Source organism: Medicago sativa, chromosome 5 (genome assembly GCF_051527215.1).
Source record: "Medicago sativa cultivar Bolivia chromosome 5, Bolivia_mono, whole genome shotgun sequence".
Lineage (NCBI taxonomy): Eukaryota > Viridiplantae > Streptophyta > Magnoliopsida > Fabales > Fabaceae > Medicago > Medicago sativa.
Window position 1 is genome coordinate 58,506,188 of NC_140753.1, and position 144,179 is coordinate 58,650,366.

Below are 144,179 nucleotides of genomic sequence, written 5' to 3' on the forward strand. Positions count from 1 at the left end.
ACTCTACACCAGAAAAGAAGTGATTAAACACCATGAGCCTTAACAACAATTTAACAGGAAAAGGCTAAAGCAACAAACAGAAATCAAAGTGAACACTGAAATATAAGCATCATCAGCAAACTTGGAAGTTATAAATAAATAATCCAGAAGAATAAAGCCTCCGTAGATTACAGTGGCGTCTCACAAAGCCCACCACATTACAAAACATCAAAGACGCCTGTTAAAAATAAAACAAACATTTTTTTTATAGAAGAAACGCCCACAGGGCCAAAAATAAGAAACACCACAGGCGCCATTCGCCAAAGATCAAGCTGCCTAGAACCACTAAAACGCCTAAATTTCAAACTGAAGAACAAAAATCAAACTCGCCAGGATTCGAACACGTCACTACCAGCGAAAGGTCGTGAAATCTAAGCCATCCAATCATATCCAGACCGAACAACTCGCCCTAGCAATCTTCAAAATAACCAAGCTTGTTCAAATGCTCTCGAGACGCCATCACCACTTCGCCTTGTCCCAAGACTCGTGCTTGGGGGTTGTGGACCATAAACATTTCTAAAGCCAGAGGTGCCTCCCTGAAGCTCGGGTGTGTCCCTCCAAGAGACACCGCCCCTTAGCAAGCATTTGAAAACACAATAAACTTATATGAGTAATCAACCTCATAGATTCATCATTTCGCCTTGTCCCAAGACTCGTGCTTGGGGGGATGTGGACAAAGGGCCTGAAAGCCCTCTAGAAAGGCTTATGCACCCTTCAGAAGGGCTCCTAAGGCTTAGGCGCGCCCTTCCAGAGGCGCTGCATTAACGAGCTTCTAGAACCATCTAGAGCTTGGTAAAATAATTTAAGGCCCAACTTGCTTGGGGCTTAAGTCACGCAAAAACAAGCCCACAAAGGACTATAAATACCCCTCTTGAGATCACTCTCAAGGGATGAAAAAACAGTCTAAACCCTAGATTCTATTATTATACTCATTGCAAGTACTATATATATAGGGGAATAATGAGAATGAATCTCAACCGTCTCATATAAGATAGGCATTCTCATGTGATATGCCTATTTTACCATATCACATGAGAATGCCTATCTTATATGAGAATAATGAGAATGAATCTCAACCGTTTGATTAAAATAAATGGTCTAGATTGAAAACTTTATTTTAAATGACATATGTGCCTCTCCACATCCAAACTATTCACGTTCTTCCCTTCTCCAATCTATTTGCTTCCCCTTCTGGAATCCATCTTCCTCCATTCTCCAATCCATCTTCTCTTCCTTCTGAAATCAACATCTCATCCAAACTGTTCACCTTCCTTCCTAATTATTTTTTTTAGATCTCAATTTAATGTGATCTTTACCATTTGTGTCCTCTCCATCGTCCCTAATTATTTTGTCGTCCAATCCACCTTTGCCTCCGACCGCCGTCGCCATTGAATCCGCCTTTGCCTCCGGCTGCCGCGACCGCGTACGCTGTCGAATTCACCTCTTCCTCCGACCGCCGTCGCCGTCGAATTCACCTCTACTCCGGCAGCCGCCGACCACCGAGTATCCCAGCTCTCTTTCCCTTTCACCAGAGATTTTTGTTTTCTTCTACAACATTCTTTTGTGGCTATTGTCAGTTTTTGTTGTTCTGCGTAAAAGAATTGAAATTGTAATTTTTTTTCAAATTTATTGTTCAACATTTTTTTAACGTTTTCAAATAAATTCATAGATAAATTGGCATGGCTCTTCATGGTAACATATGATTCTTCTAATGGACAAAAAATTGAACATAAAACACAAGAAAAACACAAGCTTGAATAAGGTGAAGACTGGAAAGAACAGGGAGATGGAACAGTATCGGTTTGAGGGGAACAGTCAGGAGATAAAAAAAATAGAAAAAAAAAAAGAGAGAATCAGGCACGCGAGACACCATATTAAATATTTTAATCCAAGCCATGTATTTTAATCAAACGGTTGAGATTCATTCTCATTATTCTCATATAAGATAGGTATTCTCATGTGATATGCCCCCATATATATATGTATATATATATATATATATATATATATATATATATATATATATATATATATATATATATATTAATGAATGAGGCAAAGTTGTGGGATCAAAAATGAGTATTTTAGAGTTGCACTATTGAAGCAAAATATAAATGAGTTGCTTCAAGATGATGTGACTCTAATGAGACCCATAAAATATTTGTAGTGGAGTTCAACTCTAACTAACACTTCAAAACTCTTCAAATGAAGAGAGAAAATTGAGAGGATCCTATCTCAAGGTAAAGGGCTATTACATCTGGAAAATTATGATTCGTCCACTGTATGCTATTTATAGTATAAAGTGATGTCAGATAGCTGTTACTGTAGTGTAGCACTATTAACATTACACTTTGCAGCATATCAAAATTTAAACAAATTGTTATTTATTGTGGTCTTCGATCAACAAGATTGTTCTCTTGTTTTGGTCGTACATTGAGTGGGGAGCAGCAAAACTATCACAACGAATGAATGGTCTAAAATTAATCTTATAAGTGAATTATAGAACACCATGAAATGCATGGTGCAGTGATCACTATACAAAAATTCATTTTCATACAAGGGTTTTATCTAAGTTGGGGAGGGAAAATGTGAAAAAGAAAGAAAAAGAACCAAGTGGAAAGATAGTGTGATTGAGTTGAAAAGAAGAAGAAAAATGAAAAAGTTTTCTCTTAATAGTCAAAGTGAAGAAGAAGAAAAGAGTGTCTATTAATGTCTCTTTGTGAATGTGTTAAAGCTTATGTTAGTTCATATGCTTGCTTTTCTCCTATTGTATTGTGCTGATAGAGAAGGAAATGTAATTGTGAACTGTCCAGCCAACTCATAAGTGAACTACTTTTGATAACTTTTTCAACCATTATATAAAGAATCAATGTTTCAATAATAAGAAGAGATTGAAAGAAAGAACAATGACAGGCATTTTTCGATTTTTTTTTTTTTTAATATTAGCCCTCCCGTTCTTAGGATATGGCGCCCTCGGTAATTCAGAGTTTGGTCAAGAGGTAAGATAGTTTGGTCAAGAATTATTCGACCCTAGCCCCTTTTCCGTAAGAAATATGTGGAATGAAATAATTTCACTTAATGTGTGTACCATGTACATAATCTTAATTCGAAAATTTTCACTGACCCTCGAGGACATGAGAGATCTAGTAGTAGTTACAATTTTGAGACAATTCCAAAGACTAGCATGATCATAACAATCACAGAATTGACATGATGCAAATGATACATACTTTGAGTAATATGGTGCCCTACAGAGATACACAGCAATGAAAAATGCCAAAGCCACTGCCCAATCAATACTTTTGGTTGCCAAATAACCATCATTGTTGTCAAAATCATGAATCGTAACAAGTTTATGTTTCAAGGAAGGAAAATCAAATTGAATCTCATAAAACTCTTTTCTAAACAAAGTCGGCGGAAATCATCTGGCCTTGTGCAAACTTGCTCAAATCGTGAGGTAAGGTCGATTCAGCGAAACACAACAGTGTTGTTTCATCAAAGAGCTTCTGCATTTTTGTTCACTAATGAGTTAAAATTTCCCTGCAAAACAAAGCTGTAACCTCTCCATTTTCCACACCATTATTCATGAATCTTGATACATGGTTGTTTCTTCTTTAAGGTACATATTTTAGTTGAGAAACAAACCCTTGTCTAATAAAACATTACATGATATCAGGAATTGTGCCTAGAATTGAAAAATGAATGGAATGTGATTAGAATTACACCATGACTTGTATGAAAACATGCTGCAACCTGCAAGATCAGTCTTACTGAATATATTGTATAGCTGCAGTGATAATTTTGAAATCCTATTCCATGATCTTCATCCAATTCTCAAAGGCTTCAATTTCCTATGAGTTCAAACTAAAGTTTACGCAAAGTTAAGTAAAGAGGCAATGTTATTTGAACAATTTTTTTTTTTGAGCAACTTATAGGACAACCAAAGATATACAAGGTGATTGCAAAACATTGGAAGAAGTTTATGTAGTGTTAGTATTTCATGCCAATTGGAAGATCAAAAGCATAACATAACATTGAAATGTGATATGATAAGGACTGCCTCAGTTGTTTTCATAGTGAGGGTATGGTTAGCTCAGTGTTCTCAATTAGCAGCTATAGCAGCACTAGAACGCTCTAGCATAGCGGATTTTGAAAAAATTGCTATTGTTTTGCGATTCACTATTTAGTACAAACTTTTGTCAAATAACGGTTATAGTGGCACTATAGCAATGTAGCATATCAGAATTCTAAACAATCTGTTAATTATGTGATGCATGATTGATAATGCTGGGTTACCTATCGAATATGAATCAGTATTATTAACTGTTCACTTTCCTCATCAAATTATTTCTTCTCTCTTGAAATTGGAGCACAGTGAAGAAAGAATGACAAAAGAAATCCCATGCAGAGAATTTAGTTTTGGCAAGGTTTTTGTGAGATCACGCAATGGGTGGGGAGCAGTAAAATTACACAACATATATAGAATTTGAGTTGTTAGACTCTTTCTATATACTATTTCAACATGACCAACCATATCAGCAACTCCATGAGGTTAATAACTGTCATTAATCCACATAAAAAAATAAGTAAGTAGGACAAAAAACATCAAAGGACTCTGCATAGATAGAACATCAAAGAACGTTCTATCTTTGAAGAGGAACTAAACAAAAATGATGAAACTGGCACACAAGGATATTATGTAAAGTAGACTGTAAAAAATAAAAAGATGAGAACATCCATGCAAAGAGAAAAAAGTTCCTAAATAAATACCCTCCCAGATTTTAATTTGAGAACTATCACTCACACTGAAGGTCAGACGAGGTCTAAAAGTGGTTGAAACTTGAAAGACAAACTTCGAAGGACTAGCATTGGTCAGGACAATCATATAATTGGCATGATGCAAACCATATGCTTTGAGTAACTTGATGCAATACAGAGTAACGTGTTTGTGTTGTGCCCGTGTTGATACTTCGTAGATGTCAGATGACCAAATACCATTGCTGTCAAACTCGCAAATGGCAAGTTAACAGGTTGATGTTTCTATAGAAAAAAATCAAGTTGATTGTACGAACACATTTCTAAGCAAAGTCGGATGGACTCGTGTGGATTAATGCCAACTTGCTCGAGTCATGAGATAAAGGCAACTCAGCAACACACAACGATGACATTTCACCAAAGGGCTTCTGAATTGTGTTCACTAACCAGCCATGTAGCTTCCCTGCCAAACAAAGTTGTAAGTCAGTTTGGCCTAGGGAACTTCTCTAAGTTTGAGAGCTCGTATCATATCATGTCACTTCAACACCTAGAGGCTGAAATTCATTCGGCTTCATTATTTCCGCATCAGAGAATATACAGAACATTGCCATTGAAATGGTGCCAAAACTAATCACTAATAAATATTTACTTTATCACAATCACAGATTAGATATGAACCATGATTTGTCAAATATACTTAAACCAAATCAACAACCAGTGCTACATTATCAGATGCCAATCATATTCATCATTTACAAAATATAATTTACATTCAGAATAAAGATACAAGGCTACTTCATTTCTAACCCACTTATTTTGTTGAGAAACAAGCCTTTATCTAATAAAATTTTACATGATGTTGGGAATTATGCCTAGAATAGAAAAATGAATGGAAAGGGATTAGAATAACATGATGAATTGCATGAAAACATGTTGCAACCTGCAAGATCACTCTTGGTGAATATTGTGTATAGCTGCATTGATACTTTTAAAATCGTATTCCATGATCTTCATCCAATTCTCAAAGTCTCCAATTTCCTGTGAGTTCAAACAAAATTTTACACAAAGTTAAGCACATTTTGTAATATAAATGATTAAATAATAAGTTAAGAAAGTCTGCACATTCCTAACTTGACTAATACAGATTATAATAGTATATACAAAATTCAATAAAAGACACTAGAAATTAATATTCTCCTATCTCCGTCTTTATTATTGCTCATATGATTGTGCACAAGCAATCTCTAAAATAAAGAATTCTTGATAATAAACCATTTATCAGTGTAAGTGTGCCACAAGATTGATGCCTATTTCAACAACCAAACTCCTGCATCATCCTTGAATCTTTAACGACCTTAAGCACATTAACATGAACATGTACAAGGAATAGAACTAAAACAAATTTAGTTTTGCTTATGTCAGAGAAGAGACGAACAAAATTGTGAATATCAATATAAAGCACAATGAATATTTGAAGAGAAGAAACGTCTTATTTATCGACTCAATCAACTCAAGAAAGCAGGCATATAAGTCAATGCTTTATTGTGCACCATAATTTGGAACAAACCACAAGAATAAACATTTACAAATCAAATTCACCAATAACCCAAAAATGGCATGACAACCATCACAACCAATTTTTTTTGGAGAAGGAATCTAACAATGGATATCTTACTAAAGAATATCTCTCTACACATTCTCTCGGACATAACATACTTCCATTCGGGGCTTTAGAAAAAGGTTTGTGATCGTGATCGTGATCTTGGCTGCAACATCATGGTTTTTTTGTGACTGCGCCAATGATTCCACAATATAAAGGATTGTGACCGCGATAGTAGCAACACGGTCTCTCGAGCCCATAGATTCCAAAAGGATGGAGAGTCATGTGGATCCCCCACATAAGAAGAAGCCGCTTATGTCAGATCAACATCAGTATAGTGTTCCAATTGGTAGTGGATTATTAAATTGGGCTATACATTTTAGAAGACCAACGTTCTGAGCATTCTGAAAATCATAACCAAAATTGTTTTTGTGACATTTTCTTTTGATCCACGCAACCATCTTTCTAGATGAAATTCACATTTATACTGCTAACAAAAGCAATCATATTTGAGGCCAACAAAGCAACGGCAGTAGAAAACCTCCTCGGGGAATTTATTTTTGGAATAAACCATCAATTTAGTCCATAAACTATTACTTTCTCTTCAAGTCAGTTCCTAAAGTATATGAATTCCGTCAATTTATTATCTGACTTCTTAATAGCATGGACTAAATTGAGGAATATATGCTTTAGGAACTACTAGTGACTAAATTGAAGAGAGAGTGATAATTTAGAGGCAAAGTTGATGGTTTAATCTTATTTTGGAGAGAGAGAATTTAGCTAGGGATTTCTCATTGAAGAATATCTCTTTACACATTCTCGGACCTAACACACTTACATTCAGGGTTTTAAAAAAAGGTTTGCAATCCTAATCTCGGCTACGACGTCATGGTTTTTGATGTCGCCATAATCGTGATCGAGCCTACGTCAAGTGCATTTAATCTTGATCTTCTGCAATATCAAGGATTGAACTATGATCGTTATCGGAACCTCTAAAAAAAAACCTTGCTTAGACTAGACCAATACATTAGATCCACACAACTACTATTTTAGAACATTATTGAAATCTGTTGAGAATTTTACATTGAATGAGATATGATATGACCTGAAAATATGTTTATAAAAGAGATATGTCCCTCACTTTACATGTCAGTTATGTAGAGTTGAGTTACACCCAACCAAAATATAACATCCTGATATAAATTTCTAGAATCGCAAAATTGTACCTTGCAATTTTGTTGAAGCAAGTAAATAATTTCCCCTTTTATTCAACTCGGTTATTTTATGAAATTTATGTATCAAATTGAAATATTGTGTATAATATTCTAAAAATTTATATTCGGATGCTATACAAAATTTTAAGATAGTACGACGCCTATTGAACTACTCGGTTCACGCTCCCAAACATCCAGTTGTAGACGTGAAGGGCTATGTAAGTTGAAACTTGAAAGTCATATGTTACTTAACAAGTCGGTTTTGGAGTCTGTTTGGTAAGACATGTTTTTGAGTTTATAGCTTATGTCCTGTAAGCAGATTCGACTAAAACAGACCCGTTTTGTAATCGTTTATCAGCAGCTTATAGCGGTTTTTGATAAGCTAATTCAAGTAGCGCATAGCTTATCATTAACTAAAAAAATGAATCTTTAGAAAATTGAACTGTTAATTTTACCAAACACTACAAATTCAATCAGCTAGCTTATTCGCTAATAAACTCTCCTCTATAAGCTCATCCGCTATAAACTAACTTATCAGTTATTCGCTATTTTTCACAAAGCAGAGCTTTGAACACAATAATGAATGCAATTAAGAAAACAACGAAAAAATCACAAAATACACAAAAATGAAAGCAATTTGTTACCTTGAGAGCAGTGTTAAGAGAATGAGTAGCATTAAGCCACTGATCCGTTTGTTTCACAAATCTCGAAATAGTAACAGCAAGAGCACGAATTTCAAGCTCAATTCTCTTCTGATAAATAAACGAATCTTGAACACCACCATTCACTGCTTCCACTAACAGATCCGAAACGCGTTCTGCTTTTCTTATTGCATCTTTCTTCGCTTTTTCGGTTTGATTGGTAAGAATGAGAGATTTGTGATGATGAATGTGAATTAGGTTTTGTAATGAATCTTCCAATCCCTTTGATTCTGCGCGTGTGTTAACATCGCGTTCTTCCATTCACTTGTTTTTGTTTTTGTGTATTCTCCAAACAGAGTATCTAAGTTCAAGTACAACATTTATTACTACTGTCAATTTGTCTTAAATTATAAAAAATTAACATTAAATATATTTATACATAAATGATATTTTTTTTTTTCTGTGATGGTCGGGATTTGGACCTAAATCATGTCAACTGAATTAAGCTCACGAGGACAGATAAATGGTAATTTAGTCATAGTATACTATTTGAGAAAAATTTATTATTTCAACGATTTTTCTTAATAATTTCTTTTTATAGAAAATCTTATAAAAATAACGGGAAGGAGAATTTCAATTTTTTTTTAGAAAATTAAAAATCCTAACCAAACACCATTATTTCTTGTAAGAATAATGACATTAATATGAGTACAAGTGGAGTGGTACTCAATCCAAGTACAAAATGGTAAAGATGCGGTAGTTAGCCAAGACTCGACACAAGTTTAAAAGAGTCAAAATCCTCTCCATTATTTTATTAAAGTTTTGTAAATACAAATACAATAATGTGACATTTTACGAGACCAATTATTTAAAACTTTAAGGTGCGGCCAATGATCTAAGAGCACCTCCAACATACAACAATTGACCGCCAACGGGAGTATCAACGATTGGGGTAATTTACAAAATAAAATAAAAAATTGTTGGAGTGTGCCAGCGTGCAACAATCGTCCCGTTTTGGAGTAATTTTGGGGGCACACTATTTGTTGAAACTATTAATTTAAAAAAGTTCTATAAATATTTTCTAAAAAATAGTTCTATAAATATACTATACTTGAATTCATGATTTCTTAATGTTGAATGTAAACTTACCCTCCAGTAGTTGTTTGGTTGATCCTCTCGCCATTGTAAAATGGTGTAGACATGCATGTTGAGGACGCTTGAGACGGCGTGAGTACCGAGGACTAGCTTGAGGTTTCCTCATTTTCTTTGCGTTTGGAGTCTAGCTAGGCTCTAATTAGGATCTTTTGGAAGTTGTTTGTTTAATTTGCTATGTTGGATTTATATGGAGAACCTTGTTGTTCTATTTGATGTATGAAAATTGCTTTTCTGACATAGAATACTTCCAATTGACACATGGAAATGACCATTTTACCCCCAGCGGCAGTTAACAGCCGCTGGTTAATGCGCCGGCAGTTAACAACCGCTGGAGTCTTCCAGCGGCAATTAACAGCCGCTACGTGCGTTCTAGGATGCACCGACCTTTTCACCTTTCAACCTCTTTTTCTTCATTCATTCAACACATATTTTCCACATTTTTTCCACATTCAACCTATTTTTTCTACATTCAACCTCTTTTTCCATCTTTCATTCAACCTATTTTTTCTACATTTTTCCCCTATAAAAACCCTCACATTCTCACATTTCCTCACATTCTCTCCTCCTTACTCTCATTTCCTCTTTACTTCTTTACTCTTTCTTCTAAAAAATGTTTGTTTGTCATAGTCCAGTACTCAAAGAAACTCAACCAGAACTTGTTCATTGGTTATATATTCAAGTGAGGAACAACACGAATTGCAGCATGAACCTTCTTGTAAAGCTCCTCAAGGCCATCTGCCTCGATTCCTTTCTTAATGTACTCACTAAAGTGAGTCTGGTATTTCTCAGGCTCATCCTCAGTCAATACTAAAGTGAGTCTGTTATTTCTCAGGCTCATCCTCACTCAATAAATGTACGACGAAGATGACTCCACCTATTAAGGAATAAATGTACGACGAAGATGTTATTTTTAATGTTATTGGTACGACGAAGCAGATTTAGTTTTACCCCATTGTAAATGTATTATTATATTAATAATATGTGATTTTATATATATTACTTGTGTTCCTTTATTTTAGTTTTTACTTTCATTTATTTATATAAAATCCGAATAAAATTCGAATAAAATCTAACGTGAATTCAAATAATTAAAATTCGAATAAAATCTAACGTGAATTCGAATAAATATCGCGTATCGAATAAGTAAATTATAATAAGTACACAACATTAATTCAAATAAAAATGGCGTATTGAATAAATAATTTCGATAAGTACACAACATTAATTCTTAGACAATTTTATTTACATATAATTACATTACGTAAAAGACATGTACGTCAACTATCATTATATTACATTCGGAAATGTACCTTCCAACTACAACAATTATCTTACCTTTGAATGGGGTCAATTCAAACTAGCTAAACAGCAGGACTCCAGCATTCGACCAGAAGTCCTTTTGTTCCATTCCAAATGTTAAATTCTAGTTGGTCTTGGTTTTAAATGATAGTATCTAAGAGGCAACGGAATGAGGTCCAGGCCTTGACACTTCGATACCATCATTTAAACGAAGCCAACCAGAAATTAACATTTATAATGGAACAAAAACACTCCCGGACGAATGCCGGTGTCCTGCCATTTAACTAGTTTGAATAACCCCATCCAAAGGAAGACAGTTGTTGTAGTTGGAATGTGCATTCCAACTACAACAATTGTCTTACCTCTGAAATGGGGTAAATTCAAACTTGCCAAACGGCGAGGACTCAAGCATTTCGCTCGGCATTCATGCTTTCCTTTGAAAAGAATAAATTTTTGTCAGGCTTGATTTAGATGAAGGTATTCAAGTGCCACCGAATGAGGTCCATTCCTTGACACTTAATACCTTCATCTAAACTAGCCTAACAAGAATTTAATCTTTTCAAAGGAAAACATGAACACCGAGCGAAATGCTTGAGTCCTCGCCGTTTGGCAAGTTTGAATTACCCCATTTCAGAGGTGAGACAAAAGGTTGTAGTTTGAATGCACCTTACCCTAACTAATGACAATCTTCTGGCGGAATCAAGCTGTTGATGATATCTTCAGTTGATCTCAGCAACGTCACCCGCATATCGATCCACTGGAACTTGGTGTGCTCCCAAAACATACTCGTCACGTTTTCGTCGTTCTATAACTCCACCCAAGTGAATGATACGCTCCCCTCGTCGAGCTTTGGACGTTTATACCGAACATTTTACACCTTTCTTGTGTCTCTTGGGTTGACTCCTTGGTTGAATTCATTCAGTTGATCGTTGAGATCTCTTAACGTTACATCAAGGCACCGAACCTTCAACCTCTGAGGTTCTCCGCCGTTGAATGTTGCATGAACTTCGATCCACCCGGCCATTGCTTCAAATCTACACACATAGAAATTAAAAATAATCAATGAAAAACTCATTCAAACACTTGTAGTGAAAATTTGACATAAACCCTAAAAATCCTAAACAAACCCTAAACAATTTATAAAATTCGAAAATAAATTATAAATTCAATAAATTTAACTTCATTATAACAGATATTCATAATATATGTCAATAGCATTTCAGATCTACAACATAACTATATTAACAACAAATATTCAAACTCTAAAAAATTTATAAAATTCGAAAAAAAATTAAAATTCGAAAAAAATATACATTTAAGCAATATAAGTTCATTATAACAGATATTCATAATATATGTTAATAGCATTTCAGATCTACAACCATAACTATATTAAAAACAAATATTCAAAATTTAATAATTAAACAACAACTAAAATTATAAACATATAAACACATATACTAACTAAAATGTATGACAATAGCATAAGTGATAACTTACTTGTGATTTAGTGGAAGAAATTTTGGATGATTTGGTAGAGTTTTTTCAGAGAGAGAGTGAAATTTTGAGAGAAAAAAATGGTGATAGTGATGATGGATGGACTGTCTGGAATATGGCTACTGGCGTGAATATATCACAAACACAGCGGTAGTTAACAACCGTTGGCACTCAGCGGTAGTTAACGACCGGTGTGTTTCCCAGCGGTTGTTAACTACCGCAGGGGTATTAAAGTCATTTCCATGTGTCAATTGAAAGTATTTTTTGTCAAAAAAGCAATTTTCTTGATGTATTCGGAAGTTGGATTATGATGTTGAGACTCTGAGATGATTTTTGGAAATGTTTATTCTGTTGCAAAACTTTGATAAAAATTAAACATTTGCATGTTTTGAGTTTTAATAACGTGGCACCTTGATAATAATAAGAATTAATTGATAAATTATATTAAATATTAATTGTGGGATTTCAAGGGTGTTACAACTATACTCCAAGAAATCATCTTGATAGTGTTGTAAAAAGTATAATATGACCACAAAATTATCTGATTTGGTTGAATTGACATGTACCAAGGCCTGTGTTCTTCAATTTGCTCTCAGATGTGTATCCGTTGGTTTAATTACAAAAATTCAACTAAAACAATTGATACCATGCTTAAAAGACTCTAAAATATCTCTTGATGCTAACACTTCTATATGACTATCTAACATCAAACGACCTTCCTTTTCTCTCAAAAAAAAAAAAAAATCAAACGACCTTCCTTTTCTTCTAGTTTGTACCACTCTTACATTTCATTAAACGACATTCCTTTTCTTCTAGTTTGTACTACTATTACATTAATACAATTGAATCACATGTGATTATAGACCAAAAGTTTACAAATCATGATAAATTTGTGGTTTAACATGACGATATAGTTGGTTGAAGATCGGTACAATGTAGACAAAAATCATTCAAAAATTGAATTTATTATATAACAAACTAATATAAAAATATAACATGATATTAATTGAATGATTGAATGATGGATACATGCCCAACGAGTCTGGGTATGCTCCATTTACCCTTAGCTCCATTTACCCCATTTAGGGACTTGGATGATTGACATGTGGAAAAAAAGGTTTCAATGGTTCAGATTAAAAATAACCAAAACATTATTATTTTTAATTAAAAATAAAAATAGAGGAGAAACACGCGCTTGTCTTCTCTTCTTGTAGTACGTGAACGTTACACTCTCTTTTGAGCTTCACTCAGAATCTCTTCGTCTCCACTTTCTATTATAGATGCAGTAATATTGCTATTTCTGCACTTTTGCATCACTGCTATTCTGCACTTTTGCTTCTGCACTATTGCTATTTTTGCTATTCCTATTATTTTTATTGCTCATCACAATCACTATTTTTATTGCTTATGTGAACATTCTCCAACCAATCACTAAATTGACTCAAACTCAATTTTTGCGTTTTGAATCCTATTCACAAAGTCAGGATGCAAATTGTTGAATCTCCATCTGATGGTCGGTGAAGAGGTGAGAGGGAGTGGTGAGAGGGAGCGAAGCTGTGTTTGATCGACGGCATCGCCGGGAGGCATGGCGGCGGTGACAGTGGAAGGCATGGCGGTGAGCGATTGAGGAAGACTTGTTTACGGCGGCGACAGCGGAAGGCATGGCGGTGAACGATTGAGGAAGACTGGTTTACGATTGAGGAAGAGAAGAAGAGAGAGAAACATGTGTTACATCTTTCTTTTGTTTTTTAATTAAAAATAATAATGTTTTGGTTATTTTTAATCTGAACCATTGAAACCTTTTTTTTCCACATGTCACTCATCCAAATCCCTAAATGGGGTAAATGGAGCTAAGGGTAAATGGAGCATACCGGACTCATGCCGAACCAAAACTCCAAGGTGTCAGTTCACTATAATTTATAGATAGAGAAAAATTTAGTAATAGTCAAACATAAAAAATAAATACCAAATTTTCTTACTATGTATGAAAAACACGTGAGGTGCTTATAAATTAGAAAAAAAATTGGTATTACATCAAATGTATTACTATTTTTGTTTTTTTTTTTATCAAAAAAAAATCATCTTTGAAGGTAATCTTATTCGAGATGTGTAATTTTATCCCAAGTTTATAATTTAAGATATAATTAATTTTATCCCAGATAGTTAATAAACATAAATATGGATATTTCTCATAGTCATTTGTAATATTTTATCACAAGATTTTAATTCAAAAGATAATTAATTTATCATTTCTAATCACATATAAAGATGTACAATAATTATTAAGATTTTGATAAAAAAAACTAATAATTAATAAAATTTGAAATTTGATGATATTAGGAAAGCGACAAAGAAACTTTTAGGGTTAATTATGTTTCTAGTCCCTATAAAATAGGGACCTCTTAAGTTTAGTCCTTACTTAATTTTAATAGCTCTTTTAGTACCTAATTTTGTTTTTCTGCAGTGAGTATTAGTCCCTACTCAATTCAAATTTGTTTAATTTATGCTTAAACTCTCAAGTTTTTGAACAATTTTTTGCAGACATGTTTAGAACATTACTAAAAGTTCCTCCGCAAAAAATTATCGCAAAATTTGATTTCTACATCCAGATTTTATTACTTTTTATCTTTAACTTTTGTCGTTTTAAAAAATTCATATTTAATTCATTTCATGTCAGAAAATTCTAAATTTTAGTAAACGAACCTTTCATAGTGTTCTAATCTTGTCTCAAAAAAATCGTTCAAAAATTTAAGAGTTTAAGGATAATTAATCAAACTTTGTTTTAGGAGGGACTAAAATTATAAGTAAATTTTTTTTTTATAGGGACTAAAAATGCTATTAAAATTAAGTAAGGACTAAACTTACAAGGTCGCAATTTTGTAGGGACCAAAAACATAATTAACCCAAACTTTTAAAGTTAAAGTCTTATATTAAGTACTCCCTCCGTCCCGGAATAACTGACCCATTTTCTAAAAAAAAGTGTCCCAAAATAACTGACTCATTTCAATTTTCAATACAACTTTCATCATTCCCAATACAATATAACACTAAATAATACTACTTTTATCATTCCCAATACAATATATTCCACTTTCCCCTTTATTTATACATTTTTCTTAATCTGTGTGAAATGAGCCAAGAGGTCAAATAAATTGGGACGGAGGGAGTATCTACTTGGTTCAACGAATGACAAGGGAGAAAAGGGGAAAGAAATTATTTTAAAATATTGTGTCTGCTTCGATAAGAGGAGAATATATATTTAGGTTAATTAAATAAATAGTCTTTATAAATATTCATAATTTTGTTTTTAATCCCTACAAAATCAAATCGCAGTTTTTCGTCCTCGTGATATTTTTATTTAGCATTTTAGGGACCAAAAGTGTTGACGAATTTTTTTATAAAGACTAAAAATGTTGATGAAAATTTTTCAAAAGACTAAAAATGGTAACAAAAATTTTTACAAGGATTATATAAGGTGCGATTTTATTTTGTAGGGACTAAAAACAAAATTTTATATATTTATAGGAATAATTTACTTAATTAACCCTATATATTTTAATTGATGGAAATGTAAAATTATATTTATTTTTTTCAAATTTATAATATTTGAAATAAAATTAAAATAGAGATGCACAAATGGGTTGATGACCGTAGAAAAGTTAAAGAATGAAATGATAAGAAGTTTGAGGTTGGATTGCTACCCAACAAAAAACTAACAATACTAACGTTTGTTGTTAAAAAATCATATTAAATAAAATAAAATAATCATATCTATCTATCTATATGTCCAAATTTTAACTAAATATTACATCTCCTCCAAATCCATCCATCCATTTTTTCCCTTCTTCACAACTTAAAATTGACTCATGAAGCATTTGTTACCCTTCCTTCAACTTCAATAATTTAAATAATTAAAATTTAAAACAATTTTCTTCCTTCAAAAAAAAAAATCAAAAAATCTCCTCCTTCCTCTCTTCTCCCTTGCATTCTCCTCCTACCAAACAAACTCCTATTCAAAAGATATTGTAAACGTCTAACTAATTTTTATATGACCTTTCTAAAATATCTATTATATTAATTATTTTTCACCAAAATATTCTTAACTTTTTTAAAGTATCTTTTACTCATATAATGATATAAGAAAAGGTAGAGTGTGATGAATCTCAACTTGCAGATGAATTCAACCTTGTGTTTCAGCCGTCATATTCAATCATTTGGCAAACTGGAGTATTCAATCAAGTTGTATTCATCTAATACTATACATGTACGTTTTGGTCACTTGGTTTGTTAATTGTGTTGCTGTAATTGATAACGAAAAATGAGTATCTTTGTTGACTATTAGTGATTTTTGTTTTATACCAAAAATAAATTAAGATTGAGTTTTCAAGGTGAGCAAAATTCAGCCAGACTGGGTAGCCACTTGAGTTATGGATAGACTATTCTCAAAAACGTGCCTCTTTTCCACTCTCTATGTTTAGAGTTCTAAACTCACTACTTTGCACTAGTGATTGGGTCTCTAATTTTGCAACACGAAATAGGAAAAATAAGACAATATAAATATATTTGAACCGACTCGGTTCGGTTCTAGATAGAAGAATTTGATGAATTCATCTATTATGAATTTCTCAAAAATGGTTTAATCACAATTTTTTTACCATTTCTAGTAATTACATTGATTTGTTATTTAAACTATTAGAATAAGAACAAGAATAAAGAGAAGCAGAGAATGAAAGAGAAAAGGAGAGAAGAAAGATGATTATATTATTCTCTTGTAATATACAATATGTTACATGTGATCTCTATTTATAAAGAAGTATAATGATATTATTTAAGAGTTAAGTACTTAAGGGATATGTACACATATGTGTGACTTAGAAGATAAGTAATATGGTGTCACTTAAGAGATAAGTACAAGGGTATGTGGACATCCACTTATGATATTCATAACACTCCCTCTTGGATGTCCATCAAGGATATGCATAATTAAAACCTTACTAGAGAAAAACCCGATGAGAAAAATTCTAGTGAAGGAAAAAGAGTACAACATCTTTTTGTGTTATAATCTGCCTCGTTAAAAACCTTAGCAGGAAAACTCAATGGGATAAAACCATGGTTAAAGGAATAAGAATACATAACACATTTGTGTCTCCCCCTTATAAAGACAATTATATATGAGACGAAGAAGGTCAAATAATCTTTTACGCTAGTTACCCAAAATCTTTACTTGACGGTGACTATGTGGAAAGATATGTTATATCTCCATGCTCTTATCCAAATTTGCAGTTCTTGAGATATTGTCTTCATATTGATTTGTAGAAAGAGTCTCCTTATAAAATTAAAAAACCACAAAGTTTCTTGTATGTGTGAAATCATAATCCTTAATAAAAAGCATTCTACACTTCCTTGATGTAGTGCTAACATTTTCAAATTATCGGATGATATTGTCGTTTCTCTAAGATACAAATTGTATGCTTGACTTTGCTGCAATATATGTATTTATTAATATTGACAAAAATAAAATACCACAATATATATAATAAGCAAAATACATTAGTGTCTTCATCTGACCAATTCAAATTGTTCATAATTTTCTTGAGGACATGACATTTACTCACATCAAGTGACATCACAATCATTCTATTACATATTCAACTAAATTTGTCCATATCGACCTTTATATAACAAATTTTAGAATCTCTTCAAGAGTTCTAATACTATTTATACGATTATAATAAAATAGATTATAAAAAATTCATTTCAATATCCTTTGGACAAATGATGTCATCTCTTCAATAGTTTTGATTATATGTTTTACACAAATGAAACCCTTCAGTAAGTTTCATATAACCATCTCTATCAAGTGAGTCATACAAATAAATAAATTATAACACATCTTTAATATAATTTTAACCTTTCATGTATTACTGAACTTAATCAAGAATGAAAAAGTTCTTAAATTCACGTCATCCTAAAAAGACATGCACTAAGGCCTTGTTCTTCAATTTGCTCTCCCATGTGTATCCGTCAGTTTAATTATAAAAACTCAGCTAAAACAATAGATACTATCCTAAAATGACTCTAAAAATAGCTCCCACATGATGCTAACACTTCTATATAACTATCTGTCATCAATCTACCTTCATTTTCTTCTAAAAATAGCTCCCACATGATGCTAACACTTCTAGTTTAGTACAATTAAAACACACGTAATTATAGACCAAAAATTTATAAATCATGATAAATTTGTGATTTGGCATGGTAATATGCTTGGTTGGAGATCGGTACAATGTAGGCAAAATTCATTCAAAAATTGAATTTATTTTATAAAAACTAATATAAAAATACGACATGATATTGAATGACTAAATGATGGATATATATCCAACCCAAACTCTAAGGTACATGAGTGTTCACCTTAATTTATACAAAGGAAAATTTAAGAATAGTCATGCATAAAAAATAAATACCAATTTTTCTTAATATATATGAAAAACACGTGAGATGCTTATAAAAGAGAAAAAAGTTCTTGGCCAAAAACAAAAAAAGAAAAAACAGTGTAAAAAGGTGCATCAAATGTATTAATCACTTGTATTATTATTTTTGTTGTTTTTCCAAAGGTTTTCATCATTGATGGTATTATTTTATCCCTCCCCCCTTCCTCCGAACTAACTAATTTTTATATGACCTTTCTAAACTATTTATTATATTAATTATTTTTTACCAAAATATTCTTAACTTTTTTAAAGTCTCTTTTACTCATATAAATAATATAAGAAGAAGGTAGAGTGTGATATGAATCTGAACTGGCAGTTGAATTCAACCTTGTGTTTCAGCCGTCATATTCAATCATTTGGCATGTGTTCATCATATACTATACATGTATGTTTTGGTCACTTGGGTTGTTAACCAAAAATGAGTATCTTTGAGGATGATTGAACTTTCTTGACTATTAGTGATTTTTGTTTTATACGGTAAATAAGTTAAGATTAAATTTTCATGGTTGGTGTGGTAACGAAATGGTGAGCAAAATTCAACCGTATTTAATTTAGTGAGCTGGATAAACGAATATTCTTAAAAACGTCTCAAACTTGAATTTCCACCCTCTATATTTAGAGTGCTAAACTCTTTACTTTGTACTAGTGATTGGGCCTATCATTGCAACACGAAATAAGAAAAATAAGACAATATAAATAGATTTAAACTGACTCCCTAAAAAAAATATAAAGTTGTGTTAATTGAACATCCATTTATGTAACAACTTTTGAGACAACTAAATTTAAAAAAAAAAAAATAAGGCACTGACACAAAAAAGAGAAAGTAAAAACATATTGTGAGAATGAGAAAGAAATCTATCACAAAAGTTGTAAAAGAAGGTTGTTCAAATATCATTTCTAAAAAAATAGATTTAAACTCACTCAGTTTTAGATAGAAGAATTTGATCGGTACATCTAATATGATTTTTTTAAAAATTGAGACAGCGATGAGTTTTTACCATTTTTTTGACACAAAGTTTTTACCATTTTTATTAAATACGTTAATTTTTCATTAATAAAAAATGAGACCCTTTTTTTTCAAATAACCCTAAAAAAAATGAATCCCTTTAAAAAAAGAGAGTACAAATATAACATTTTATTAAGGCTTAATAGCACTTTTGGCCCCCTATGTTTGCAAAAGTTGTGATTTTGGCCTCCTATGTTTAAAAACTACAAAACCGCCCCTTATGTTTTGGTTTCTTTGCACTTTTGACCCCATGGTCAAATCTGACCTGGTCCACGCTGACATGGCACCCACATCACTTATGTGAGGGGCCAAAATCGCAACTTTTGCAAACATAGGGGGCCAAAAGTGCTATTAAGAGTATTTTTTTATTTTTTTAATTCATTTTCTTTTTTTTGTTTTGAAAAAATTTTAAAAAAAAGAGGGAAATTAATAAAAATTGAAAATAATGAAAAAAATACTGAAAAATTTAAAAAAATTGGAAAAATTAATAAAAATGAAAACAAAAATCTGCAAAAAAAAAAAATTCGCATGACATGTGTGTATATACATACCACATCATTAAATCATTTTAATAATAAAAAAACATTAAAAACTGAAAATCTTTTAAAAATAACAAAAAATAAGATTATTTTTTTTAAAAAATAAAAGATTGATTTTTTTAAAATTTTAAAAATAACAAAAAATCAGATTATTTTTTTCAAAAAATAAAAGAAAAAAGCAGAAAAGACATTTAGATTTTTTTTTTCGAAATTTAAAAAATTAGAAAAAGTTCGGATTTTTTTTCGAAATTTAGAAGATATTTAAAAATACTGGAATTTAATTTTCAAAATAAAAAAAGTTTAGATTTTTTTGCGAAACAAAAAAACTGGAAAATATTTAAAATTTCAAAAATCTGGATATATATTTTTTAAAATCCAATTACAATATGAAACCTAATTTTAAAAATCATATAATCTGAAGAAACAAAAATCAATTTTAGTTCAAAAGAGATTGGGAGAGTAACTTGAGGTACTCACTTTTTAAATTTTAATGTATCTTAAATAAGACACTTTTTAAAATTTTACACGCATTAATAATTCTTTTTACAAAAATATTCCTATGTAATTCAAGCTTCTCAGATTTTTTTCCTAAATTTTTAATTAAACTAAAATCAATTTTTTTTCTTCAGATTATATGATTTTTAAAATTTAATTTTTCTATTATAATTGGATTTTAAAAAAATATATATCCAGATTTTTAAAATTTTAAATATTTTCCAGTTTTTTTGTTTCGCAAAAAAATCTAAACTTTTTTTATTTTGAAAATTAAATTCCAGTATTTTTAAATATCTTCTAAATTTCGAAAAAAAATACGAACTTTTTTCTAATTTTTTAAATTTCAAAAAAAAATCTAAATGTCTTTTCTGCTTTTTTCTTTTTTTATTCGAAAAAGTAATCTGATTTTTTGTTATTTTTAAAATTTAAAAAAATCTATCTTTTATTTATTTTTAAAAATAATCTGATTTTTTGTTATTTTTAAAAGATTTTCAGTTTTTAATGTTTTTCCATTACTAAAATGATTTAATGATGTGGTATGTATATACACACATGTCATGCAAAATTTTTTTTTGCAGATTTTTGTTTTCATTCATATTAATTTTTCCAATTTTTTCAGTATTTTTTTATTATTTTCAATTTTTATTAATTTTCCCTCTTTTTTTAAAATTTTTTCAAAACAAAAAAAAAGAAAATGAATTATAAAAAATAAGAAATACTCTTAATAGCACTTTTGGCCCCCTATGTTTGCAAAAGTTGCGATTTTGGCCCCTCACATAAGTGATGTGGGTGTCATGTCAGCGAGGACCAGGTCAAAATTGATCATGGGGCCAAAAGTTCAAAGAAACCAAAATATAAGGGGCGGTTTTGTAGTTTTTAAACATAGGGGGCCAAAATCGCAATTTTTGCAAACATAGGGGGCCAAAAGTGCTATTAAACCTTTTATTAAAGATGACAAAAAAGTAACAATGTTCACTATTGGACCAGGCGACAAGTATATATTAAACGTCTCAAATTTGATAGCTACTTGTCCTACAAGTTTTTTTATTCTTTTTGTGTGAAAACCTTATTGTTTTACTGGTAAAAATAAATCCTTATTTGTACCAAAAAAAAAAACCTTATTATTTAAAAGACACATTAATCAGTCCCAGTCGCTCAATAGCACGACAATAAGTTCGTACACTTTTGCATTTCTCTTATTTCAAATCTTATAGTTAAGAGCATTGCTAAGTACACCGAAGGAAATTATAACGAAAGCATCGCGATCTAGAAACTAATCAATTAAAAAGGGCATATGGACGTAATTCACGGAAAGTCTTAATAATAGGTGACAGTCAACAAAAAATGGATAAGTGGAATAAAGGTCACGATGCAGTCGTGAAGTTGGGATTCGCTTTATATAGCATTTTCCCTATTGTTAATATCAAAACAATTACTACTTGAGCAAGGGATCAAATATTAAAACAAAATCTAAAGACAAAATGTAATAATCAAAGAAAGAAAATGTTGCACCGTTTAAAACACATTTAATTTTGTGCGCGTTAATCCTCTCATTTTCAAGAAAAGGTATGATAATAGAGAGTTCGATTGTATGGTCAAGAATTGTTCACCTAAAAATCAAATTCAGTTTCTCCTAAACACATCCGAAAGACATACTTAGCTCGACGACTTCTACTTTTATATTATTAGTGAAATATTGTGTTTTGAATGATCTATGGGCTGCTCTATTGTCCATCTCATATGTGCATATGGTATAATCTTCTTATAATCATTGCCTATACGTGGGGTATAATAGATCATAGCTGTTTTAGCTTTGATTCTATGCGCAATACAAATAGTATTTCTCTTTGTACCAATTTAATTTAATTTAATAATAAACATACACCATGGATTGATGTTGGTGTATTCTTGCTACTTTTGAAAAGTCAATATCGGCATATATTCTTTTAATCACAACAGCCAAACAAATGTAATGATTATGGACAAATTACAAACAGTAAAAAAAAGTTGTTAACTTTTATCCTTATCAAGTAGTCAATTTAATACAAATTTTTCAAAACTTCATTTGAACAGTGAGAAAATCTTGTGTGGTTCTGGTCCACACAAGTGGTCTTTGGTCACACAAAGAGAAAAAAGAGAAGAGAGAGAAGAGAGAAGAAAGAGAAAATGGAGAAGAGAGAAGAGAAGAGAGAGAAGGAAAAAACTTGTGTGTGTGACCAAACCAAAATTCTTGGTCCTGGTCCACACAAGTGTTTCTCTTGAATAGTTATATGCCATGCATGCCCTGATTATTTGTCTAAGTCTTTAGGGTTAGGTGAGGGTAAGAGTTGCCATCATATATCTCTATATATAATGTAACAAACTTCTTAGACTACATCCATCCACCTTCTAAAGCCTTATCCTACTACTTAGCAAAATGGCACTTTCTTCTTCTAAAGTTTCACTAAACTTTTTTTGCTTTGTTTTGTTCATGTTTTTTCTTATAGGGAGTTCTTTTTCTCAACTATCTGAAAATTTCTATGCTAAGAAGTGTCCCAATGTTTTTAAGGCGGTAAACTCCGTTGTTCACTCTGCTGTCGCTAGAGAACCTCGCATGGGAGGATCTCTCCTTCGTCTTCATTTTCATGACTGCTTTGTCAATGTAAATTAATCTTCAAACTAAGTTCTTATATATATATATATATATATATATATATATATATATATATATATATATATATATATGTATATGTATATGTGTGTGTGTGGGTGTGTGTGTTTTTTTCTTTAGTTATATATTGTTATATACCATTACTATGATCAACTACTAAGAAAACTTGCTAGAGAAATTGAGAGAGAAAACATGAATATTTTCTCTAAATCCGTCACGAATTTAATGATGATGAAATTAGAGAAATATTTCATTTTTTTTTTGTCACTAATTTTTTTCTCTATTATTATTATATATCATTGCTATATTATCTACTACTAATAAAACTAACGAGAAAAATTTAGATTAGGTAAATTTTGTGATGATAGTATTAGAAAGTGATTTCATTTCTTCCTCGATAAATTTTGGCGTAATTTATTTTTTCTAATAGTGATATATAATCAATGTTATTATTTTTTTGACAAATAATCCATATTATTATTTAGTAACCAATTGTTCATATGAGGATTTCAAATGTGAAAATAAAAATATTAATATAGATAATAGATTGAATATATTATTTTTTGGTAGTTTGATAATGAGTTGAATATGATCAGTGAGTAATATTGAGTGAATTGAATAGGGTCATAGACACTTTTCATGTCGTTACGCTACTGGACTATTTATACTTTATTTTTATACTTTTCCTATCTCTTTCAAGGAGTCTTATTGAGTGACGTAACTATTGCAATAATGGAACATTTCATGCATAATTGAAAAAGAAGTAAAATGAACTGTCTATTGTTTGCATGAAATATTATGCACCACTCATCTTTGAGAGCGATTTACCATGTCCCCAACATAGGTTGGTGAGAATATATTTAAAAAAAATTAGCCAAAAAATTACTAAATTTGTGTCGGTTGAATGTGAATTTTTAAACAATTTCCTATTTGAATATGTACTAAATTATGCATGGATATGTACTTTTAAATTCTTGAGATAGGGTGTTTTTTTGGCAAGTACCCCTGTAATTTTTTGATGTCGTGAGCTAAATACTCTTTGTACTTATCCCCTTAATCTTTATCTAATAAATTTGGCTGTTCAACAAAAATTTCTTTTAGAAACATGGAAGTTTTTTAATAGTAATGAAAACAACAGTACTTTTTTTAGAGGGGAAAACAACAGTACAAATTAGTCTTTTATTTCTTGTTAAAAAGACTAACTGTTTATTTGCATTGCGAATAAGAATATTCTGAACAAAAAAGTAAAAGATAAATCCTTTTTGAAGCTTGATGTACGTGTGCTAACAAATAGTTTATATTCAAGTCCGACGTTCTTTACTTTAAACATACACCTCATATTATTTAGACATGCGTTACAAACTATTTTACAAATTTAGACCGTGTGCATGTGGCTTTACAAATTCAACCATATTTAGCATATCAGATAATTTAAATGTGATTGACTACGCGCAATCGAATAATTTTAAATTGTAAACAACTCAAATCCTTATTTACCTATCATTGCCCTAAAACTTCATAAACATAGGATTTTGGTGAACTTACTTATCATAAATCACTTTTTTCTAAACAGGGTTGTGATGGATCAGTGCTACTTGATGACACACCCTCTAATAAAGGAGAGAAGACTGCACTTCCCAACAAAGATTCTTTGAGAGGTTTTGAAGTTATTGATGCCATAAAGTCTAAGGTGGAGTCAGTATGCCCCGGCGTGGTCTCATGTGCTGATATCTTAGCCATTGCTGCTCGTGATTCTGTTGTAAATGTGAGTACAAAATCAATATTCTAAACATTGAATTTTTAGTAATTTTTCAAATGTAAATTAACTACCAGAAAAAGTTTAATAATGAACGAAAATAGATACGTAAAACATAGAATTGACATCTAATTATTTTGGTGTTTGTAAAATGGGCGTAGTGATTTGTTTTTTTTTATTTTTAGAAATTATATATTTGCTTCATTAAATTAGTTGCTTAAATATAATGTTTACAAGTCTTGGTACCAATATGTTTTAAAGACACCAGAAAATTATCAGCAAAAACTATAAAATATTGAAATTCAGAGCAGCCTTGATGTAGAGAGACTGTAGACTTGGATGAAGTGGAATTTGATAGTTGCATAAATTATATTATCCAACAAGTTATATGCACATATTAGTTTATTTTTATTGAAGAGATTTTTAATGGAATAGTCATAGAAACAAAGTTATATCATATATTTACAATAATAAAATATAGATCAAGTGTGACGTTTAAACAACCACGTACATTGCATGTCATGCCAATTTTCGTTTTGTTCTAGTAAGTGACTTTAAATATAAAAGACACACACATATTTATGAATTAATTATTGCTTAACAATAATTTATTGTTGACATGGTTTTCTGCCTTGATTTTGCTAAACATAACTTCTTACATAAAATATACAAGCTAAATAATGATACATATAGATGCTTAATTAATCTAACACTCATTTTTTTTTTGTTGTCAAACTAAAAAAATGGTATAATATATAATTTATAAAAATTTTAAAATCCTCATTTCTTTTCTTCTAATAAATGCTTATATTTTCATTCTATCATATTAGTTTTTAAATTTATTTTTATTCTATTATATTTTGCAGCTTGGAGGGCCATTTTGGAAGGTTAAACTTGGAAGAAGGGATTCAAAAACAGCCAGCCTCAATGATGCAAACAGTGGTGTAATTCCATCTCCCTTTTCTACCCTTAGCAACCTTATCAATAGGTTTAAAGCTCAAGGACTCTCTACTAAGGACATGGTGGCCTTATCTGGTACATGTCTTTTTCCTATTGTATCTAATTTAAACATTTTTTCTTCTAACTTCCATTATTATGATACAATTATTAGTTTTTATTTTGCTTGATATATCACACATTTGGTTGACTAGGATGTGATGTTTAAACAACCACGTAAACTTCATGTCATGCTTAATTTTCGTTTTGTTCTAAGTGACTTCTAATAAAAAAAAGAACAATGACACAAAAAACATGTTTATCCAACCAAGAAAATACATTTAATTATTGGTTATGTTTGAATAATGTTTCCAAAGTTAAAATGAATAGTAACACCGTTTAAATTTCATTTTCAACACTTAGTACTCTGACTCTAGAGTCTTGGAATATACAAATTCAACTTACATAGCACTATTGATTAATAAATCTAAATATTATTTGAACATTAAGAAATTATTCAAGTGCCAAATTCAACTTACATAACACTATTTATTTTTTTAGTTTCAACCCTTCGATATTAAGCGAAAATGGACCTTGATGGTCTGATAATCTAAAGTTCGATCTGAATATAAGTAAAATTTTATTAAAGATTGTCTCAAACATAATTCAAATTCGAATTCTCTTGAACGATTCGTTACGAACCAAAACTCATTAATCACTTGCGTCTAACTATTTGTTTTCTTTGTGCTTCTTAGGAGCTCACACAATTGGAAAAGCAAGGTGTACCGTTTATAGAGGTCGTATTTACAATCATACAAATATTGATAGTTTATTTGCCAAGTCAAGGCAGAGGAATTGTCCAAGGAAAAGTGGTACAATAAAAGACAACAATGTAGCTGTCCTAGACTTCAAAACACCAAACCATTTTGATAACTTATACTACAAGAATCTCATTAACAAAAAGGGACTCCTTCATTCTGATCAAGAGCTTTTCAATGGAGGATCTACTGATTCATTGGTTAAATCTTATAGTAATAATCAAAATGCATTTGAATCAGATTTTGCTACTGCAATGATTAAGATGGGAAATAACAATCCTCTTACCGGATCCAAAGGTGAGATTAGGAAGCAATGCAGGAGAGCCAATTAAAGGAAACCTGGGTAGGATCGTACTTCAGATTGAAGACGTGTTTGATCTTTGGTGTTCGATGTCTATGTGTTAGTATTAGTGTTTCATAAAAGGAAACTATTAAATCAAATCAAGTGTGTGTTTGTTTTCTTCTTCAAGTACATATACCCCAAAAGTGGTGGTATTCTTTAGTTAATTTATATGTTCTATTGATTTCTCTTGCCTTGAAAAAATATATTGATTCTTAGATCATTCTTTGCAAATTTCATGAATATCCAGCATATCCACCATGAATGTAGTTAAACTTCAAGGGTACTATTCTGTTTGGAACAACATTAAAAGGTAGATTACAAAACACACTGGAAGAATCATGTAGTGTTATTGATTTCAAGCCAATTGGAAGATGAAAAGCGTAACATAAATAACATTGAAACGTGATCTGATAAGAACTGCATCAATTGTTTCCAAAGTGAGTGTATAGTTAGTTCAGTGTTCTCAATTAGCAGCCATAGCGGCACTAGATTTTGAAAACATCGCTATTATTCTGCGATACACTATTTAGTACAAAGTTTTGTCAGATAACGGTTGAAGTGGCGCTATAGCCTATAGCAATGTAGCATATCGGAATTCTAACAATCTGTTGATTTCTGTGATACATGATTAACGACACTGGGCTACTTATAAATCCTTACACCAAAATTGAAACAAAACCAAGCAACATGAATTGGTTAAAAATCTAGATCAATGAAAGGCTCTCACACCAAAATCATAACAGGTATATAATCTACAAAGTTTGAACTATGGTGAAAACTGAAAAGGACGTTTCATGTGCCTTATCTTTAACACCAAATACACACACAAAAACATGCAACTTTAGCTTCGCTTTCGGTTATCCGTTGATCCATTGCCTCTCTGACACAAATCGTTGAGCCTTGCTTCAATATCCTCCGTTCCATACTCAATATAATTTTTTAGAATGCTTTTCAAGTTTCTTAACACTCAATGGAAGTATTTAATATTTATACACTGGCAACAAGTTTCTCTCAAGGGAAGTTCTTATGCCTTCCCTAAGCTGTTCATCCAAGACAAACCACAAAGACTGAACCCGGCATATTTCCTCAAAAAATATGTTGAATGATTTGAGCTTCTCCTTCATTGACTTATCTACCAGCTTATAGTTGTACTGAACTTTTGCTTGGTGTTTTCTGATCACATCATCCGTTATTAGTTTCTCTAACTCCTTTTTATATGACCTTTCTAAAATATCTATTATATTAGGGTTAATAGTATTTTACCCCCTGTAATATAGGTCATTTCTGGTTTTACCTCCTGTAAAATATTTTTTTTGGATTTCGTCCTTATAATTTGAAGATTTTTGATTTTGGACCTTTATGAATTTTGACTGTACAAAATTGAAGATATGGCAGGGGGTAAACCAAAATTTGCTCAAATTAACATGGGGTAAACCGAAATTTGCTCAAATTACAAGGGGGTAAACCTAAATTTGCTCAAATTACAGGGGGTGAAATTTTTTGTGAAGGTTCAAAACCAAAAAATCTTCAAATTACAAGGATGAAATTCAAAAAAAAAAAAATTACAGGGGGCAAAACCGAAAATGACCTATATTACAGGGGTAAAACACTATTAACCCATTATATTGGGGGTGAAATTTTTTGTGAAGGTTCAAAACCAAAAAATCTTCAAATTACAAGGATGAAATTCAAAAAAAAAAAATTACAGGGGGCAAAACCGAAAATGACCTATATTACAGGGGTAAAACACTATTAACCCATTATATTAATTAATTTTTGGGTTAATAGGCTTTTACCCCCTGCCATTTGGGGGACTTTTGGTATACCCCCCTGCCAAAAAAAAACTTGGAGATTCCCCCCTGTAAAATGAAGATTCTTTGGTTTACCCCCCACAGCCAACAGTCAGCATCTGACTGGACAAATTTGATGATTTGACATGCTGACTGTGTAACGATGGGTGACATGGCATTGACACGTCATTTTTTTAATTTTTAATTTTTTTAAAAATGTTTAAAAAAGTAAAATACCTAAAATACCCTTAATGATATTTAATTTTTTTAATTTACAATTAAAAAAAACTTCAAAAAAAAACCATTCTTCTTCTCTCTTCTTTCCACCGTATCCTTTTTCTTCTTCTTCTTCAACAACTTCCCTTCACCTTCATCTTCTCATCAATTTCCATCATCTCTCATCATCAACACAACACAGCAGCAGCAACAACAACAACAACCCACAACAATAACAACAAGAACACAACAACACAGCTAGGCACAGATCCAGTGAAGATTTCAAACTCAAAAAACTCAGTATTTCTCTTCCCTTTCATCACCAAGTTAGATTTTGAGAAATTTGAGAAAGGGAAAATTCGATTTCTCTCCCTCAGATTCGATTTCTTGTTTCTAAATTTCTAAATCCAGCAGCAATCCAACAACAATTACAAAACCAAGAAACATAGCAACCTTTGTCATTGATTTTCTTGTTTCTAAATCCAGCAACAAACCCAAACGCGATAGAGAGGAAAGGAGCTTTCTGCTGTTGTTGTGTTGTTGCTGTGGGTAGTTGTTGTTGCTTTGATTTGAGAGGAAAGGAGCTTTTTGGGTTTGTGTTTATTGTTGTTGTGGTTTGTTGTGGGTTGTTGTTGTTTTGTTGTGTGGTATTGTGTTCTTGAAAGAGAAGATGAGATAGAGAGAAGAAGATTATGAGGGAAAAGAATTGGGGATTGAGTTTGATAAAAAGATGAAGAATGTTGGTGGGAAGAAGAAGAGAGTCGCTGGAGAAGAAGAGAAGAGAGAAGAAATTGAATTTTTTTAATGGGTTAAATGACTTTTAATCATCAAAATAAAAAGATAAAAAATTAGAAAAAAAAATTCGTATATTTTTATAAAAAAAAAATTCTGGAACTTAATTTTCAAAACAAAAATGTTAGATAATATTAATTCTTTTATAATTTCCAAAAAAAATCCAGAATTTTTTATTTTATAATTTCCAAAAAAAATCCAGAATTTGTCAAAATCTTAATTTCATTTTTTTTCAGCGAAATTAAATATAGAAAAAATTCGACAATTTTATTCCATAATTTTTATAAGAATTTGTTTTTTTAATTTCATTTTATTTTAATTTTTTAATTCCACAATTTTATTTTAATTCCATAATTTTTTTAATTTTTTTCTTTTTTTTATTTTTTTTAATTTTGCCACGTGGAAATTAAAAAAAAAATAAAAAAGTAAATAAAATACCATGTCAGCACGCCACGTCATCAAATTTGTCCAGTCAGCAGCTGACTGTTGGCTTTGGGGGGGTAAACCAAGGAATCTTTATTTTGCAGGGGCGAATCTTCAAGTTTTTTTCCACAGGGGGTAAACCAAAAAGCCCCAAATGGCAGGAGGTAAAACCCTATTAACCCTTAATTTTTTACCAAAATATACTTAACTTTTTTAAAGTCTCTTTTACTCATATAATAATAATATAAGAAAAAGGTAGAGTGTGATGAATCTGAGCTGGCACTTGAATTCAACCTTGTGTTTCAGCCGTCATATTCAATCATTTGGTATAGGTAATGTAAGGCTACAAAGGGAAACTGGAGTGATCAATTAACGTTGTACAGTATTCATCATATACTATACATGTACGTTTTGGTCACTTGGGTTGTTAACGAAAAATGAGTATCTTTAAGGATGATTGAACTTTGTTGACTTACTGATTTTTGTTTTATACGATAAATAAGTTAAGACTAAATTTTCATGGTTGGTGTGGTAACGAAATGGTGAGCAAAATTCAACCATATTTAATTTTTTTTTTTTGAGAAACCATATTTAATTTAGTGAGCTGGATAAACGAATATTCTTAAAAACGTGCCTCTCAAACTTAATTTTACTAGTGATTGGGCTTATCATTGCAACACGAAATAAAAAAAAATAAGACAATATTAATAGATTTAAATTGACTTCTTAAAAAAAAAAATTGTGTTATTTAAACATCCATTTATACAACAACTTTTGAGACAACCAAAATTTTATAAAAAAATGAGGTATTGATACAAAAAACAAAACAATATAGAGAGAAAATAAAAACATAATATAAATTTTTCAAATATCATTTCTCAAAAAATAGATTTAAACCGACTCAGTTTTTGATAGAAGAATTTGATCGGTACATCTAATATGATTTTTTTTTTTGTTTTTAAATGGGACAGCAATGAGTTTTTACCGTTTATTTTTTTGTACAAAGTTTTTATCATTTTTATTAAATACGATATTTTTTTCATTAATAAAAAATGAGCCCCTTTTTAATAACCCCTCAAAAAAATGAATCCCTTAAAAAAAAGAGTACAAATTAAACATTTTATTAAGGAAAATGCTAGATATCAAGAATGGATTTTCTTGATGAATTCAAGAATGACATGGCAGAATAATCACCCTTAGATTTTAATCTTATTTATTAAAGTTTCATAAAAAAAAATATATAACACCCACCACCCCATGATTTCCGGCCAGGCTGAGATTTTATTGGCTAACATTAATTTCGGGACAATTTCTTGATAAAATCTTTCTTGATAAATAGCATTGCTCATTTATTAAAGATGACAAAAAAGTAACAATGTTCACTATTGGACCAGGCGACAAGTCTATTAAACGTCTCAAAGTTGATAGCTACTTGTCGTAAAAGTTTTATTTTTTCTTTTTGAGTGAAAACCTTATTGTACCAAAAAAATCCTTATATTAATCGGTCCCATTCGTTCAATAACACGACAATAAGTTCGTACCCTTTTGCATTTCTCTTCAAATCTTATTGTTAAGAGCATTGATAAACACTTCGAAAGAAATTATAACGAAAACGTCGCGAACTAGAAATTAACCAAATAAAAAGTGCATCTGGATGGATTTCACGGAAAATCTTAATAATAGGTAACATTCAACAAAAAGTGGATGAGTGGAATAAAGGTCGCGAATGCAGTCGTGAAGTTGGGATTCACTTTATATAACATTTTTCTATTGTTAATATCAAAATAATTACTGCTTGAGCAAGGGTTCAAATATTAAAAACAAAATCCAAACGCAAACCCTAATAATGAAAGAAAGAAAAAGTGGCACCATTTAAAACACACTTAATATTTTGTATGTTAATCCTTCCATTTTTAAGGAAAGGTATGATAATACGGAGTTCGATTGCATGGTCAAGAATTGTTCATCAAGAAATTAAATTTGGTTTCTCGTAAACGCATCCGAAACACATGCTTAGCTCGACGGCTTCCACTTTTATATTTTTACTGAAATATTGTGCTTTGAATTATCTATGGGCTGCTCTATTGACTGTCTCATGTGACTAAACTATGTGCATGGTGTCCTCGTGAGCTTAGCTCAGTTGATTTGGACAATGCATAAAATATGCAAGGTCCAGGGTTCAAATCCCGACCACCACAAAAAAAAACTATGTGCATGGTATAATCTTCTTATAATAATCATTGCCTATATATGTGGTATAATAAATCATAGCTGTTTTAGCTTTGATTCTATGCGCAATACAAATAGTATTGTTCTTTGCAGAAATTTAATTCAATTTAATAATAAACATACAACATGGATTGTTAGGGGATTCTTGCTGCTTTTGAAAAGTCAATATCGGCATATATTCTTTTAATCACAACAGCCAAACAAAGGTAATGATTATGGACAAAGTTCATTTCACCACAACATGAGTAATGATATTTTGACATCCATTTGATGACAACTTTGTTGACAACCTTGTTTTTCTCACTTTTTATTGGTCAAAAACAATGGAGAGAGAAAAAGAAAGAGTGAGGATAACAATATCATGTGAGTATGAGAGAGAAAGTTGTCCAAAAGTTGTCAAAAAGTGGTTGTCAAAATATCATTTCCCCCGAACATACAGATATTTCAAAATTATAAACAGTAAAAAAAAGTTAATTTATATCCTTGAGTCAATTTAATACAAATTTTTCAAAACTTCATTTGAATAGTTTTTTTATTTGTTTTTTTGAATAATTCATTTGAATAGTTATATGCCATGCATGCCCTAATTATTTGTCTAAGTCTTTAGGATTAGGTGAGGGTAAGAGTTGCCATATTATCTCTATATATAATGTAACAAACTTCTTAGACTATATCCATCCACCTTCTAAAGCCTTATACTACTTAGCAAAATGGCACTTTCTTCTTCTAAAGTTTCACTAAACATTTTTTGCTTTGTTTTGTTCATGTTTTTTCTTATAGATGGTTCTTTTTCTCAACTATCTGAAAATTTCTATGCTAAGAAGTGTCCCAATGTTTTTAAGGCTGTAAATTCCGTTGTTCACTCTGCTGTCGCTAGAGAACCTCGCATGGGAGGATCTCTTCTTCGCCTTCATTTTCATGACTGCTTTGTTAATGTAAATTAATCTTCAAACTATGTTCTTTTATATGTTTTTCTTTAGTTATATATTGTTATATACCATTGCAATGATCAAATACTAAGAAAACTTGCCAGAGAAATAGAGAAAGAAAACATTAATATTTTCTTTAAATCCGTCACAAATTTAATGATGATGAAATTAGAGAAATATTTCTATCTTTTTTTGTCACTAATTTTTTTTGTTATTATTATATACCATTTCTATATTATATATCCACCACTTAGAAAACTAGTGAGAAAAATTTAGAGAAGAAAAACATGAACTTTTTTTTTTTCTTCTGCAAAAGGATGGTAGCAAAGAGCTAACCATCACCAAAATTCATAGAACAAAAGACGGAAAGATACAAAGGGGAGGGGACTAGGCCAAAACTCCCAAAACTAAGAAGAAAATCTAAAGTTAGATCTTCCTTCTTTATCTCTAAAGAAGCTAGATCTAATGAATAAAGGAGCCTCATTCCAACACTAATTAGTGTGATGATAGTATTAGAAAGTGATTTCATTTCTTCCTCAATAAATTTTGGCGCTAATTTATTTTTTCTAATAGTGATATATAATCAATATTATTATTTTTTTGACAAATAATCAATATTATTATTTATTCACCAATAGTTCATATGAAGATTTCAAATGTGAAAATAAAAATATTAATATAGATAATAGATTGAATATATTATTTTTTGGTAGTTTGATAATGAATTGAATATAATCAGTGAGTCTTATTGAGTGAATTGAATAGGGTCATATACACTTTTCATGTCGTTACGCTACTGGACTATTTATACTTTATTTTTATACTGTTTCTATCTCTTTCAAAGAGTCTTATTGAGTGACGTAACTATTGCAATAATGGAACATTTCATGCTTAAGTAAAATGAACTGTCTACTGCTTGCATGATTATGCACCACTCATCTTTGAGAGCGATTTACCATGTCCCCAACATAGGTTGGTGAATATATTAAAAAAAAATTAGCCAAAAAATTATTAAATTTTTGTAGTTTGAATGTGCATGAATATGTACTTTTAAATTCTTGAGATATGTGTTTTTTTTTTTTTTGCAAGTACCCTTGTAATTTTCCCATGTTGTGAGTTAAATACTCTTTGTACTTATCTTCTTAATCTTTATCTAATAAATTTGGCTGTTCAAAAGAAATTTATTTTAGAAACATGAAAGTTTTTTAGTAGTAATGGAAAACAACAATACTTTTTTTTAGAGGGGAAAACAACCGTACGTACAAATAATTTATCTTTTTTTTTTTTTGTCAAAAAGATTTACTGTTTATTTGCATTGTGAATAAAGCAAAAGGCAAATTCCAAAAATGCCTTTTTGAAGCTTGATGTTTAAACTTGTTTAAACTGTAAGTGTGCTAATAAATAATTTATATTCAATTTTGACGTTATTTATTTTAAACATACACCGCATATTAGTTAGACATGCGTTACAAACTATTTTACAAATTTAAACCGTGTGCGCGTGACTTCACAAATTCAACCACATTTGGCATGTCTAATTTTTGTTTTGGACTCTAACAATAATAAGCTTAAAATATGTTATCGCATGATTTTGAATTGTAAACAACTCAAATCCTTATATACCTATCATTGCCCTAAAACTTCATAAACATATGATTTTGGTGAACTTACTTATCATAAATCACTTTTTGCTTATTGATAACAGGGTTGTGATGGATCAGTGCTACTTGATGACACACCCTCCAATAAAGGAGAGAAGAATGCACTTCCCAACAAAGATTCTTTGAGAGGTTTTGAAGTTATTGATGCCATAAAGTCTAAGGTGGAGTCACTATGCCCCGGTGTGGTCTCTTGTGCTGATATCTTAGCCATTGCTGCTCGTGATTCTGTTGTAAATGTGAGTACAAAATCAATATGTTAAACACTGAATTTTTAGTAATTTTTCAATTATAAATTCACTACTAGAAGAAGTTTAATAATCAACAAAAATTAGAGACGTAAAAAGTAAAACTGATCTATAATTTGTAAAATGGGCTTTGTTATTTTTTTTTTTTTGAGAAATTATATATTTGCTTCAGTAAATTAGTTGCTTAAATATAATGTTTACAAGTCTTGGTACCAGAAAATTATCAGCAAAAACTCTAAAATATTTAAATTCAAAACAGCCTCGATGTAGAGAGACTGTAGACTAGGATGTGGTCGAATTTGATAGTTGCATAAATTATATTATCCAACAAGTTATATGCACATATTAGTTTATTTTTATTGAAGAGATTTTAATGGAATAGTCATAGATACGAAGTTATATATATATTTACAATAATAAAATATAGATCAAGTGTGACGTTTAAACAACCACGTACATTGCATGTTATGCCTAATTTTCGTTTTGTTCTAACTCTAAGTGACTTTTTTAATATAAAAGACCAACACATATTTATGAATTAATTATTGCTTAATAATAGTTGACAATAATTTATAGAGTAAATTACACTTCCCTCCCCTCAAAGATGCTTGAATTACACTCATCTCCCCTCTTATCTTAAAATATACACTCCCCTCCTTTGAAAAGTAAAATTTATACTCCCCTCCCTTATATGATGCTTAAATTACAACCCTCTCCCTTAATAATTAAATATGCGCTACACTTTAATCTATTTTAACATAAATAAATATGTTTAAGATATATATTAATTTTGAACCACCATTTAAAAAAATTAATTCATTTCTATATAATTTAAATGTCAATGATAAATAAATTTAAATATTTTGCTATTGATTTTATAATTTAGAGTATAAAATTAACTTTTAAATAACCATGCATTATTGTATTTAGTAATTTTTCACATGTTTTTATTTTATTTGGGGTTGTTTCGTATTTTATAATAGGGTTTAAAACTACATGTTATGGATAAAAAAATAACGAAAAATATGTATTCAATTTTTTATTATATTAAAATAGACCCGCAGTACTATTTTTTTCGAAATGTGTTAGATTATTATTTTTTTGCTAGATTATTAGAAATAAAAAAAAATATTGAGGGAGTAAAGTGTAGATTTTAACATAAGAGGGGAGGTGAATGTAATTCAAGCTTCTCTTAGGGGAGGGGAGTGAAATTTTTTCTAATATATTTTGAATAAGAGGGGAGGGGAGTGTATATTTTAACATAAGAGGGGAGGGGAGTGTAATTCAAACATCTTTGAAGGGAGGAGAGTGTAATTTACTCTAATTTATACTAATAATAATTTCAAAGAATCTATTTCGTTTGGCAATGGAAGTGTCAAATAGACTTTTCAACGAGTCATGGTGGTGAAAAAAAAGAGAAGTTGGAATTCTTAGCTTTCACGTTGACATGATTTTCTGTCGCGATTTTGCTAAACATAATGTCTTACATAAAATAGATATCATAACGATACATATAACTGTTTAATTAATCTAACACTCATACATATAGCTGCAGTATAATTTATCAAAATTTAAAAACCCTAATTTCTTTTCTTCTAATAAATGCTTTTATTTTCATTCTATCATATTAGTTTTTAAATTTATTTTTATTCTATCATATTTTGCAGCTTGGAGGGCCTTTTTGGAAGGTTAAACTTGGAAGAAGGGATTCAAAAACAGCCAGCCTCAATGATGCAAACAGTGGTGTAATTCCACCTCCCTTTTCCACCCTTAGCAACCTTATCAATAGGTTTAAAGCTCAAGGACTCTCTACTAAGGACATGGTGGCCTTATCTGGTACATGTCTTTTTCCTATTGTGTCTAATTAAAACTTTTTTCTTCTTCTTACTTCTATTATTATGACACTATTATTAGTTTTTATTTTGCTTGATATCACACATTTGGTTGACTAGGATGTGATGTTTAAACAACCACGTAGACTTCATGTCATGCCTAATTTTTGTTTTGTTCTAAGTGACTTCTAATAAAAAAAGAACAATGAAACGAAAAACATGTTTATTCAACCAAGAAAATACATGAAATTATTGGTTATGTTTGAATTAATGTTTCCACAGTTGAAATGAAATGGTAACACCGTTTAAATTTCATTTTCAACACTTTGTACTCTGACTCTAGAGTCTTGGTATATACAAATTCAACTTACTTAGCACTATTAATTAAATCTAAATATTATTTGAACATGTAGAAATTATTGAAGTGCCAAATTCAACTTACATAGCATTATTTATTTTGTTAGTCTCAACCCTTCGATATTAAAGAGAAAATGGGACCCTGGTGGTTTGATAATCTAAAGTTCAGTCTAAATATAAGTAAAATCTTATTAAAGATTATCTCACATATAATTGAAATTCGAATTCTCTTTAAACGATTCATCACGAACCAAAATTCATTAATCACTTCAGTCTAACTATTTAATTCTTTGTGCTTCTTAGGAGCTCACACAATTGGAAAGGCAAGGTGTACCGTTTATAGAGATCGTATTTACAATGATTTAAATATTGATAGTTTATTTGCCAAGTCAAGGCAGAGGAATTGTCCAAGGAAAAGTGGTACAATAAAAGACAACAATGTAGCTGTCCTAGACTTCAAAACACCAAACCATTTTGATAACTTATACTACAAGAATCTCATCAACAAAAAGGGACTCCTTCATTCTGATCAAGAGCTTTTCAATGGAGGATCTACTGATTCATTGGTTAAAAGTTATAGCAATAATCAAAATGCATTTGAATCAGATTTTGCTACTGCAATGATTAAGATGGGAAATAACAAGCCTCTTACCGGATCAAAAGGGGAGATTAGAAGGCAATGCAGGAGAGCCAATTAAAGGAAACTTGGATAAGATCGATATTTCAGATTGAAGGCGTGTTTGATCTTTGGTGTTCGATGTCTATGTGTTGTTATTAGTGTTTCATAAAAGGAAACTATTAAATCAAATGTGTGTGTGTTTTTTTTTTCTCTTCAAGTACATATACCCCAAAAGTGGTGGTATTCTTTAGTTGATTTATATGTTCTATTAATTTCTTGTGTCTTATAAAATTATATTGATGCTTTTTAAATTTTACCCAAGTTAATGTAATTTAAATTGCAAAGCAGTGTGGTGACAAAAGTGTCACTTTAAGGACGTGTGTATGTAGTAATCACATAAATAAAAATGAATGTATATTTTAACATTGAAAAAAAAGAATGAATTTAATTATTATATTTTATCTGTGTATAATTATTTTATGAATGGATGCAATGATGTGTTCTTTTTAAAAAGTCAAAATGAATTGTATTAACCAAACTACCAAGTCTTCCCAGCACAAGAAGCGTGGAGAGAGACTTAGAAAAAGTAAAAGCAATTACAACTCAATTCCAATGAAATCACGAGAACGAAAGAAATCTCAAAACAAACTAATTAACTACTCCCAAACACATAAGGGGATTAGCCACACAATAAAATTGTAGCTTAATTTTGTCAAGTAAATGTTGCAATGTTTCCTCCTTTTGCTGGAAAATTCGATTGTTTCTTTCTTTCCATATAACTCAAACACTTGAAAGCCAATAAGATGAATAGTTGGGAGAATATTTTTTTAGAGTCCTCCTAAGCATCCAAATTAAAGTAAATGTTATGAAATAAGCACTAGATTGATTGCACAATGTCCAACCAATGTGAAATGGATGACTAAATTTTTTCAAAAAAAAATCGCATTTCAGAAACATATAATCCACATGTCAGTGTATATTTGTTCCATAAGTTTTATCTATAAAATACCGTATAACTCTTTTTATGTCGTGTAAAACCATGTATCATTCAACAATTCTAGACTGTTTCAAATTTTTATTTGTAATTCAATATAACAATAGGTTGGGAATCCAAAATCAAATCCACCTAACAAGGCCATTTTCCACCATATGAGTTTCTCGTGCGTCCTATTCGGATTTTAAATACGAAATATTTCAACGTGTTTTTTAAGATTTTATGGGGTTTTTATGTAGTTCATATTATAAAATCAGAACTGTATAGGGTGCGTGAGAACCTCATAGGATGAGAAAAGAAACACAACCTAACAATACCATGTCTTTGGGCTTTAGCTATTAAACAAATGACAGAGAAAATGCACATGACAATTTCTTATTCCACCCTGCCAATTTCTCGTGCACTCTACGACATTTTTTATTTTTCATTGGTAGTGGATTAACCCATTAGCGATGACGGCTTGGGTGAACCACTAGAAATCTTTGCATTCTTCCTCTCTATTCCTTAACTCTTTATTTTTCTTAAGCAATTGATTCGATTTAGGTTGTGAAAATTATTTTTCTAAAACCTAATTTTTGTTAGAATTGTTATTTTCACAAGGGCTTCTACGATTCAACTTACTAGCAACTAAATTGAATTTGACCAAAGAAAACTCACAACCTCAAGGGAAAGAATTATCACTCTTGGGATAGATCCATAAAAAAGACGATCATGATGAAGCATAAACTTCGTTTTCTCAATGGAACCCAGGGCCGTATCTGAGGCAGGGTGAAGAGGGCGACCGCTCTAGGTCTCAAAAAATAACTACAAAATTTGGGCCCCAATTTTATTTAAGGGTCTATTAGGCCCTAAAAAAATTGATTAGTTTTTTGTATCAAGTTTGATGTTTATATAGGTTTATTAGTTAGGATACAAATTGAAGGTTCGCCCTAGGCCACCAAAATCTTAGAAACGGCACGGATGGAATCACACATATGCCCCATGAATTTGACCCTACATATGAGGCATGGGTGCGATGCAACAATCTTGTGCATACGTCGATCTTGAATTAGGCGATTCCTTGTATAACGTAAGTATCAATGTATCATGTATCTAGAAATTGCAATAGATGCATGGAAATATTTGAAAGAATGATTCTCGAGAGTTGACCGTATTCATATTTTTACCTTGCAGTGCAAATCATACACTTGTTCGCAGAGTAATTTCTCTATATTACAAACTCTACTGCTTAAATATTTTCTTCCAAAGTTTTTCTAGTAGTAATTTCAATACAGGCACAATTATTGTCTATAATTTAGTGAGTAATCCAAACTCAGACTTACGGCTTGTTTATGTTTCATTTTCTATGATTAATGTTTTGAATAATCTGCGTCGCAACATTTCAACAAATTAGAATTCATTTTTTACATGCATCTTGCTAAACAAAAAACAAGTGTTTCATTATGATGTGAGTTTAAGTAGAGCATCAAAGTGCTTTGAAAAATTGTCAAATTTTCTCCATCAACCCATAATCGACAGAAGCATAAACGTACCAACACAAGAAGGACCCCTAAAATTTGTAGTAAAAACGCTTTCTTTGACGAGAATGCCAAAGACTTCGAGATGAGGAGGGAATCAACTAAGACAAAAGAGGGGGAAAGAGTAGTTGGGAAAGCGATAAGATAGTTTTGGCATGACAAGTTTTTTGGCTCGACAAGCAGTCGTTTCACTCGACTAAACCAATCTTAGTAGAAGTGTAGCATAATCTTGATTCTTTTGCAGCTGCAGGAATGTAGGTTAGTGCGAAAAAGTAATCCATTTTTTTTTTTTTTTTGTGGTGCCGGGGTTCGAACCCCAGACCTTGCATATATTATGCATTGTCTTTACCAACTGAGTTAAGCTCACGGGGACAAAAAAGTAATCCATTTGATAACAAGGTGGAACAATTGTATGTACATAGCGCAGCAAATCAATTGCTCTTGCACTCATATTTTCAGAGAGGGGAATTCAGCAGCTCATAGTTTGGCTAGTAACGGTCAGAGCTTGGCCTGTTTTACTTCTCAGTGGTGGAACTCTCCACCTAGTTTCATTTTGCATATTCTTACTAGGGATAGTGCCGGCCTTCCTTTTTCTAGATTCTTGATGTAATTACTGTTTGTTTGGGGTTTTTTTCCCTTCCTGGTTTAATGCATTTAGTTGTTTGATAAAAAAAGGAAAGGCAAGGAAAGTTGTCCCAGAATGAAATTGTGAAAGAAAATACCTATCATCAATATCATCACGGTTAGTGAAAAAAGTCATTCAAATAACAAAAGGAAAGAAAGAATAAGGATATCATACTACCTCATATCCAAAAAAATTCTCTTTGAATCCATAATCATAACAAAGACCAGGGGCGGAGCCAGCTTGTATCCAAGGGATGCAGCTGAACCCCCTCAACCCTTTAATTTACTCCTATTATTTTGGGTTTCTTCCATCTTGAACCCCCTTAAATATAAGGCTTGCACCAACTCTCTCTCATTTGTAAACGTAAAGTTACACACATTGGAGCATATTGTCTAATAACGTGGTGTAATGTACATATATGTAATGTACACTGACATTAAACATTTTCTATTGAGTTCAAAGATTTTTCTTGCACCTACCTAGCTTTTTGCTTGCTTAATTAACGTGAGTTGTTAGTACTACTTTTGCACCTAAAATTTAGCCCTACATCCATCATAAATTACATAAATCATATTGACAATTATACATAAATTTAAAAGATAATTAATTTTATATGTGTTAATCGGAAAAGTAAAATTTTATATTTCATTAGTATTATAAAACAATTTATATTCATAGTCAAATTGAGGACGAATAGATAAATGATTGTCTCATTACTTATATTAATAGAGACGTGTTTGATAACATTGATAAAAAAATTGATTATTCAACACATTCATAATTTGAAATTGCTTGGATGACAATTGTGGAGTGGGGTGGAGTATCTTCGCAAATTTTTTAGTACAACTTAAACCTATTACAATGTAATTTTTCAAATATATTATTTTTGTATATATTATTATAATTATTAATTACATTACAAAGGTTTGAACCCCCTGACCCAGGGTCCTGGCACAAAACAATTTTCAACGGCACAAGCTAAAGCTTGGATAGCTTTCAGCCTTAACTTGAGGAGAGGGGGGTATCACAGTTAGTTAATTAGCTATCTCTGCCCAAATTAGTATTTTAGTTAGTTAGTCAACATCTAGTTAGTTTGTTAACTAACTTTATGCACTTTCTACAATAGTATAAAGAATGTTCCTCCTTTTTATTGAGATTTATTGAAGCAATAATATTCAATCAAGTTTTATCATTTCCTCCATTTTCTGTTCTAAATCTTCTGAATTCTGCTGTTTCCCAACAAAAAATGCTCATTCCCAACTGAAATGACTGTAATGCCCCTGCGCGAGTTAACTCACGTTGTGCAAATCTCTGCGTGAGTTAACTCACGCTAGTGTAAATCTTTGCGTGAGTTAACTCACGCAACGTGAGTTAAGTCACGCAGATTTAACACTAACGTGAGTTAACTCATGCAGTGGTATTTTTGGAATTTCAGTTGGGAATGAGCAAAATGTGTTGAGTAAAGAGAAAAATTCAAATATTTTTCGCGAGAAATCCGTCTAACGTGAGGTGGACCAACTTGAGTAGATGAGTTGAAACTCTCATCACTCCTGCTTCGTAGCAGGTTGCTAGACAAGCCCGATAATTTTTTTTTATTTACCATTTTCATGCTATGAAAATGATGATAGCAACCAAATGACCATGAATTAACAATGAATCAAGCTAACAGTTGCACCAAGAACATTGTTTAAGTAATCTATAAAGGCAATTTTAAACATACAAGACAAACATATGGAGTATAAAAGTAAATTAATAAATACATTGTTTTCTATGTAAAAGTTACCACTTTTGATTATTTAAACAAGGAAAATGCTGTCTATAGTGACAAATTTTTTCAAGAATTATCACGACGGCTTAACTCATTTATGATAGCAACTACATGTAAGGTAAGTGAGGCCTTTTTAATTTGTTTTAATTTTTTGATACCACAGCAGTTTTTGGTTCGTGAATCAATCTTAAGAAAACTCTCGCGATATATAGCATTGTTGTTTAAACAACGTCAAAAGGACATTTGTTGGCACAACTATTGAAGCATAACTAAGACAAAAAAAAAAACATACAAAAATTACCAAATCAAGGCATATTTTTTATTTTTTTAAGCAAAAACCAAACATATATACATAACAAGCTGGCCCTAGTTCTCTCTCTCTCTCTCTCTCTCTCTCTCTCTCTCTCTCTCTCTCTCTAGGTTTTCTCTTCCATTATTTTCATTGAGGGGTGGTTTTGGGTCAATTTTTGACCTGAAATCACCCCCTCTTCATCTTTCTCTCTCTATTTCAATCTAAATAAGTGATTTTCACATACATCTAGTTTTTTCTTTGTGATTTTATCATCTAAGTGTGGTGGTTTGTTGTTCGTCGTCTTGTGCGGCGCTGTTTGATTTCCCGTCTTCTTGCGGTGTTCATTTGATTCATCTTGAAAGATTGATTATTCAATCAAAGATTTGGGCGTCAAGTTGCAGATCCGGAGGTCATGGATATTCCGGTCACTTTAATTTTATCATATATTTTTGCAGGCATTATGTCGTTATATGCTATTAACATTGCAGATCCAGAGGCCATGGATATTCCGGTCACTTTAATTCATCCTTTATGTTTTAGCGGTGTTGAATGATGTAATCTCTCGATTTGAATGAATATCATTTTGTTTTTGTCAAAAAAAATATACATAACATTATTTTATGATTAATATTCAAGATATATATACAACACACACGCCTTTCATAAAAATAAAATAAAATGGATTACCCAAAAAAACAATAAAAGTATTAGAATATAATTGAATAGTAATACTGACTGTGGTGCCACATCAATTAATAAGACTTGTATACTTTTTTAAGAAAAAAAGTCCTATACTTTTAACTAATTAAATAATTTTTTTGAACAAATCAAAATGGAATATATTGCTCAAAAGGAGAATGATTCACCCCACACAAGGCATGCTAAAAGCGATGAATCACCCAAAGTCTGTACAACAACTAGATACCTAGCACAAATGCCACCAAACAGAAAAATAAAAAAATTATACGACACCCATACAAAGAAGTGGGTGTCTCCACCAATCATGAAAACCAAATGCAATTGGCACAAAATTCGACGAAAGCCATAAAAAGGAATTCAGCTTCACCTTTTCGACAATATTGTGAGGATCAATTACCGCATTTTTGAAGATACAGTTGTTTCTCTCCTTCCAAATTGTTCAAACACAAGCGAGCCAAATAACCTTAAGAAAAGAGTGAGAAGCTTGTGGCAAACCTGCCAAATGAGTAAACTGTAGATAATGGTTTGTAACTGAACCTGGGAACACACAAGAAAAACCAATCCAATGACATATTAAAAAGAGAAAATTGCACTTACCACCCTTTGAGGTTTCCATGAATAGCACTAACCTCCCTTGTTTTTCAATCAAACTAACAAACAGCCCCCTATCCCTTAACACAGTTTGTTTCATGTCTAACCGCTCAATTTCCAGGTAGCTCTGCTAGTATCTATGCTCTTTTTTCCCTCTTGCAAAATATGTACATCTCATTTATATGGGTAATCCTGCATCGATAAATATAATTTTAAGACAACAGATGTGATTAAAAATGAGCAAAACACCGGTGAGTATTCATTGGCAATTGCAGAATACCTTTTTACCTTAAATTTGCAATTTATGTTGCTGGGTTTGGGGTGTTTCATATGGTGGGTTTACTAGCTCTCATCCATAACATATCAAAAAAAATAAATAGTGGAAGTGGATATCTCCTTTTTTTTTCTTTTTCTCTCTTCCATTTTTTAATTTCCTAACTTCAGAACCTCAAAAATTACCCTCTTTACCTATCAATGCTTTATCTCCTTCAACCCTATATTTTGTCGACTTTTGAATCCAAACAACCCTCAATTTTTTCCCCTAAGTCTTGTCAGGTGCAACTGCAAGTATATTGAAGGCATTCCCTTTGGCTGTTACCTCCCCAGCCTCGGCGTACAGATTACAGATGCCTCTCGATTTATAATTTGAAAGTAGATATTGAAAGTAAACCTAAAATTTAAGGGTTTTTTTTAGCTCTTTATTTAAGAGAGTATAACAGTGTGAGAGTGCGGGGAGGTTAGTGTTTTTTTTGAAAACTAAAGGGGGTGTTTTTGTTGTTTGATAAAACCTCAGGGGAGGTTAGTGCAATTTACCCTATTAAAAACCAAACGCTCCCAAACACATCACATCCTATGAAAAGATGATCCGCAGTTTCAATGCAACCACATCCTCCAACACACAAATTTTCATTAGGTTGGATAACATGTCGTCGCACCAAATTTGATCTTGTCGGAATTCTATCTTTCAAGAGACGCCAAGCAAAAAGAGAAACTTTTGTAGGAATCAATTTGTGCCACACGTCGTTGTTTGGATCAACGGTCACCTGATCATCCATAGATGTTAGAAAGCGGTAAGTCCCACGAACCGAGTATCCATGTATAGGATCAAGCAACCAAAGCCAGTGGTCCTGTAAATTTTCCTGCAAAGTAACATTATTCAATAAAGTCGCGCACTCCCTCACACTATAATCCTCCCATGCCAACAACCGACGCCTCCACCCCCACCCACTACCTCCTTCGTCCCACCCCATTCTCACCATATCCTCCACCGAACACTCCTTATGGACTGACAACTCATAAAGACGGCTGAACTGACACTTTAAAGGAACTCCACCTAGCCAATTATCAGTCCAAAAGAAAGTGTTACGACCGTCACCTACCACTCGCCTAGAGTTATCATCGAACCAACTTCCTACTCCCGACCCCACCCTTTCCCTCACGTGACACATCATCCTCCACCACCCTGAAGCACTTCTACTCCCTTCCTTAATGCGGCCTCCTTCCTCCCCATACCTAGCCTTTAAAACACGATATCACAACCCTTCCTTATCAACCAACAACCTCCAGCACCACTTTCCTAACAAAGATAAATTAAATTCCCCTAGCCTCCGCACCCCCAAACCACCACGGTCCACAGGTAAACAAATTGTATCCCAATTTATCCAAGCAATTTTTTTAGAGACCTCACAACCCCCCAAAAAAAAATTTTAAAGATAGATTCAATAGAGGAAATTATACATGTAGGTGCCTTGAAGAAGAAAAGAAAGTAAACCGGAAGAGAGGACATGGCATACTTCAGAAGAACCACATATTATTGGATGCATACATACAAAATTTGTACAATAACTATGTATATCAATTTCTCTCGAAAACAAACTATGTATATAAATTAAACTCTATAAAAAATAGAAGTTTTTAATTTTAACTTGACAGTGATGGGCTAATCTTTTTTTATAGTGGCCGGAGTTTGAACTCCGGACATTACATATTTTATGCATTGTCCCAACCAACTGAGTTAAGTTCACGAGAATAGTGATGTGCTAATCTACCCTGCTTGCCACCGACCCAAATTTTCAACTGCTAATTAGAGTAGTAGATAGATTTGTAATTAGTGTAGATAGTTTTTATTTGGTAGTGTAGATAGTTATATCAATGCGAATGCATTTTTTTTGTTTTTGTGTGGAAGCAATCCATGAATGCTTAAAGAATAAAGATACGCATCTTTGACTAAACATACGAATTCTATATTTAATTCACAGATAGATCCAAAGGCTTATCATTAATATACATGTATCTTATTTCAAAAATAAATAAAAATTAATATACATGTATCTGGGAATCCTCACAAGAACTTTATTTTATCATTTTTTGCGAAATAATTTTTGAGAGGGAATATTATATAGAACTTTTTTTAAGGGTATTATATTAGAACTTGTCAACCTCATATAAATGCTTCCTAAAAAAAAAAATATGTAAATGCGATTTCAGTTTGATGTTATTTTAATTGAATATTTATTATTCATTTGAAAAATTGAATATATTATTTTTTTAAAAAAATATTATTTTATTTATGAGGCATTATTTTAATGAATAGTATTATCGGTTAAAATATACATTATCTGCACTATAAGTTGTCCAACTAGCTTCAATTGCGTGTTGTAAAATTATTTTTTGGTTTCTCTTCTCAAACACATATAAAATATAGAAAATTTAAACTCCATGTCTTCTTGATGGATGCATGTTTGACATTAAAGACAACGTTTTGTTGGAAGATGAAGTTTCTCTTATGTGTCACACTGATAAGAGAAAAATGTTCTAAAATAAGTTTTTCTTTATATTTTTTAACGTATAGCATTAATTATTTTATTTTTATTCTACATTCAAAGTAATGTACTATTTAATGTGATTTTTTTTGGTACAATACTATATTATTTGCATTAATTATGAAAATAAATAAATTTAATAAATAATAAAAATAATCTCATAAAATTTTAAGCTCTCTTATTTTTTTTCTATAACTCTAGGTTTGTGCGGGAAAAAAATCTAAATTGACATAAACGAAGGAAAAGTAAATTAAGTTAATCACTAATGGTAATTGGTAATAGTATGTTGGGTGATGGTAATTGGTAATAGTATGTTGGGTGATGAGGAAGCCCTAAGAAATCATCTATATTGGACAAAAAAACAATCATATTAATGAGATTGACATCACGTATTAATCCAAATCTTAAGAAATTGATTTAATAGATAATCTTATTCATAAAACGTTCAACTTTCACTTTAGTAACGTGAGACTTCTAACTTACACTTTCTAAACAACAATCTCTTTCTCAAATGTGAGTCCATCAATTCACCATACTTCTCCTCAAGCGGGAGCTATTTCATCCACATACACTTACTTTCACTTGTACCGTCGTTGTTCTTGCATCAACGGAGCACGCCGTCTGAACACCGCATCTTTATCCACAACCTTAAGGAATTGAGTTTGAGTCTTCTCACTTATAAAATCTTCAACTTCCACTTTCACAAGTAATGTGAGACTTTTAACTCACACTTGCTACACAACAATCTCTCAAGTGTGCTTACATCAATTCATCATGCCCCGCCCTAAAGTGGAACATTTTTCATCCACATACACTTACTTGCACTTGTATGTTGTTGCACCAACGAAACATGTCATATAAAGACCCTTGATCATGAAGATTTTGACACAAGGAGCCGCCATTGCTGCTACGCCAACGAAACACACTTGGTCAAGAATATTTTCGACACAAGAAGCCAATCGAACTCTGTCATGACTGCAGCCATGAGAGATCATAAATTTTGGGAAAGAGTAACAACACATGCAAATGAGTTGGACACTATATCTTTATCGAAAACCTTAAGACATTGAGTTTATGAATCATTTCACTTATAAAATGTTCAACTTCAATATAACGTGCGACTTATAACTTACACTTGCTACCCAACTTGTTGAGAGTTAAGACAAATATATACGAATATATTTCTAACAACGGTGACAAAACCAAGTTCAAGTGTATATGTCATGTCCAAAAAAAAATTCAATTATATATGTCATAATCAGTATACATCATCATCGCCACAAGGAGTGAAAAGAAAGTATACATCATCATCTCCACAAGGAGTGAAAAGAAATGGAAGGATTAACCAATACAAATGGAGCATTTTCCTAAAAAAAAAAAAAAAAAATCAAATGGAGCATTCAATATACTTTGTTTGACACTAGCATTTAATATATCTACTATATATAATACACATATATTCTTTCATAATTGACAGATTGAATTTCACACGTCAATGAATCTTAAAGAGATTTTGTTGGTAAAAAGATTGACTTAGATTGTGCACCTTTACTTACATATATAGAGTAATTTTGAAAGAATTAAAACCGTACAACAATGGTTTTGAATTTTTTATTCGTACCCAAGAAAAAGGCAAGAACAATAGGGTTCTAATTTAAAAGCTTGGTTAGACCAAAGCAATTGAATCCTTCGTTTTATGAGAAACACTTGTGTGGACCAGGACCAAGAATTTTGATTTGGTCACACACACAAGATTTTCTCATTCTCTCTCTTCTCTTCTCTCTTCTACATTTTCTCTCTATTCTCTCTTCTCTCTCTTCTCTCTTCTCTCTTGTGTGTGACCAAACCAAAATTCTTGGTCTTGGTCCACACAAGATTTTCTCTCGTTTTATAGCCTTGAATACCTGGTAGCTGGTGCCTAAGACCACATGTTTTCATACAATGCTATTGGCATTAGAAAATACAATGAAAACTGCGTATGCTTGTCAAAGCAAGAAAAGAAAAAAGAGGCTTTATCTTTTTATTTTTAACTGTGAATATTATTATTTAATTAGATTCCACACACCACATAATATTTATAGTTCCATTTTAATGCCCTCACTTCACTTCACTAGGGTTATAGACTTGTGTTACTAAGCCCGGCATGGTACAGTACGTGTTTTTGGCTTGATTTGGGAGCTGCTTGATTTGTCACTAAATGATGAAGCTGGTAATTGAAAAACTATTTTATTCTAGGTTTACATACAAGCTACGACAAGAACAACCACCAACAAATAATCATATTTAGTTTTCTAGATTTTTTTTAGAGGTTCTAGATATTATTTGTAGTTAGTGTTTATTGTACTTACCTTATTTGGTCATATAATATAAGATTTTTTGAGCACTGCTATTCTGCTATACCTAAAATTCACACCTTTTGGTTGGAAAGGTAAGTTTATATGCATGGTATAATTTTACTTATCTGACATCATATGCATATTCTCAAGTGTTCACATTGCAATCCAACAACCACTAACCACTTGCACAAACAAGGTAGAGTTTCATTTTGTTTTCTCCTCAAAAGAACTATATCTTGTCAAAAATAAATAAATAAATAAAGAGAACTATGTATGTAAATTTGATTTGAAAATCTAATTTTGGATACAAAATAGGATATGATATTAACAAAAAAAAATATTAGGGCATGAATTTTTTTTCAACCGCAATTTAAAACTACATTAGTCTCCTTAAAAAAAACTACATTAGTCAACATTTGATCATAATTATCTGCAATAGGATAGCAACACGAACCAAATTAACACAGTCACGATCAAAACTTTGTAAATGAAATCATGAATATGAGTTTTTTTAGGGTATCATAATATATTTTTTTAACGATTTTAGGGTATCATAAATATGAGTTAGATCTAAAGTATGGACTTATAATTAATCACAAGGGAACAGGAACTACATCTACACGTCAAGGCAACCGTACCTTGTCTACATAGTCCTCTTACTTAAATGTTTCACATCCTTCAATTCTTCAATTGGCGCACAGACTTCATGTGTAACTCATATATAATGTTTAGTCAAAATAGAGATTAATATTCCCCCACGTGCAATGGTTAATTGTTCATCTATTCATGTGATCTTCTGTGCCAATTTCTATAATTAAATCATACTTCCTCAGTGTATACGTTTCTCTATTATTATCTTTTCTTCTTTTACTAATTTCTAGATTTCTAGTTGACTTTCTTTCCCTCGATTTTGTTTGTGTATTTTCTCGATCTGAAACCGAAATTGTGGAGACTAATTACTCAAGCCATTTTGTTTGTGTACGTTTCTCATTATATTGGTAACATTTGACTACAAATCTTCGCAATATAAATGGTCGTGTTTGACTACAATTGTTAGCAATATAAATGGTCATGACCAAAACCACGATTTAAATATTTAATAATTGAAAAAAGAAAAAAGGAAGTTGTATATGCTACTCATAATGCATTATTATTCTTACAAATGAAGACAAATTATGTAAAATAGAAATGGTATAGATGTAGTAGAAAATATACAACTAAAAGCAAATATGAATGTAGTGGTACTAATTTCTTCCCCTTCCCCATAACCTCTTAACAAAATAAAAGAGGAAAGAAAAAGATGACAAAAAAGGATCAAGTTATACATCTACTCAGATAATAAATCAAGCATGATTATTCCTCGAAAATAAATAGTAATCAAATAGACCTAAACAAAATATGGAATATTTTCACTAGAAATAGATCCATGACTCATTGTTGTTTTAGGTGGAGTGTAAACAGATGAAGTTGAAGACGAAGACAACGACGAAAGGATAATAGATTGAGAAGCCAATACTTTTTGTGGCGGAGGAGGAGCTGGAGACGGAGGAGCTAAAGTCGTAGGAAGAGGAAGAGGTTGAGAAAGACCTTGTGAGTTTGCACTTGTAGGCATTGATACTTGAGAAGAAATGAAACTAGCTGCTTCTCTATATTTGTATTTTAGTAGCTCAGTTCTTACTGCATGTAGTTCTGCTTGTAAAGATTGGATTTGTTGTTGTAATGATGATATTGCACCCATGCATCCATAAACAGGATCTCTTAACCTCAAATTAGCTTCATAAACCATACTATTTGCTGCATCTGCTCTTTGTCCTTCAGGTACCTCCTAAAAAAATATATTTCAAAGTTGACAGCAAATCATTAGTTATTACTTATCTTTTTTACCCTGCGAACCAATTATAATCGTTAGATCAGTAAATACTATTGACTTGGTCATAACTATTTCTGAAAGTCGGACATATGACTGATTGTGATTTGTTCGTAGTGTAAAAGTTTTTACCTAACCGACCGTGTATCGATGTTAGATTTATTACTTATAAGTTATTGAAGATAATAAAAGTAACTAATTTTGAGTTATGAGTTAGGCACAAACCAATAGCAATTTAGAGACATTGCTAGCACCAAAAACTTTATGAACAGCTGCAAATTTTTGAGGCTCATGTGGTGAAAAATAAGGAGAGAAAGGGCATTCCTCAGCACATCTTCTTCTCAATAGCTTACATGCAGCACAAGGGGTTACTGTGTTTAAGGTTGTCCCAGAAGTTGGACCATAAAGATGCTTCCTTCCCATTTGAGAAGAAGTTTCTCCCTCTGAGTTGATTTTTGCTATTTCATCTAATCTTTCTTTGGCAAAAAGTAAACACAAAAATAGCATGTTAAATAGTATCCTTAACCTTGTTGAGAAATATATATATTGCTTAGTGCATGATTAGAAGAGGTAGAGACCAAGAACATAGTAAAAATCTCATGAATAATTTTTTTTTGTTTTTTTTATGTAAGAAATGAAAAGGGAGCTAGGAAATTATGTGTATTTGCTAATATTTACCTGTCACTGTCTCTGGACATCCAAACATGCTTGTTGATTGTTTCTTGATCTAAGTGATGATTGAGAAGAGAGAAAACTTTGATTCAGAAATAGATGCAGACACAAAAGAAGGTCTGAAAACATAAAAGCTGTGGAAGAAGTGCTTATAAAGGAAAAGTAGGTCAATGATCTTTATAAGAAAGGAAAAGAAGACAATTAGAACTATTAGAAAATAAAAGCTTGCAAGATTATTTATTGTTTTTGTCTTTAACCTTTCGATTCTAAAAAAAGAGGTTCAATAATCTAGAATTTAGCCAGAAGATATATATAATGTCTATACATATTGTTTCAACTAAAATTTAAATTCAAGTTTTCTCCAACCATAAGTTGGAAGCTCATTAACTATACATACAAGTTCGATTTCCTCTGGTGTCAATTTTGATGGATAAGTTCGTATAGAGTTTAATTACTCTAGCTTAGAATGTGGACCCCGCAAGTGGGCGGTGGGATTGGTACCCTTAGATTAGTCGGTCCTTGGATCGGATACCGAGTTTTTTTTAAAAAAAAAAACTATAGATATTATATATATTTTAAGAGAATATTAAAACAAAAGATTAGGTTGTATTATAGCCATTTTAGAGAGAGAGAAAGTTCTCTTTGTCAATGACTTGCACACGTGTTAATCTTTATGGAAAAAAGACAATTGACTTTAGAAAACAAACAAGAAACATCAATGTCAAATTATATATTCACCAGATTAGCTTTCTTTGTGTATTATTTCAGAAAATGCTATGGGCTACAAAGTGGTATATGCTTCCTTTTATTGGATGCCCTGTATTTGTCTCTCATGTTTTCAAATATAGGCTATATATGAGGGACCACTTAGATTTTGCAATTGTTAATGATCATTGACTAATTTCTTATCCCTTAATGGAAACAGTTTATAATGAAGGGTAGATTAAAAATAGCAAGGTAATTTCACCCTAATGTAGCATAGTGAACTTCAATTGACATCTTTGTATAGTGTATTGATTTAAATTTGTTGAAGTATTAAAGTCCTACAGACATAGACACACACGTGGTTGGACAACCTCGTTTTATAAGTTGATTTTGGATAATGACATTCTAATTCAGTTAACATGATATCAGTGTTAGATTAAATATGACAATGTGAAAATTTTAGACTTATGATCCACCCTAAGTGTAAATATTAAAGTACTACAAAAGTCTCATATATCGACAAGATTTCTGAAATGTTGCATGCATATATTGGTAAACCTCATCTTATGAGTAGTTTTTGAGGTTTACCATGTATATGTATGCAACATTTTTGAGGTTTACCCTTATGAGTTGCTTTTTGAGCTTGAATCCAAGGTAAGTTCACTTAGCTACTTCTCTAAAACAGCAACAAAACTAACTAACAATCAAGTGCTAATTACTTTACAGAAAATGCTAACTTCTGTCCTAAGGGCATAAATTAAGGTTTCAAAGGTGAAAATTATGCATCGTAAGTTGTGCCAATTTATTTCTTATAAGATTGAAATTTAATGTTTTTCAATAAATATTTACTCTTTATAGAAACCTTAACATATGCCCTTAGGGCATAAGTTAATATGGTCCTTATCTTATTAGCTACGAACGATTATATGAATCGAAAGGTATCATAGTATTGGTTGGTATTTAATCCATTATCTTAGACAAGACAAGTTCAGATTTTGGACTATCTAAATTTTGTAAAGTGAGGTGGGTTGGTCAATGATATGAGCTTATAAAATATCTTCTTTCCTAATTAATTACTCCATCTGGTCACATTTATAAGCAAAAAGTAACTTTTTAGGTTCATTTAATAATTAATATATCTAACCTATATATAGACCATATACATTATTTATTGAATGAACCTAAAAAATTATTTTTTGCTTATAAATGTGACCGGAGGGAGTATTATCGTATCACTCACTTATTTTTTCGACAATCTATTACTCTATTAGCAATTTTTTTTTAGCTAAATTTTTTACAATATAGCTAAATGATATATTGTTTTTATTAAGGAATCTAAATAAAAGTTGATCTACGTTAAATTTTAATGAACTAATTTTGATTTTTTTTCCTATTTTTTATGGACAAACTCAACTAAATATCGTTATGTTTCATTCCTGTTATTGACTGCTCAATTTGCCAATCCATCAATAGGCGGGACAAGGTGAGCGTTTCAATCCTTAGACGAATTCATATGGTAGGGAATGTTGTGAATTTCAACCTTTTGTTAGAACAAACAAGATCAAAGAAGTAGAGCAAATATCAATATATAGCAACCGGCAACTAAACAGTTAAAACAAAAATATTTAACTAAGAACAAATCTAGCAACTTATGTGTTTATCAAATCTACAATCAAACAAAAGAACAATGATAAGAGAGAAAAAGAGTAAACACATCAAGATTGTTACTCAGTTCGGCATAAGTTGGTTTATGTACGGGGAAGAGAGCAGCTATATAATCCATCATGAACGAGTCTTTACATGAGATATAAATAAGTTACAAAAAATTAGCTTCAAGTGCTCTCAAAGAGAACCCTAATTTCTACCTTTTTGCAAGTCTTTCACAACCCACAAAAAGATCCTAATAGAAATTAAAGCCTTACTTCAATGAGATCTCACTACCAAACGTGTTTAGAATATATTCTCCAACCCAAAAATTTCACCAAACAACACTCAACCCTTAGCATTTAAGTTTCGTAAAAGTATTTTTCGGTTTCTCAATCTTATCTTAAAAAAGGGTCATACTAACAAATATTTACTGAGAAAGGTTAATTTTCAACTATTTAAGAAATAAATTATACAATTTTCAATACATAATTACTACTTTTTGTACTTTAGGGGGATGTATTGGATTAGGATTCTATGGGATTTTAAAAGACTTTTTAATTATGAAATAGTCCTGTGGTATTTAATCAAGACTTTTTGCAACTTAAAAAAAGTCTTGTGGTATTCAATCAAGACTCTTTGTCATTTTAAAAAAGTCTTGAGGTATTCAATCAATACTTTTCATCACTTAAAAAAAGTCTCATGGTATTCAAAATCATTCAAATTTCGAAGGATTGTTTAATAAATTGGATTTTGATGGATTTTGTGGGATTTTGTAGTGTAATTTTAACACGAAAAAGTCTTTCATGAAAAGATGAGATTTCTTGGGATTGTTTTCATTTAAAAGTTACTATCTCTTTCTTCTCTCTTCGTCTCTCTATCTCTCCATTCTCTCTCTCTCTCTCTCTCTCTCTCTCTCTCTCTCTCTCTCTCTCCCTCCCTCCCTCCCTCTCCCTCTCCCTCTCCCTCCTCTCTTCTCTCTCTCTCTCTCTCACCTCTCTTAGAAAAACTCAAACGACTTCTCTAATTTCAAACACAAAATGAGGGCTGACACAATTTTTTTTTTTTGAAAGATTTGTAAGGGCTGTCATAATTTTAAATATGTACAATTGAATTTTGTGGGAATAACATTTTTAACAAATAAAAAATGTGTATGGAGAATAATGTGTTAAGAGTGTTTTTTAGTCCCTTAAAATCTTATAAAATCCATAAAATCCTTAAAATTTTAAAATCAATAGTAAAAGAATTTTTTATTGGTTTTATTTTTCTTTATTCAAACACTAGAATTTATTTGTTCATTATTTTTATCATTCACGCTTGTAAGTTTGTTCTTTTTTCCCCTAAAATTCATTGAATCCTTTAAAATTTTAAAATCCCATAAAATCCTTTGAAATCCTTAAAAGTCAGTGTGATAAATCCATTAAAATCTTGAGTGTATAAAGTCTTTTACATAAAAAGTCTTTTAAAATCTCACAGAATCAATACAATCTCACACAGTCTTTTAAAATCGTAAAGACTTTTTTTTATTAAAATAGTCTTTTAAAATCCTAATCCAATACACCCCCCTTAATGTGTGCTTTAAGAGCACATGTTAACATTTCCTTTAAAAAAATTGGGAGTTTATTTTTTTTTTTTATCACTAATAAAGATGTCACTGATATCTATTTTACAATTGTTTTGTCCCTTGCAAATAAAACAAATTCTTACCACTGACCTCACATACAATTTTCTAATTTTTAAGTCATTTTATTATCTTCTATTACAATCATCTTAAATAGTCTGTTGTAAGCAGATGTTTGTTAACCTTTCAAAGTAGAATGGCCTCAAATATCAATAATCTCCATATAGCCTTTGCAATTCTCTTCACTACTCTGGTCTTGGCTTCAGGTATCAAATTAGTTTCATTATGCGAAAGGACATTTGAAATAAAAATATTTTTTCCCTTTCAAAACCATTTTTTCCTGATATGTATGCAACATCTCTGAAATATAAAAAGCTTCTTTATATCCTTAAAAAAAAAAAACTTCTTTTTAGGAAAATATCGATAAAATTGTCAACAATATATCAAAAAAGTAATAATATTAAATTGTCTATACAACTTTTTCTTAAAAATAATTGCACTCCCTATGTTGGTTTTGTTTCAAATTTATGCTTATAGTTTGTATAGTTCCAAGTGTTTTATTTTTTAAGATTTTCCATCATTTTTAAAAAATATTTAATTTTATTTATTTTAATATACTTTTACCTTGTAGAAAAAATGTGAGTTTATCCTAGTAAATTTTTTTTTTTTGAAGTAATCCTAGTAAATATTATGATCCAAACAATTTCTAATGATTTATTTTTGTTATATCAGGAGGTAATGGTTTGGCTAATAATATTGTAAAGGACGATTGCATCGTCCTTGGTCGATGTTGTAATATACGTTGGTGTTCTTGGAATTGTGCATCATATGGACGCTCCAATAGTCTGTGCGAAGATGGTCAATGTCTATGTTGTGCTTGATAACACATAAATAATTGATCTTTCTTAGTGTGTTTGTACAAGTATACAAATGCAGCATATGAAAATGAAATAAAATAATTTAAATTAAAGTAGCCTATGAAATAGCCACAAGTCCCTGCTGAAATAGCTAAAATACTACTCCCTCCGTTTCAAAATGAGTGTCGCTTTAGCCAAAAAAAATTATTTCAAAATCAGTGTCGCTTTCAGTTTCCAATGCAATAATAACTTTTTCTTTTCAATTGTATCCTCCAATTAATACTCTGTACACTACTTCCAAAGTATTACTTTTAAAACTAACCAATAGTTAATAAGGATAATTTGGTAAAATAACTATTCTCTTTCTCTTAATCATTGCATTTCTTAATATGTGTGTAAACACCTAAAACGACACTCATTTTGAAACGGAGGGAGTAAAATTGTTTTGTTGGACGATGAAATCGGGATCCGAACCCAGATTCTTCCACTTGTGTGTGAATTTTCGATGACATAGTCATTTCGTATAGCTCAAAAAAAAGAAAAAAAGAACCTATGAACTCTGTATCCACCACAAGGTATCCCAAGAGATGTAAATGGCTATCCATATACTCCCTCCGTCTCTAAATAATAGTCGTTTAAGGTTGATGCACGATTATTAAGGAAATGATTAATTGTGTTGATTTTGATGGTAAAATTAGTATCATTTACTAAAACACCCTTATTAATTGTAGTTAGTGGAGTAATTAAGTTGGATGAAGTTCAATAAATAAGGGTATTATAATGGAAAAAAAAATAAATGTTGCATTGGTATTCTAAAGTGACAATTATTTTGAGAAAAAGAAAAATGGGTAAAGAGACAATTATTGTGAAACGGAGGGAGTAAATAGTATGAAACACCTCCTTGAGTTGATGAATAAATATGATATTTGTACTCCCCTTATAGATATCTATGGATAATATATTTTTAGAAGAGTCAAATATATTAAAATGGAGACTACTCTAGCACAAAATATGCCAAAAACAGAAATGAAAACAATTACACATTGCAAAAAAATAAAATAAAAAATAAAACACCCAAACGATACAAGATTCTCATCTAAACAAAAATTGAATCACCAAAATATTGCAAACGATTAAGCCACAACCAAATTTGAATCTTTTTGGAATCAATAACGTGAGACAATGACAATGTCTTTTCATTAAAAATCCTATTATTTATTTCTTTTCAAATATTCCAAGAGGAAATTAACCAAATCGCGTAAAAAATACCTTTATATTCTTTACGTCTAAATTGGAGGGCCAAAAAAAGAAGTAGGGGTTCATTAAAAATGTTGAAATCAATGGGTAATTATGAATTAAAAAAACTTTGCATAAATTTTAGGGTTGTGCTTTTATATAAGGATTTCTTGTATGTTGATGCAAATGATTTTTTTTTTTTGAATTGAAAGTGTTTCAAATGTCTTTGTCAAATTAGTTAAAGTCAGCATTTGAAATTCTTGAGTTTGTCATTGTTGCATAGTTATCCAAATGTTTCAAATACTTATCGCATTCTTTTAATTATGCCGGTGACAATTGCATCTGTAGACAGAAGTTAATCTTATTAAAAAAACTACTTCATATTGATAATGTCACAAGAAAGATTAAGAGATATGATAGAACATATTGATGTAGACACAATTATTAGTGACTTTACATCTAAAAATATTGGTAGGAAATGTTTTATATGAGCATTAGGATATTAAATAAAAAAATTCAATGTTTTTTTCTATTAAGTCTCATGTTTTATTAGATTTTTTTATAAAATAAAAACTACCTTCTTCAAACCGATTATTTTCACACTTTGATTTTTTTTTTTTTTACATACGTATTAGTTAGGATCCTAATTATTGATTCATCCTAGGTCATCAAAATCTCAAAAATGAGTTTGCGGATAAGAGAATCAAATTGTTGAGCATGCGACATATCATTATTAGGAAGAACACAAGAAACGACTAGCTATTGAGTGTACCACTACACATGCCATTAGAGAACTTAAAACTTTGTGACACTCATAAGAACATGATAATGGCCAAGATAGTAATCCATGCCTAACTTAATTATCCTTATTAGCCACACCATTCAAGAAATTCCAAACAATGGGAGACATATTCGATGATTGACATCTTTGATTGACTCTTCACTATTATTTTCCAATTGCGTTCCGGCAAACAACGTTAGCAAAAAGAAAACTACACTTGATAACCAAACCCTTCCTTCTACACAAACAATATATGCCTCCAATTCCACCCCCTCCCTTTTGACCCCCATCCCAACATACAAATCTCAACCACTGAAATATCTTTGTCTTCAACTAAACCAAAAATTCTACTAGGTTACAAAGTGATCCACTCTCTAATAACCAACGATGCCGCCAAAAAGAAGTATGTTCTCCATTCCTCACTACACGTAACATATACATATCAAACTACCTCCCTCTACTCAATCCCAAACATCTCACGGGATGGCAATGGGTACCCAATGGATAGGGTACTACAGTACCCATATCCATACCCGCGTTTGTAAAAAATGCCCGTACCCGAGCCCATACCCTCGTGGGTAGCAACTTTAGTGCCCTTCCCCATACCCTGTGGGCACCTAAGTGCCCATACCCGTACACATTACCCGCACTTTAATTATAAAAAGACAATAAAAAACATCACAATTGAAATAAAACTATGATCCATTTTTTTTTAAAGAAACTCATAAAATAGTAGAAATCATAGAATTTAACCAAATAAAAAAACATCCAAAATATTCCTCGAAAATTAAAATAAAAACATTCAAAATACATATGAAAAAGTGCATGCTAAAATAAACATCAATTTGATTTAAATCATAATTTTTTTAGCTAGTGAGCTTATGAAGGTAAGGATGAAACGATTACCGTATTGATTTTTAGGTTTAGGTATATCCTTAAATAGCTAAATAAATTAAATAATTGTACACCAAAAATAAATAAAATATTTATTATATTATATAAATATGTATATGCGGGTTGCGAGGCTGGGTAGTATAGTGCCCTTACCCGCACCCATACCCATCTAAATTTGCGGGTAATTACCCGTACCCAAGCCCATACCCATAAAAGCGGGGTTTTACCCTACCCATTGCGGGTATTTCTTGCGGGTTCCCATCGGGCCTGGGTCCAATTGCCATCACACACACATGTACGGAACTCTAACATGTACAATAAACCATCACCCTCGCAGTCGTTCCTCATCCTCCAGCACCATTTACTTAAAAAGTAGATTAAATTTGTCGGAACATTGATACAAATGTCTTTAATCTCAATTTTATTTCCAAAATTTAGAAAACTTTTCTAGTAAACACGTGTCTTTGCATGTGTAACAAAATATTATATGTTTTTTTTAACATCTATTACGGCTAATTTATTTTTTACTAGGAAATTTATTATTTATACCTATAATATAAATAAAGGGTATTCATAGTTAGATTGGTGCAATTCTTTTTCCTTCATTTAAACTGTTGATGTTTACGATGTTATTTTTTTTACTATACGACAGTAGTAATCAAGTTTTATCTCACTATGTAAGGTCGGTTACATCGACCAGATAAATCTATAGTATTCTATCATAATTTATATTTTATCTAACTCATTAATCTCTAGATATTTTTTATTAGATTCTTATTTTGTTTTTGTTTTTATCTCTGTCTTTAGTGGTTTGACAATTGTCCACCTGAACTATACTTCTTACTATGAAATACTTAAGTCTTCTCTCTACATGTTGAAACTATGACACCCTCTATTTTATATGAATTAAAATCTATGTGCTATTTATTTTATGAATTACATCTGATGTGCTTATTTGTAGGAGTAATTTTTAAGTGATAAATAATCATTTCAAATTTTTAATGAAATTTTAAATGATGAAACTAGTTTGTCAATTTTGTGAAAAGTGGTGCAAATAATAAATCGGTTTGGATTGGTTAATGAGTGACTGGGTCTAGTGAAATCAACTCAAGTTACCAAATTTGAATTCTGCTCTTTACCCAAATTATTTTGCTCATTCCCAAAGTAAATGTCTAAAATACCCCTACGCATGTTAACTCACGCAACGTGAGTTAACTCACGCTAGTGTTAAATTTGCGTGAGTTAACTCACGCTGCGTGACTTAAGTCACGCAAAAAAAAAAACACACTAAAACCCAGCGTGAGTTAACTCACGCTGGTATAAAAAATTGTTCGTTTTCTTCCTTCTTCACTGGTTTTTTTTTATCCCTCCCTCTTTCTTCATCGTCCTCGTCATATTAATTTGAGGTATTTTCATTCCTTTTCAATTCTAGTTTATAATTGAATCTGTTATTTCTATTTGATTCGAATCTTCTCGAATTTGTCGGATCAGGATTTTTAACCTTTTTTTGTGTGAAATATAATGTTTTGTGATGGAATTAAATACTCAATCACACTGATTTTCTGTTTTTTTTTCCTGTATGTTTCTTTATCAATTCAATTTGGAGATATTCCAATCTTCTCTTATTTGTGTCGATAAATGTAAGCAGCAATTCCAGACAAACGAGCAATTAAATTCAAGCTATCCTCATAAATTGGCTCCCAGTACCTACCCACACAGCAAAAACGCTACAGTAGCTTATAAGGTGCAAATAACACAGACAATCTTAACAAAACCAGCGTGAGTTAACTCACGCTGGGTTTTAGTGTTTTTTTTTTTTTGCGTGACTTAAGTCACGCAGCGTGAGTTAACTCACGAAAATTTAACACTAGCATGAGTTAACATGCGTAGGGGTATTTTGGACATTTACTTTGGGAATGAGCAAAACCGTTTGGGTAAAGAGCAGAATTCACCAAATTTTTTAGATTGCATCTCCCTTATTTCATACTCCCAACGCCACTTTTTTAAAGTTTTATTTTTTAGATTGCATCTCCCTTATTTCATACTCCCAACCACCACTTGTAGTGTGCAATGAAATCTACATGAATAAGAAGTTGTAAAAGCTTTAAAATTAAGTTAACAAATTTGAAAAAAAAAAATCTAAAATATGAAAACCCTCATCAATTTTCCTCCCAGAACAAGAAAGTGTAAATAGAAGCACATATAAGAAAATGTTAACAACAAGTTGTGATGAAAGAGAAGCACGTGCAAGAAAACCAAGAAACAAATAAAACAAGGGTTGATAATATGTATAGGGGTTACAAAAAAGTATAAGAATACCTCAAAGCATAGTTTTAAAAATCGAACCGGTTGGTCGGACCGGTTAGACCAGGAACCGGAAAGGTAACCGGTCCGGTTTGGCTATTAGATCGGTCCTGCAATCAAATCGGTGAGAACCGGTATGACTCGACCAAAACTAGAAAGAATAGGTGACGCGGCGTTTTCTAAAATTGATCGGGTCAATGCTCTCGTCTTTCTTTCCTTCTCTGCTGCCCATGTTCATCCTTGTAAAATGGGGAGAGAGAGAGAGAGAGAGAGAGAGAGAGGGAGAGGGAGGGGGAGAGAGAGAGAGAGATGCAAACGTAATGAACAAGGATTTAAAACTGTAACACATGAGATCTAATTTTAGCATAGGAGAAAGGAGAAAGACTTTGAACGACGGTTGAGTATATTCTTGTTTTAACATCTTATCTTTAAAAAACCCTAAGGACAAAATAACATTATTGCCCTTTGTTTTTGACTCATTTACATTAATAGTTGAGCTGTGAATTGTGATGTAATAGTTGCTCTTTGTTTATGTTTTTTTATCTACAGCAATTTGTATGTTTTTTTTTACAGTAATTTGTATGGTTTTTTATTCTTTGTTTAATTAAACAATGGATTTTCATTGAAAATTTATGCATATTAACGCTAATTTTTCTAATAAAAGCTACACATATATTTACATATATTTGTTCAATGAGTTTTGATCTTTCATAGGTGACATAAGTGTTTTTTTATAAAACAAAATAGAGATGGAGTCATCCGATTCAATCAATTTAATACCGATACGCGTTTTTTATAGAGTTCGAGTTATACAACTGAGTTATCTGATTTAATTAGGTTCAATCATACAGTTCAATTAGTGACCCAGTGGTTCAACCGATAACTCAATGACCCAATGACCTTGCCGAGTCGATGACCGGTCCGGTTTTTAAAACTATGCATCAAAGACAAAGGAATGTGCTTTAAAAAGGATAAAAATACAGCAGAGTGGTGTAAAGAAAAAACGCCTTGTATAGCCAAAAAAAATTATTTTTTGTTAAAGGAAGTTTGTGACTCATTTTGTTCAAATTAATAATTGTTAGGGTTATGAAAGGACTTGACTAATAAAATTAGCCCAAATAAAACTACAAAAAATTATTATTTCAAATGAAATAGTACAGTTTTTAATTTTATAGGACAAATTTTTTCGACACTATTAGTTTAGCCACATCAAAAACTTAATCCTAAATCTGTCCATGGTATATTAATCCTAAATTTGTCCATGGTATATGGTGTTCTTCTCTAGGGCCTCCATATCTAGAGAGGCCAAGAAGAAACGTTGATAATGTCACTACTTACCAGTGGATATTATTACTTGTATATAAAGTTACACTACCACTTCACATGGAATACAGGATTATGGACAACCTTTTTCATTATTCTAATTATGCACTTCAAACAAAATTTAATATATTAATATTATATTACTTATGTGACTAAAAAATATAAAAATTTATATTATATTTTCTATATTGTCAGTGTCATAGGAAAAGATAAACATGATTTTTTGAATTTCTTATAATTTGAATGTCACAAATATCTATATCTATATTTTTAATCAAAATCAAAATATCATAAAAAACACCGTTCATAATTTACAAATGTTAACGTAAAAAAAAGTTTGTCTTTTCGCTAGGGGTCATGCTAACTTGTGCCCTTAAGGCACGTGTTAAGCAACCAAAAAGTTGAAATATTATCTTAAATTTTGTGCATTTAATTAATCAAAAGTGAAATTTTTTTAATTTAAATGTATTTATTACAACAAAATATTTGCAAGGACCAAAAACAAATTTTTTTGTTTCAGAAACTAAAACCAAAACGAAGCATATTTGCAGGGACTAAAACCATATTTTAGTCTTTACGATATTGTTAACTTCTGATACCTCTTTTTTCTAAAACATGTTTGATCCCTCTATTTAAAAAGTCAACAAATTTTTTGGTCCCCCTCCCCCTCAGGATGATGTGGCATGCTCATTAATGACATGGAACTTAAGTGACATTGCTTACATGATTTATCATTTAACACCTCGTTTCCATATCATTTTAATTATAAATTAAAATACAATTTTCAAAAAACCAAATAACAAATTATTATTGAAATTAAAAGAGAATTGGGGGAGCAAAAAAACTCTGAAATCCCCAAATTGATTTCCACTTATTGAAGAATCCTAACACCAAAAATCCTCAAATTGATTATATTTTCCTGCTTCATTCTTCCTTCGACATTGTTTTTCTTCATTTCTTGCCTTCTTCGTTTTTCCTTCTTTATTTATCCTATAATATGTATATTCTATCCCCATGTGTGTAACGTTCGAAAAAAAGCTTAGTTAGTAAAAAAGCTTAATTCTTATTTTATCGATAATGCTTCATTATAGTCAGGGGCGGTTCTAAGGCCCGGCGAGCCCGCGCACTCGCCCGGGCTCCGGCCCAAATTTTTTGCAATTTCTTATGTAAATCCCCTTGAATTTCTTATATAAACCCCTATAAATTGGGCAATTTCTTTAAATTTTTTATTATTTGCTTGCAATTTCTTATGTAAACCCCTATAAATGTATTGCAAATTTTTTTTCGCCCGGGCTTTATAAAAATCCTGGCTCCGCCACTGATTATAGTCTATTCCTATGTTGTATATTTTGTTTGAAAATTCATAGTAAAAAAGCTTAGTTATTGTACTTTTGTGTATTCTGTTTGAATTTCTGCATATAGTATAAAGGAATTTTGGCATATGCTGCATATATTATGTATATATATTCTGTATAAATGAAGAAGACAAGATTTGAAGAAAAACGATGTTGAAAGAAGAAGGAAAATAAAATCAATTTGGGATTTAGATTTTTTTCCCCAATTCTCTTTTAATTTCAATAATAATTTGTTATTTAGTTTTTTGATAATTATAATGTAACTTATAATTAAAATGACATGGAAATGAGGTGTTAAATGATAAACCATGTAAGCAATGCCACATAAGTTCTATGTCATTAATGAGCATGCCATATCATCCTGAGGGGGATTGGGACCAAAAAATTTGTTGACTTTTTAAATAGGGGGATCAAAAAACATGTTTTAGAGAAAGGGGTATCAAAAGTTAACAATTTCGAAAAATAGGGGGATCAAAATTGCATTTGAGCCTTAAATTTATCATATACTTAACCTTAAATAAATAGTATATTTTGTGAAATGTTGCGTCCTCTGACCTGAGTTTCAAACCTAGGTTTGCATGGCCTATGCATATAGTATGTTGGGTACTTGGGGTGTCTATGATCAATTAACTGAATGTGTATGTTATGATGGTGGCAAAAAAACAAGTATTAAATTCTTTTAATTTCATAAAAGACCTTCAAATTGTATTTAATTCTAAAGAAAATCTTAATTTGGAATACTTAAAATTAAAAAGTGTCTGAAGCACTTGTTAGCAAGATCGGTTTGAATAAACTTTAAAAACAAAACAAATATAGAAGAAGAAGAAGAAGAAAAAAAAAACCAAAATAACCATAAGAAGAAGAGAAGTTAAAATACTTACTTGGAGTTCCCAAGGTATAAAGGACTAGCAACCCAACGTTGATCGTTCTGTAAGAATGTTATATTAGTAAATCTTAAGATACAACAAAGCAATTTTTATGATTTAGATTCATACACACACCTGACTGGTATATGATGGACATCTTGCGCCACCAATCCTGTAAGCATGGGCAAATACACAAACCACAATTTAAAGGTTTTTACTTGATATTAACAATTTCACATTCTGGCTGAAGTTCATTTTTTTGTAGGTTGTGCGAGCCTAAATTTATTGAACGCATGTCCAGGTAAACAATATATTTTGTTAAAGAAGGTCTTTTTGATGCATTATTAGCGTTTAAAAATGTATTCACATATTTGGGGATTTCATAGAAACCTTATATTCTCAAGCCCAATCCAACTAAACCCTAAACCAAATTACTCTTTCCACTTATCAACAACAACAACAACAACAATTTTTCCCAAACAAACCAAACCCAGCTACTTTCTAAAATTGTTCCTCACAATCTTCATCTTTTTACCTCGATTTTACACATCGCGCTCCGATTTACTGCCAGTAGCTTCATCCTGATTCTGCCTCAAATCGTGTCAAGATTTAGAAATCATGTCGCAATTGTTAACTTGCAAAACACTCCACAATTTGAAGTCAATACAATAGTTAGTTATGACAATAAATGAATTGTAAAAACCTTTCTCTCTTTTAGAGAAGGATACCGATACAATATTATGAGTGGTGAAGAATTAAAGAAAAGTAACGATTTCATTGATTAGTAAAGCTATTACAAGATGTATACACACACAAATTATTCTCTATACTAGCTTATATGTGAGACATGTATTAGATAACTAACTCTAACTACCTTCGTAGATTACTTGCTACGCAAGTAATCGGCTTCTAATTGTTTCTAACTAACATCAATCTCATAAATAATAAAAGGAATGAAAGATGTTTAGCAATAAAATTTGCACACGGAAATTAATCTAAAATGTTTGAACCAATAGTATTGTTACTCTATCTATATAATGACACTAAGTTTCTTCATTATATATCCAATGTATGAATGACTAGCTTCACTATATGATTTATGCAATTCAACAAAGATAGTTGGTAGATGGACATCAAGAACTATAAACAAGTTATAAATATCTTTTTCAGCACTTGAATTTTATCATTACATTATTATACTTTTATGGGTTACTTTAATATTTGTTTGTAGTTTATATTACTAATTTCATTGTCAAATTGCCGGTTTATTCTTCTTTTGTTCGTTTGCGATTCTGATTATTGTTTGTGAAATTACAGCAAACATTGGCAATTGTTTGTAATTTGTCCATATGATAACATAATTTATTGGTTTTGTTCGTTGGGGAGTTTGTCAAACGAGACTTCTAAGAGCGTGCTTGAAAGGTAAAATTTATTTTTACTATTTTGTTGAGATTGGAATTGATTGTTTATTAGAATTAGGTGTTTACTGGACATATTATAATTTAGGTGTTTACTCAACATTAGGTGTTTTTTTTCTTATATATATTTTAACCTGTTTTTTTCATGAATATTATTCTATTAGGGCTACAAGAGGATATAATACCTTGAAAGGTCGTAAAAAAAGCCTAGATTGATACCTATCATTGTAAGTGCATTGTCTTAAATTGATTGACATTTTATAGTAGTAGTTAACATGCATATTGATCAATTATTATATGATTTTTTGTATTTATTTGTAGACACATCAACAAGACAATGATTGGGCTTGTGGTTATTATGTTATGAAAAATATGTTTGACATTGTTAAAATACGTATTTTTCAAAGACTAAATGAGATAATTACATTTTAAACATTTTACTATATACGTATGATTAATGAAAATCATGTCACATGTTTAATGTTTTTGTTTGAACTTGTAGATATATGATGATCCATCACCATATGAGAAAGATGTCGTTGATGATATGAGACAACATTGAGCTCAATTCTTTTTGCAAATAGTTAAAGAGCAACAACAACAAAATGAAGATAAATGTTAGAGATCAAAGCAAGAAATTTTATATGAAATGTTGGCGTTTTATTTTATTTTTTTTCGAATAGAATTTTGTATTTACATTGGTTTTTGAATAAGAATTTTATATGGTATTTACATTGTTTATACAATATATATAGTATAATTTGTTATATATGATTGAGAATTTTGTTCTTTGATCTAGTTTTTTCAATGCAAGCAACATTTAAAAAGTAAACACCAACAAATTTTAACATGGAATTGGTATTTGTACATAATTTGCAACACCCGTTTATACATAAAATTAGAGTTGTATGTGAGTTTCTAACACCTGTTTTGGGTAAAAGCAGGTGCCGTATATAATTTTAGAACCGGTTTTTGGTGAAAATAAGGTGTTAAATGTTAGCTTTAATGTACTTGCAATCTACCGGTACAACATTTCACACCTGATTTTATATTAAAAAAGGTGTTATATGCACGGTTTTATGCAATGTGTTAAAGCAGTGTGTGGTATGGATTTTGGTTTGGGTGGTTCCCATAAGCACCATCCAAATTCATATACACCATTGTTATTAACACAAAATGTGTCAATACGGTGCCTCTGTGTACAGTCAATCAATGTTAATTTTTGAAGTTCCACACAGAACACTACTTCTAGCAAGTGTCTTTGCTTCCTATCATTACATCATATCTGAGGAAGGTTAAGAGCTGACTCACTTGCGCTTTTAAAAGATTGAAATTTAATCATAATCTTTTCACTTGGAAGACTTGGAATTATTATTTTTTCTCTAGCCGTTCCAATAAGTTAACTTTATCATATAATTTCAAAGCAGTTTCAAAGTATTCAAATTGAGAAAATCCGCTGCATTTTCCATGCTCGTTCCATTTCAAACCTCTTCTCTCTCTTTTTGCTTCAAATACACTTCCCCTCTACTGTCACTATTTCACACAGGTAATAAGAAAAAAGGGTTTCAAACACGCCGTATCAACTGATTTTACCCCATGCCACTGCACTTCCCACAAAAATCACATCGTCAAAATCTCATAGATATTTTTTTTTACCAATAGTTTTTTTTATATAACTAAATTAATTTGTATTAGTATTGAGTGTTAATTTGTCTAATAACATGGAACGATGACATATGTTGCAAAGAAGCATATTGGGTAATTTCCTTCACTAATTTCATTTATTTATCGTAAATGTGATGTTTTTGTTCTACATGTTTATTTATATGCTCATGATGAAATGCTCATGATGAAGAGAAATGCGTGGTCTAAATATTTTCTCTTAGCCGCTCATTGTTGTGTTTAATTTGTTTTTGATTGAATTGATTTTAATTAAAAATGAGTTTAAGATAAAATGATTTATGTTTGAAATCGAATACGGGAAAGTGAGATAAATTTTTAACTTGAGTTTAAAAAAATTATATTAAACAACAATACCAACTTAATTGATAAATGAAATCAAACAACAACTACATTAACTTCATAATAATATTACATTTGATCCAAAACATTACACTTATTCATCATAATCAAACAAAATTACAACTCAAACAATTATTCAACAAAATTTTATTTTATACTACAAATGAATTTTAATATTAGATGATAATAAATCATAAAATAAAATATCTTAAACATGTTACGTTAAACCATACCAATATAAAAATATAATTCAATTATTAGATTAAAATAAATAATATAATGAAATACGTAATATATGTTACATTAAAATATGTCAATATATCAACATATTATATAATAAACTACCTTAAACATGTTACTTTAAAACATATCAAAGTTGTAACATATATAAAGTAGCTACAAAGTTGTTCATTTCACTCACTCAAGCAATCTCTTTATAAACAACCATTTTCTTAACTCTCCGGCAATTAACAATGGCATAATTGAAATTCTTCTTCATTTTGTTCAAACACCTCCCATTTTCAATGTAGAGAATGACGATTATGATTGAATTTAAGAGTATTTGTTCTTGGTTGAACAATGGCACAATGACACAAACTATGATTATAACTTATTACGTCACAAAGTTTAAGTTTTATTAAGTTACAAAACACTAACTTCTAATAACTTTACAAGGTCTTCATAACTTTGATTCATGATGTCAAACAAAAACAATTTTGAGTTTCATTAATTCACACATAATATGTTAATCAAGTTTTAGACATTTTACATATTATATTTTGTCAAGTTCTAAAATCACTATTACACTTTTTTATCAAGTTTTAGTCAATTTAAATAATATATATTGTTTGTCTTCTTTTGTTACCAATTTTGAGTTTTAACATTAAAATTTGGCTTAATACATACGCAGGTCCCTTAACTTATTTTTTCTTCTCACTTCAGTCCCTTAACTTTTAAATGTGTCAATTTGGTCCTGTAAGTCCTTTTCCGTTTACCCATTTGATCCTTTCTGTTAACTTTTTAAAAAAAAACGTTAAGTCTGCACAGTAATGTATTAAAAAATTAAAAAAATTAAAAAAATCAGAAAAAAATAAAAATTAAAAGAAAAGGAAAATGGAAGAGGCGTGACATTCATCAAACCCATATCATTCCTTCAAACCTTCATCATTCCTTCAAAACCCCGAAATCCATAACTCATCCAACCCAATCAAACTCACTGATCCCATCACCGCCGTTCCAACCCAACGCCACCACCGACGACTGTTACAGACCGACTCCATCTCTTTCGTTTCTCCTGAATTTCACGCGACAGCTTTTCCACCTTTGGACCCACCGACGATGTCGACGGAGACCGTGCAATCTGTTTCGAATTTGGGGATTCTTTTGGGGTTGGGTTGGATTTTAAGATCTATTGGTATGAATTTTGTTTGGGTTGTGGTTGAAGATGATTTTTTGGGATTTTTTCATAAAGCTTGTTGTTGTTGTAGTACTGGAAATGGAAAGGGTGTGGCTGCCATATGATTGGGTTGCTGCAAACTTGAGGGTGAAAGTGTGAAAATGAGTGGATTTGAGAATGAGGTGAAAAAAAACAGAGAGGAGGTTAAAGTTTGAGAAACAACTAAGATTGATTGGATTTGAGAAGATGAAATTTGATGATGTGCAAAATTGGGAATTTCCCTTTATTGGGTCATACCCTTTTGTTTCTATGGCTTTTGGTTCTGTTCTATCTTTTGGCTAATACAGCTTCTGAGTATTTTTGTCCTTCTCTTGATAATCTCTCCAAAGTTTTGAGGCTTTCACCAACTATTGCTGGTGTCACTCTTCTCTCTCTGGGTAATGGCGCTAATGATGTTTTTGCCACACTTGTTTCTTTCAAAGGTAATGGGACACAAGGCATTGGATTCAACACTGTTCTTGGTGGTGCTTCCTTTATTTCATGTGTTGTTGTGGGAATTATAAGTATTTCAGTTAGACATAGAGAGATTCGTGTTCAAAAATCTGCTTTGATAAGAGATGTTTGTTTTCTTCTGTTTGTTCTTGTTTGTTTGTTCAGTGTCTTCATCAATGGTGAAATCAATGTTGTTGTGGCAGTTGGTTTTTGTTTGATGTATGTGGTTTATGTTGCTATTGTTAAACAAACCCAGAAAATGTCACACCTCTTCCATTTTCTTTTTCTTTTAATTTTTATTTTTTTTCTGATTTTTTTAATTTTTTTTAATTTTTTAATACATTACTGTGCAGACTTAACGTTTTTTTTTAAAAGTTAACAGAAAGGATCAAATGGGTAAACGGAAGAGGACTTACAGGACCAAATTGACACATTTAAAAGTTAAGGGACTGAAGTGAGAAGAAAAAATAAGTTAAGGGACCTGCGTATGTATTAAGCCTTAAAATTTTATAAATACCAAAATTAACCAAAATTTTGAGTTCAATTAAGTGTCTTAAGAAGAACTTATTTAAACTAGCTTCAGCAACTTTATAATGATATTAAACAAAAATACTAACTTAATCGATACATGAAATCAAACAACAACAACAACTACATTAACTTCGTAATAGTATTACATTTGATCCAAAACATTACACTTATTCATAATAATCAAACTAAATTATAACTCAAACAATTGTTCAGCAAAATTTTATTCCATACTACAAATGAAATTTTAATATTAGATTATAATAAATCATAAAATAAAATATTTTAAACATGTTACGTCAAAATATACGAATATAAGAATATAATTCAATTATTAGATTAAAATAAATGATATAATGAAATACATTATATATGTTACATTAAAATATGTCAACATGTCAGCATAATTCAATTATTAGATTGTAACAGATTATATATTAAAATACCTTAAACATGTTACATTAAAACATACCAAAAGTTATGTTGGTATAAACATTGAAGAAATCAAAACTCATGAAATTCGTGAGCAGCAATCATGTTGCTTATATTTTCCAATCAATACAATTAATTGACGTACCTATTTCCACAATTTCATCCTAAAATTCATGAGCATCAATCATTGATTGAACATGCAAAACAAAAAGATTTTAGTATAGGAGGAAGCAATATCATTTAAGATTAAAGGAACATAATATAGTGGTTATAGAATCTGAAAATGAACATGGATATGGAATCCCAAAACGAAAATTGATCTAGAGTTCTTACCTCTAGCGTTCCTATGGATGGCAACAAAACTCATACCTGTAATTACCCGCCCGAATCAAACCCAATTTGACGAGTTTTCCCCATTTTCACAGGGTTTGGGTATGAGTTTGAGTGTTCCCCGATTTCAAAATATGGGTATGGGACGGGTAACGAGTATATATGCACCCACCCCGAACCCATACCCAAACCTGTCCCGAATGCAGAAAAATACTTTATGTTGATAGGCCATGTTATTTTGTTTGATAATTGCTGTGTTATAAAAATTATAACTGATATTTAAAGGACCAACTAAATCAACCAGTCTAACAAATGCTAAAGTGAGCATATTGCTGGATAATGCATTACAACATTTTTTTAGGGTTTGCAAAAAAACTTCTATTTTTTATTAATAAAAATTATTCAATGCAGGGACGGGGATGAGGCGGAGATACCCGAACCCGTCGGAGATGGGAATGAGGTTCAATTTCTCATCCATGTTGGGTATGAATAGGGTAACGGGTAAGAATATGACAATTGGGTATGGGGACGAGGATTGTAAAACCCGTTCCCACCCCGCCCCATTGTCGTGCCTAGGCGCTGCGATGCGCGTAGCTTTTTCATTCTTTTTCGTCGAACCACCGGTGGTGAAACATAAGAGGAAAGGTGGTTGCGCAAAGAGAGTGGTAACAAGTCAAAGTTTAAGTGCTTTAACTGTAACATGATGGGTCACTTCAAGAAGATTTGTCCGGAGATCAATGTTAACTCCGCACATATTGTCTATGAGGGTTATGAGGATGCATGTGCTTTGGGGGTCTGTTGTTGGGAGGATGAAGAAGGTGATGTTTCTCACCTTGGGAATGATGCCTTGTAGAGCAGTGGTCGTCGTGAGAGACGTTAAACACTCAACATCAACCTGGAGAGGCGGTGGTAAGAATACTCATGGTCAGTCTGAAGAGGCGGAGGTAAGAATACATGTGATCTACCTTTGAGGTGGAGTTTTAAGGTGGAAGACATAGTGGGATGTATGCATTTAGAAGTTGAGGTAGAAAGCTCAGCTTGAGGTGGAGTTGAACACACCGAAAATGGTACGACTATGGAGGACCTTGGGTGCTATGCTCTAGTTGTGAGCAAGGGAATTCTTCATGAAGACGGAAGGCATTCATGAGGTTGAAGAATGTATAGCATGGCATGTGGGATTACCCAAAAAGACTAAGGGTAATTGGAAGCAAGCGAATCTTCAGGAGGACAAATTTGATCACTCCGGGGGCTGAAGAGGTATGGTGTAGACTTGTGGAACTACCTAAAATTCCTAGTGTAGTTGGATGCAAGGAACTTCAAGAAGGCGGATGGCATTTCGATGGTCGAAGAGGTTAAGGTGTAGGCTTGTGGAACTACCTAAAATTCCTAGCGTATTTGGATGCAAAAATCTTCAAGAAGGCGGAAGGCATTCCGATGGTTGACGAGGTTGGGTAGAAACTGTGGAGCCACATGGTGTAGTAGGAAGCAAGAGAAAGAGCATCAAGGTGGTTGATGGTTAAATTGGCATCATCACTTATTTAGAGTCAAGGTGGAGATTGTTGAGAAATGAATCAAAATTTGAGGATCAGAAATCTGGAAAAATTGAGCCTCGATTAAGAGAAATCGAGCCACGATTTTGGGAGTTTTCCTTCTGGAAAAATCGAGCCACAATTTGCAGAAATCGAGCCTCAATTTTGCGCTAATGCATAAAAATAAAACGTATTTTTATGCGTGAGATTTGTTCCAATTTTTGAGGGATGCTTTTACTATAAATATAGACTTTGTATCATATGAAACCTTGAGAGAGAGGGAGCTGAAAACAAGGGTTTAGAAACAAACAACAAACTAGGGTTTTAGAGAGATTTCTCTAAGCTGGAGACACTAGGGTTGTGAGTAATTCACCTTGGAAAACACTATTAGGATTGAATCTCTTGGTCATGGGAAGAGATTGAGACTTTGGGTAGAATTAGGTTTGAAGACTTATTCTTGTAACCCTTTTATATCTCTTTTGTAAAGTTACTCATCATTATAGTGGAACGGAGAGCTGCTTTTTCCCCAGACTAGGTTTGTATTGGATCGAACTGGGTAAACAAATTTCATGTGTTCTCTCTTTCTTTCTCTCGCTGTTTTTCTACTTTTGCTTGTGTTTATAATTGTTCCCACGTTGATATTTGTTGCTTGATTAATTTGCTCCACACATTATGTCTTTTATTGGTGTGATTTTTCAAGAAATTCACAACAATTGGAGCCCACTGTGGGGCAAGGATCAAACGATAATCGTGTACCATGGGTTCGAAGTAGGATATTGAGAAATTTACCAGAGATAATGATTTTAGGTTATGGAAGGTAAAGATGGAAGTGGTTTCAATACAACAAATGTGTGAGAAAGCTTTGAAGGGTGAATGTGCGTTACCGGTCACCATGTCACGAACGGAGAAGATCGAGATGGTGGACAAGGCCAGGAGTGCCATTGTCTTGTGCCTTGAGGATAAAGTTTTGAGAGATGTAGCGAAGGAACCAACCGCGGCATCCATGTGGTCAAATATGGAGTCTTTATATATGTCAAAGTATTTGGCTCATCGGCAATTCCTAAAGCAACAACTCTACTCATCCAAGATGGTGGAGTCAAAGGCCATCATGGAGAAACTTACGGAGTTCAACAAAATCCTTGATGACTTGGAGAATATTGAGGTGCATCTTGAGTATGAAGATAAAGTTATACTCTTGTTGTGTGCTCTACCGTGATCTTTTGAATCTTTCAAAGATACCATGCTCTATGGCAAAGAAGGCACTATTACCTTGGAAGAAGTTCAAGCGGCTTTGAGAACCAAGGAGTTGATCAAGTCCAAGGACTAGAGAGCTGATGAAAACGGTGAAGGCCTAAGTGTTTCAAGAGGGAATGGTGGAGGTAGGGGTAACCGGGGAAAGAGTGGTAACAAGTCAAAGTTTAAGTGCTTTAACTGTAACAAGATGGGTCACTTCAAGAAGGATTGTTCGGATATCAATGGTACCTCTGCACAAATTTTCTCTGAGGGTTATGAGGATGTAGGTGTTTTGGTGGTGTGTTGTTGGGAGGATGAAGAAGTTGATGTTTCTCACCTTAGGAATGATGTCTTGTAGAGCGGTGGTCGTCTGGAGAGACGTTAAACACTCAACATCAACCTGGAGAGGTGGTGGTAAGAATACTCATGGTCAGTCTGAAGATGCGGAGGTAAGAATACATGTGAGCTACCTTTGAGGTGGAGTTTCAAGGTGGAAGACATAGTGGGATGTACGCATTTGGAAGTTGAGGTAGAAAACTCAGCTTGAGGTGGAGTTGAACACACCGAAAATGGTACGACTATGGAGGACCTTGGTTGATATTTTCTAGTTGTGAGCAAGGGAATTCTTCATGAAGACAGAAGACATTCCGGAGGTTGAATGTATATCATGGCTTGTGGGATTACCCTAAAAGACCAAGGGTAATTGGAAGCAAGTGAATCTTCAGTAGGACAGATTTCATCACTCTGGGGGGCTGAAGAGGTATGGTGTAGAATTGTGGAACTACCTAAAATTCCTAGTGTAGTTGGATGCAAGGATCTTCGAGAAGGCGGATGGCATTCTGATAAATGAAGAGCTTAAGGTGTAGACTTGTGGAACTACCTAAAATTCCCAGCGTAGTTGGATGCAAGAATCTTCAAGAAGGCGGAAGGCATTCCGATGGTTGACGAGGTTGGGTGGAAACTTGTGGAGCCACATGGTGTAGTGGGAAACAAGGGAAAGTGCAACAAGGTGGTTGATGGTTAAATTGGCATCATCACTTACTTAGAGTAGGGGTGGAGATTGTTGAGAATTGACTCAAAATTTGAGGATCAGAAATCTGGAAAAATCGAGACTCGATTTGGAGAAATCAAGCCACGAATTTGGGTGCAGTTTTGGGAGTTTTGCTTCTGGAAAAATCAAGCCACGATTTGCAGAAATCGAACCTCGATTTCGTGCTGATGCATAAAAATAAAATGTATTTTTATGCGTGAGATTTGTTCCAATTTTTGAGCGATTCTTTTACTATAAATATAGACCTTGTATCAGATGAATTCTTCAGAGAGTGGGGGTTGAAAACAAGGGTTTAGAAACAAACAACAAACTAGGGTTTTAGAGAGATTTCTCTAAGCGGAAGACACTAGGGTTGTGAGTGATTCACCTTGGGAAACACTGTTAGGATTGAGTCTCTTGGTCACGGGAAGAGATTGGGACTTTGGGTAGAATTAGGTTTGAAGACTTATTCTTGTAACCCTCTGATATCTCTTTTGTAAAGTTACTCATCATTATAGTGAAACGGAGAGCTGCTCTCTCCCCCAGACTAGGTCATTATTGGACCGAACTGAGTAAACAAATTTCGTGTGTTCTCTCTTTCTTTCTCTCGCTGTTTTTCTACTTTTGCTTGTGTTTATAATTGTTCCCACATTGATATTGGTTGCTTGATTAATTTGCTCCACACATCAAGTATTTTATTGGTGTGATTTTTCAACGAATTCACAATAGAAGGTAGTAGTCTAGTTAAGATTTTTGAGATAGATGAACAATAAACTTATATGTTATGATAAAATAAATAACTACAATTCAAAAAACTACCTCAATTATGATAATTTTGAAGATAAAAACATGTCAAAGATGTTGAATACAACACAACATACAAAAACTTAAGCAATAAACAAAAACTCAAAACACTAAACACAATGAACATGTGAATTCATGTATAAGTCTATCAACAGAACTACAATCCTTAACCTCTTGTTCGCCAAAACTCTTAGAAAAACTTGTTCTCAAGATTGAGCTCCAACTGTAGGCATGGTAGTAATTGCAAAGTGCCTAGAGTGAGCAAAGTCTATTTTTTTTTCCACTAGAAGACAACCACCATGTTAGAGTGTCTTATGTAGAGCAAAGTTTGTGAAAGAGACAATAAAAGGGTCAATGTAGCCAGGGCCGCTTGATGTTTGTTTTTAGAGGTCTTATATTGTCTTCATATATACTAGAGGAATGACAATCTTGTGTTTGTCAAGTTTAGTTTTGCTCCATTTACTATCCTCCATTTATTGTTTATTGATGAGATAGACACAAGAAATAAATTAGTGATTAAAAATGTTATTACAAGTTTAAAAGTGTTTATTTATTATATGCGCAGGGAGTTGTAGAACTAGATTAAATTAGGAATCATGTCCTAAACATATTAATTGAAGATAAATTATTAGATAAACATGGTTTACCTAAGCTGTCAAAAGGCCTAGATTAGAGAGACCAGTTTCTTTCCTCTTAACTTCATCAATCATGGCTTCATCTTCTTCAGATGATAACCAGTTGTAAGGAAGCTGGATTTTAGGCTCAAAATTTTTGTTGCTCTCTTCTACATTATCAATAACCAGTTAAGGACAATCTTTTCTTAGATCCTTATTTCCTAGTGGTGTCCATTCGGATCCCTCTACGACTTTCTTTGTTAGATGGACTTCCAGTAAAAAGGCCGACATTAAAGAGATCGGTTTCTTTCCCCTTGGCTCCGTCCTTCTCGAATTTATCTTCAACAGAAACAAACCAATTGTAAGGAAGTTGGATTCTGCTACTCTCAAACATTGCTTTGCTTTTTCTGTTTTCAGTGGTTACACAATGCAACCCTCATTCCTTCATAATCAAACCTTGGCGGGCTTTAAATGTGATTTGTGCTCCTGTATTCAAAAAATGGCAGTGTTCCCGAGAGATAAAGATTGTCCAAAGATAATGACTGCCATCAAGGTATTCCGTTCCAAATTAAGTGGCATATTGAGGCGTTCCTCCGTGTGTTCACTCTCAAAAGAAAGATAAAAAGGATGCGGCGTTGGTGAGGAAAGTGGTTGATGGGGAGAATCAGACATTTCAGAATGATTACTCACCTCAAATACTATCCAAAAAACAAAGCTGAGCCAGTCGACATACATATCAAACTCCTTTATCCTTATTATTGAATCCCCATTACATTTGTAATCAAACTCATGAAGAAAATAACTCTGATAACAAGAATAATGTCAAATCCACATCAGAAGTGGTGAGGTTCCTGAAACACATACAAGTATCTTAACTGTGAAACTGGAGAGAGGGGGAAGGTAAGGTAGGCAGAATACGCACCTCAACTAGTCTTTCTATCCATTCAAATGGTACCTCTGTGAATACCGTCGACTTAGGACAATCAAAAATATATATTCCAGATCTATGATCACGGGATACGGACGCTGTTCTAAAATATCTTCCCACCGAATCTGATGGACCATTTCTCGTTGGGAGCTCAGGCAAATGTCCAAGACTATGACAGTGAGACAAGTTTAAATATGCTTGATGGTAAAGCCTCTTGATGGAATAGGGAATTGTAATAAAGTTATTTCCTTGTAGATTTAGTCTTTCTAAACACCTTTTTTTTTTTTGAAGAATAAGAAGCTAAACTAGTCCATCCAAACTGAGGAATGCACATGCCATAACTCACTCTATAATCCCGTGCAATAACAGTTTGGCAAATAGAAGCTGACGACAAACATAACGTTTCGGTTTTTATTTCCTTCCCACTAACCGACTTCAGCACACACATCCTCTACATACACTCATTAATTCTACAATTTTTTCCATTAACACTTGTTCTTTTTCCAGTGATATTCTTGATCTTTCAATTCAGTAATTTAACGCTTTCTCACTCAATGGTTGCTAATAAAAATTTAGAATACAACATTTTGGTTACTCTCTTTTATTCCGTTCTTGTTCTTCTTCTCTACCTGCATCTTTCTTTGTTACTCTTTTCTCATTAATTGGTTTTTATTCATTTCATTTTGGTATTTTGAGTTTGTGACTTTTATGTTTCCACAACAGATGTATTAGCAAGAAATGCTTGCTTGTCTTTTGATTATAAAATAGAAACAGAGATATGTTTGTCATTGGATTGTAAAGTTTTCCAAATATATGCAAGTTTTACATAAAACTGGAGAGCATTCCCTTCTCATTGTTGGTTTAAAGAGCTTTTTCCTTTCAAAAGGATTGTATAATATAATTACTATGAAATTTCATTCGCTTGATTCCTCAGCCTAAGTACACAAACCAAAAAGTTTAAGCGCAAACTTAAACATGAACATATATTTCAAGTAGAAAAAAATGAAATACAAACAATTGAAATAAAAACCACATCAATTTTCAAATAGAAAGATAGTACAAATACTTTCAATATAAAATTGTCAAAGCTGCAACATTCATAATTACAAGATGGTTTATTAATTTATCATATGCTTCGTAATCATAAATATGATAATGGGTGATTGACAAACCACTTTTTATTATTCAAGATAAAATGATCCTAATAATTGAGAACAAAAAACAACTAATGATTTATTCCTCCACTTTTCTTATAGATTATTATCTCGGAATATGCTTTTTCCACACCGTCAAGTTCCTCAATCATCTGTGTTCTTAAATCAAAGACTAGTTTTCCATCTCCTGCTTTGAAGAATATATCACCATTACTCCCTGCTCCAATAGGATATGTAAAAAGGTCGGACAAAGGTCCAATAATAAAGAGTTTAGTCCATGATTCGCTCACACCAAGTTCACCTAAAACTGATATGTGAAAGGTGGTCGTGTCTTCATACCAAGAGATCAAAGCAATGGAACCATTTAACATCACCAATTGTTTACTCACATCCTCAAAATCAAAATTGGGATCTATGTCTGTCGGTATTTCTAAGGGCGTGAATGTTGTAAAAAACACATGATTGCTCAAGTCAAATGACACCATGTAATGTTGAGCATTATTTCTAGACAACCAATGACATATTCCATCTGTGTACAATAAACCATGAAAACAATATGGAGGTATATCGACATGAAGTTCTTCCCAAGTGTTACATCTTAGACTATAAATCTCCCATACACGAGCATAAGATATTGTTGCACATCTTCCTTCGACAGGTTGAGACGAAAAAGATCTTCGTCTTCTAGTGGAAAAAAATGTATACACCTAATAATCTTATAGTCATCTCTAACATGGTCATAACCAAATCCATGAAGAGTAATGTAAGGATCCCGATAAGGTGGCATAGAGACCATAGAACTGGAAGGAACGACATTCAATTCATTGGTACTTGGATTCCACAATACAAGTTCATTGGGTGCTCCGTAGAGACAAAGAGTTCCGTTAGCAGATCCAGACTCTAAAATATAAAGGACTGGGTCCTCCACTTGAAATGGATTTGGCACATGGAATTTGAGTCTATTCTCAAACCTCTCACCAGAAAGTGAATGGATATAGCATTTAAGAGGTCTCTCTACAATCTCTTGTAGGATGAGTGTTGTATCATCATAGTAAGAGTGAGGAATAGATATGAAATTCGTGCGGAACATGGTGATGAAATAAGAGTTATCAAATAAGAGAGACCATGTTTTCTTTACACATCCAAAACGCTTTAAAGATTTTCATGGAAGTTTTGATAGAATGAATAATGCAAGATCTTCCGGTATGTGGTTACTAACCTTTTTTTCACCTAATGGCTTGGCCATCGTGCGGCGAGAAAGCAAAGCAAAAAGGAGAAGGCAGTATGAGAGAGAGAGAGAGAGAGAGAGAGAGAGAGAGAGAGAGAGAGAGATCGAGCTGACTTACCACCAAGTTGTCGTCGATATGAAGAGGATGGATGAATGATGGGTTCAATACGAGGATTGTTAATTCCGAAGGGGGAGGAAAGATTATGGAAGGCACCGAAAAGGAGAAGGGAGTAGGGGTTCGATATGACTTACGGAATACTACTTGTAGGGGAGCAATATTTGACAAAGAATACTTAATTGAGAAGTAAGTCTTCTGTTTTTTAACCCTAATTTCTTAACGATGAAATTTTTAACTCCTTAACTTCAATTGAACTATTTTTAGCTCCATAGTTTTACTCGTTTTTATGGTTTCATGATTCCCTATGCAAATATAATAGTTAAATATAATAACCTTAATACTTTACTCAGGCCGGACCTTTGGGGTGTGCAAACAGCTCAATGAAGCTAGACCTCCCCAAAATGTGGGCATTAAAAAAAAAATTATAGCTCAATAGTACTACCAAGTGTTAGGTGAGTGTTTTTTGGAGGGTGGTTTGAGGTTCCTCATGTATACGGTAGTGATTTTTATCTTTGGGTGTACACCAAACATACGGCACCTTGTATTTATCTTTTAAAAAATTTAAATAGAACATTGTTCTTACATCTTTATTTTATTATGGACCTCTTTTCACTTACAGAAACAAGCCTCCGAATTCATAGGAACGGCCATGTACTTACTTATTCCTGACATCCCAACCTGCTGATTCAGCCAAAGAGGTCATGGGCTCATGGCATTCTTCCATCAAGCAACAACTACAATTCATTTAGATACAGCATAAAGTAGCATACAAAATAAACCATGAGGAAAAATAGAAACAACCCATTTTACAAAAATTGGAAACGAACAAAAATTTACAAAATTAAGTGATGAATCACTAGCAATCGAAAAGGAAAATCAAAAGTAACAATTCAAATAAAGTAGGAGTTTAGATGATGAAAAAAGGGCATGAATTGAATTAACAGTGAATGTAATTCGTGTTGTAGGGTTAAAATTTTCACCTTTCAAGTGGATTCTGGTGCTGCTTGGAAAAGCTTCTTATTCGGTTGAAGTTTCGGATCCTATGTTTCCAACTTAATCTTTAGTTAATTAATTATTATCCGGTTAATTGTTGAAATTGACATTTGGAGTCTGAAAAATAACCCTGTGAAATAAATTAAAAAAAACACATATTCTAACCATGGATCTTGAAATTCTTATTATTTATTACCCTATAATATACTCGAAGTCCAAAACGCGACCTTGCATTTTTACATGATTTTTTTTTATGCATGTTTAGGATGTTAAAATATGATTTTACAAAAAAAATATAGAATTTTTCGACTATGGGACAAATTAGTTATAAATTTTATAAAGCGCTAAAAACTCACGAAACAAATAAGCTCAAAATTCATTTTTTAGGTCGAGATTTCCGTTGTTTTTTTTTGTCAAAAAGCAATGGAAATCTCGACCTAAAAAATGAATTTTGAGCTTATTGTTTGCAGAGACATCTATAAAAATACATGAAAATGATTTGCAAAGTTTCATAGCATTTCGAAGCCGTTTTGATTTATTTTTATTTATCAACCAAAGCATGCAAAATTGCAAAAATATATTGCAATTTTGTTCCGAGTAAGCGTATACTCATGAGTCAAATTCCATTTCCTAGTTTTATAGGCATGGTTAAAACATTCACCATGAAATTTTAGAGTTTTTATACGAGAGACGAATTAATTATAAATTGTTTAAGAAATTCATAATTATGGGGAATAAAAATTCATAATTAATCCTTCCGTAGTCGAAAAAATCTATGTTTTTGTGTAAAGCCGTATTTTTACATCCTAAACATGCCCGAAAAAAATCATGAAAAAAATCAAACTTTAGGTCATTTTTTTGGACTACGCATATATTATATGGTCAAATATAAGAAGAAACTCAAATTACAAGGTTAGAATATGTGTTTTTTATTTTACATGGACATTTTGTTAGACATCGCACATAATACATGGTCATTTTTAATAATTAACTCATTATTATCAATTTAGTTTCCAAGTTATAGAGAACTTGTTCATTTTAGGCTTAAACGTCATATTTTGGCATTGGCTATCCTTTTTCTTTGACATTCATCTCTGCACTTTGTAAAACTTTTGTCATTGGTCCTTCTATTAAGTCCAAGTAAAAAAAAAAAAAAAAAAACTACCAGTGTGCCACATGGACCAATCATTCCATGCCTCATGGCACACTAAAGACGAAAAATTATTCCAACTTTTTTATTATTATTTTATTCATTATTTTTTTACTTAAAAATATTTGATATTGGTTCTTGCACTTTGATATTGGTCCCTCAACCTTTTTTAAAAAAAAAAAAAACTTTCAATGATAATATTATGTTTTATTATTATTTTGTTCATTATTTTTATTGAGAATAATTATAAAATAAAATAAATCTTTTTAAATCCTTTTTAAAATAAATCCTCCTCTTTAAATCCTCATTTTTATAAAATCTCTAAATATAATCTCTAAATTATTGAATGTCAAAATCATTTTTATTTTAATATGTAACAAACGGTTTGTACGAGATTTGTTATAACTTAAAAAAAATCATTTTAAAAAACATTGTATCTGTTTGATATAGTTTTTGAAAATACCAGGATCAACAAAAAATATAAAAACAGCTTCAAATAAAAAGAGATTAGAGTAACTTTTTAAAAAATATAATTTTTAGAGGGAGAGAAAATAAGTATAAAAAAATGTGAATTTTGGTCAAGTAGGCTCAACATCAACGGATCACGGATTATGAAGAAAAAAATGGTCTTTTGTCTCAAAATTTGGGATAAATGTTTCATATAAGATTTATCCCATACTTACCGACAAAATAAATAAAATTGCTCACGGATTATGAAGGAAAAAAAAAATGTTATATGCACCGAAAAAAATAAGAAAAGAATTAAACATAAATCTGATGTTAATGATAAAAAGACAAAATACATTTCCTTAGAGGGTTAATAGTCACTTTGGTCCCTGAAATTGTAATGAGTAGTCAAAATAGTCCTTCAATGTATCAAAACTTCAAAGTAGTCCCTGATTGTGCATTTTGTTAGTCAAAATAGTCCTTAATGTTAAAATATTTCATTAATATTGTCAGATTAGTCCTCCAATATACTTACTTATTGTCATATTAGTCCTTATAAGTACATGTTTATTGTCATTTTAGTCCCTATATGAAAAGAGTTATTGTGAACATTTAGAGGTTATTTTAGTGTCAAGGACTATTTTGACTAACATAATGCACAATCAAGGACTATTTTGAAATTTTGATACAATGAAGGACTAAAATGACTAATCATTACATATTCAGAGACTAAAGTGACTATTACCCCTTTCCTTAGAATTTTCTTAAACAACACAAACACCCTCTCTAATTTTATAAACACACGAATCTTCCCTTAATGTATTTATTTTATCACAAAATTAATGCAAATAGACTATCTAAAATATAGAGAAAATATAAATATTTCAGTCAACTACATATAAATGTTTGGATACAACTATATAACATAGATTTTTTTTCTCAAAATTATCTTGTCAAAAAATAAATAAAAATGTTCCTAGTATCCTTTTTTTGACGAATTCTATTAGGCTCAACACCAACAGCTCACGGATTATGTAAGTACAAGAAAAATTCAAAACTGCTGCAAATTAAAAACCATCATACGAGTGCAAGAAGAATTTAAAACTACTACAAATTGGAAGAAGGGAACCAATTAAACTTATTGTAATCAAGTTTGAAAAATGTATATGATGCTTACTAATAAGTTTGGGATATACAATCTTTCCAATTCTAGCTATAGCATCGCTTATTATTATTAGTTAACCATTACCATAAAGAAAAGTAGCTTGATCTAAACATCACATAAAATCTCCAAGCAATACCTTCTTGAACATGGATGAATAACTCCCTCTTGATCTTACATTTCCAAAACACACACTAGAGCTAGTAACATCGTAAAGATCTTCATTTTCTCCTTTCCTCGAGTGTATCATCGGAGAAGATGGCACTGAATATGATGTTGGCCGTGGTGAGGACATTGACAAAGATGACGACGATGATGATGAAGAATAGGAGATAAAAGTTGATGATGCCACCGGGGATGGATCAAGAACACAATCCTTTTTTGTAGTACGTTTGTGGAATAATGTTTGCAAAAAAAAGTTCCTTTTGGCTTTGGTTATTGGTTTTTTGTTTGCATTTTGGAAATAAGATGGTGGTGGGGTGAGAGGAGGGAGTGAATTTTGGTTTGATCTATGTTTAGGTGTACCTGGTTGAGATTCCCATACAAAGGGAATTGATGCAAATTTGTTTCCATGGTAATCTTCATTTGAGATATTGGATAATTGCCTTTGTAGTTGCTCATCTAAGCACATCATCTTCTTGTTCTCTTGTCTTTGTACAATTATGGGAGATGGCTTTTGGAGAAAGTTTGAAGGCTTTGTCATGTTTATTTGGTGGGGTTAGTTATTTAGCAAATTGAGAGTGTGTATTTATGTTATGATGTATATATAAGTAGTAGATTAAAATTTGTGTGAGACATGTTCAAAGGGTTTTGGTACAATGAAAGAGTGGTTTAAGACTTTTTTAAGTTCAAATGGGAATCTCTAACATTAGATTGGAATTAATTGGTAGTGGGTGCCTTTTGTTATTTTTAAGTGGTTTCCACATTCTAGTGGAGTTTTGTGATCGTTGAATTACGAAAGGGGAAGTCAACTATATCCAAATAATTAAATAGTGGTATTTTTATTTTTCTTATTCTTTCAAACGATGGTTTAAATTGAAACTAGCTTTTTTCTACAAGTACTTTTATTTTTACTTATTCTATAGGTACACATGTTAATATATTTATTTTTCACTAGGATTTAAACTGTTGTTTTACTCAACTCCAAAAGAAATCTACTGATAATAGTTATAATAAGTGAGCATAAAGTTTGATTGGAGTTAACGCTCATTGGTAAAAGAGATAATTTATTTAGAATAAAATATATTTTTGGTTTTTAATTGTAAATTAGCAAATATTTGTTTTTTTTTAACCCTGTGATTTTTAGAAAAAAGAGCATAATCAAATTCGGTTTTTCTCAAACGATTCGTGCTTGGATGAAACTCATTAACCATTTTTTAGTCAACAAATGTTTGTTTTATTCTTCTCTTTCAAAAAAAAAAATGTTTGTTTTATTATTTGTGAAATATTTTCTTAAATTTTTAACGCTAAAAATTTTAAAGCTAATGCTTTAATCCATGTAAAATGAAAGAATTTTGTTTTTGTCAAAAAAATTATTCGGTTCTGAAACTTCCCTAGCCTAGCTTTCATTTTGTGATGACAAAAAAATAAAGTTGTTTTTGGGATAAAAACATTTTTTTTTATAGAATGGGGATAAAAAACATTTTGTTGACAAGAAAAATATTTTTTTTAATAGTCGCATGTTACCGTCATATAATATAATGTGACCTTAAGATATTACACGACCTTTCGTTAAACACATGAGATCTTAATGAAAACGTCATAATGATAGAGATCAAAAATAATATTTAAACTTTTAAAGAGATGAAAACCGCAGAAAGTATTTACGGGAATCAAAACCAAACCATGTTTACAATATTTTATAGGAATAAAAAGAAAGAGATCTTAATGAAAACGTCATAATGATAGAGATCAAAAATAATATTTAAACTTTTAAAGAGATGAAAACCGCAGAAAGTATTTACGGGAATCAAAACCAAACCATGTTTACAATATTTTATAGGAATAAAAAGAAATCATGTTTAACACTAAAATCGTCATTTTCCAGTGAAGAAACGGAAAAGTGGAGAGACAAATACCTTATTCTTAGTTAAAAAATAAAGAAAAGAGGTGTGACAATGCTGGGATTTGGATGAGAGATGCGTAGCATTTTGTGTGTTTGATCAAGATTGAATGATCTATATTTTAAATCAATTGTTTTTAGTTTTTACATTTAAAAATTAATCTACAATTTGGATCAATTGACCTAAAAATTTGGATTGATTAAATCTATTGTTCGATCAAGATTGATTGACCTAAATATTTTTACATGTTTGACAAAGAGTGTGTTTGGTTCAGGATCAATTGACCTAAAAATTTGGATTGATTAAATCTATTGTTCGATCAAGATTGATTGACCTAAATATTTTTACATGTTTGACAAAGAGTGTGTTTGGTTCAGCTTTGGATAGAATTGATTCTGACAGAATTGATTTTGATTGAATTGATTCTGATAGAATTGATTTATGTTTGGATACAATAATGTAGAATTGATTAAATAGAATGGATGTTATTTGGATATATCTGATAAAAATTGCTTTTGAATGTATAATTACTAAAATGGATATAGTTAAATACAAATAAATGGACATAGTTGAATGTATATGTAGATCAATACTAAATATATGGACATTAATTTAAAATATATTTAAGCCATAGTTGAATGCATGATGGCAATATCACATAAATTAAAATTTTTATATCATAATTTAAAAATAATAAATATGAACATTAAACCAAATGTTTTTGACAAAATATTTGTTCTATGTATTTTATATTTTTTGATAAAATATATTTAAGTTAAATAATAATAGAGATGGTTGCCAAAAATTTGAACGGAAAATTGTAAAGAAAATCCAAAACTTGGTAACTCATGACCATAAATATTTTCTGGGGCTAATTTTTATTTATTGAAATCAGAAGCAGAAACTGAAGGTCCAACATGTTCTTTCAAAGAAGACTTCTAAATCTAGTGCACGGGGTGACACTAAATAAGGTTGGCTTCTATGGGTCACTCCAGTGTTGGTGTAGTTTGGCTAGACACTCTTCCTTTTGATTTAAGGCTTGATTTCTATAGGGATAGATGTGGACTTCCAAATTACAGATTACCTTGATCTGTTTTTTGGTTGCTTTTTATTGTTTCTTCTGTTTATTTTCAGTTTCATTTCTTTTTTGTTTTTTGAGGGTTTTGGTCTAGTCCCCCCTCCTTTTGTAATTATTTTTCCCCCTTTTTTTAATAAATTTTTTAGAGCGTGCCGGCATAGGATGGAGGTCTCTCGAGGTGCCAACCTAGTTGGGATGTCGATGATGCCTCTTGATGTCTGTCTACGTTCCTTGCTTATCAAAAAAAAAATTATTAAATTTTGTTCATCAAATTAAATACAAACCAAAAAGAATAATTGATAAAGGACAATAAAGAAAAATAATGGATTGTAATAATAAAAATATAAAATTTAATAGAGAATTGATTCTAATTAACTCAAAAGCTAGGAATTGTAGCTTCAACCAGAATTGCTTTTGGAGAAGAGAATTGCTTTTGTAAAGCGGAACCAAACATATGACAAATTGTTTTTTTCTTTCAATTTTGGGTTGTAGAAGTGATTATGGACTATGAAAAAGCTGAAACAAACAAGCACAAAGAAGCTACTCTAGTTTGTGGCACAAGCTCTCTTTACAAGTTTATTTTTGGACATAACATAGTCGATAGATAAAAAAAATCATAAGATCAATTAATTATAATAGTTGAAATTTAATTTGTTGTAAGTAAAAAGACTTTTAGATGGTCAACGGATCCTGACTCATATATAGGTTAGATGGTCAACGGATCCTGACTCATATATAGGTTAGGAAGAAAAACAGACAAATGAACATGTATGTGCATGTCTTACCACTAGTGCGTGTCAAAATTTATTTTTTCTTTTTATATTTCGTTGTTAGTATAAAAATATGATAATAAATTCTTTTTTATAATAAATCAACATTTTAATATGTTTAAATTAGTCCAGGGACCTATACATTTATAAATTGTAAATTAGTCCGGGAACCTATTTATATAATATGCAATGTTGATTAACTATAGACAAAAGAAAGTTTACATAAATACCTAATTGAAAAATATTAAATAGTTCAAAGACCTATTTGTGAGGGATTTGGGATTGAGGGTGACAGTTGGTTTGCGGAGAGCATTCAGATGAAAATAGGTAATGGTATTAAAACCTTTTTTCGGTCAGACTGTTGAGTGGGGGAGGCCCCTCTTCGAGAGAGGTTTAGGAGGCTTTTTGATTTATCAGTTCACAAGGATAAGATGGTGGCAGAAATGTTTTCCTTAAGTTGGGGGAAGGAGGGGAAGTTTGGGGGTGGCGGCGTCGATTGTTGGCTTGGGAGGAGGATCTAGTGGGGGAGTGTACATCTTTGCTTTTCAATGTTACTTTGTAGGATATTACTACAGATGTTTGGTAGTGGCTCCCTAATGTGGGTGATAGTTATAAGGTTCGTGGTGTGTATCAAATACTCATGAGGCAGGAGATGCATAGCTGCGATGAAGTTGTTGACGCAGTTTGGCATAAAAATGTTCCTTTGAAGGTTTCAATTTGTGTGTGGCGTCTTCTCCACAACAGGTGGTCTACAAAGGATAATTTGGTGTGTCACGATATCATTCCGTCTAATTCTCAATTGTGTGTGTTCGGACAATGAAACAATAGATCACCTCTTAATTCATTGTCCTACTTTCGGTATGCTATGACAACATGTCAAAACTTGGATTGGTTTGTATTCGGTGGATCCCCAACATATATTGGATCATTTTATTCAGCTTGCTTACTCTTCGGGAAGCTTCAAACCCCGTCGGTCGTTTTTGCAACTTACTTGGCTTTGCAGTGTTTATGTGCTTTGGAATGAAAGAAATCACAGATTGTCCTCTAATAAAGCTAAATCTATTATGCAACTTTTGGAAAGAGTCAAAATTACTTCTTTAAATTGGCTCTGAAAGTTAAAAATGTTTGTTTTCCTTTTGGTTACCATTTGTGGTGGCAACGATCTCTTGTATGTTTGAGCATTGGTTGACTGTATTTTTTTTTTTTTTTTGTAATTATTTTGAATACTTTGTTGTTACTTGTTCTGCTCTTCCTTGCACACCTTGTGCTAGAGATCTTCAAATTAATTAACCCTTGAAAATTATTTGAAAATTAGCATTCTATACATATCAAATGTTTTAGTTAAATTTCCCTCATTTATGCTTTTTTTGTTTGTTTGAATAGAGCAATAGAATTATTCATTCTTAAACTTTTTTGTACTATATTTTTAGATTTTAAAACTATTGGATTAACAGTATAAATATCTAATGAAAAGTTACCAGAATGAGAGTTTAAAATTTGGGTCAAATTTGAAATTTTAAAAGATTGAAGGCACAGTTTCAAAATATGAGAAAATGGGCATTTTTAAAATTTTATAAATTTAAGCACTAATCTGAAAATTTATAGGGACAAATTTACAACTTTTTTAGAAATCGATAGGCTCCAATTCGTATTTTTTGTAAATTTATAGGGATTAAGTTTCAAAATTTATATAATATAGAGACTAAGTTGAAAAATACAAAAAATAAATAGAGACTGCAGCGTAAAATTTGAAACATAAAGAAACCAATTTGCTTTATTTGAAAGAAACATAAGGAAATTTTTTGATAGTTACATTTTAAAGAGTACGGAAGAAAATTTAAATTCTTTATTTTTTAATGGCATTTGAAATTGCCTAGATTAGTTTTGACAAAATACTTCATAAATCTCTTCATTTTATAAATTCTCTTAATCTATCATTTAAATAATTAAATTTACATAAAAGAGTTTAAATCACCCTCTAAAACTGCATAACCTCAAAAAATCTTTCTTATGGAAACATATTGTAACTTGTAAGACATCGGATATATGTATCACATCTTTTAAATATCAAACATTTAGTTCATTCATAGTTAATGTGACATAATATACCTACACCTCCATTACGACCAATGGAAGCCTGGTGAATAGAAACTTTGTGAGGAGGTTCTTCGTCCTTTTATTACATAGAAGATACTCCAAGACTTTTGATACAAGAATATTCCAATATATTAGGATCTCACTCCCACTCCGCCATTCAACTGAATCAATGTTCTGTTATCACTTATGGGAGAGTCTGAGGGAGTGCCAAATCTACAACGCTGATCTTCACTCAAAACTTTAAGACATCAAATATACGAGTCACCTCTTATATATTCAAAAATACTTATCAACATAGGACTACCGCTCACACACATACCGTTGTGAGATAAATTAAGGACAACTTCGAATACCAATATAGTGAGTTCTTTCATTGTAATCAAGGTCTCATAGCGATACTATAGGATAACTAAGAAACAATGATATTAAAAAAAAAAAAAAAAAAAACTAAGAAACAAGGTAAAAAAATCAGGGTTAAACAAATGTGGTGATAGTTTTATAAATAATTAACGTATACTCTCTCTCTCTCTCTCTCTCTCTCTCTCTCTCTATATATATATATATATATATATATATATATATATATATATATATATATATATATATATATATATATATATATATTTGTCAACAATGGTCGAGAAGCTGCTGATATATCTTTGTCTAAAAGTTACAACATTTTGGGAAAGTTTTGTTACGCAAAAATTCAAATTTTCTCATGGCAATTAATTCTTAGGAGACTTTCAACTGATGGTAATTTTTTTTGGTGGTGTCCGGGGTTCGAACCTCGGACCTTGCATATATCATGCATTTATTTTTATCAACTGAGCTAAGCTCACGGGGACCAACTCATGACAATTTTAAGAAGGGAAGTGTTGTTGGAAGGGATAGCAACGAGTTGCGTGTGGTGTTTGAGTATATCCGAGAAGTTGAAGACCATGACAATTTTAAGAAGGGGAGTGTTGTTGGAAGGGATAGCAACGAGTTGCGTGTGGTGTCTGAGTATATCCGAGAAGTTGAAGACCATTTGTTTGTATATGTAACTTTGTTGGTATAATATTTTTAGGCGGGTTGGAACGGGAGTTTTACTACCCGGTAAGTAGCCATCCTCTTTGTTTATTTTTTCTCCTCTTCTCTTAACATAAAGTATCGGAAATGGTTGACTCTAATTTGACATGCGACATATGAGAGATTTGGGAAGCGAGAAATGGAATCATCTTTTCATCAAAAACTCTGGAAGTACGTAGAACAAGTAGTAGATGATATTAAGCTAACCTAATGGAGGTGGTTTCTTGCTAGGAAAAAAGAGGGGTCATGCTTGTGTTATGAATGATATTTAAACCTCCCCTTTGTTTTGATATGGAGCTAGGTTTTTTTAGGTGGGTTGAATACCCTATATACTTTTTTTGAAGGAGAATACCCTATATACTTATTCTCGACTTTGTGAGTTGAGTATTTCTTGTATTTTTCGCATTTTTTTCAATAAAATAACATGCATGGCCATATAGTGAGAATGTGAAACCAACACTGAAATTAATGAATGGGCACGTGGTGCTGCCACTAGAAACACATGCATTTGTCTGGTCGTCTTTGTTTATTTTAAATATTGTCAATTTACATGGATCTATATCTCACAACATAGGCAAAATGACGAGTATTTTAATTTTCACGAACCAAATGAGCTAGGTCACATTTTTGTAATATTACAAATAAATAAATGTATCCTAGTTTAATACGTCTAGTCTGAATGTTCAAGGAAATTTCTTACTCAATAAGTTGCCGCCTAAAGACAATAGAGTCAAAGAAGATGTTACCCACTCCCAAATGGCATTTTGTGAACAAATACCATCGGTTAGTCCATCCTAATCATCATTCTCAACATTTTCTTTATTTTAATGATGTGTAACATTTTATGAGTTGACATGAATATTGAATAACGACTAGTTAACGATATTAGAACTAAGATCAAACCAAACAAAAATGATCCAGGACAGATTATTAGGTAAAACTTAGTTATATATGCATGTATTGATAATTTAGCCACGGTTAACATGGATATTTTTTATATAAGCAAGGAAAAGGACATGGTATAGGTTATAGGTACTATTGGTCTAGATTATATAATTTTTTTTAGGGTCTGTCTGTATTACTCTAGATTATATCTTCAACAAAGCTTTCTATGCATAAGTAACCATATGCATACGATCTATAATTTGTTTGCAAATATTTGACAAATCTCAAAATCAATTTGTGCATTCAATGATCACATGCATGAAACATTTTTATAGTTTTTTTCTTTCAAATAACTCTTTTAATCCTTTAAGTTTGACAAAAATACCAAATTAATCTTTTAAATTTCTTAAGTTTTAAACAGGTCATTTAAGTTGTTAATTTAATGCATTATTACCCTTTTAAAGACTTATTTGAAACTTAGAACTTAAAAAAACATCAAAATAGGTGCATTGAATTAACAACTTGAAGAACCTATTTAAAACTATTAACCCGATATTTTTGTCAAACTTAAAGAGTCAAAAGAGGCATTTAGCCTAATTTTTTTCATAATTTCGTAAAAATAATTTACTTAATCTCAATCATTTATAGCTAAAAGATTTTATGAAAATAGAAAATGCATTGTATTATCTATCCATGAGCATAATATATTTTAGATCAACAATCCAGTACAAAAGATTAGATGAGAGATAAACGCAAAAACAAAAACGTTCAATGTTTGTTTGTTGATCAATTTTCCTACATCTCCGACAGCAAAGTAAAGCAGTTGTAGTTTGTAGGTGGCGTTTAGCCTGGGAAAGGGAGGTTTTTTCCCACCATGGGAAAGTTCCCTTTTTCCAGGACAGGTGGCGGTTGCTACTGGCTGTGGCCAAACAAAAAACAATCTGGCTTTCATTTTTTAATACTATTTATGTCTTTAACGTACCTCACTTTTACAAATGTACCTCCCCTTTCTAATCCATTTGAAGTATGTTGTTTAAGGTGATTGTTTTCTGAAATTCATCGTTGTTAATCTCAGTAAAGGGAAAAAAGCTTAACCTATACTACTATTGTTCATGAGAATGTTGATTAAGCACATCCTTCATAACCACCATTTTTGTACCTTTTAGAGAGAAGGAAAATGAACAACAGATCAATATCGATTGATTCCAACGCTTCACAGGTACACAAAAAACAAATCACAACATCAAAAAATCCAAAACTTGATAATAATACGAAAATTTAAAATTGGAGAGTATGAATCAAATTGAATGGTGATAAAGGTTTGGATTTGAGTGGATTTAGGAAAATAAAGAATTCGAAATTGAAAGAACAATTCAATCTTCTTTGATGGTGCATGGGGTATTTGCAACCATGATTAAGAAGGTTGTAGATGAGAAAAGAGGAAGAAGCGTGAATGGGTTTCTGGGTAGGTGGAAGAAGCAGGGAAAGAGAAGGCAGTGGAGATACAATAATAAAGTGTTTTTTAATCATTTGGTGGGGTTGGTTTTTTTTTTTACACAATAACCACCAAAAAGTTGCAACAATTACCAAGTTAAAGATCTCAACCATCCAATTAAAATACTATTAAATCCATGGCTGTAAAGGGCACTTTCCCATCATGGGAAAAAAGAGTTTGTTCCCATGCTAAACGTCACCTCCTTGTATTATTGGTGAAAGAGTGAAATTTTTTTTTTTGCGACCCTGTTTGCCAAAAAAATTCCAAAGTTGACCCCCTTTTGAAAAAAAATACAGAAATGACCCACTTTCAATTTTTGGGGGTTTTTTTTTTGTCGTTTTGTGCAGTCCCGCCGTTTCAAATGGCGGGAATGAGCCGTCTTCCTGCCACTAGTCACTTCATGACAGGCTACAGCAGGTTTTTGTCTTTTTTTTTTTATTTTTTTTTCCAGTACCGCCATTTCAAATGGCGGGAATGAAATCTTAATTTTTTTTTTCGTTTTTTTATTTTTTTTGGATATTGTTTGTTTATTTAAAACACAAATAATAATAATAATAATAATAAATAAAAACATATTAATTTATTTGAACGCATAATACATAACGTTATTAACTATCGGTTATTTATACTCGGACAATTTCTCATAATATAACCGTTTATTTTTTAGTTTTTTGGCCATTATTTGTTTATTTATTTGTTTAACAATAAATAAAAACATATTAATTTATTTGTTTAATAATAAATAAAAACATATTAATTTATTTGAATGCATAATACATAACGTTATTAACTATCGGTTATTTAAACTCGGACAATTTCTCCTAATATGACCAGTATGCCGACACAACCCACACTGTCTCGGTGTCGGAGTCTTCTTTACCACCTCCTCGTCCATTTCAGTCCTTATGCGGGTACTATTGGGTCGACCTTTCTTTAGTCTTTGCATGTTTGGATTATGGCAAAGCACGGGACCGTCGTATGGGGGCCAATAACTCTTATCCTGTACTACTTTGAAAGCTGTGTTGTAGATGGAGTAAACACTCTCGTTTTTGAACACAGCTGGAATAAGGGTTGTGTAGTCATGGCGAAATGAAGAACACGCGGCTATGACATGGGAACAAGGCAAATGTAAAGCTTGAAATTTCCCACAATCACACCACCCCGCTTGTAGGTCCACCTTGAAAGTTCCCATTCGCCTTCCCTCCCTGTAGTTGACGGTCTCACGGACTGAGAAGGTATACCTTTCTCGGTCAAACTGTTCGACATGATGGGTGTTGGACTTAACAATTTCATCCTTAATCACATTCTGGCAATATTCACTGAACAAATCTCCGGAACCTACCCTTGCAAACGCTTTTTGAGCCCTATCAGCAAAGAGACATGCCAGCCTATAGTAGGTTGATTGAACTATAGGCGTAACAGGTAGGTTGCGTGTTCCCTTAAACACAGAGTTCCATGACTCAACGATGTTGCTTGTCATGTGACCCCATCGTCGACCCTCGTCATATGCTTGAGTCCATTTTTCTTTCGGAATATTGTCCACCCAAACACCACAAGCTGATACACAAGCTTCCGTTGGCAAATATGTAAGTAAAATAAATGTTATTTTTTATTAGTTTTTAAATACATTTATCCAGCCTATGTTAACTATAACATTTTAAAAATTAATTAGATGGCTAGCACATGGTAATAAATTCGTGGAACATCCTCGGCATAATCTCGTATCTATACGTTCAAAAATTGACACCATGACATATGATCAGGTATTACATTTTTTTTGGTGATTGCTTTTTAGTCAACAATTGAAGACTAATATTCATTATATTTAAACAGTTCTCCTGGAGGCCTTATCTCAAATTCCATTACAACAACGAAGAAGAAAGCCAGATATGGTCTGCCAACACATATCTCATCAATTTTCAGATAGTCGAGAGGCATCAAACGGACAGAGTTCGGCTTCAATTTGGCTTACCACAATATCCACCTGCCTTACCAGATAATTTGAAAGCTTTCCACAAAATTAATTTGACAAAAGATAAAATTAAAGGCTCGTGGAGAGATAAGCATCATCGTCAAGACCAAAACTGGAACCAACGACATCAATTAGCACTTCAGGGCATTCGGTATAACCATGAGGTTTATCCAAATCGTCAATATTTTGCATGGTATTGGGAATTTTTCGGAAATCATCTGTGGCTTTCTAGAGATGTATTATTGACAAACCCAAGGCAAGCATGTGCAAGAATTTTACCACAATTGTCGTGTGACTATCCTGCAGCGCCAGAAACCTATACGGTGCCAGATGAAAATATGTGGTCAAATACACCTCCAACATACAACCAATTCATGACACCTCCACCCACTAACTTTGACCAAAGCTTTAACCCATCCACCAACTACAACTACAACCAAACTTACCAATCACCTCCACAACCCACAAACGAAATCTTATATAACACCCCAATCCCATATCCAACCTATTCTCAACAAAGTCATCATGGAGAAAGCTCCCGAACATCAAACTATTCATTTGATGACTACAATCCAACTCAGTACACCACACAAACCAGTTATCCAGACCAATCACAGTACTCCTCGTTCAACCTACCAACCCCCCCACACATTGTAAACTATCCCCAAACAAACTACGCACCTCATTGGACAAATTCACAAACTAATACTATAGAAAGTCTGGCAGCAGGGTTTAATGACGATGACTTCGTTAACGAAATCTGGACCAACTCAGCTCCACAAGTGCAAAATGAAGTCGCTATGGAAACTAATGATGATGCTGAAATTCCTGATGAGGATGTGGAACAGGAAGAAGATGAGGAAGAGGAAGAGGAAGAGGAAGAGCAAAATCAACGACCCGTACGAACTAAAAAAGATAAATTATGTGCTACGGGAGGTCATAGTTTACATTGGCGTAAATGGTTGCCGAGGAGAAAGTAGTTTTTGTTTTTATTTCGTATGAATAAAATAATTAGTGTTTTAAAATTAATAAATTAATATTTATTATCATTAATTTTCATTTATTATTATTTGTGTTTTAAATAAACAAATAATGGCAAAAAAAAACGGTTATATTAGGAGAAATTGTCCGAGTATAAATAACCGATAGTTAATAACGTTATGTATTATGCGTTCAAATAAATTAATATGTTTTTATTTATTATTAAACAAATAAATTAATATTTATTTATTTATTGTTAAACAAATAAATAAACAAATAATGGCTTAAAAAATAAAAAAACGAAAAAAAAAAGATATATTCATTCCCGCCATTGCAAATGGCGGTACTGAAAAAAAAAATAAAAAAAAAAAGACAAAACCTGCAGCGACGTGACGGCCGTCAGAAAGACGGCTCATTCCCGCCATTTGAAACGGCGGGACTGCACAAAACGACAAAAAAAAAAACCCCCAAAAATTGAAAGTGGGTCATTTCTGTATTTTTTTTCAATAGGGGGTCAACTTTGGAATTTTTTTGGCAAACAGGGTCGGAAAAAAAAAAATTCTGAAAGAGTATAACTTATAGGCTACAACCATACCCAACACCAGTTATTGGTCCCAACATGACACCACTAGGGAACCTGCATCCTCACAGTCCTCTTAGGTAACAACAAATTGCACGAAGTCATCATTGTCCCCAAACTTGGGAGTGAGCGATTTTGAGGTACTTTGAAGCATCTATACTTCGACATGTCATCACATCTTGAGTTTCCTCAATTTCCCTTACTCTTACCTCTTGTTCCTCAGAAATTTAAGCCTTATCCACTATCATCAACTCTCAAGTTCTTGGACTTAATTAACACCTTAGTTCGAAGCACCTTTTGGATTTCCGCCATAATGATAGTGTCTTTTTTACCATACAATATGATGTCCTTCATATGCTCGAAATATCTAGGTAATGTACATAATAAGAGTATAGTCATGTCTTTATCCTCAATGTTCATTTCAATATTCACAAAATTATCACAAACAAAAAATTGAACTCTGTCAATTGCTCTATTGTAGTTTTTGACTTCACGATTATAATGGAATAGAGTTTGTGTTTAAGAATTGTTTACGAGCCAACAACTTGGTCATATACAACGACTTCAACCTTGACCACATTGCCGCAATTGTCTCCTTCACGACTTCTTCCAAAACTTTATCTTCGAGGAACAAGACAATAACACTTTTGACCTTGTCCACCATCCCGGTCTTTTCGGCTTGTGACATGGTGACATGCAATGTAGCCTCACCCTTTAGAGCCTTCACACTTTTGTTTAACTACACTCGCTTGCATCTTTAACTTCCAAAATAATTGTTTCTAGTAAATTTATGGTTGTCCCACTTAGAACTCATGGTAATCACTTGAACAAATTATCTGTTTGCCTCAAAATGGATGCCAATTCTTGTGAGTTCAAATGAAAATCTTACCAATAAACTTATATATGTGGAGAAAAATTAAGTAGAAACAAAAACAAAGTGGCCTAAATGATTAAAAAATAACTACCAAGTGTACTAGTGCGTCGACAAGTAGTAATACTTATAAAAGAGTTTGTCTTTATAGGGATTGTCTAGTTTCAACTCAACTACTGCGATTATGATTAAGATATTTATTGTAAAATGGGGGTGATGACATGTGGCAAAATGATTGTTTTTAAGTCCTTGAGATAGAGAGGTGGGGGGGGGGGGGGGGGGGAGGGAGGGGGAGAGAGAGAGAGAGAGAGAGAGAGAGAGAGAGAATTTATCAATCATGTTTCTGCCTTTGTTTTCTCATCAAAAGTTATTTTTCCACTGACCTAGAGGTTCAATATTTGTAGGCGTTTATTTCCCTAAGTTTTGGGGAAATTAGTTCACGATGTGAGATAGGCAGTGAGAATCCATTTTCGTTTGTCGCTCTATCTCATGATGCAGGGATCATAGCCTCCAATGTGAAATATACAATGATGATCACCGTGATTTCCAATCGTATTGTCGCGATGCGGAGCTCATAGCTTGCGATGCGAGGTAGGAAGTGGTTGACTCCTTGATTTCTTCATCCTCTACTCTATGTGTTCTCATTAGAACGTTTGTAACGACTATGACCTAAGCATCATCGGTGATAAACTTGTAAAAAGCATAGCTTGATTACATAGTTGTCTAGTTCGGATGGATTTCCATGGCTTTAAGGTTTTTTTATCTTCTTTTGTTCTTTCATGACTTTATCAATGATTTCAATACAAGACACGACTAAAACAAACACCAAATACCTACTTTTATTCTAATGACACAAAAAAGACGACTAGAATCCCTATATGATTTCTTGTTATCACTCAAGCAGTAAAACAACAAATTAAGCAGTAGCAAACTATGAATACAATGTTATTGATTACTTGTTTTTAATACCTTTGAATAAAATTGTTAGGTCAATGTCTTGGTCTGTAACTCTCTTCAATAGTTACACTCCCTAATGTCTTACGTGAGTCATAACCCTTGAAGGTTTAAGAATGCCATAGTAATTAACAATTATTATTAGTTTGTGTCTAAACCTAATCAATAATTGAAAGGTAAAAATAGGACAAGCCAACAAAGTTAGAGTTAATAATCATTGTGATCTAAATTGATTTATGAACATTTTTCAACCCATAAAAAGCATTAAAAACAATGGTAACAGAATAAAATGGCAAAGTGATCGACTTAAATTCATAGAACTTTTTTAAAGTTGCATAACCTAACAATGATAGGGAAGTTCCTCATTCATTACCTAACCTACGTAGGATTAGCTACTCATAGCTTTTCTAAACATGTGTAAATAGATATGAATAAGAAAGTGGTAGAAAAAGATCACTGGTTGATGATTCCTTAGCTTCTGAATGGCTTCGGTCGCTCCAATCATTTATCAATCGTGTATCTGCCTTCGTTTTCTCATCAAAAGTTATTTTTCCACTGACCTAGAGGTTCAATATTTGTAGGCGCTTATTTCCCTAAGTTTTGGGGAAAATAGTTCACGATGTGAGATAGGCAGTGTGTAACGCCCTATTTCTATTAAAGCGATAAAACATGCAAATAAAGCATATATTCAAGAAATAGACGCTACATCTCAACAAAAACCAAAATAACAACATGCATGTTTAAAATCTCAACAGTCGCAGCGGATACAAATCATACATCTCCAAAATATACATGCCATGATATCAAGATACATCATCATATAAATCCTCCGAATCTCGACAAATGGGTAAATCTCCAACATGAATAAATCCAAAACAGATAATCTAAAGTAATCATAAACAGACACCTAGATCAGAGCCTATCCTAGACTCTACAGACACGATAGCGGAGATAGCTCCCACTATCCAAGCAACCACCGAGCAACTCACCAAAGTGACTAATCCTGCACAACGTCTACCCATCCATACAAACAGGTAGGCGGTCAAAACCACTGGGGGTAAGCTTTACATCAATCATAATCAACATATGAAAACATAAGCATTCAAGGATTCGTACATATCACATATACATAACCATCCCTCTTAGAATACCAGCAACACTTGATTATTATCCTTCATTACTTGCACCTCAAGCTATCACATTATTATCATAGCATAACAGACATATTTAATCGTTAATCAAGTCATCGACAAGAGTTCATCATTTATCAACATCAATCAATGAAAATATTACTCACCTCATTACTCATCTAGCATGCTTAACTCAACAAGTACAATTCATCATTTTAAAGTTATAAGCAAGTAATCATCATCAACAAAGAGATCACCACATCATATGTATATACATATACAATTCTCACTTCATAATTATTATCAAAGTAACTATCATCAAATAGGTTCACCAAGTGTATAAGTACAAGCAAGTAAGACATGCAATTAGAACATAGTTCAATTATTCACAACCATCAACAAAATCCACCAATGTACATATACACCAATCCACACAATCACAACATTCACCAAGTTTCACCAATACACAAATTCATCAAGTCACATATTCAATTATGACACAACTCATCAACCATTCAATTCCAAATGTCACAAGTATGTATTCATCAAACACACTTATCATCAACAATCACCATTCATATTCAACATGTAAGACTCATGCCAATATAATATGCGCCTATACTCGACACATATATGCATGTGGTACCAAATCTCCTCAAAGTCGTCACCCATAATGCACAAAAACATCATTATCAACGGCTATAGTCAACGGCAATATGGATATAACATCCGACACGACATATGATGCATGAACATATGACTCAATCAACCATGCATATGTTCACAACAATTCAACGGCTATAATCAACGGCTATAGTCAACGGCTATATGTATATACACGCATTTATCACCAATCACGTCAAAATTAGCATCTATAAACTCACCACCAACAATCAACATCATTTTCATATAATTATTCAACAACATAATTCATCGTCATGGTTTAGCATATATGCATTCACCCACAATATCATCATCAATTAACATATATGCAAGTAATCAACATTAACAACATTATTAACACTCAACAACTCCATATAATTTCTCACAATTCAAGTAAAGGAGAAAATACAACACATTATGATAAACATCATATTCAACATCTAACAATCATTCACATATCTTTATTTAACCATATCAAACTATCCACTAAAGATTTGCCAAGTAATTGGACTTAAAGATTATTTTCGACAAAGTTCGTCTCTCAATTTACAACTTAAAATAATTGAGTCAAATGAACCAAAACCAAGTAAATAAGATCCAATGTCTCAACTAAGTATACCTCTAGGCCACATATAAGTTCAGTAGAGCATACGGTTACGTTTCACCGACTAAATACGACGAAATCATGAAAATCACGAAGTTCGTCTCTCTTTATCATTTTTTCAAGAAATTCCATTTTCAAATCAAAACAAGTTAGATCCATCACATCATAGTTTAAATATTATTAAACACCTTAATTGAACTCATAGAACACAAGTTTGAAGTTAGGAAACAATCCATAAGGTTTGGGTCGACTTAGAAATAGTTATGCGGAATTTTCGTAAGATTTCACTAAGACCTCCTTGGAGTATTTTCCTCATAACTCAAAAACAAAAAATCATTTTCAAGTCAAACCAAAACCTCTGGAAAGCTAACAAAATTATCTACAACTTTCATGTTTACACCGAAGGCCAATTCAAAACAGAAACGAGTGAAAAAGATGCAAGAACACGAAATAGGTGATGTTGCCACTGTGCAGCTCGCCCCAGCGAGTAAATCTACTCATGAGGCGAGTAAGCTCACATGGAGCACCTCCTGCTCGCCTCCAGCTCGCTCTGGCGAGTTGGGACAGTCCAGTTACGGGAAAAACTCATTTTTCACCCCAAAATCCCAATTTTGACTTCCCAATGCTCAAATTTGATCCCAAGGTTTGTTTAAACATTTCTAAACATGAAAAGACACTCAAAATCATGTAAAAGTTGCACCAAAACATCTTTTCAACAAAAATCACCATTTGACCCATTTTATAAAAACCTTCAAGAACAACACAAATTCATGGCAAGCTCAAAGATTATGATACCCAAGGTTTCAATCATCAGCAACAACACCTCACAACAACAACAACAACAACCAATCATGAATTCATCTCAATTCATCAACAACAACATCTCATATCATCAATTTTGGGCAAAAACACAAAGCACACATATATACATAATTTGAGCATGTAATTTCATCATCAACAACTCAATTAACATTTAATTTACATACCCAAACATTGCACCACATCATAAGCACGAATTTCACAATTAATTCCACAATAATCAATTATGCAAATAAGTACTTAAGTAGAGAATTAGGGTAGAAGTTAAAACTAAGTGATTATGATTAAAGTCTAACCCCCTTACCTTAATTCTTCACAATCACCAACTAGGGCTTCACTTTAACTCCAAAACATGAAGCTCTACCCTCCTCTAGCTCTCTCTAGCTTTCCTTCTCCAAACCTTTTCTTCTCTCTTGCTCTTTCTCTTTCTACCTCTTCTCTCAATTGTGAAAAATGATGGTGTAAACCATATTTCTCCAAAGAATAAAGTTTATATAGGCTCTACCTAATTGGGCTCAACTCACAATACCTTAATGGGCCTAACCCATTACTAATCTAACCCAAAATGTTACTTCCCACTTAATGGTAAAATGTAATAATAACGGTCACCTACCGGTAATAAAATAATCCACTACAACTCCCTAGCACTTAGTAAAATAATACTAGCTCTCACTAAGCACTAAAATAATTCCCGTCAAAATTACTAAATTACCCCTACTCGTAAAATGACCAAAATACATCTGAGTCAAAAATGATTAAAATACCCTTCTACACCAATTTCTACGAAATCCCACCAAAATACACAGAGAGACAATTAATCACATACGAGCACATACAAACACACATAAAAACAATTAAATAAATAATAAAATAAATTTAGCGAAAAATCGGGCTGTTACACAGTGAGAATCCATTTCCGTTTGTCGCTCTATCTCATGATGTAGGGCTCATAACCTGCAATGCAAAAAAGACAGTGATGATCATCGTGATTTCCGATCGTATTATCGCAATGTGGTGCACATAGCTTGTGATGCGATGTAGGAAGTGGTTGACTTCTTGATTTCTTCATTCTCTGCTATATTTGTTCTCACTAGAACGTTTGTAACGACTATGCCCTAGGCATCATCTGTGATAAACTTGTAAAAAGCATAGCTCGATTACATAGTTCGACCCAACAATGCCCTACGTTTGGAGAAGAGAGATCTCTCCACTTAACAATCAACAAGTGTTACAAAGAGATACAAAAAGGGTCGAGAGAAATTAACTTCAACATGCTATCCTAGAACAAATCTAATTTCTACCCATTTTTTAATCTCTTCCTATGAACAAGAGACTAAGTGATTTTCAATCACCCAAGATGTTTACAATTGTTTCCTAACCTAAGAATCTCACCCAAAGACCATCAACGCTTGGTATTCAAGTTCCCTAAAAGTGACCTCCTCTAGTTTCATGAGATTCCTAAACAAAATGATGAAAAGAACGCTTATAAAATGTCCAAATCCCGAGCAAATCATGTTTGAATTTATGCCTATCGCATTGCAATTGAAAAAGTACAGGTTACTAGTTGCTAATTGGTTGTCAAATCATTTTGTAATTGCTACAAATCACGTAGCTATTTTTTTTAGAAGCATTCCAACAATTTCAAATTTTGAGTCACTTTCAACATCATTGTTGAATATATTATGTGCGACATAAAGGTGGTTATGGCTTGAGACAAAATTCGATGTGTATGTAGTTTTCAGACAAAAAAACCAATATGTTTAGTTACCATTGAGGTTTCTAGATTATTTGCAAATTTTAAAATATATACTTAGAAGTACATAACAATTTATAATTAATTCTTATACAAATAAAAAATAGGTTATTATTTTTCTCACGTTTCTCTTACGTCTTATTCACATTTTAACGTGTTTTTGAGATTTTTATGAGGTGTTTATGCCATTCATATTTTATAATCCAAACTGCATAAGGCTTGCAAAAAATCGGGCAAATATTATTATTAGGAAACAAAACCAAAATCCAATAAGATTTGGTTTACAATTACACGAGCCTAGTCAAAACCTCATTGGACTTTGTAAGGAAAAATTTGCAAAAACATGGGCTACCTAGTTTCCAATATAATCTTTAAATTTGTCAATAATTTGTAATTAGTTTTTTAAATAAAAAATTATAATTAAGTCCTACACTTTTAGGTAATGTAAAGTTAGGTCATTTGATTTATAGGCCCAGTTATAAATTATTTAAAAGTTCATAGACTTAATTATAAATTATATAACTCAATCACAAATTATGGATAAATGTAGGAACTCTATTTTTTTTTTTTTAAGAATCATGTGAACAAGACACATGTTAAGCAATACAATATATATATATATATATATATATATATATATATATATATATATATATATATATATATATATATATATATAGACTAATAGATAATTTGGGGATGTTGAAAAAATAACTTTTAAACTTCTAAGTTTTACGGAATGTGAATATGATACATTGTTTGCGAGGCTTGTTCGTATTTTTTCTAAACCTTTTAGTAAATTCTTAAAAAAATAACAATTCAATTAGATATGATCAACTGCATTCTTTAATAATTTTAGTTTGATTAACACATTTGTTATCATCGGTCATTTCAACTTAGTCTATTGAAACATATTAGATAACCAAAATGAACCTTTCAACTATGTAGCACCGACATATCTGATCGAACGTATGCTTGATATGTATACATGTTCGTATTCTATGCGTTAGTAATACATATTATTATATTCAACTCTTTCAATATGGACGTGTTAGAGCAACTCCAGCGCTGATTGCTTAGTGTCTACGTGGAGGTATAGGTTCCATCTCTTAAGGTTTTCAGCATTGGAGCAAACACACCTGGCAGCTTGATTGCTTAATATTTTTGTTGTCTGTTGCTTATTTAAGCAATGCAAAAAGTGGATTGCTTCACATTATAAAACAATAAAATATAGTTGAATTGCTATCAGTTGCTTTTCATGTTCATTCACGTTTGTTTATTGTGCACTGTTCATTCAAGTTTAATTTTGAATTTATATTAGCAGTTATTACTTATTAATAAAATAATTGAAATAAAATTTAAATTTACCTATTAATAAAATAATTGAATTAAAATTTCCTTATTTTTAATATTTACGATTTTTTACCTATTAATAAAATAATTGAATTAAAATTTAAATTGAATCAAAATTAAGTAAGGATTAAAAAATTATAAATTTGTGGGGTCTAATATGAGTTGCTTATTGTAGTCACCATTGGAGTAAAATTAATTGAGATTGCTTAGATGCAATGTGGCAATTTGGTCCCACAAAAAGTAACTCAAGCAACCAAAATAAGTTCTCCCATTGGAGATGTTCTTAGTGACGACCTAAAGATCACTGTTGCATATACACCCTCCGGTCACTAATAAGCAAAAATCCATTTTCTAGATTCATTTAATAAATGATGTATGTAGCCTATAATAAAGACTACATACATCATTAATTGAATGAATCTAGAAAATGAATTTTTGCTTATATTAGTGACCGGAAGGTGTATGTACTTTGTGCGTACGAGTATAGTATTGTCAAGTCGTGTAGTTTCATCGTGTCTTGCTGTTGTGTTGTCCCTTTTCTCGTACCATCTCTTAAAAATTGACACATGGCAAGTTAATGGATGCAGCTCACCATCATTATCATGTGTTGGAACCACATATTCCTCATGCATTAGTAGTCTTGCGCGTGTTTGGCTATATTCAATTGTTGGAACCACATATTCCTCATGCATTAGTAGTCTTGCACGTGTTTGGCTATATTCAATTTCCCTTTGGTGATCTTCAATCCAAATTCAAAGACACCAAATTCATAATAGACATCAACCAAAAGAATGTATATATTTTCTCATTTCCTTTTTAAGTGTCGCTTTAAAATATTAACCTTAAATTAAGGAGGTTGATTTTTGGACTTTTTTTTGATATACCATCATTTTCATCCACAATAAAACCATTTTTTGAATACATTTTTTCTTTTCAATAAATTTTATTTTTTTCTTTTTCTTGCAACAAACAAATCTTAGTTATTATCATTTTCTCCAATAAATTTCTATTTTCTTGCACACATTTTATCTCTCTTATTTTCAACTACATCTCCCTCTTTTCCTTCCTTTTGTTTTAACGGGTCTTCCACTTTTCCTTTTTAAACATGGTGGAGTCTTTTATTATTTCTATCAGTTTTGTTCTTTTATTTTGCATTTGAATTTTTTAACAATGTTTTTCAAGAATTTTTTTATATAGAATTTCACCATTTTTTTTTGTGGTGGCCGGGTTCGAACCCAGGACATTGCATATACTATGCATTGTCCATACAAATTGAATTAAGCTCACAATGACATATAAAATTTTAACATTATTATAGGCAATAAAGTTCCAATTAAATTTAAAGATAACAAAAAGATAAATGTATATAAAAAAATAGTTTTTCAAATACATATCATTTATTTTAATAAAAAAAAATAGGGTAGTGTTAACTTGTGCCCTTATGGCACATGTTAAGAAATCCAAAAAAAGAAATATTCCCTTAATTTTTGTGCATTCAATTCATTAAAACATTAAATATTAAATTAAATACACGCATTCCAATACATTATTTCTACTTTTGACTTCTAAACTTGTGCCTTAAGAGCACAAGTTAACATTTTCCAAAAAAATAATAGTATTTGGGAAAATGTATAATTGATTAATTATAATTTTAAAATACCAAAATGACATTTGGAATAAAAGTTAAATCTATATTCAAACGACATTTTCTAAAAGGTACTAGACCGACGTATAGAAAGGAGGGAGGGAGTAATAAAATACTATAAAGTGTAAGCAACGGTTGTAATAATTAATTATTATATTCATTTTCATCGTCCAATAGTTTTGTATCAAAACTTTACTTCATCGCTTTCTCTGTGACTGAGTTGGTGTATCTTCCTCAATTCTCAAGGTTAGTTCCGCTACTTTCCATTATTCATATCTATTCTTTCATTTTCTGTGTTCTAATTAGCACCTTTTATTTTTAGTTCTAGTTTTTCTGATGATTTCAGCGCATAAAGTTGTTAATTGAATTTAGCTTGAAACTTCAAGATTAATTTTGAAGCTCAACTTTATTAACCCCTTAAGTCAAATTTATGTTTTGGTTGCAAACAATCATTAAGGGAGAGTAATTTTTTGGTGTTTGCAGTCAATTTTTACTGATAAATTTTCATGATCATATATATATATTTTGAAAATTCTAAAAGTGCCCTAAAAAATAATAATACATCACTTGATTTAAAATCTATGAAGCACGAATACGGACACCGGACATGGCACAAACACTGACACGCCGACACCGCTGATAATTTTGATAGAATAACTTAATTCAGTGTAATTATATGTGTCCGGGACACACCTAATCCAATGAGTGTTTGTGTTTCATGGTTTAAATTTCAATTTTAACCAAATGAAATGAGTTAAATCACCTTTTAAGACTCGAAAGGTGTGGGATTTAATCTTTAAATGGTTGGATTGGAAAGCGAATAGTTGGATACTGAGTTAGTTGATAACTTTCTATTGTTCAATTCGATGTGTAAACGATAGAATGGCAAGATGGTTTCGCATTTAATCTGGTTTACAACGACTTGGTGTATTTGGTTGGAACGCAATGATATTCTCTTTAACGGGAAAGTCTTCAATGTTTTGGAGGTGGTTGATCGTCTTGTTCTTGGTTCATTTGTAAGGAGGATATGAACAAGAGTTTAGTCTTCTCAAATTAGTGGAGGATTCCGCTTTCTTGCAGGCGGCAATATCACGATATTGCAGTGGAGAAGTTAAGTAGTCTGTCAATGCTGAAATTTGCTGTTGTTAGCAGTATAAATGTTGGAGTGTATGGGGTTGTTTTGATACGGTGAGATGCTGTACTGTGATTTGGAGTCGTCTTGAATGCAATCTGATTACATTTTTGTCGTGCTGGAGTAGCAAACACTTAATTCTAGTGGCTTTGTGATGTAGAGGGTGGATACGTGCTACCACATTATCTCTACCAATATATGTTTAGATTGTATTGCTTATGTGTTGTGGCAGACAAGTTGCATAATATTCGTGTGTTGATTTTGGAGTAGCTTTGCACATCTTGTGCTAGTTTACTCTTTATTGATAAAACTTTGCTTATAAAGAAAAATTAAAAAATCACCCCTTTAACAGAGTTTAACCAAAGACATTGAATATTGTGATTCTGACTAATAAGTACTTTAAGCATATACTAATTCTTAATCATTGTCCTAAACTCATTGTAGGTAAGACCTTGTTTTGCTCATTGTAAGTAAGACCTTGTTTTGTTTAGCTTCTTAATGTTGCTTATTCATGATAATCTGCAGCTAATTATTGAACAGAGTATTAATGTTTATGTTTATGTTTGGTTTTGATTTTCAAATTTCAGACAAGGGACACCAAGGAAAATCAACTTCCAAAATCTTCAGTATACTTCTAAGGTTCCTCAACTTAACTTTGTAGCACATATATATTCTTCAGTTCTGATTGACATAGACAGTGCAGAGTAGGGGATGAATGTGCTGTCTCTGAGAACCATAAGATTCTATCCTTGATTCATTGGCACACAGGATTTTGTTGTTGTGCCTGCTTTTCTTTTGAATAGGCAAACATTTGTTAGTTATTGGTTATGTTAGATTCCAGGGTTTGAATCCTAGGACCTCCTGTTTGAAACTCCTTTGGTGTCCCTTACAAGATCTTGGGAAAAAGTTTTAATCCATATTTTAGGGCTTCCTATGGAGAATACATCAAAAGTCTTGATGCAAAGATATGAATTAGGAAGATTACTAGGCCAAGGAACTTTTGGAAAAGTTTACTATGGAAGGAGTACAATAACTAACCAAAGTGTAGCTATTAAAATGATTGACAAAGATAAGGTTATCAAAAGTGACCAAGCTGATGTTATAAAAAGGGAAATATCTGTTATGAGACTTGTAAAACATCCAAATATTATACAGCTTTTTGAAGTCATGGCTACAAGGAGTAAAATTTACTTTGTTATAGAATATGCTAAAGGCGGTGAGCTTTTCAAACAAGTATCAAAAGGAAAGCTGAAAGATGATGTTGCGCACAAATATTTCAAGCAGTTAATTAGTGCAGTTGATTTTTGTCACAGTAGAGGTGTATACCATAGAGACATAAAGCCAGAGAACATTTTATTAGATGAGAATGAGAATCTGAAGGTATCAGATTTTGGTTTAAGTGCTTTTACTGAATCCAAAAGGCCGGATGGTTTGTTGCATACAACTTGTGGAACACCTGCTTATGTTGCTCCTGAAGTGATCAAAAGGAAGGGTTATGATGGTTCCAAAGCTGATATTTGGTCTTGTGGAGTTGTTCTTTTTGTTTTTCTTGCTGGTTATGTACCTTTCAATGACTCCAATTTGATGGAAATGTATAGGAAGATAAGTAAAGCAGAGTTTAAGTGTCCGAATTGGTTTCCGAAAAATGTTAAGAAGCTACTGTGTAAGATGTTGGATCCAAATCCTGACACTAGGATTTCTATTGATAAGATTAAACACTGTTCTTGGTTTAAGTATGGATCAAATGGTAGACCGAAAAAACGTGAAGAGGAAAAGAAGACTATCTCTTCTCTGGCTACAAACTCTGCAGCCCCGACACGTCAGATTGAGGGCGAGTCGGTGTCTGACACTGACACCAAACTGACCATTGTGACAAATCATTTGGATCAAATGGATGAAACCGAAAAGCAAGAGTCGGTTTTGCCTTTGAGTATTAATGCATTTGATATTATCTCTCTTTCGTCTGGTTTTAACCTATGTGGATTTTTTGAAGATAGTTTTCAGAAAAAGGAAGCGAGGTTTACTTCAAAACAGCCTGCATCAACCATTATTTCAAGGCTGGAAGAGATTGCTAAGAGACTGAAGATGAATATAAAGAAAAGGGCTGCTGATTTGTTGAAACTAGAGGGAGTCAATGAAGGTAGGAAAGGGATTTTGTCTGTTGATGCTGAGATTTTTGAGGCTTCTCCATTTTTCCATTTGGTTGAAGTGAAAAAATCAAATGGAGATACATTGGAATATCAGAAAATATTGAATGATAATATTAGGCCTGCTCTTCAAGACATTGTTTGGGTTTGGCAAGGTGAAGTACAAGAACAACCACAACAGTTAGAGCATCAGGAACAAGCACAGCCATAAGATCCTTCTTTCTTTTTACATTTCATGCTATACAATTTTTTAGAATAATGTTTAATGCATTGCCTTTGTGTGTTTAACTATGACATGACCTTATTGTAACATAGTATTGTCTATCAAATTTGACTTGTAAATCTTTAGTTTCAGTTTTTATGCGTAGTTTCATGGTTAACAAACATTCCCAGTGACTTCTCATGTTTTAAAGACATAAGTACTGAAGTCATGGTAGCTTCAGCTCGAAGATTCTTGTAGCATTAAGATTCTCTTCAAAACTCATCCGGAATATGTTCTGGGACTGAAGAAGATTCTGCTACTATTTCATGAAGAATTTAAATTCTCTGCTATTGCATCTGGATCAACCCTACTTGAATTTTGTCACAATATAAAGGTTCGCAGAATAATCGCAACCGTGTAATCAAGATTTAGAAACATGTTTATCCATAACACAACCAAAATAATTTTTTCAGACAGTGATTATAATAGTGTTGTAAGGACTTAACTAGTTTGCTTCAAAAACACAAATTAACTAGCCACTAGTTTTGAGTTCTGTTTCATTATCTTAATTACATTTAGCGATTGAAATCTAATTTTGTACCACTAATCAGTCCCAAGATCCCAATATAACATGCTGTCAAACCATGTATCTGTTGAGAAAAGCCATGTGGGATGTAGCATATACAACTTTAGAAAAAAAACAATGACAAAAAAATGAGGGTGAGATAGTAGGCAAATTCTATCTATAAACTATAACATTTCATACCAAAGGCTAATAGAGCAAATAGTATTATTCCAGTTATGAATATCACACCATAAGAAAAGGGGTTAGGATTGAGTTTCCAAAATATTACATATGAGATGAAACATTCATATGACCTTTATGTATGTCATGAAATCACAAAGGTATGAACTGTGAACACGTTTCAATTATTACTTTGAAGAGGATTTGACCAAATGCTTCCAGAGATAACGACCAGAAGCCATGTCAACAAATGTCCAAAACCATGATTCTAATGCAGCCTTAACCTGTTGTAAACAACAACAAAAAAACCATGATGTAATAAAAAAGTAAACATTTTTCTTTAAGAAAAATCTTAAGCACTAAAAGGGTGGGAGAGGGAAAAACCTTGGACTTCAATGGTGCATTTAAGGTTGGTTTAGCGGAATCCAAGGTTTCTGTTTCTGAGGTATCTTCATTGTTTTGGTCCAACTCAGTGATTTGAGGTTGAGATCTGAGGTTTCTGAGAACAAAGAAACCTGCAAGAGTAGCAGACAAGAATATGAGAATGAGTCTTAGAGAGCACATCTTGAATGTTGTCTCAGTCTATCAGAAGAATCAGTGTGATTGTGACTATGTATGTGGTGGATAAATGGAATGTGAAGTGTTGCAATGTTTGGTTTTGATTATGTGTGAACCTGGGAGTAGGAGTGGACCTGGACAATGCAAAAAACAAAGTGGTTGGTGGCTGGTGCTCCAAATTTTGTCATTTTCATTTTGTTAATAACTTAGTATAAGTTGATGCCTTCATGATTTTCACAAAGGTTTTCATTTGTAAATAAAAATGGACATGTTCTTTAAATTTATGCTTTCAAGACTTCATAAGGTTTTCCTATATGGTGTGATCTCAGTGCCTTTGACTAGAGTACTTTAACTTTTTAGGCATATGATTAGGGTGTTTAACTATTGATTTATGCATATAAACATTGACCATTTGAGAGTGTAATTCTTAAAGATACATTGTATGATGGATCGATTTTATGATGGATCGATGCTTGAAAATCATTTGAAACTTTAACAAAACCGACTTCATTCTTCTGAAATAAAAGTTTATGAAAAGATGATTCGTGTGATATAAATTTTCAATCCAAAGATGAGTTTTGTAATAGAAGCATCTGGAGGGCAGATATTGAACATTGTAATAGAAGCTTCAAGATAATTTTACATTTCGCTAATTTTTTTATATCTCTTTCTTCATTTACTTCAAAAGACCACTTTTATGTTGGTCCTAATATGAGATCGATTCAAGATGAATTATTGATGAATTTTTTTGTGGTGTTGGGATAATTCTTTTTTTTTAGATCAGTTAATTTGTCTCTTCTTAAATATCATGGAGGATTAACCAAAAAAAATAATCATGGAGGATATTGTATTTTTTAAATTATTGTCAAGAACCTAATTGTCCCTTTTGATAAAATATCATCATAAAAATTTAGGAATTAAATTCGATCTCCAAAATTGTCGACAACAAAAAAAAAATTGGGTCTCCAAATTTTTTTTTAGGAATTAAATTATATCTTTTTACTCTATGACAAAATTAACAAATTCTTAACTTTTTTTATTCAAACAAAACCTCCACTATAAAAACAAACTTGAATAAGGATATAGTTTCATTAAAAAAAAAAAAAAAAACTAAATGAATAATTTTTTTAAGAAAAAACCAAAATGAATAATTAATTCTCAACCTATTGATATAAATCTGTAAAAATATATATTTTAAAGAATTTCCACAGCTTCCTTAAAAAAAAAAAAAAAAGAATTTCCACAGCCTCCTTAAAAAAAAGAAAAAAAAAATTTCCACAGCCGGGAGTCGAACCCGGAATTCAATTCAATTATCGAATTTAACCAATGAGCTACTGTGGATGTCATGTCCACGTGTTACAAATTCATTTAATTATATTCTGCAAACATTTAATACTTTATAAAATTTTAATCGCTAGTCAAAAATTTTTTACTAATATTACACCCAAATCTTGCTGATTTTCTCACAGCAGAGGTATCATACTTTGGTTTAAGTGCTTTCATTGATTTTTGGTTTTAACATAGTGAACAAAAATCATGAAAACTGTCGCGACAAATGTTGTTACACTAAGACAAAATGCACGGATGTAGCAATCGGTAAGGAATAAATATATTGTCTCGTTAGGTTTTTTATGCTCTAAAAACATTAAAATCTGGATTTATTAATGGTTAATATGACTTTTAGAAGAAACAAATTCTTTACGAAACTATGAAAATAATTACTCCCTCCGTTTCAAAATATAAGCAAAATTCACTTTTTAGGTTCATTCATTTAATGATGTATGTGGTCCATATTGTGAACCACATACATCATTAAATGAATGAACCTAAAAAGTGAATTTTGCTTATATTTTGAAATGGAGGGAGTAGATTATAGTGTTATGAATTCTACCAAAAAAAATAAATTATGAAATTCTGAACAAACAGTGAGAAATTAAGCTATTAAACATTATGATAGTATATAGAATTTTAACAACATTTATGGAATATTGTGATTAATTCACACTATCGCAAGTATCCATAACAGGCGAAATTGCGAAATCCTCGACGCGGACGTGACCAACACTTAAAACTTTGGTTATGATGACTCCAAAGCTGATATTTGGTCTCGTGGAGTTGTTCTTTTTGTTTTACTTGCAGGTTATGAACCTTTTAATGACTCAAATTTGATGGAAATGTATAGGAAGATAAGCAAACAGAATTTAAGTGTGCTAATTGATTAATGTTAGGAAGATATTGTGTAGGATGTTGCATCCAAATCCTGACACTAGGATTTCTATAGATAAGATTCAACATTGTACTTGGTTTAAGTATGAAGCAAATGGTAGACCGAAAAAACATGAAGCGGAAAACAAGACCATCTCTCATGTGACTATAAACGATGTAGCACCGATTCTTTATATTGAAGGTGTGTCTGATGTCCGAAATGTGTTTGAATCGACACCAGCACATGTGACAAATCATTCTGTTCAAAGAGTTGAAACTGAAAAGCGAGAGTTTGCACCATTTAGTATAAATGCCTTTGATTCATCTCTCTTTTAACTGGTTAAGTAAGTTTTAAGAAAAGGGAAGCGAGATTTTCTTCAAGGCAACCCGCCTCGATCATTATTTCGAACATCAAGATGAATTTTTTTTAAAGAAAATGGCAGTGGTCTGTTGAAATTAGAGGGAGTCAGTTGATGAAGTTAGGAAGGGGATTTTGTCTATTGATGCTGAGAATTTTGAGGTTACTCAATTTTTCCATGTAACATAATCAAATGTTACATGGAATATCAGGAAATATTGAATGATGATATTAGGCCTGCTCATCAAGATGTCCATAGTTCTTAGTTCTAAATTGCGATTAGCAACATCGATTGCTGCCATAATATTAAGGTTTTAAAGGTCACTGCAAATGCGGCTACATATGCCGTATTGGTCTGCATTTTGTAACAAAATTAAGGTTCACAGCATATGCCGTATTTTCCTATTGTATGAGGGTACAACATAAAATGAAAACAATAGGAAAATGAGAGCAAAAAGGTTTTAGGGGCATATTCTATCTATAAACTGTAATATTCAATAGAAATTTCAATAAAGCATATAGTATTATTGTAGTTATGAACAATATATCACCACCATATGAAAAGGGAGTTGGAATTAAGTTTTCAAAGTACTATATATATGAGATGCAACATTCATATATGATATAACATTTATTCCTATCATGAATATCACAAAGGTATGAAAATGTTGATCAAATATACTACTTTGAAGAGGATTGGATCAGTTGCTTCCAGAGATAACGACCAGAAGCCATGTTAACAAATGTCCAAAACCAAGATTCTAATGCAACCTTAACCTGTTGTAAAATACAACAAATAACCAAAGTCAACATTTTTCTTTAAGAAAAATCTTAAACACTAAAAGGGTGGGAGAGGGAGAAGAAACCTTGGACTTCAATGGTGCATTTAAGGTTGGTTTAGCAGAATCCAAGGTTTCTTTTTTTGGAATATCTTCATTGTTTTGGTCCAACTCAGTTGGTTCACGTTGAGATCTGAGGTTTCTGAGAACAAAGAAGCCAGCAAGAGTAGTAGACAAGAATATGAGAATGAGTCTTAGAGGACACATTTTGAACTCTGTATTAGAGGAATTGGTGTGATTTTGACTAGGTAGTGGATAAATGGAATGTGAAGTGTAGGAGGGGTCTTGAAAATGCAAAAATCAAAGTGGTCGGTGGCTTGTGCTTGTCAACTTTTGTCATTATCATTTCTTTGGTATAATTTGATGTCCTCAAAAAGAATCGAAATATCGATTTATATTCTTTAAATTTATGTTTTCACAAGACTCCATAAGGCTTCCAATAATAGGGTGTGATCTTACTTCTTAGTGCCATTGGCTAGAGTATTTTAACCATGTGATTAGGGTGTTCATCCATAAAAAATAGAAGTTTCAGATTCTCATCTGTCATAATTCACTATTCTCCTCTCTCATCTTTATGATATAGATGATGACTTGATTGTTGGAACACTAGTTAATTCTAGTGAGAAAAATTGGAAAGAAAACACTATGAAAGAACCAGTGTGTGGGTGTGACTTAAAAATGTCCCACGTTGGAGAATCACCCCAACTAGTAAGTGTTTATATATGGGTTAAGGGACCTCCAAGGGTGTGCCCTTGGGGTACCCAATTTTGTGAACGGGTGAACGCTTACAAAATATATATAATATATATCACGCGCGCTGCCGACCGGACGGGCCGGGCTTGGGTCGTGGGTTCGTGGATTAAAAAATGATATATATTTTTTTGTCACTTGAAAATGTTTAATTAATTAATTAATTTTTCATTATACGAAAGCGTTACGCGTATGTGTTACGATCCGACCTGATCCAAAACACGTTTGCTTAAGGATTAACCAGACTTAATCCCCAAGTCACGCGTTTTTTGTTACGAACTCTGCCTATAAAAGGAGAGCTCGCCCCACTCATTCTTGACACCAAATCTCACAGTTGATGCTTCCTGTGCGGTTTCTCTCTTCTTCCTCCGACTTGTGTTAACGAGTTTCTTCTGCTTCTACTCCTTTCTGTCCCTTTCGGTTTCGATTAAGAGCGGTTACGTACCGTATCGAGTGGCTTTGATCAAACGATTGAACCATACTTTGAGGTGTAATTCTCGAGCGACTATATACTGTGCAGTATATACGCGTAACAGTGCTCTGGGCTGTTTTATCCTGGAGACGGCGTGGTTGTTAGTCTACCTTGCACAACTCGGGTAGTGCCGCAAAACGTCTTAAAGAAAGCGACCTGGTCGTGACTCACCCAGTAATTTCGTTCGGTATATTTTTAAATTCGAAAAACAACATTGATCGATGTCAGTTTCACTTTAGATCACTAATTTTTTGTAATTTGCAAATGTATCTTTCATTGTGAAACGGATTGAGTACTTATTTCAATTTATACCACAGTAAGTGTCATGAGTCCTAATTCAATATTTTTCACCGTAATTTAAAATACACAACAAATACATAATAAGATTAATTTTGATAAAAAAAAATATTTTTTTTCTTAATATAGTGTGTGTTAAATGACAAAGTACCACTCACAGGAACGATGAGTAATATTTAAATCTTTGTTAAAAACATGTTTAAGTCGCCTATTAAAATAAAATTAAGAAATTGCTTTAGAAAAACGCGGTTGTTGCAAAAACAACAAAAACTAAATTGTAAAAAACTTCCACATTCGGGAATCAAAACCGGAAGAACTATCTATCTAGGGTAGCACTTGGATGATAGTATAGCATTTGGTGATATTAATGACATTTGGTCAATCACAATATCACAATTCTTATGAAAGAGAGATAAAAAAGCTACTTGTAACATTATGGTTGGTCAATGTCATCAATTATATGTCACCTAAGTGCTACCCATCTATCCATCCTTAGATTAGATGGATAAGTGTAAATACCAAGCGTGAATGCTATTGTGAATGTGATGTCAAAATATACGTATTATCTCTTAAATTGTTCAAAGAGTTTTTTTTTTTTTTTGAGCTAAATCAAAGAGTTTGATTAACACGTACAACATTGCACATATTAAAATAACTAATCTTTGGACTATTGGGATGGAATTATTTTGATAGTTTGTACAAGTATTCTTGTTTCACTAATAACTATTATTCTAGACTAGCGGAAAGACGGGCACTATCGTGCCCGTCTGTCCGCTCTTTCTACTGCGCTAACGCATGTGATTATTTTATTATTTTATTATGTTTGTTTGTATAATTTTGATTAAAATTTTTAAATTTTTAAATATTAATGGAAATTATTGGTATATTGATTTATAAACAAAATATTGTCAAGTTATATAACAATTATTTATGAACTCGACATATTTTAGCTTGTCTGCATATAAAATAAAGAAAAAATAATGATCTTTTATTGTTTATTCTAATAGTAATTAGTAACATCATAACATAAATCTATAATTGCGATAAAAGAATATCTTTAAAAACTACATTTTTCGTAAAGTCTTCATCTTCTCCTTCTATTTTCCCTTCATTAATGAGAACTTTTGTTGAATTTTGAGAAATTCCTCTCGATAAAGCTACATATAATTGACCATGACTGAAAACATGTCGTGGAAGATAGATTCCGACAATGGGAATGGTCTGCCCTTTACCATTAATTTTTTGCTCACATTTGTTACTAATATTTTTTTAGAGGATTTAAAGTTCAATCTTTAACATAATATTTTGCTCACGTTTGTCACTAATATTTTTTTCCAGAGGATTTAAAGTTCAATCTTTAACATTATTTTTTGCTCACGTTTGTTACTAATTTTTTTTTAGAGTGTTTAAAGTTCAATCTTTAACATTATTTTTTTCTCACGTTTGTTACTAATCTTTTTTTTCAGAGGATTTAAATTCCAATCTTCAACAATATTTTTTGCTCACGTCTATTACTAATCTTTTTTTTTAGAGGATTTTAAAGTACAATCTTTAACAATATTTTTTGCTCACGTTTATTACTAATATTTTTATCAGAGGATTTAAAGTCTAATTTTTAACATTATTTTTTCTCATGTTTTTTACTAATCTTTTTTTTTTGCTCACGTTTGTTACTAATATTTTATTAGAGGATTTAAAGTCCAATATTTAACATTATTTTTTGCTCATGTTTGTTACTAATATTTTTTTAGAGGATTTAAAGTCCATTTAATATAGTGCTAAAAAATCTTTTTCTAAAAGATTTTGAATCATAATATTTTGCTCACGTTTGTTACTAATATTTTTATCAGATGATTTAAAGTCCAATTTTTAACATTATTTTTTGCTTAGTTTGTTACAAATCTTTTTTTTTTGCTCACGTTTGTTACTAATATTTTGTTAGAGGATTTAAAGTCTAATCTTTAACATTATTTTTTGCTCATCTATACTATATATAAAGAAAACTACCCCTTTCAGCACACTTTTGGACTATAATGTATGTATCTAGTCAAATCTTTGTTTAAAAATCTTTTTTTAGAGGATTTAAAGTCCAATCTTTAACAATATTTTTTCTCACGTTTGTTACTAATTTTTTTTTGAGGATTTATAGTCCAATCCTCATCGGCTATTATTTTTGTTTAAAAAAAATTAAATAACTCATAGACTCGTGAGAAATAAAGCAGGATAAAACATATACCTTGGATTATTTTTTTCATAAGTGATTATTGTTCAACTTTTATTTTTTCAAATTCTGATTCATTCATTCATTCTTCTAACAAAAAAAAAGTAAAAACAAAGCTTGAATTGTATTGTTGGCGGAAAGTAAATTGCTCGAAGGATAAAACAAAAAGATATTCAATTCATGAAGTGGATCTTAAATATATTCCATTCAATGGTGCTTCAGAAATATTAATCAAGTTCTTGAGCCTTGAAACTTTCTAATTTTTTAGAGGTGCTGAGATGTGATCAGAGGGTACTATGATGAATTCTTGATCGATTTGAATTCATGAGAAGAGACAAAAAGAATGTAAATATAATTTTTAAACTTTTTCTTAGTTTGATCTGTTGTTAACGGTGGTAAAAGAAAGTTAACGGTGACGATTAGTGACATTGATTATTAATCCATGTGTTATTTTATAATTGACTATTTGTATTTAAAATTAAGGGTATTTTTGGAAAGAAAATTCCAACCCAAAAGTGTGCTGAAAGGGATAGTTTTCTTTATATATAGTATAGATACAACATGGTATAAAATCATTTGGACTACAAGACCAAATCAGATTATTGAACAAGATTTGATAAGTAATAGTTACCAAATTGGAACTCATTTATCAACCGATTTTTTTAAGGCAAGAAAGGCTAAACCAACATAATATGTCATGTTGGTAGAGGTAACACCAACAATCTCAAATAATGACATTCTGTATAAATTGGTTTTGTAAGTGGAGTCCATGACCAAAACGGTCGAAAAAGTTTTGAGCAAATTAATTGACTGCAGATGAGCAAAAAATATGTCTTCAAGAATGGTTTCCTCACTATTTGTTCTTGTGAAATAGATATATTTATGCTCTTCAAACTTCTCAATCAAGTATTGTATCTCCGTCATGTCACCTCTTATAGACTTTCTCCATATAGCATGCGCATTGTACACTTGTTTTATATTCGTCACACTTTCTTTGTTTTTTTTCCTTCAAATCCGTGAGAATATTCATAGGCAACGCCAAACTCTGTGTCACGTCAACAACTTTTTTCTTCTCCTCCTCTCTTAGTCTGCCCGCAAGAAGGTGACCGTCTAACCTTGGCTCCAACTTATGGTTGTGAACTACATTAAGCATGGCCAACCACCAATCATTTGTCTTTTTATCAAAGTAACCAAGCATCCTAAACGGATAATCACATTTCCTTGAGCCCGTGCCTTCAAGATTCAATTTCTTCTTTGTCTTTGGTGGTTTGTATACACCACTCCAGTAAGTGTGAAACCCGCTTACTGATGATTTTCAATGATTTAAGCTCAAACTTTTGCTCCAAGAAATTACACTTTTGGGTGTTTTGGAGGTGAAGAGGGAAATAAGTGTGTGTTTAAAGTGTGGAGTCGCTGGGTTTTGTCCTAAAACAGGAAAGCATCGCAACATGAGTTGGGTTTATTGAACGCGAGTTAACCTAAGCTAGGGTTATTTTTGGTAGTTTGGGGTGGGAAGGAGTAAAATCATATGGGACAAAAGCAAGAAAATTGCTTTTCACACTTCACTTAATGTTAAAAAATACAATGAAATGACAAATTTAACCCTAAATTACCGTCGGTTAAAATCTATCAATAGTTAACTGTCGATGGAGTTATATTGGTAATTTCATTGTGCTTCATGGCAACATTTGAAGTGGGAACATCAATTTTCAAAAAGCAATTCTCAAAATATATTGTCTAGGGTTTCTTTTTTGATAGATAGAGTTGTTGAGATTCGGCACAGGAGCTTTCAGAGATTTTGGAAGAATGATTAATGACGTTTCATGGATACCGAAAGGGGTATCAAGATCAAAATCTGACCCCCCTTCTCCTTCCGATTCTGTCTTTGTTACTGTCGGCATTCTAATGGCTTCACACGGCATTCTCCAGGTTTGGGTATTCGATGAAGAAAAGTTGAAGTGGTTTGTTCACCGTCATTTTATTTTATTAGCATTCCCACTCAGCGTTGCTTGGTTTGATTGCCCCGAAACAAAAATAGGAAACTACTTGGCTGTTGGTACGTTGCAACCTCCCATTGAAATTTGGGACATTGATGTAAGTGGAATGGAATTGTTATATACTCCCTCCGTTTCAAAATGAGTGTCGCTTTAGCCCATTGCACACAGATCAAGGAATGGAATGAAATAATCATTAGACATAACACTTTTACTAAACTGCCTTTACTTTATAAGAAAAAGACAAACTTAAAGTTGCATTGAAAATTGTGTGAGAGAAAAGTTGAAGAGGGTAAAGTTGGAAGAAAAAAATTAAAGTTGTATTGGAAATGTAAAGCGACATTCATTTTGAAACAAATTTTTTTTGCTAAAGCGACACTCATTTTGAAACGGAGAGAGTATATTTTAATATATAGACCCTTTTTTGCGTATATATTGTAAGTATAATCCCTTTTATTCTAATCTTACTTAGAGTGGTGATGAGGAAGGACCATCTGTTGTGTTGGAAGGTCATACTGACTCAGTAATTGATCTTGCATGGAACAAGGAGTACAGGTTTTGTTTTTTAAATTTTAAATTCTTATATCTTCTGCTTCATATACACCCATTTTTGAATTAACCGTCTACTCAACTGAATTGTTTACTCTCTTTATTAAAACATATACATACAGGAATACAATCGCAAGTGCCGGTGGTGACAGTCAAGTGAAGATTTGGGATGTTGTTGCTCAGAAGTGTGATATTACCATGGACCATCACTCAAACGAGGCAAGAATTAAGTTCTAAAGCAATTCATTTATATTCCTGTCCTGAATTTACTTTTTTTCCTTGAACTGGTATATAATTTCTGCATTTGATAGATTTTTTGGGATCTTTGTTAAACAAGTATGAACCATGCATGATGTAACAGCTGTGGTTGAATTTTCTGTCTTTATGAGATGCAAATGTGTAAATATATGATCAGCAAATTTTCTGTCTTTCTTGGGTCTTTGGTTAGCAAAGCTCCAGAATTTTGATAATTCCTCCTTAATCTAATCATTAAATATTCAGTGAAGCACTGTCTAAGACCTCCTCTCAGTATTGTTATAAAGTAGTTATTGAATAAATAGGAAAACCGGAGAAAAAGTCATTAGGAATTACTTTGGGACTTGAGCTTGGCTGGGAAAGACCATGCTATTGAGTTCTTCAAAGAGTGAGACCAAATAATCTTGAATATCTTGGGAACTCTTTGTAATTAAAATCCATTTTGGTTTTTCTCATTCTTTGGTTAGATTCTTTGGTTAGTTTACCATATTGTTTTTGGGGTAATCCTATTCTATCATCAATAAAATGATTTCAATTTTGGTACTGGTATTAGACAGAGCATTAAGATATTAGGGATTAGATGCTCAATTTATATGTTTGTGTTGAATCCCAATCTACATATTTTATACGCAATGTTCATATCTTATTGACTAATATTAAGGGTGTGTTTGGATGGAGGGTTTAAGAGGGGAATGGAGGGGAGGGTTTATTTTTCATTTTTAAATTATGAACACTATGAAATGTTTTTGAAAAGTTAACACATACATTAACATGATAAACGATCATATAGTACTTCAATCACACTTAATTTATTTTAGAAAAACATGTTATATAGTCTTGAATTTAAAAAAGAAAAGTAAACCCTCCCCTCCTAAACCCTCAATCCAAACACACCCTAAGACTTAATTGCAGTTTTGGCCCCCTACGAAAAATCATAACAATGTTGCTCCCTATGTTATAGTAGTTAATAGCGGCAACACGTAGCATAACAACGACGAACCGCTATGTTAATCGTTGTAGCGGCGCGGAGTCAAATAGCGGCTGCTTCAGCTGCTATAACAGCATAGCGGTGCTAAGCGGATAGCGGCCGCTTCAGCTTCTATTTGATTTTTAGTAGAAAATTTTCAAATGACCATATTTTTAAAACCTTTTTTAGGGCATTTTGTGGAATTCGTAAACCCTAACATTTTTGAACTATTTCTCTCCTCAACTGTGCCGCGAAACACACTCTTCTATCTTATGGTTTCTCTTGTTTTATGATTTTTTTTTATTTGTTCCTCTGTCGTTTGTTTTTGGGTGTTTTGATTTATGAATGTGTCGTGAGATTCGAGTCTTATATTTAATATAATATTAAATATAAGTTTTTTTTTTGTTGAAAAATATATAAGTTTGTTTATTCTTTATAATATTATTCATGTAATTTGTCATAATGCTATACGCTATCCCGCTAATCTATGAAGCACGAACACTCCTCGGATTAGACGTGTCCCGGTGTCGGACACGTGTCGTCCGACACCGACACATGTAATTACACTGACACTTGTAATTACACTGAATTATGTGATCTTTTTTCATATTATTAGCCATGTGGGCGTGTCTGTATCTGTGCTTCATAGCCCGCTATCCCACTTTTGGGGTTGGCCGCGACGGACCAATATTGACTACTACTTTAGCCCCTTGCTCTGATTTTGACCAAGTCAACGCACATGTGGCACCTCACTTAACCGCAATTAAGCCTTATATTATATTAACATGCATCAGCGCTGGTGGTTGTTTCTGTGTTGGAGTCAATGTTTAATAGGTCTTTTTTGTGTTCCATCTTCATATTTTTAGTCAATGCATTTTCTAATATCTTCCATATTTATTTCCTTTCCATCGATCCCCGCGCAGGTTTTGGCAGTTGCTTGGAATCACCATGCACCACAGGTTCTTCTTAGCGGTTCATATGATAAAACTGTTGTTCTGGTAATGATCCAAAGTTCCTTGGTTTTTCTGTATTTTGCTTTGGCATTGATTACTTAGTATAATGTACTCGATGTTTGTTTATTCATGTGTCGTTTTGGTCTTTGCAGAAGGATGTGAGGATGCCATCACATTCTGGATATAAGTGGACAGTCACAGCTGGTGTAGAGAGCTTGGCTTGGGATCCACACACTGAGCACTCTTTTGTGGTGTGTTAAGTTACTAACTTCTGTTTGCATTAATTTTGCTTTCTTGAAGGTACAAGTATTGTTTATGTCATTGATGGTGATTTAATTGTTGATCTGTTAGGTGAGTCAGGTAGATGGTAGTGTTCATTGTTTTGATGATCGGACTGCCAAGTCTAATTCCACATCTGAGCTCAATTCTACTTTTACTCTTCATGCACATGATAAATCTGTTTCGTCAATATGCTACAATCCATTGGCACCTAATGTATGTATACTGAACATTTTGACAAGAATATGTATATGTATTAGTTATGTATGTATGTTAGTTTAACCCTGCCATGTTGACATGACCTCGTGCAGCTTCTTGCTACTGGATCCTTAGACAGAACGGTAAAGCTTTGGGATTTGTCTAACAACCAACCAACTTGTGTAGCATCTCAAAATCCTGGACTCGCCGATGTACGTTGTATTTCTTTCTCGGAAGACAGCCCCTTTATGTTGGCTATAGGAGGGAGAGTAGGAGAGGCGCATGTAAGTGAAGACGACCCAACGAACCTTTACATTACATTTGTATTCTTGATAATCTCTCCATAAAGTTGTTGACCCTTGGACTAATTATTTTATAGATATGGAACACCTTATCTGATCCTAGCATCTCTGGAAGTGAGGGATGGAATAGTTAGCAAGTATTGTAATCGTAAACTACTTTCATACTCATTTAGATAAATGAGTATCTTTTATATGTATATAGCCCAAGTATTGGTGATGTTATCTTTTCCGTCTTGTTACGATGTTTGTTCGATTTAGATTGTCATACCAACTTCGATGCAATGCATTTCTGATCAATCTTTATTGTTGTCAACGTTGTTACGATGTTTGTTCGATTTAGATTGTCATACCAACTTCGATGCAATGCATTTCTGATCAATCTTTATTGTTGTCAACGTTATAAATTCGAAGACATGAGAATTCTAGACACTTGAATGTAGTCATATTTCCAAGTTTATGTATTTTATTGTTTTTTTTTTTTGGGTAGATAGACGAAATGACTGGGTAGATAGACGAAATGACAAAGTCATCATAAACTCACACACATAAGTAGAGGTATTGGGAATCGAACCCCGGTCATGGCATCCAGCCTAACAATTTCGGCATTTTGCAAGTTGAGCTAGGACTTCTGGATTGTATTTTATTTTTTTTATGCTATTAACATTGATATTGTGAGTGTGTTTGCAAATTCATTCTTTTTGTTTAAAACAAATTTGTATTTTATCGATGTATTATATTTTTTTTGTAAGATATCGATGTATTATATTGAAGGAATATCAATATTTTTAGTAAATAAATAAATATTTGAGTAAGCAAATGGAATCAAACCAATTGTTATAAATTAATTAATTTAATTTTTTAAAATTATTTTTACCATTAGATAAAGGCAAATTTTAAGTTAACCACTATTTAATTACTTTTCGGTTGATCCTTTTTTGGACAAAATTACTCTTTGCAACCAAATATTTTTCAAATTTAAAAACCTAAATCTATGCTTAAATTATAGGAAATTTGACAGCAAAATATCTTTTATTTTATTTTTTTACCCCTAAAGATAAAATGGTGCTTGGAGTGATGGGTTTTGTACAAATACTGTGACTACGTGAGTTAACTCATGCAGCGTGACTTAACTCGCGCAGGATCATTTTAGTCATTTTAGTTGGGAGCGAGTGTTTTTAGTTGGGAGAAGAGCTAGTGCCTAAACATCAAAGCACTTGAGTACTCCATTGATATAAATTGCAATAGAAACTCTTAATTCTAGTTTTAATCCAAGACCAAACCAAAAGCTTAACCCCTTTAAAATTGTCTTGGTTACCAAAAACAGCTTGATTACACCGCTTCAAAATAAGCCATAAGCTAAGCATCCATACCAAATCAAGGCATTCCTTCACTTTTATCCCATGAGAAACCAGACTTATAAACTGAGTAACATGACTAGAGTTGTTGCTCAACAACTAATGCCTAGTCAAGACAAAACATCTGATCATAACTTACAAGATACTTGACAATAAAAAAATAAAATTAGATGTTTCATTTGTGATACATCCTTTCACAAACAAAGGGAATACTATATTACGTAAAAACCTTTTGAATCAAGTTACCAATAGTTGGAAGACGATTATTCCAAACAAATAGTGACACCTTTGATAAAACCAAATTATTGCAAGAAATCTTGTACAAAGAAGAATCTGATATAAAGTCAAATGTAGAGATCAATTCATAAGCTTCTTTAATTGAGTATATGCCACCATGATTAATGTCTTATTGCCAAACATCACCCACATTTTCATGCAAAAGGAAAATTAGCAAAAAGAGTCCTACACCCCCTCAATTAACTCTTCCTTTCAAGTGTTCGCCCCCAACTCCAGCCTTTTTCCTCAAACTCATTTGAAATTACCTTATCTTTCACAGACCAACTGAGATGTGCTTGCAAGTCCGGGGTTCAAAATTCAACCTCGCATAAAATTGTTCTTGCACCTACCAATTGAGATATGCTAGCAATTCATTTCATTTTTCTTTTTGGCAATCTTCATCTATAATTCTCTACTCTGTTGCTTTTTAGTTAATTCATATTTGACCGAAATTGTGGCATAAAGTAAACAAAACGTTAGAACCTTGATTTTTTCTTTCTTTCAATAATTAATGAAAGAAACATATGATAGTGTTGTTAATATTTTTTTGAAGAAGCTGACAGTGTTGTTAATTAGTACTTCCCGAATGCAAAAATAATTATTTGATTCATTATCACATCCATGATACATCATCATCATCATCATCACAATATTATTATGCATTATTACCATTTTCCTTGCATGATTCTCTGTCATGGGCCTAATATAATAGAGCTCTTTCACTCATTATCATTATAATACTCCCTTCGTCTCTAAATTATAGTCGTTTAAGGTTTGTGCACGGTTATTAAGGAAATGATTAGTTGGGTTGATTTTGATAGTAAAATTAGTGTCATTTACTAAAACACCCTTATTAATTGTAGTTAGTGGAGTAGTTAAGTTGGATGAAATTCAATAAATAAGGGTATATTAATGGAAAAAAATAATAAATCTTGCATTGGTATTCTAAAGTGACAATTATTTTGAGAAAAAGAAAAAATGGTAAAGTGACAATTATTGTGAGACGGGGGGAGTAGTATAAAATTATTACGGTTTGTTGCATGCTAGGTATTGCACTCTAGATTTGATTTTCTTTTAATCTATTAATAAAGGAAATATTATCTATATTATACCGATTGATAATTATAAAATAAAAATTGTTGCTTTTCTATGCAGAATTTTGGATCTCTAAAGTGAGAAAATAGATTAAAAAAAATAGTATTATTTTAACAAACTCATAATTTACTATAATATAAAAACAATATCTACATTAATTTATTATTTAATGGTGGATGTTATACTCTAAAATGAGTTGGTCATTTTAAATAAGTTGAATCCATCTAAACACCTTACATAAATTTTATTTAAAACAACTTGACATTAGCTACATGCACCTTCATCATGTTCCCTCTCCACCTACTAATAATGAATTAGGTGCTATTATTATTGCTAAGCGCATAGCTCTTCTATCTTATATCGGGAACAACTTTAAATGAGATTTTTTTAGGAGATGTAGAATAATATCATTGTTCATTGTATTGTAAAATAAAAAACAAATAACGTGACACTATACCCACATACACCAGAATCATGTTCCCTTTCCAGCTAATTCTACACTAATTAACCAAAAAGCGTGTAACATAAAATTAGGTTCAAATATATGTATACCTCGCAGGCTAATATTTGGTGTTAGTTGGCATTACTTTCTTAGAATAGGTAGGAATTGGTTTATGAGAAGTTCCACCATCAGCAAGATCATATTTCTCTGTCGCAAAAAAAAAAAAAAAGTGTAAAAAATGATAAGAACAGCTACAAAAAGTACAATAATTTAAAATCTAGAGTTTTCAATAGTTGTTTATTCGGTTAACAATTTCACGTTAAATGAAAAAATTAATTGTTAAGCAACATATAAATAAAATGACTCATAAACAATTTTAGTTAAGATATGATGTCCAACGAAACTGTGTTGTACCAAATAATGGTATTAGAGTCTATGATTCGATCGACTCTTTATACAAAAAATCTTGTAGCAATATGTGGTGGTAAGATAATGTGTCCCATTGATGTTGTGTCTTTATACCAACAGCAGTGGAAGTGTAAAGATTTTCGTTTGTTGATTGTCATTAGTCCAAACGATCCTCAACCTCCCATCAAAACCTTAAAATCTTGGGCATGGTGGTTAAACATACACGTGCACGGTTCAATTAGCTTGGACAGTATCCCATCCTGTGAGATTGATTCCATGGCACCTTTCTTGTATGCTTTTTGCTTGGAGTTTAAGTCAGCTCACATACGTGGACACCAAAAATGGCTTGTTCTTGTGAATGCTTCAGCTGTACTAGTTTGAAGATTGGTTGAGAAGTGACATTGATTGGTCACACGAATACTATGGTTTATTTTCCGTCTAGTTCCACCATATCTTTGGCATGATTCACACCCAAAAACAAATCCATGTTGTAATTTTAGTTGTTATTATTATATTTCAGAAATTAATTAAAATTTACCCATCAAAAATTTGCTTCACATGTTTACTTACTTGCGCATACTTGGTCAAAGATTTATGTATGAGGTGTAACATTTACATTACACTATGGTCATTCCTTTCAGGCTTAAAATTATGAACTACCACCACTCACCGGTCTTTAATACATAGTGTTCCTTATTTTTCTCTTAAAGTAAAAGAGTATTAACTATAAGTGCTTTGCAGTCAGATATATACATACTTTTTCAAAACTTCTATACTAAATTACTCATATAATAGATCTCTCTTATCAATGGAACATATTTTTGACACGGAAAATTCATTTTCTTCATACTTATAAAATCGAGTTTATACTTTCGGCTGCATCTTCTGTGCTTATAAAATTCAAGTTGTTACGTCACCTCTGATATGATTTATACCAGGGAAGAATTTGGCCAAGTCATACACATCATTACATCAATATTAAGCACAAATAAGTTTACTTGATATTTCACTTATATACTTTAAAATAATTAAATGAATGATATAGGAGCATAGTTTTGTGGGTGCGCATCCAAATATTTGTGATCAAACCAGACTTCCTCATCAAATGTACCCTAAATGAACGAAAGACATTGTGCAGTCGACTCATCCGACACCACCACAACGAAGCACCTACAGCCTTTGGGCGAGTCATCTAAATCAAACCTCCTTTAGGAACAGAATGCTTATGGGACAATATCAACAAAGAGTTCTATGCTTCGACACACAAAAAGTAAATAGACACTAAACTACATAGGGGCCAATATTGGCAAAGAGACTGGAACCTACGCCATAAAAAGACCATAGGCATCAACATGTGGGTCTCGCTCTCGTGTTATTTAAGAAATGGAGAGGAATCTCAACCCATCTAAAGGACAATATATCGGCAAAGAGTGTGAACCCTATACACTTGAAAAAGATCATAGACAAATATGAGCGAATCTCTTTTAGGAGGCAGTATTGACAAAGAGTCCGAACATTAGACACTAAAAAAAATATCATAAGAATCAAAATGCATACGAGACAGAAAGCCTTAGGGTAATATCAACACAGTCTGAACCATAGGTACCAAAACACTAACCATAGACATCAAAAAGCCTATGAACTAAGGTTGCAAGGACCAATCACTCCGTTAAATCGATCAATCGAACGGAGAATATCATACACCAAATAAAAAAGCCAATCATAGGTAAAATGGTAGGCAACACAAGATCAATATAAATAAATGTCATTCTAATTCTAATCAAGCCAACACTTGCTACCTATAGCCATCAATTTAAGCTCGATGTTGGAGTACTTAAGATCATCCAAGTCTACCAGGGGTGATGGAACTGTTCTCTGTTTTCCCTTGACAAATTCAACAAGTGACTGGTGAAATAAACAAACATTTGCAGAAGATACTTTCTCACATTTATTTTCAAAAAAATGAAACAACTCAAAGAGATATTTTTTTTCTCTCAAACTGAAACCAAATAATAAACCACAAACATCCATTTTCTCAGGTTACTTCCACAAACAAATCAATACAACAATGTGCAGTAAACACCAAAGCATCAAAATTATATATACACTAAACATGTATAGTTACAAGCTATTAACCTAGATAACACAAGAGAGTTCCATAATTTTTTTTTTTTTTTTATATATTAAAGTTGTAATTTGAACGAAATAATTGAGTAAGAAATATCTCACTAGTCAGCACTAGCAGCAGGGACCGCATGAGACTGAGGTTGGTCCTGGTTCGATGTCGTTGCATCGCACAAATGTGGCCTCAACTTATTCTTCCACACTTCCTCGAAAGCAACTGCGTCCCCACCAAACCTCTTCACCTCAACCACAACCATCTCAGCGGTTAATCGGTAAATCTCAATCCCAATCACCAAATCCCCATTCTCCTCTTCAATTTCCACCCCACATTCCTTCTTCCTCCTCACCACAAGCCCCTCTGCCTTCGCAGCCGCCTCAGCCTTCTCCACAACCTTCTCCGGTAACTCCCTCAACATAAACCTCTCACCTTCACCACCATCAATAAAAAACCCAGAAAGATTCAACCCTCTAGAGAAAAACGATATAATATCAAACGCATTGAAATCCAATGGTTTTCCCTCTTCATCCCCATTATTAACCTTCTTCTCAAACTCAAAACCCTCCTCATAAAACTTCACCTCTTTATACCCTTTTCTAAACCAAGGATCCCTCAAAATCTCATCAACAGTTATCCTAGTCTCAGGATTCGTATCCATCAACCGCGATAAAAACCGCTTTAGATCCGGTGAAACCCACCGTGGACACTTAAATTCTCCGCTATATATCTTCCTATACATCACCATCAAATTTGGATCATTAAATGGAAGATAACCAGCCACAAGAACAAACAGGATAATACCACATGACCATATATCCACCTTAGCTCCATCATAACCTCTCTTCGCTAAAATCTCCGGTGCCACATATGCAGGTGTTCCACAAAGCGTGTGTAACATCCCGTCAATTCGAACTTGCTCTTTCACTGCACTCAATCCAAAATCCGAAACCTTCAAATTCCCCTGCAATTCATTATAAAATCCATAAGAGAAAATAACACTAATTAGTTTCATAAATCATTACAAAATTGCAATTAGTTACAGAACCAAAATCAGAATCATTCGCTAATACAATTGTATCAATACCTTATCATCTAGTAACAGATTTTCAGGTTTCAAATCACGATGAAAAACACCGTGTGAATGACAATATCCAACAGCAGAGATAAGCTGTTGAAAGAGTCTACGCGATAAATCTTCACTAAACCGTCCTTTATTCGCAATTTTGGCGAATAATTCACCACCTTTAGCAAACTCCATGACAAAATAGATCTTCGTTTTCGTCGCAAGAACTTCATGAAGCCGAACAATATTCGGATGACGAAGCTTACTCATGATTGAAATTTCACGTTTCACATGTCCAGCGAGTCCAGTTGCGGTGATTTTCTTCTTGTTGATCACTTTCACAGCCACGCTCTGTCCATTCTCCGTGTTCCGCGCGTGGTATACTTTCGCAAACGCGCCGCATCCTAAGAGTTTGCCGAGCTCGTATTTGCCGAAGAGTGCGGTGGTGGTGGAGGCATCTGCCGGAGCTGGCGCTGCTGCCTGTTCGATATCCGACATTCGCGGTGTTGATGGTTGTTTAGATCGAGCTCTCTGTTTGAGAGAGCACGATCGATGAATAACTTGTTTGGGAAAATGCAAAGATTATATAAAAGTGTTAATCACTTTTTTCAGATATGGGAATTAGTTTATGGTTTATTCTTTTGTTGAGAATATGCTAAACTTATGTAGAAAAAATGCTTTTTTGTTTTTTTATTGTTGAGGATTTGGTGGAAGTTGAATTTGAAAGGAAGTGGTGTTGCAGAAGGTTCAGGAAAGTGTTAAGTTATTTATGTGTCAATTATTGACCGCTGGGTTTGGGAGGAAAAAAGAAAAGCGATTTTTTTTTTTTTTTGCCTTACGCGTGAGTTGAGGACTGTTAGGTGAGGTATTATTGTTCTTTTAGTTGTTTTTTGGCTGTTTGTTTTAGTTAAGTTATCTTTTTTATTCAATAATTAAAAACCAAATAAAACTTTTGGTCCTTATTTCACAGAATTCTCAAGTTAATCGTTTAAGTTTTAATTAAGTCTTTTTAGTTTGACAGAATTTTTAGTCCTTTAAATTTCAAAAGTTTCAAATAGGTCATTTTAGTTAATAAACTATTTCATCGTCACCATTTCAAAAGTTTCAAATAGTTCTTTTTAGTTTGAAACTTTTGAAGAGAATTTCGTCAACCTAAACGGATCTATCTGAAACTTTTGAAACTTAAAGGACTAATTTGGGAATTCTATCAAACTAAAATGATCTATTTGAAACTTTCGAAACTTAAAAGACTAACTTGGGAATTCCGTCAAACTAAAAGGACTAAAAGTGGTATTTGACCATAATTAAAAATAAAAGTTTATTCAAAAAAGTAAGTTAATATATTTTGATTTTGTGGTTGTAAGAATTTTTTTTTAAGAGTATGTGGATGTAATTTTTATAAAATTGATTCCGATTAAAAGTGAGTTGATAGTAAAGTAATATATATTTAGATACATTTATGTAGAAATGAGATGAACTAAAACTTTGTATGTAATAATAAAAGGGTACATGTATGTTTGTTTTCTCTTCTACAGATGTCATAATTGAGTTTGAATGTGTGAAATTGATTCTGACATGTTTGATTATTTTTTGGTATAATTGTTTCTACTTTTAGAATTGATTTTATTTGAAACTGTGATTTGTAACTTTTGATTATATGATTGATTTTTACACTTAATTTACAATTCAACTCACTATTAAATGATTTATCCAAACACAAATCACTTTACCTTTAATTCAATTTTAGTCGACTTCAATTTTATAGAATTAATTCTCTAAAAATAAATTATTGTCAACAAAGAACCAAACATAAACTACAAATTCCATCTTCATGTAGAATCAATCTTGGAGAGAAAATCAATCCTACTCAAAACCACAAGTTAGTAAGATTCATCTCATAAACTTTAAAACAAACACTCCTTTTCTTGGGTATATTATGGATCTTATTAGTATAAAAAAAGTGAATAGATAATAATCTACCTTATAACGAATAACTAATAACTAAGTTTATAGCATATAGCAAATACGCTAGCTAGTTAAATTCGTAGTGTTTAATAAAATTAAGGGTTGTATGAATTTATAAGAATAAAATAACAAAAATAAGATATATTTAATTAATATTTAAATTTTTCAATTAATGCTGCAAGAGTGAAATTGAGATAAAAAAAAAATAGTAAATTATAACTTATTTGAATTAACTTCAAAAAACTCTATAAGCTAGTAAAAATAAACTATAAATTTGTAAGAAAATAATAATTACTAAATAAATTACCTCAAATAAACTTTTTTTAGGAGATTAATCAAATAAATTTATAAAACATAAACTATAAGCCCGAAATTGTGTTTGGTGTATGTTCTTCCTCATGACTTTGAGTTGTGAAGACTAAAAAAAAACTAACGCTTTGCTTACGCGTGGAGATAGAAGAAGAGGGAAACCGTGAATTAGCTTTTCATGTTAACGACAAATACAGACCACACACGTGGCGGTTACTCATTGGAAAATGTAGTTGACTATGCAATAATATATTGCCACGGCGGTGCCGACGTTGAAAACCATCTCGTTGTTTTTATTTTCTGGATTTTTTTCATTTATCATGTGTAGCAGAAAATGACTTTTTATTTGATTTTTTGTACATATAAATGACTTTTTCTTAGATTTTTTGCTGTAAATGACTTCTTCTTTTTGACATAAATAAATGACTTTTCTGACAATTACTACTTTTGATGAGGCAAGACATCATGTGATATGGACCTCAAATTTCAACGACGAGTTCTCGACCGGACAAGTGTGATAGTTAAAAATTGTATTCCAATAATGTACACTGCACATAATCACATTCCAAAAAAATGTAAAATGAACATTCGAATTTGCATAGTAGGAAAAAATTAGTGAACTCATAAAAAAAATGCTAATAAATACATTTAGGACGGTGATTAGAATAACAAAATGATTACTCTCACCGTCTCAACATATAAGTATTTATTTAACTAAAAATGCGTTCCTAAGAATGAATATAAATATACTTTATTTACATCTTCTGCAAATTATTGTATCTTATTGGTAATGAGAGTTGGGTTTAACATAATGTGTTGGCTGGGGGCGCGGGGTGGATCAAGTTGGTGGAGGGATATAGGTAGGATTCGTGATCATGTGAGCTTTGAGAGAGGTTGTTGGTTCGAGGAGAATGCGTGTAGGAAGGTTAATAGTGGGACATATACTCTTTTCTGATCGGATAGGTGGGTGGGGGAGATTCCTTTGAAGGAGAGGTTTAGTAGGTTGTTTAATTTGGCACTGGACAAATGAGTATCAGTGACTGATATGCAGGCGCAAGGTTGGGGGGAGGGCGGTGAGGCTTGGAAGTGGTGGCATTGTTTGTTGGCTTGGGATGAAGAGTTGGCCAAGGAGTGCTCGATGGTTATTTCTAACATTCATTTGCAGGTTGATGTGACTGATAGATGACATTGACTGCTAGATACAAGTGGAGTGCACTCTGTCAGTGGGGTATATCATTATCCTTTTTTTTTGTGTACAGGGAAAAGCCCAAAGAGAAAAAAAAATTATGAAATTAAACGAACATTCCTAGGCATGCAAACCCCGGAAATGTCCTTGAACAAAATACTTTGTAGCTCCCTTTTTTTAGAGGGTATAACATTATCTTACTAACCAACAAATGCATCAGGCAGGGTAGGATGTCCCGTTGAAGGTTTCCGTTTTTGCTTAGTGTCTCCTTCATAACAAGTTTTCTACAAAAGATAATTTAGGTAGGTGTGGTATCTTATTTGATGATGGTTCTATGTGTGTTTCTGGATGTGGTGGGGTGGAATCGGTTCACCATTTGTTTTTGAATTGTAATATTTTAGACTTTCTATGGTACTTAGTTCGTGATTGGGTGGGGGTCTCGGGAGTTGATCCAAATTCTGTAGTGGATCATTTTCAACATTATGCTTACTTGTCAAGTGGTTCAAAAAAGTGGCAATCTTTTATACGTTTGTTGTCGCTTGCTATAGTTTGGGTGATTTGGTAAGAAAGAAATGATATAAACTTTAATAATAAGACAAAGTCAATGCCTCACTTGTTGGATAAGGTCAAATATTTATCAATGTTGTGGCCGAAGAAAAATGCTGAAATATTTCTATTGGGTTATTTGGGTGGTGGCAGCATCTTTTAGATTGCTTGGACGCTGGTTAGATGTTTTTACTTTGCTTATTCTTATTGTTGAATTGTTGTATTTGAACTTTGCTGCTCTTCCTTGACACACCTTATGCTAAGAGAAACATCTTTTATCGTTTAATATACGTTCCATTTTCATTTATTAAAAAAAATTCTTTTTGACAAATCTTTCTCTCATACTCACATTATGCTTTTTATTATCTCTCTTCATTTTTATCTCTCTCTAAGATTGTTTAAACCAATAAAAATTGAGAGAAATGTGAACTCTTGAAATGAATCCTTTGATGATCGAATAGATGATGAAATACCAGTTAAGGGTAATGTATTATTTTTATTGTTTCTAAATTAAAATGCATAAAATTATTCACTTTAAAAATTTCAAATTTATTTATTTATTTATTTTTTGAAGAAATAAAATTTATTTGTTTGCAAGTGAGATTAACACAAAATTTAAAAAATAATAGAGAATGTTTCTCAACATAAACGTGTTTTGTTTGGTAAAAAAAAAAAACATAAATGTGTTTTGTTTGCACACCGTCAATTTGACGGCTGATCTATAACTAGCTGTCTAGCTAGTAGCTACATATGGCACATTCAAAAGCAATAAATAACCTAATCAAAAACGTAAAATGAAAATTAAACATGGATATTTCAACTCTTTCTTCCTTAAGAATAGTTAAATTGTTTTTTTTTTCTTTCTGTTTTCTTTTTCTTTCTTGTTTGTTCCTTTTGTTATCTTTGTAACCAAGAATTACAGTCATCAAACATTAGAGCTGAAATGAGAGTTAAAATATATAATAAAAAAGTTGGCTGGTGTGTTTTAATTGTGTAGATTGAAAATGGAGAAAAATCGAGAGAATTTTCAAATAAAATAATCCAATCCTATAGATGTGGTTCAAAATTGAAATAAATTGGGAGCCTAAGACTAATGCTTGCTTAATTGACCTTGCATATTTCACGGATCTATTTCATGAGTACCATTGTATTCATTCAAAATTAATTGATGATGGTTCTAAGGGGAAATCTGTAGGCGCAACGAGTTGTGGTCGATTAATATGCAGTGAGAGAGGAAGACGTGTTAAAGGTTTGGTAGTCAATGTGGGTTATGGTACGAAGCTCACATATCGGTCCAAGGGTGTGATAATTAAAGTGTAAATGTGTTCGTGGTGTAGTTTGGATTGTTTTCAAATAAAAAATCATTCAATTCAAAGATTAAAATCTAGTTTAAATAGATAACATAATTATCATCAAGTTTATTAACTTACAAATCAATGAACCATATGTTAAACACAGCATTTTTGTTTTCATAAGCAAAGATGTATTAAGAGAAAACGTACTTGACGTAAGCCAAACCCCCTTCTACGGTTCTACCCATAAGTTAAAATCAAAAGATAAATTTTACATTAACTAACAAACTAACATTGCATCTTTCCTTCTGAAAACAATGCTATATATGTTCCATCCACATACTACAACAAGTAGTAGTTAACCAGACAATATCCGATTTGGTAATATCTGTCTATCTGTTGAGGTCGTCTTCAGATATTGTCATCTTTCAATTAGAATCTAGTTAACTGATTAATATATACTACATCAAAAACTATAAACTTTAACAAATATAGGCCACACTTTTTATTCGCATTATTGTGGTCCTTCACGATATTTTGCAATGTAACCATCAATAACACTAAATCATTCATGCATTCTCCAATTACTATTATAAACAAAAATGCACCTTTTATATTCATGAATATATGATATATATAATCTATAATGGCTCTGTTTGGTAAACCCAAAAAAAAAAGCTTTTAGCTCTTAGCTTTTAGCTTATAAGCTCATTTGACAAAAAAAAGCTCTGTTTGGTAACATTTTAGCTCTGTTTGGTACAACGAGCTTATAGCTTATTTCAGGAGCTTATAAGCTATTTTTCAGAAGCTACTTCAAGTAGCTTTTGAGCTTATAGCTTTTAGCTTCTCATTTTTTCTTCCATATTTACCCTTATTATTCAAAGCAAAAGCTATCAGCTAATTTTACCAAACACTTCAACTAGCTTATCAGCTAGCTTATCAGCTATCAGCTAATTTTACCAAACAGAGCCAATATAGACTGCATACATTATTTCACTAAAAATGTATATGGTTTATAATATGTAGTATATATTTTTGTTTGTAATAGTGACTAAAAGATGTACATATTTGGCGTTAAGTTAAAATATTAATGAGGTGAAAGTATGAATAAAATAAAGAATAAAAATCCTACATAACATCACAGTCTTTCAAAAAAAAATCACAGCGATAACAAAGGAAGGCTAAATTTCTAAGATTGCTGATATGTTTAGAGTTTAGATTTTCCATTAACGGTTTGTTTGAATTGATTTACTTTTTAGATTATTTAAAACAACTTTGACAAATAAATAAGTTTCTATGTACCATTCATAAGTTTGATGGTGTAGTTTATGAAAAAACAATTTATGAAAATACAATTTTCGCTACCAAAAACTTATAAATTTATTTGCATAAACTATTTTTAATAAATTTAAAAATAAGCCAATACAAATGGATGATGCAGGAACCTGAACTTATTGTTATCTAGAAAAAGAAATCTGAACTTAATAAAGAAGAAATACAATGTTTCTACTTCTAGTGATATTCTACAATTAGACAGTTATAAGTGTGAGGAGATATTTTCATTGGACTGTGCTCGGGTGTAGATGTAGATGTTTGTTTGAATGGCTAAAATTTTTAGACAGGTTATTAGAAGCATTAAAAAGATGGGACACACAGAGATTTTCTTTTTTGAGGGAATGTGATAAAGAGATACTATGAAGTTAAAATGAATTTCTACAACCTTTTAAAAAGAAAAAGACTTTGTACAAATTGAGGATTTTTCTTTCGTAAAAAAAGAACAAACAAATTGAGGATTTCTAGGGCGCCTCAAGTAAAGCGGCATCCAAGCTCTTATTTTAGGTCTTCTAAAAATTATAAAATCCTTATTTATTAATTTTGTTAAGTCTGCAGTAACTAAATCTAATGAGCCTGTTTGTTATAACTTTTTTAAGAAAAAAATCACTTATTTTAAAAAAATAATCACTTTTAAGAGTATTGTATCCGTTTGTTACAGATTTTAAAAAAAATCAGAATCTAAAAATAATCTAAAAACAGCTTCAAACGAGAAGCTGTTAGGAGCAGCTTAAAATAAAATAGATTTTTTTTAGAGGAGAGAGAAAATATAATTTAAAAGATTGAACTAATTTTGTAACAAAAAAATCCCTTTTATGGGCCCGTTTGTTACGGATTAAAATAAAAGTGATTTTGACATAAAATAATTTAGAGATTATATTTTAGAGAATTTGTGAAAAATCATAATCTATTTTGCGTTTGTTTACCATAATAAAAATCACTTCTTTTAAACAAATAATCTAGTTTGTTTGGATACAACTATATAAAAGGAATTTTTTGTTACAAAATTAGTTCAATCTTTTAAATCATATTTTCTCTCTCCTCTAAAAAAAATCCATTATTTGAGAAGCTGCTCTTAACAGCTTCTCATTTGAAGCTGTTTTTAATTTTTTTTTTTAGATTCTAATTTTTTTAAAAATTTGTAACAAACAGATGCAATACTCTTAAAAGTGATTATTTTGTTTAAAAAAGTGATTTTTTTTCTTAAAAAAGCTATAACAAACGGGCTTGTATCCAAACAAACTAGATTATTTGTTTAAAAAAAGTGATTTTTATTACAATAAACAAACACAAAATAGATTTTGATTTTTCATATAATCTCTAAAATATAATCTCTATATTATTTTATATCAAAATCACTTTTATTTTAATCCGTAACAAACGGACCCAATATTTTCCCTCCTAATACTAACCCTAATTTTTTTAGGTTTTGTTATTTTTACGTTTTGTTACATCCCTCAAATATATCCTTATTTATTAATTTTGTTAAGTCTGCAGCAACTAAACCTAATATTTTCCCTCCTACTACTAACCCTAATTTTTTTAGGTTTTGTTATTTTTACGTTTTGTTACATCTCTCAAATATATTCTTATCCTTATTTATTAATTTTGTTAAGTCTACAACAACTAAACCTAATATTTTCCCTCCTAATACTAACCCTAATTTTTTTAGGTTTTGTTATTTTTACGTTTTGTTACATCCTCAAATATTTTAACAAGCAACAAATCATACTATATATAAAAGTTGCCCCAAGCTATAATTTTCGCCCTAATTTTTCAGAAGCCCTAATGATATTAATTACTGTTTTACCCTATTCCAAACTTTAATTATGAAAAATTAAAAGAAAAATAAGGCTTTTCATCTCTTTGCGCTACAAACATGGGTGTTTCCGCTAAACCCTAACTGTTTGCGCTACAAATAAGGCTTTTTTGTTTTCATCTGTGCACAATTCTTCCGAAACCACAAACAGATCAAACACGCAAATAGAAAACAGATAAACAGATAAAGATGAGAAAAAAATACGGAAATATCTCAAATTGTTGTTTTGGCGTATAAGTTGTTTCCTATCACACATAAAGCCGCAAATCAAACAAAAGACTTGCTTCCTATATTGTTTCCAACCCTAACAAAAATTCGTTCTCCTTTTCTTGACCTATGGCTGGAAGAAACATGGAAACTCTCCTATCCTATCACTGCCTAACTGGTATTATTTTTGCTGTTTTATGTAACTATTTTTTGCTGATGTTTATATTATTTTTGTTTCCTTGCAATTTATGCATAACCAATATTTCACTCTCCTTCATTGACAGGTCCTCTATTAACAAACCCAATTTCAGATTATGACAAGGCAATCAACAAGCTACAACTCAAATACAGAACATACATCGTCGACTATGACGTCGAAACTGTGAGTATACTTTCCTCTTTGTTCAACTATCCTTTTCCTTGATCTGTATAATGTTCTTTGCTTATAATTAAACTTTTGTACTTTTGTGTTTTTGGTCTCTTATTTAATTTTTTTCTGTGCACTTCTTTATATAGATTGATTTGTGTGCGCTATCCCTGTTACATATATAAGAATGCCACTCTTTCCATGCTTCTTTATAATATCACTTTATCTATAAAAGTTAACCTGAAAGCTTATTTCATACTATATATAAAAGTTGCCCCAAGCTATAATTTTCGCCCTAATTTTTCAGAAGCCCTAATGATATTAATTACTGTTTTACCCTATTCCAAACTTTAATTATGAAAAATTAAAAGAAAAATTAAAAGAAAAATAAGGCTTTTCATCTCTTTGCGCTACAAACATGGGTGTTTCCGCTAAACCTTAACTGTTTGCGCTACAAATAAGGCTTTTTTTGTTTTCATCTGTGCACAATTCTTCCGAAACCACAAACAGATCAAACACGCAAATAGAAAACAGATAAACAGATAAAGATGAGAAAAAAATACGGAAATATCTCAAATTGTTGTTTTGGCGTATAAGTTGTTTCCTATCACACATAAAGCCGCAAATCAAACAAAAGACTTGCTTCCTATATTGTTTCCAACCCTAACAAAAATTCGTTCTCCTTTTCTTGACCTATGGCTGGAAGAAACATGGAAACTCTCCTATCCTATCACTGCCTAACTGGTATTATTTTTGCTGTTTTATGTAACTATTTTTTGCTGATGTTTATATTATTTTTGTTTCCTTGCAATTTATGCATAACCAATATTTCACTCTCCTTCATTGACAGGTCCTCTATTAACAAACCCAATTTCAGATTATGACAAGGCAATCAACAAGCTACAACTCAAATACAGAACATACATCGTCGACTATGACGTCGAAACTGTGAGTATACTTTCCTCTTTGTTCAACTATCCTTTTCCTTGATTTGTATAATGTTCTTTGCTTATAATTAAACTTTTGTACTTTTGTGTTTTTGGTCTCTTATTTAATTTTTTTCTGTGCACTTCTTTATATAGATTGATTTGTGTGCGCTATCCCTGTTACATATATAAGAATGCCACTCTTTCCATGCTTCTTTATAATATCACTTTATCTATAAAAGTTAACCTGAAAGCTTATTTCATACTATATATAAAAGTTGCCCCAAGCTATAATTTTCGCCCTAATTTTTCAGAAGCCCTAATGATATTAATTACTGTTTTACCCTATTCCAAACTTTAATTATGAAAAATTAAAAGAAAAATAAGGCTTTTCATCTCTTTGCGCTACAAACATGGGTGTTTCCGCTAAACCCTAACTGTTTGCGCTACAAATAAGGCTTTTTTTGTTTTCATCTGTGCACAATTCTTCCGAAACCACAAACAAATCAAACACGCAAATAGAAAACAGATAAACAGATAAAGATGAGAAAAAAATACGGAAATATCTCAAATTGTTGTTTTGGCGTATAAGTTGTTTCCTATCACACATAAAGCCGCAAATCAAACAAAAGACTTGCTTCCTATATTGTTTCCAACCCTAACAAAAATTCGTTCTCCTTTTCTTGACCTATGGCTGGAAGAAACATGGAAACTCTCCTATCCTATCACTACCTAACTGGTATTATTTTTGCTGTTTTATGTAACTATTTTTTGCTGATGTTTATATTATTTTTGTTTCCTTGCAATTTATGCATAACCAATATTTCACTCTCCTTACAAACAAATCAAACACGCAAATAGAAAACAGATAAACAGATAAAGATGAGAAAAAAATACGGAAATATCTCAAATTGTTGTTTTGGCGTATAAGTTGTTTCCTATCACACATAAAGCCGCAAATCAAACAAAAGACTTGCTTCCTATATTGTTTCCAACCCTAACAAAAATTCGTTCTCCTTTTCTTGACCTATGGCTGGAAGAAACATGGAAACTCTCCTATCCTATCACTGCCTAACTGGTATTATTTTTGCTGTTTTATGTAACTATTTTTTGCTGATGTTTATATTATTTTTGTTTCCTTGCAATTTATGCATAACCAATATTTCACTCTCCTTCATTGACAGGTCCTCTATTAACAAACCCAATTTCAGATTATGACAAGGCAATCAACAAGCTACAACTCAAATACAGAACATACATCGTCGACTATGACGTCGAAACTGTGAGTATACTTTCCTCTTTGTTCAACTATCCTTTTCCTTGATTTGTATAATGTTCTTTGCTTATAATTAAACTTTTGTACTTTTGTGTTTTTGGTCTCTTATTTAATTTTTTTCTGTGCACTTCTTTATATAGATTGATTTGTGTGCGCTATCCCTGTTACATATATAAGAATGCCACTCTTTCCATGCTTCTTTATAATATCACTTTATCTATAAAAGTTAACCCGAAAGCTTATTTTAGCCCTAATTTTAACCTAAATCCTATTGCATAAATTTACTGTTTTAACCCTAAAGCTTAATTCTGATTTGTTTAACCCTATTAACCCTTTTTTTGTTGAAACAAATCGGACATAATCTCCTGTTTCCCTATTAACCCTATTTTTTTTGTTGAAACAGATTGGACCTAATCTCCTATTTCCCTATCAACCCTATTTTTCTGTTGAAACAAATCGGCCCTAATTTTCACACCTTTTACTAAACGGAGTCCATCCTATAACAGTTTCCTCCTATTTTGTTTCCAACACAAAAATCGTACAAATAAAATCGATAATCATAAAAAAAAAAATCTATTTTTCTGATTAGCTACATTCCTATAACAAAACTCTATTTTGCTGATAAACTGATAAACATGAAAAAAAAAACAAATCACTCCTATTAACAAATTGCTCCTATTTGTTTGGAAGACAAAAATCATTTGCTGGTAAACAGATAAACATAAAAAAAAAAAAAAACACTTCTATTAACAGATTGTTCCTATTTTGTTTGCACTCTAAGAATCGTTTCCTACTAAACAGATAAACATTAAAAAAAAAAAAAAACAAACCACTCCTATTATTTCCTTTAAACAGATCGCTCCTATCCTTTCCAACCTAATT

At 31.9% G+C, this 144,179-nt stretch overlaps 13 protein-coding genes, 2 long non-coding RNA genes and 4 pseudogenes across 18 annotated transcripts; 8 read left to right on the forward strand and 11 right to left on the reverse strand.

Annotated features, from left to right (window-relative positions):
- Positions 1–5,460: 5,460 nt before the first annotated feature.
- BLOS1 (GCN5L1 family protein) lies at positions 5,461–8,961 on the reverse strand. Its single transcript, XM_085708649.1, has 2 exons — positions 8,253–8,961; positions 5,461–5,832 (listed from the first exon to the last, which is right to left on the reverse strand). The coding sequence occupies exons 1-2, from the start codon at positions 8,568–8,570 to the stop codon at positions 5,743–5,745; spliced, it is 408 nt and encodes a 135-aa protein (XP_085564775.1). The 5' UTR covers positions 8,571–8,961; the 3' UTR covers positions 5,461–5,742.
- A 14,148-nt stretch (positions 8,962–23,109) lies between these two features.
- On the forward strand, positions 23,110–27,452 carry LOC146923491 (peroxidase 4-like). Its single transcript, XM_085708650.1, has 4 exons — positions 23,110–23,375; positions 24,958–25,149; positions 26,007–26,175; positions 26,832–27,452. Exons 1-4 carry the CDS (start codon positions 23,151–23,153, stop codon positions 27,224–27,226), a joined length of 981 nt encoding a protein of 326 aa, XP_085564776.1. The 5' UTR covers positions 23,110–23,150; the 3' UTR covers positions 27,227–27,452.
- Positions 27,453–33,359: 5,907 nt separating this feature from the next.
- Positions 33,360–38,547, forward strand: LOC146923492 (peroxidase 4-like). Its single transcript, XM_085708651.1, has 4 exons — positions 33,360–33,622; positions 35,322–35,513; positions 37,190–37,358; positions 38,015–38,547. Exons 1-4 carry the CDS (start codon positions 33,398–33,400, stop codon positions 38,407–38,409), a joined length of 981 nt encoding a protein of 326 aa, XP_085564777.1. The 5' UTR covers positions 33,360–33,397; the 3' UTR covers positions 38,410–38,547.
- A 12,558-nt stretch (positions 38,548–51,105) lies between these two features.
- On the reverse strand, positions 51,106–52,876 carry LOC146923493 (LOB domain-containing protein 15-like). Of its 2 annotated transcripts, none has more exons than XM_085708653.1 (3): positions 52,520–52,876; positions 52,067–52,313; positions 51,106–51,799 (listed from the first exon to the last, which is right to left on the reverse strand). In XM_085708653.1, exons 1-3 carry the CDS (start codon positions 52,537–52,539, stop codon positions 51,362–51,364), a joined length of 705 nt encoding a protein of 234 aa, XP_085564779.1. In that variant the 5' UTR covers positions 52,540–52,876; the 3' UTR covers positions 51,106–51,361. The 2 variants fall into 2 exon arrangements, with proteins under 2 accessions (XP_085564779.1, XP_085564778.1); XM_085708652.1 differs by having other exon boundaries at positions 52,067–52,317; positions 52,520–52,872.
- An 18,001-nt stretch (positions 52,877–70,877) lies between these two features.
- LOC146923494 (cation/calcium exchanger 2 pseudogene) lies at positions 70,878–73,210 on the forward strand (annotated as a pseudogene).
- A 4,750-nt stretch (positions 73,211–77,960) lies between these two features.
- LOC146923495 (uncharacterized) lies at positions 77,961–79,303 on the reverse strand (annotated as a pseudogene).
- Positions 79,304–79,893: 590 nt separating this feature from the next.
- LOC146923496 (putative F-box protein At3g16210) lies at positions 79,894–81,673 on the reverse strand (annotated as a pseudogene).
- A 176-nt stretch (positions 81,674–81,849) lies between these two features.
- Positions 81,850–82,424, reverse strand: LOC146923497 (uncharacterized). 2 transcript variants are annotated; one of them, XR_015010910.1, is made up of 2 exons: positions 82,336–82,424; positions 81,850–82,089 (listed from the first exon to the last, which is right to left on the reverse strand). It is a non-coding gene; the product is annotated as an uncharacterized LOC146923497 (long non-coding RNA). The 2 variants fall into 2 exon arrangements; XR_015010911.1 differs by having other exon boundaries at positions 81,850–82,072; positions 82,336–82,413.
- Positions 82,425–85,031: 2,607 nt separating this feature from the next.
- Positions 85,032–85,978, reverse strand: LOC146923498 (uncharacterized). The gene has a single exon (XM_085708654.1). The coding sequence runs from the start codon at positions 85,808–85,810 to the stop codon at positions 85,223–85,225; it is 588 nt and encodes a 195-aa protein (XP_085564780.1). The 5' UTR covers positions 85,811–85,978; the 3' UTR covers positions 85,032–85,222.
- Positions 85,979–94,811: 8,833 nt separating this feature from the next.
- Positions 94,812–96,043, reverse strand: LOC146923499 (uncharacterized). Its single transcript, XM_085710892.1, has one exon. It carries the CDS (start codon positions 96,041–96,043, stop codon positions 95,354–95,356), a length of 690 nt encoding a protein of 229 aa, XP_085567018.1. The 3' UTR covers positions 94,812–95,353.
- A 253-nt stretch (positions 96,044–96,296) lies between these two features.
- On the forward strand, positions 96,297–97,888 carry LOC146923500 (uncharacterized). Its single transcript, XM_085710893.1, has 2 exons — positions 96,297–96,326; positions 96,397–97,888. Exons 1-2 carry the CDS (start codon positions 96,312–96,314, stop codon positions 97,513–97,515), a joined length of 1,134 nt encoding a protein of 377 aa, XP_085567019.1. The 5' UTR covers positions 96,297–96,311; the 3' UTR covers positions 97,516–97,888.
- A 2,742-nt stretch (positions 97,889–100,630) lies between these two features.
- LOC146923501 (uncharacterized) lies at positions 100,631–103,581 on the reverse strand. Its single transcript, XR_015010912.1, has 2 exons — positions 103,442–103,581; positions 100,631–100,935 (listed from the first exon to the last, which is right to left on the reverse strand). It is a non-coding gene; the product is annotated as an uncharacterized LOC146923501 (long non-coding RNA).
- Positions 103,582–108,038: 4,457 nt separating this feature from the next.
- LOC146923502 (CBL-interacting serine/threonine-protein kinase 2-like) lies at positions 108,039–111,509 on the forward strand. Of its 2 annotated transcripts, XM_085708657.1 has the most exons (3): positions 108,039–108,134; positions 109,465–109,486; positions 109,608–111,509. In XM_085708657.1, the coding sequence occupies exon 3, from the start codon at positions 109,954–109,956 to the stop codon at positions 111,376–111,378; it is 1,425 nt and encodes a 474-aa protein (XP_085564783.1). In that variant the 5' UTR covers positions 108,039–108,134; positions 109,465–109,486; positions 109,608–109,953; the 3' UTR covers positions 111,379–111,509. The 2 variants fall into 2 exon arrangements, with proteins under 2 accessions (XP_085564783.1, XP_085564782.1); XM_085708656.1 differs by lacking the exon at positions 109,465–109,486.
- A 586-nt stretch (positions 111,510–112,095) lies between these two features.
- LOC146923503 (uncharacterized) lies at positions 112,096–112,782 on the reverse strand. Its single transcript, XM_085708658.1, has 2 exons — positions 112,499–112,782; positions 112,096–112,398 (listed from the first exon to the last, which is right to left on the reverse strand). Exons 1-2 carry the CDS (start codon positions 112,676–112,678, stop codon positions 112,303–112,305), a joined length of 276 nt encoding a protein of 91 aa, XP_085564784.1. The 5' UTR covers positions 112,679–112,782; the 3' UTR covers positions 112,096–112,302.
- A 1,962-nt stretch (positions 112,783–114,744) lies between these two features.
- Positions 114,745–115,501, forward strand: LOC146923504 (CBL-interacting serine/threonine-protein kinase 10-like; annotated as a pseudogene).
- A 206-nt stretch (positions 115,502–115,707) lies between these two features.
- On the reverse strand, positions 115,708–116,679 carry LOC146923505 (uncharacterized). The gene is made up of 2 exons (XM_085708659.1): positions 116,102–116,679; positions 115,708–116,012 (listed from the first exon to the last, which is right to left on the reverse strand). The coding sequence occupies exons 1-2, from the start codon at positions 116,279–116,281 to the stop codon at positions 115,917–115,919; spliced, it is 276 nt and encodes a 91-aa protein (XP_085564785.1). The 5' UTR covers positions 116,282–116,679; the 3' UTR covers positions 115,708–115,916.
- A 4,785-nt stretch (positions 116,680–121,464) lies between these two features.
- LOC146923506 (uncharacterized) lies at positions 121,465–122,605 on the forward strand. Its single transcript, XM_085710894.1, has 3 exons — positions 121,465–121,908; positions 122,281–122,363; positions 122,480–122,605. Exons 1-3 carry the CDS (start codon positions 121,621–121,623, stop codon positions 122,592–122,594), a joined length of 486 nt encoding a protein of 161 aa, XP_085567020.1. The 5' UTR covers positions 121,465–121,620; the 3' UTR covers positions 122,595–122,605.
- A 122-nt stretch (positions 122,606–122,727) lies between these two features.
- Positions 122,728–125,445, forward strand: LOC146923507 (putative WD repeat-containing protein C17D11.16). The gene is made up of 5 exons (XM_085711732.1): positions 122,728–124,577; positions 124,685–124,783; positions 124,884–125,027; positions 125,123–125,293; positions 125,389–125,445. Exons 1-5 carry the CDS (start codon positions 124,449–124,451, stop codon positions 125,443–125,445), a joined length of 600 nt encoding a protein of 199 aa, XP_085567858.1. The 5' UTR covers positions 122,728–124,448.
- Positions 125,446–130,900: 5,455 nt separating this feature from the next.
- On the reverse strand, positions 130,901–132,821 carry SIP4 (SOS3-interacting protein 4). The gene is made up of 2 exons (XM_085708660.1): positions 132,094–132,821; positions 130,901–131,970 (listed from the first exon to the last, which is right to left on the reverse strand). The coding sequence occupies exons 1-2, from the start codon at positions 132,568–132,570 to the stop codon at positions 131,116–131,118; spliced, it is 1,332 nt and encodes a 443-aa protein (XP_085564786.1). The 5' UTR covers positions 132,571–132,821; the 3' UTR covers positions 130,901–131,115.
- Positions 132,822–144,179: the final 11,358 nt, after the last annotated feature.

Excerpts from the sequence above, each read along its gene's own strand:
- LOC146923498 (XM_085708654.1), bottom strand. The coding sequence starts at position 85,810 with ATGACAAAGCCTTCAAACTTTCTCCAAAAGCCATCTCCCATAATTGTA.
- BLOS1 (XM_085708649.1), bottom strand. The coding sequence starts at position 8,570 with ATGGAAGAACGCGATGTTAACACACGCGCAGAATCAAAGGGATTGGAA. Across the intron at positions 5,833-8,252 it reads CTCTTAACACTGCTCTCAAG|GAAATTGGAGACTTTGAGAA; the intron begins GTAACAAATTGC and ends TTGAACTCACAG.
- LOC146923492 (XM_085708651.1), top strand. The coding sequence starts at position 33,398 with ATGGCACTTTCTTCTTCTAAAGTTTCACTAAACATTTTTTGCTTTGTT. Across the intron at positions 33,623-35,321 it reads TTCATGACTGCTTTGTTAAT|GGTTGTGATGGATCAGTGCT; the intron begins GTAAATTAATCT and ends TATTGATAACAG. Across the intron at positions 37,359-38,014 it reads GGACATGGTGGCCTTATCTG|GAGCTCACACAATTGGAAAG; the intron begins GTACATGTCTTT and ends TGTGCTTCTTAG.
- LOC146923502 (XM_085708657.1), top strand. The coding sequence starts at position 109,954 with ATGGAGAATACATCAAAAGTCTTGATGCAAAGATATGAATTAGGAAGA.
- SIP4 (XM_085708660.1), bottom strand. The coding sequence starts at position 132,570 with ATGTCGGATATCGAACAGGCAGCAGCGCCAGCTCCGGCAGATGCCTCC. Across the intron at positions 131,971-132,093 it reads ATCTGTTACTAGATGATAAG|GGGAATTTGAAGGTTTCGGA; the intron begins GTATTGATACAA and ends AATGAATTGCAG.
- LOC146923506 (XM_085710894.1), top strand. The coding sequence starts at position 121,621 with ATGATTAATGACGTTTCATGGATACCGAAAGGGGTATCAAGATCAAAA. Across the intron at positions 121,909-122,280 it reads TTGAAATTTGGGACATTGAT|AGTGGTGATGAGGAAGGACC; the intron begins GTAAGTGGAATG and ends AATCTTACTTAG. Across the intron at positions 122,364-122,479 it reads GCATGGAACAAGGAGTACAG|GAATACAATCGCAAGTGCCG; the intron begins GTTTTGTTTTTT and ends ATATACATACAG.
- LOC146923505 (XM_085708659.1), bottom strand. The coding sequence starts at position 116,281 with ATGTGTCCTCTAAGACTCATTCTCATATTCTTGTCTACTACTCTTGCT. Across the intron at positions 116,013-116,101 it reads ATGCACCATTGAAGTCCAAG|GTTAAGGTTGCATTAGAATC; the intron begins GTTTCTTCTCCC and ends ATTTTACAACAG.
- LOC146923499 (XM_085710892.1), bottom strand. The coding sequence starts at position 96,043 with ATGACAAGCAACATCGTTGAGTCATGGAACTCTGTGTTTAAGGGAACA.
- LOC146923493 (XM_085708652.1), bottom strand. The coding sequence starts at position 52,547 with ATGTTTGGATGTCCAGAGACAGTGACAG. Across the intron at positions 52,318-52,519 it reads ATGTCCAGAGACAGTGACAG|AAAGATTAGATGAAATAGCA; the intron begins GTAAATATTAGC and ends TTTTTGCCAAAG. Across the intron at positions 51,800-52,066 it reads ATGTCTCTAAATTGCTATTG|GAGGTACCTGAAGGACAAAG; the intron begins GTTTGTGCCTAA and ends ATATTTTTTTAG.
- LOC146923503 (XM_085708658.1), bottom strand. The coding sequence starts at position 112,678 with ATGTGCTCTCTAAGACTCATTCTCATATTCTTGTCTGCTACTCTTGCA. Across the intron at positions 112,399-112,498 it reads ATGCACCATTGAAGTCCAAG|GTTAAGGCTGCATTAGAATC; the intron begins GTTTTTCCCTCT and ends TGTTTACAACAG.
- LOC146923507 (XM_085711732.1), top strand. The coding sequence starts at position 124,449 with ATGCATTTTCTAATATCTTCCATATTTATTTCCTTTCCATCGATCCCC. Across the intron at positions 124,784-124,883 it reads ACACTGAGCACTCTTTTGTG|GTGAGTCAGGTAGATGGTAG; the intron begins GTGTGTTAAGTT and ends TTGATCTGTTAG. Across the intron at positions 125,028-125,122 it reads ACAATCCATTGGCACCTAAT|CTTCTTGCTACTGGATCCTT; the intron begins GTATGTATACTG and ends GACCTCGTGCAG.
- LOC146923491 (XM_085708650.1), top strand. The coding sequence starts at position 23,151 with ATGGCACTTTCTTCTTCTAAAGTTTCACTAAACTTTTTTTGCTTTGTT. Across the intron at positions 23,376-24,957 it reads TTCATGACTGCTTTGTCAAT|GGTTGTGATGGATCAGTGCT; the intron begins GTAAATTAATCT and ends TTTTCTAAACAG. Across the intron at positions 26,176-26,831 it reads GGACATGGTGGCCTTATCTG|GAGCTCACACAATTGGAAAA; the intron begins GTACATGTCTTT and ends TGTGCTTCTTAG.